Source organism: Hermetia illucens, chromosome 6, assembly GCF_905115235.1.
Source record: "Hermetia illucens chromosome 6, iHerIll2.2.curated.20191125, whole genome shotgun sequence".
NCBI classification, from domain to species: domain Eukaryota; kingdom Metazoa; phylum Arthropoda; class Insecta; order Diptera; family Stratiomyidae; genus Hermetia; species Hermetia illucens.
Window position 1 is genome coordinate 58,594,400 of NC_051854.1, and position 144,179 is coordinate 58,738,578.

Sequence of the window (144,179 nt, forward strand, 5' to 3'; positions counted from 1 at the left end):
GTCATCTGCATAAGCTTGAACTTGCATTGGGAGATTTTGCAGTTCCCATAGTAGTGAGTCGATCAGCATACTCCACAGAATTGGCGATAGCACACCACCTTGAGGGCAGGCTTTCGTCGCTTCAGTACATAGCAATCTCTGTGTCAGCATAGCAGAGATCTACTTAATTAAAATTTCATTAACACAATGCTCTCTGGCGCTTTTGGAAGGGCGCACAGTCAAACACCCCTTCAAAGTCCACGAATACCCCCATCGCTTACTCGCCTTTCAAAGTTGCGTCCTATTGCAACCTTAATTTCGCAGATGATAAAGCTGATTTAATTCATTGTAATTTGAGCAATGTCGCGAATGCAGCTCTCAAAAATGTTTGCTGAATGGAATTTTCCTTTTCAATGGTCGTGGTTTCTTGTTAGTCAAGTAGTATTCTACCCTCCTCATTAAATCGATTGAAGAACTCACTGAGTCAAAGTGTTATCCTCACTAGTTCTTCGCTTTCCAGAGTTCAGCCGTCATGTTCTCAGGTTCTGTTAATCTCCTGGATTTAATTCGTTCGATTGCTTTCTTTTTTTTATTGTCAAGGAACTTATTATAGACCCTTTTCTTCTCACGAGTCTTCGTTTAGACATCACAATTCCCAAGTCAAGTATATCAGTTGATGAACCGCTTATCAGGTTTGGTGGTCCCTAGGTGCCCTGTCTAGGCCTGCCTTGAAAAGATGCCAAACATCCTGGTTTAGCGCTGGGGTCCACCACTTCAATATCTGTCTGGTGTCCTGGTCCGGCTAATGCTCCATCTCAGGCAGGGTCTGCCTGAGACTGGATCATAATGACCCATACGGATTATGTGTTGTTGCTGCTTTTATCTGGCCACGCACCTTGGGCATAGTTCCATATCTGAAGCGTCCATCATTTTTGCTTTTTTAGGGAATTGTTCTTTGACAAACTTTTAAACTGAAGTAATTTATGAATATTATAACTTTTTTTAGCAACATTTAAACTAACTTTGGGAGTTTGTTTGATGCCATTATATAGAACAAAAACGGCGACACGCCGCCTAGCAGGAACATACCTAAAAAAGTTGATCAACTGCTGTCATGATTCCGATCATTCTGATTATCTGAAATCAAAAACCCAAACCCCCAAACCCCCAACCACTTTAAATTTCGAAAAACCAATTCACTATGCCTTCTAATGATGTTTTATAGAAAAACTAAAAAAATATTTTTTTTATCGACAATCCCGACACTTAAGACTTATCCAGTTTCATTATAGACCCAAACGACTTCTTTGGAACATCACTTGGCGCAGCGATTGTCAAATCAGTAAGAGATCAGATTTTCTTTCTGCGGCAAGCGATGGAAAACCGGTTGGAAAATGGCCTTCAATTCTACCATCTTTTCGTGGACTTCAAGATCGCCTATGATAGCAGAGCTAGGGTTACCCTGTACACGGCCATAAGAGAATTCGGTATCCCGACGAAATGGATAAGACCGATTAGGCTGACCCTGACGAATGTGCAAGGCCAGATAAAAGTACTCTCAAGATATACATCAACAAAAGTCTAAGACAAGGGAATGCCATATCATGGGGCCTTTTTATCCTGGCCCTGGATTGATGATGATTCGCGATGCAGATGTTAATTCGAGAGGCATCATCCTCTTCAAGTCCACCCCCCCCTTGCTGACGATGTTGACATTATGGGAAGAACAGCCCGAGATGTAGTCTACTCTTACCCGGCGCGAGAGCTGCAGATTAATGAAGGCAAGACGAAGTACATGCTAGGAATGTCATCACCAAAAATGAAAAAATCAACAACCAACAGAACGCGCCTTGCGGTAGCCGTCAAAAGCAACCCGAGACCGGATTGGTTTCTGCGGCCACTTGACTTTTGAGAGTACAAAAGTACATTGCTGCAAGAGGGAGAAGAGTACTCTTCAGAGTCCTACCATTTTATTTCGCTTAGGCCCAAAATGTCCAGTTCATATCACTCGAATTCCCGCTCAAGTTGGAGAAAGCGAACATTCCGAGGACCCTCGCTACCGTTGTTGAGGAGAGCGCGCACATTCCAGAAAACAATTATAGCCCGTTTCCGATAGCCAAAGGTCATTATTATCGTGAGGTTAGTCCCTATCCGAGGCGTTGTTGACGTTTCGGTAGCAGTAGAGTTTCAAAATTTGCAAGTTGCTGGTCCACACATTTCTATTCCTTTTAGTCGCCAATTCCGACAAGCAGGGATGGCTTTGAGTGTATGGTGCAACAGATGTCCATATTCCAACAGTTTTTCCATCGCTTGCCGCACAGAGAAAATCTGATCTGTTGCTGATTCGCCTGGAGTGAAGCCTTTTTGGTATGGGCCAATGATGTTTTGGGGTTGTGGGGCTATCCGGCCTAGCAAGATAGCGAAGAATATCTTATAGATGGTACTCAGCAACGTGATATCTCTATAATTGCTGCACTGCGTGATATCCCCCTTTTTATGTATGAGACAGATAATGTCTTGTTGCCATATTTAACCAATTCGGCTGTAATTTCATCGGCTCCTGGCGACTTACGGTTTTTAAGCCGGTGGATTGCACCAACTGTTTCTTCTATGCTTGGTGGTGGCAGCATTTGCCCGTCGTCTTGAGTTCGCGGGACCTCCAACTTGCCGATATTTTGGTTGTTGAGAAGTTCATCAAAATACTCAACTCCTCGTTCCAATATGCCTATTCTGTCGGAAATCAGATTTCCCTTCTCGGCAGGATGAACATCGAGGTGTGTAAGGCTTCATCCTTCTGACTTGTTGGTAAAACTTGCATGCCTGGTGCGGTTGCTCCCTGTACTTTTCGAGTTCACAGACCTGTTGGTTCTCCCAGGCTTCCTTTTTCGTCTGTGAAGTCGCTTCTCCGCTCGCCGGAGTTCGCGATAAGTCTCTGCGCGTGCCCGCATTCTTTGAGAATGCAACATTACTCGGTATGCGGCATTCATCCGTTCCGTTGCTAGCTTACATTCATCATCAAACCAGCTGTTCCGACTTTTTTGCGGCTGGGACCGAGTATGTTTGTGGCTGTATCAATGATAACGTTCTTCAGGTGGTTACGAAGATCATTTGTTGATGTTTTATCTCCAGGATCTCTGTTGACTGCGGTTATCGTGGCATCCATTTTGCCCTTATAGGTGTTGCGGAGAGCTGGGTTGTGAATGGCTTCAGTATTCACCCTCACCTGATTGTCACAGGGGATTGTAGCTTGTGTCGTAATTCGAGCTCGGAGTACTATGCCAACGAGATAGTGGTCCGAGTCTATATTGGCCCCTCCTATATGTTCTGACATTCATTAAGGCTGAGAGGTGGTGGCGTTCAATCAGCACGTGGTCAATTTGGTTGAAAGTGGTTCCGCCTAAAGAGGCCCATGTATGTTTGCGGACCGCATTCTGCGCAAACCAGGTATTTCCAACAACGATTTCGTGCGATACTGCTAACTGAATAATCCACAGTTCGTTATCATTGGTATCCCTATGTAAGCTATGGGAGCCGACGTATCGCCTGAATACGGGCTCCGTCCCTAATTGGCTGTTGAAATCTCCAAGTATGATTTTGATATTATATCTGGGACAGGTTTCAGAGGGTTCGCTCAACTGCATCGTATAAGGTATCCTTCTCCGACTCTGCAGTCTCCTCTGTAGGGGCATGAACGTTTATGAGGCTTACATTTCTAAACTTGCCTCGCAAACGCAGAGTGCATAGCCTTTCGCTTATATTTTCAAAGCCGATTACAGCAGGTTTCATTTTTTGGCTGATGAAGAAACCTACTCCGAGCACATGGTTTACTGAATGGCCACTATAATATATCACCACGTGGAGGTGGAGATAGGGTTTGGTAGTACCGTGGGTACCAATCCATGTTTCGCCCTGAGACCTATACTACCCTTTGACTGCCACTGATCATGATGCGTTATTAATGTGTTTCTTCGATACCGTAAGAACCCGATACCACACATTTTGAGTCATTTCGACTGCACATTTATACACAATGTAGAGTGTGACTGTATATAATGCAAACTCGAAGATATATTTAAGTCATTGAAAAGACTATAATTACCTGCTTTATGGATAGTACTTGCTTGAAGAACGAATGTATGTTCATGGCCAGTATCAAAAATAAATTTTACAATAAATAAGTACAGTGAAGGAGGAGTCATGAAAGGGAATCACCTTCAATAGGAGAAGAAATTCCTCTTCATAATTTAAAATCATCTTGTATAAAAACGGATTTATGTTTTATTTGAAAAGAGTGGCTTGGATTTTGCAGCTCATCTTTATTGAGGGCAACTATGAAGAAACAGTTAGCATTAACGGGTTAAGACAGTGATTAGGTCATGAACTACTACCCAAGCCTCAAACCGTGTGTGTTTAATACAATTCTTGCATCAATTCCAGCTTCCACAAAATGGTCGCGAGTGTTCTATGACTAGGACAACTGGTGCGGATAAATCGCTGAATTTGTCAATACGCGTGAATCCCTAGTTACCCAATTTATGTCTTCGTGAAAATCCAAGTGTAGAGCGCTTAATTACAACAAAAAGTTTACCTCAAGAGTGTACGTTTGTTCCTGTTCAAGCGTTTTTCCTTCCGCCTGCATTACTCCCACTTTTCGCTCGACGTGTGTATCGATTACTTGTGGCGAAAATTTGCTAACGTCTCGCTGGTCAGTTCCGTTCGATGCTGATTCGATTCATGGCTGGAAGATTATATTGGTGAGTCCGCAAATCGATTTAATTGCTAGTCAAGAAGAAACTATTGGCGAGTGAAGGGATTTCGATGAGGCGTTCAGTCATTAATTGGCCATTGTCCGTAAATCATGTCTGACTGGGACTGGAAGGCAATGACAGTGGAGTGTGGAGCGATTGGAAGCGACAATAACAATGCGTTTGACGTCTGGGCAGCTGTTCGAGGCGAGTGTCGCCGAAGTAGCCGGGAAGGTTGAAAACAATGAGTACGCAGGGATGCCGGTGAATCGGATGATTCACAGACGACTATTGAATAAATTCTGTTATGAGGTCACGTTAAATAAACCAAAGGTTGCAGGTGTCGAAGAAAACGTTTCCATCAGATTTTGATTATTGCATTGTAGGCTCGTGGAGTGAGAATCTGCTCGTGGTATTTTCTTTTTTTGTCACATAATATTGCGCTTAGATTAGATCTAATTTGATTTTTCAATAGTGGCTTTTGTATAAACAGTAGATATTCTTACATTAACTAACTAACATACTAAGTGAGTGGGAACCCTCATGGCAAGACATGTCAACTTAGGTCCCTGGCTGCATTGAAAGCGTCGTGATATTGATAAATGTCCCCAGCTTCTAAACGGGCATGGAGGCTTTCAGTCCTACCCTGCAAAGGTTGAGAAGGCATGATCAGTCGACTGGACGACGTCGATCATATTTTTTTTATGAGAGGTGGGACAACATCGTCAGAGAGAGGCTGCGGAGCGCTGAAGGATGGAGCCGGGTTGCGCAATACGTTCGGGCTCTTCTTTTGCGTAGGACATAGAGCTCTGCCGGTGGCAGTGGGTTTCTTGAACTAACAATTCCTCTCCTTTCCTTTCTTGTTGGTGAAGTGAATGGCGGGGAGAAGATTAGTTGGTAGTCCGACGCCGTGCTGTAGCGGAAGGCAAACACCCTGCGCGTAAACGACATCGGTTTGGACCTTACTGAAAGGTTTTCTGAAAGAATGGAAAACCAGCCAAACTTCAGTATTGGATGACTATACCAGAAGGGTAAAACATCCTCATTGGTCACATTCTGTAGGCCTTGCCAAAGAGTGAATATGAGCCTAAATCCTCTATCCTCTCTCTATTCGCTATTGCTTATCTTCTAGGGGTACATAGAGGCTAAAGCGCAGTTAATGTACGCGCTTATTATACGTTTAGACTAGGATAAATTAGATTAAAGCACTTATGTATCAGGATAAGAACAAATTAAGTTCGTAATTTTGATCTTATTCGAGGTAGTACTGCGGAGCAGTTTGATAACTTGTTTGACAATAATGTTATGATTGATGTTTAAGCGTTAGTAGTTGTGTGCGGTGGATGAGAAGCTATAATTTCGGAGCCGTGGTGGCCCATGGTACTCGACACCCTCATCTAACGGAATATCCTGGATTCGTTAACATATAGCAAGGTTTCCGTTAGTGGATGTGATGCTACCGGTCGTAACTGGAGAACATCGGCACCGAAGATCTGACGCCTGATGTGTATATAGACGGGGCATTCACATAGGGAATGCTCCGTGGATTCCGCTTTCTCATTACTGGAGGGACTTGTATTATCTTGAAAAATCCCTATTCTGAACATATGTCCAGTTGATCAATCATGGCTTGTCCTCCTGATTTTCGATAGGATAAACTTTGTCGTACGCTTGTTCGGTTCTGACAGGAACAATTTAGTATGTCTTGCAGCATTTAAGCTTGTGGGAAGATTGTTCCCAGTTTTCGAAGACAATCTTAGCCAATGATACTAGTACTCAAATTGCTGGTTCTGTTCTCGGCATGGGGGAGATTGAACCCTGTTTTGCTAAAGCATCTGAGATTTCATTTCCCTTTATGCCACAGTGACCAAGTACTCAGAATAGTTCCACCGTATTGAATCTATAGATATAGTTCAAAGGGTTTCCTCATTCCTGGACGATTTTCGAGGTGATCAAAGGAATAATCAACGCTCTCAATGCAGCCTGGCTATCACTGCAGATTGTGATGCGCCTGCCCTTCAACCACTCGTCAATTACCCAGTTTGCCGCCCTTAGTATCGCACAAACTTCGGCTTGAAAACCGTAGCATATTGTCCCAAAAGAAAAGCCCACTTCTCGTTTTCATTTGAGAGATAGACTCCGGCTCCAGTACCCTGTTCTGTTTCTGAACGATCGGTGTAGAATACTTCTGTATATCCTGCCACGCATTCCTCTGAAACTGACCCCCCAAGTCCATTGTTTCCCCACAAATCTAATCGAATTAGTCTATAAGCTTTTCTCATTGCAGTGCTTTGAATAAATATATCCAGAGGCTGCAAATTGAGTAATGCCTTTAGAGCTGCGCCGGATGTCGTGTTCATGTCACCAGACACACAGTTCTTTGCAGTACGGCTAGTTTACGGTGAAAACCATTTTTCCTGACCTTAATCCACCATCGTTGCATAAGCGAACATCGGCCTAATGATAGCAACGTATATCCACATTACCACATGAGGCCTAAGTCCCCATATCGAAGCAAAGGTTCGACTGCACACCCATAAGGTGTGAGATCTCGTTTCCAACTTTACCTCTACATGTTTGTTCCAAAGAAGCTTTTTATCTAGAGTAACTCCCAGATGATCAACTTCTTCGGAGAATTGAAACGTTGTTTTCCTCATCTCTGGGAGGCAAAGTCCATCCAGTTTTCTCCTTTTTGTGAATAATACTATTGCGGTTTTATTTGAACTAATTGAAAGAGTATGCTTGGGGTACCAACTGTCTATCAGATCAACGACACGTTGTATTCTACACACCGTTGCAATATCCCGATCAACAGCAAGCACAGCTACGTCATCAGCATAAGTTTGAGCATTTTGCAGTTCGTAGTGAGTTGATCAGCGTACTCCGCAGAAGTGCCGACAGCACACCTCATTGGGGGTAGTCTTTCGTTGCTTCTGCTGTTAGTGATTGACACCCACTTCAACACACAACAATCTCTGCGTTTGCATAGCATGGAACCACTCAATTCAAGCATCATCAACACCATGCGCTCTGGCGGAATCACAAAGTTTTTGAAAAGGCGCACAGTCAAACGTCCCTTCAATGTCCACGAATTCCCCGATCGCGTACTCAACCTTTTGAGTTAGATCCTCTATCTTTTTAACCAAAGAATGAAGAGCAGACTCATAGGACTTTCCAGGCTGGTAAGCATATTGGTTTTCATTAAGTGGGCGCAATCTAAGTGCGTCCCCACGACGCTGTGATGCTCAACCAGTCTCTCCAAACTGTTCAGCAAGAATGAAGTCAAGCTGATCTGCCTGAATGTATGAAGACTACCTTAACCTTCTGCCAAGAGGTAGGCACATAGCCCAAAAGAAGACCTTTTTTTGTTAGCAATCGCACTAAGTGCTCCATACCCTCATTTAGCAATGCTGGATAGATGTCATCCATGCCAGGTGCTTTGAAATGTTCAAAGGACAGTATGGCAGCTCTCACCTTTTCATAGGTAACAACCGCTTTCGCAATGTTCCAGTTCCCCTTGTAGGACTTGCGTGTTGAAGGGAACTCTCCTCCTACCACTCGTCTTACCCATTCTCCCGGATGATGTATTTTCAGGAGGGTCTGTTCTGATTCCAGTCTAGAGGTCGTGAAAGTACCATGCGGTTTTCTAAGAGAGTTTGACTTAGCCGACTCATCCCTTTTAAGGATTCTGTAATGATTCTTACGGGATGCCTGCTGGAGGACTATAGGAGTAGATGATGTCGACCTGCAATTGTCGGTAGAATGCAGAATGAGCTTACAGAGGTGCGGGAGGAATTTATAGGTGTGAGACATTTTGTGAATCAGGTCTTCGTGCCAAAAGGAGTCGAACGGTTTCTGCATGTCGAGTAGAGAGATCTGGACCTTGGTCGTCCAGGGGTTTAGCTAGGCGGGGGCCTTTGTGTCGGAGTTGGCTGCAGGACTGGTGACTGAATTAAATTTCCGAGTGTTTTCCGGTTGGATTTGGGATCGTATGATGCGTTGCGTCAAGAAATGTGTGCAGAATTTAATGTAGTTGTATTGAGAGGCTCTGCTTGATTAGATTGGGGATCTGGGAAGGAAGGGTTGGCTTACTGCTTGAATAGCTTCCGTCAATTTCAGAATAGCTTTGTTTAGCATTTACACAGCTTTGTCAATCTGTTCAAAGCATGGGAGGGGTTGAAGGTGGATAGCCGACAGTTTATGTAACAGTCTATGGTTGAAAAGGTTCCAGTTTGTTGATGTGTAGTTCGGGAGGAGTTTGAGTTGGGTTTTGGGGAGGGGTGTGAGTTTTAGGAATATCAGTTTGCTAGTTTTTTGCCGTTCATGGTCATATTATAGTGAGTGATGTTTGGTGTTTAGATCTCCATCCGGCGATGTTCCGATTCGCCGAAAGGGATTGGAGGTGTTGTGCTAGTTTTATTAAGTCGTCCCTATCTGGGGATTGCTTAAGGCACTAGAGTCTACCGAGGAATATAATGAAGTATTGACAACATTGCTATTTCGAGGTTGGGGTAATGGAGGCAGGAATAAAAATCTGGCGGGCGTCCAGAGGCTTTGCTATATATGAAGATGTTGGTTCCTTCGCCTCGTACGACTAAGTGCGGAATTTGGTATAGTTTCAGAAGGAGAATTTATGCATGGCATTCGGTTTCATAAAGAAGGAGTATGTTGGGTTGGAATGTATTGAGGAAATTGAGTAGTTTCTAATTCAGGAAACAAGGGCTGTGTAGACCAATATATGAGGGTCAGTCAAATATACTTGGTTAAATAATGTTGCTTTTATAATGCAACATAAAAAATCTTCCTTAAAAAAAACCTTTAAAAAATTAAAATTTAATTTTGCTGATACGTTTAATGTGTTCTATAAAATATTTTTTTTTGGTATATTTTTTCTTACATGTCCTGGAAGTAAGGAAATTAATCAATACAGATTGTTTACTTTGTCTGTGGTAGCTGCTATTGTTAGACGTGTTTAAATGGGCTCCGCCATTTTCGTTAGTTGAAAAAATGGATCAAAGAATTTGAATAAAATTTTGCGTAAAAAATGAAATTAAATATAGCATGTGAGCATGTGAAATGTTAACAAAGGCCTATGGTGAGTCTGCTATGAGTAAAATAAGAGTTTACGAGTGGTATTAGCGTTTCCAAGAAGGTCGTGAAGACGTTGAAGACGACAAACGCCCGGACGACCCAGTGCATCAGCAACCAGTGCTGCAATTTCACTAATTTTTCCACCATTTCTCTTAATCCCGTGATCAGTCGACGTTCCTCTTCCAAAAGGTGCGTAGCACGTGGTATTGCGCACAAGAGTTCAAGTTCAATCGCGTTTTCGCCTTTATTGGTGCAGCCTCATGTCTTAGTCGCAGCTCTTTGTTCGCTTGTTTTGATTCAGGCGCGTAGTGGTAAACCCATGTTTCATCACAGGTAATTATACAACTGGGAATTCTTCAGTATAAAGGACCGATAATCAGTGGCAAATTTCCAAACGGGCGTTTTTTCGATCAGGGGAAGGAAGCCGAGGGACTTGCGGTGAGATATTCAGAATCCAAGTTCTTCTGTCATGATGTAATGTAAATTTCGGTGACTTACACCTACTGAAGAAACAGTTTCGATTCCTTCTTTTAACGCCTTTCAAAATTTGGTTGAAGTTCGCCTTTCGAGCCAATATAACGAACAGCGACTATTCGCTGCTGTTAAACATATAGTAAGTTAATGGAGTTAAATGTCATTACATTCAATTCTGCGTTCCTGATCTCACACGCCCAAAGTGCTACTGCCCAAGTATTGGTTCTCTCAAATCGGACTTTCCTGTATTTCAGAGACTCATTTAAAGAGCTGCCATATTGTCAATTTCATCGTCGCTGCCCTTTTAGTTCATTATCATCATTAACGGCGCAGCGACCGGTATTCGGTCCTGGCCTGCCTTAAAACGGAACTCCAAACATCCCTAAAAGCTGTGTGTTGGTTGGTTGGTTTCTGGTGCTGATGTTGCCACCATATATTTCGTATTGCCTTCATTGATGTGCAGCCCAGTATCTCGCGCCGCCTGCTCGATCTGGATGAGGCAGTTTGTGCGTCTCGGATTGTTTTTCCCATGATGTCGATATTGCCCCTTGCAGTCACTTCAGCATCACGAATCACTTTTTCCAGGGTGAGGTTAAAGATGACGCATGATAGGGCATCCCCATGTTTTAGACCGTTGCTGATGTCGAATGGTCTCGAGAGTGATCCTGCTGCTTTTTTCTGGACTCGCACAATAGTCAGGGTCAGCCTAGTCAGTCTTATCAATTTCGTCGGAATACCGAATTCTGTCATGGCCGTGTACAGTTTTACCTTGGCTATGCTATCATAGGCGGCCTTAAGGTCGATGAAAAGGTGGTGCAATTGATGTCCATATTCCAATAGTTTTTCCATCGCTTGCCGCAGAGAGAAAATCTGATCTGTTGCTGATTTGCCTGGAGTGAAGCCTCTTTGGTATGGGCCAATGATGTTCTGAACGTATGGGGTTATCCGGCCTAGCAAGTAGCGGAGAATATCTTATAAATGATACTCAGCAACGTGGTACCGCTATAATTGCACTGCGTGATATCCCCCTTTTTTGTACCATATGGGACAGATAATGCCTCTTTGTCAGTCGTCAGGCATTGATTTGCTGTTTCACACCTTGAGCATCAGCTGACGAATTGGTCACCTCCATATTTAACCAATTAAGCCGATGAATTGCACGGACTATTTTTTCTATACCTGGTGGTGGCAGTATTTATCTGTCGTCTTCAGTTGGCAGGACCTCCAACTCGCCGATATTCTGGTTATTGAGCAGTTTATCAAAATACTTAACCCATCGCTCCAATATTCAATTCTGTCGAAAATCAGATTTCTCTCTTTGCTTCGGCAAGATGAGAATCGAAGTGTTTAAGGCTTAATCCTGCTGACTTGTTGGTACAACTTGCGTGCCTGGTGCGGTTGCTCCCTGTACTTTTCGTATTCACAGACCTGTCAGTTCGCTCAGGCTTTCTTTTTCCGTCTGTGAAGTCGCTTCCGCGCGTGCCTGCGTCCTTTGAGAATGCAACATTACTCGTTATGGAACATTCTTTCGTTCCGTTGCTAGCTGCGGCTGGGGCCCTGTATCTTTGTGGTCGTATCAATGATAACGTTCTTCAGGTGATTGTGAAGATCTTTTGTTGATGCTTCATCTCCAGGATCTCTGTTGACTGTGGTTATTGCGGCATCCATTTCCCTCTTATGGGTGTTGCGGAGTGCTGTGCTATGGATGGCTTCAGTGTTAACTTTCACCTGATTGTCAGAGAGGATTTTAGGTGGTGTTGTTTGCCTCGCAAGCGCAGAGTGCATAGCCGTTCGCTTATGTTTTCAAAGCCGATAACGCCAAGTTTCATTTTTTGGCTGACTAAGAAACCTAACCTACACCGAGGACGTAATTTACCGGATGGCCACTATAATATATTCTTGTGGAGAGTAAAATATTATTTTATATTTATAATTTTAAAGAACTTTTGAAATATGATACCAACGAGGAAACTCTAGCGGTAAAGTGAAAACCCTTAACAAGATTATTTGCTAGAATCCATAATCGAAAGAGCAATTCGAATGAATAAAGAACTCTGTTATCATTTAGCACAATATGTATGCCTTATCATAAATTTACTTTTCTTCTCCAGACACTCTGAGCTCCCACAATATTTGAACTAGATTTGTGTGAAGACTTTGTGTTTATATATAACCACCTACATACTTCGTGGATCGCTGGTTATTGAAAACAGAATTCCCATTATGCCACGGAAGTTTATCAAGTTTTCCTTTGAATGTATCTGAACGCATTGAAATTTAAAGCTGTTTGAGTACGATCTTAAATGCTTATATGCTTGGCGAGGTGGTTTTTTCCTTCATATAAGTATTCTTGGCATCGTTTCAAATGTCAACGAGTTATTGGACGCATTGTCGGCATAAGAAAAGAATTGACCTGATTTTCTTTTATGAAAAAACGCAAGGTATGTAACGAGGGAATATTATAGCATAACCACAAATGTGCGGCACCCGCCTTTTCCATAGAGACTCAAGTTTACTTTTCGGTGATGGATGGGACTCAGTGGTTCGTATGTTATTGTTAGAAACATTCGGGGTGGGATCTTTAAATTATCGTCCAATTCGGAAAATTTATATTGTGCACTGTCCGATTTGTTGTTGGCCAGTCGATTTTGTTGTGGACAAAATGGATTTCATGTTTTGCGAGGATTTCACTGTATCTTTATATTGCATTTAATAGGGAAAAATAGCCGTTTTTGAATCTAATATCTTGATTCACTTAGAAAAAATTCCAATATTCATATAATAAGAGAAATAGGAGTAGAAAAAGATATATTTTTTAGGTGTGCAATACAATGTTGAAACCCAACTGAGTCCTAACATGCCTGATAGCTAGCGGAGAAGGATTTTAAAATTCCTGCGCATACTGACTATTAAGCACTATTGTGGGAACATTCCTTTAAGCTCACAACTTCATCTCTTCATAAATACTACTGTGCAAGCAATGGATATAGAGAATCCGGATGAGCACGAGTGACCTAAACATATATAAACATTTCGTACCAAATCATGTTTTAAACTCCGTGAGACGGTCGTTGCCGTTGCAGAAAGTAATATTTTTTAGCAAAGATAACTGCCCCTGGATAATAGTAAGACTCAAGTCCTCCGAAATTTTAACTCAGTGCAGCACGTGACATTTTGGCCATTACATGTCGTGCTGATAATGGCTGTTAGTTTCTCGGGAATGACCCTCCTACGTAGAGCACTTCGAACTAAACACTATCGAACGCTGTTTGCGTCGGCTCATCAGAGTACCTGTTACTCTTTCAGGCGAAGAACTCGGCCGGCGCACAGGTCTGGCACTCATGCACTGTGATCGGAAAACGGAAGTAACAGTGGGTAGGTCACACATTAGGCAGGGCAACAATTGCACTACTGGCTACACCATGCAGTGGAATCCACTCTCCCAAGGCGCCTAGGTGTGGTTGACGCACTATACTCCATTAAGGGGTGAATGGCAACCGTATATACACATACAGCGGGTGATCAAACTATCTTTCATGTCTTCTCAGGCTCAGAGGTATAGTATAACTTCGATTGTCTCATCTCTCTACATTTTATAGTAGGAACAACAAAACGCAAATTGACTCTATCCTCATAAGACGTCGACATTTTATCATCGTTACTGCCTGTAAATCCCTTCTCTATGAGACCATCGCACTTCAACATCGGTCGTGAGCAAAACACTGGCCCGTCGGGTTATAAATGGTGTGATTTCGTGAGGAAAAAGGAGAAATGATTTTACTAACGCGATTACCATTACAAATGTAGAAGAAACGTTAAAATAAGTTGAAAACACGATCTACAAATTGGCCTATGCAACCCTCGGGGTTACCAACGATGGCGAGGGCGATGTCCAAATGAAGGTCTGTGAAAAGAAACGTCTCTACCATAAGTTTCTCGACTATAAAACGCTGACCAATTGGCAAATTAACAAGAATCCCAATCAGGAAGCATATGCACCAATGTTTGTTGTCGATTTGTCGACAATAACCAGAAAATATCGAACACTTCCACTGCATTGATGGCAAGAAAGGTACTTTGCTTACCGAACGACGAGACGATATATGGATAGATGGCGGGAATATTTACATCAGATTTCAACGGAAGAATTTGATCATCTCCCACTTCACAAGCACTGCCGACATTTTGAGCAATTCTATCTGTCAGCGCGACTGAAGTCGAGGAAGCAATAAAACGAATAAAATCGGGGAAAGCAACGATGTGGTTGTTGTCCCATAACATGAAAATGTTTGAACGCGTTCTTGGTAACCGTATTCGCGTTCAAATAAATTAAGTAATTAACATTACTTATATTTTTATTAAAATATTTAAGCGAACATTTAATATTAATGGTTTTACATATTATTAGTCCTAATTCTAATCAGCGAACTCAACATCAATTCTAGTCAGCGAACTCAACTCCAATTCTATTTTTCAAATCAAAAAGACTTCAGTGTTCTTTTTTCAATTCCAAACTTAATAATAAAAATCAGTGACAGGTCTGAAAAACATAATTACTGCGATCTTCCACTCCCTTGGCGTGCTACGCAAAGTGGATAGATCCGCGCCATCTATATTGCTCGCACTCGCAACATTCGAAATAAATTTCGAATGCTGCGAATCCTGCCGCGCCACATCACTCCGCCCCCAGATGAAACCTAGGGGTTTCAGCGACTGATCCCCGAACTTCCTTCGCCGTTAATCCGCAAAGCGGACACGACGTTGCTTCGGGGCGCACGCGGGTTTCAGCCTGGACAAAGAGACCGCCTTTTTGTGACCACCGATCTCGAGCTGGAAGAAATGTTCTCCCCGCTCGAGAACGCGGTACGGGCCCTCATATGGAGGCTGCAGCGGCTTCCGGACGGCATCCGTTCTGATCAGCACATGCGTGCATGTGTCCAGTTCCTTGGGCGAACAAGCAGGTATGGACGAGTGTCGAGTGGGTGGTGGCGCCTTGATGCGCCGGAGATTGTCCCTCAGCAGACGCACCAACCCCGACTCCGTGAGACCCGATCTCTTGTCGAAGACCGGATCGCTTGGGAGTCTTGGGTTCTCCCCGTAAACCAGCTCCGCGGGGCTGGCAGCAAATTCCTCTCGGCGGGTTGTACGAAGGCCGAGTAGGACGAGAGGCAAGACTTGCGTCCAGGACGGGTCGTCGCGTGCCATAATGGCGGCTTTCAGCGTCCGGTGCCAACGTTCCAACATCCCATTGGATTGTGGGTGGTATGCCGTAGTCCGCTGGCGTTTAAAACCAAGGAGTTTGCCTAACTCGGAGAAAAGGGTGGACTCAAATTGCATTCCCTGGTCAGTGATGACCACTGCAGGGACGCCAAAGCGAGGTATCCACTCTCGACAGAGGGCTTCAGCACATGATTGCGCCGTAATGTCTTTCAGAGGTATTGCCTCAGGCCACCGCGTGAACCTGTCGATGATTGTGAGGCAATACTTATAACTGTGCGAGTCTCGCAAAGGCCCTATTATGTCGAGGTGTATGGTGTGCAAACGCTTGGTAGTGCGGGGGAATGAGCCCACTTCTTTCCTAACATGCCTGGAGACTTTACACTTTTGGCATGCGATGCACTCTCTGGTCCAGGAATTAATATCCTTGTTCATGGAGGGCCAGAAGTATTTTCCGGTGACTAACCGGTTTGTTGTCCTGATGCCGGGGTGCGCCAAGTCGTGAACTGCGTGGAACACTTCCTTGCGAAATGTGGCCGGAATGTATGGCCGAGGTCCCTTTTCCGAGTCTTCGCAGCAGAGCGAGAGGTTTGAGCCGAAGATGGGCAACTCCCGAAATTTGTATTTGGGGTTGGACCTGAGGCTCTGAAGTGCTGCGTCATCCACTTGCGCCTTGGCAATAGCCGAGAAATCGAGTGAGGCGGGGATGTTAACTTCGGAGACACGAGACAAAGCGTCAGCAACAATGTTGTCCTTCCCGGACACGTGCTGGATGTCCGACGTAAACTGGCTTATGAAGCTCAGGTGTCGAAGCTGACGAGGGGACGCTTTGTCGGGCTTCTGTTTCAAAGCGAACGTGAGAGGCTTATGGTCCGTGAACACTGTGAACGGCCGGCCCTCTAGGGAGAAACGGAAGTATTTGATGGACAGGTATGCGGCGAGCAGTTCGCGATCGTAGGTGCTGTAGTTCCGTTGAGCGGGATTCAACTGCTTCGAGAAGAAGCTCAACGGCTGCCAAACTTGGTCCACCTTTTGGTGAAGGGCAGCACCTACTGCGATGTCAGAGGCATCAACAAAAACGGCTAGGGGTGCATCTTGCAGAGGGAATGCCAAGAGCGTAGCGTCAGCCAGTTGTTGACGAGATTTGTCAAACGCGCAGATAGCCTCTTCAGACCACACGATCTCTCGTGTGTCCTTAGTTTTGGGGCCAGACAAGTACGCGTTCAAAATGGACTGGAGATGGGCGGCCTTGGGCAGGAAACGACGGTAGAAGTTTAGCATGCCCAAGAACCTCCTCAACTCCCTCACTGTCTTTGGACGCGGGAAGCTTGTTATCGCTTGCACCTTGTCTGGGTCGGGCTGTATTCCTTCAGGGGAAATGAAATGGCCGAGGAATCTCACCTGTTGTTGAAGGAATTTGCATTTCTCAACGTTTAGGACTAAACCGGCCTCAAGGAGACGTTGAAAAATGCACTCGAGATGGGCTAAGTGCTCAGACTCAGTGGAAGAAGCGACCAAAACATCATCCAAATATACGAAACAGAATTCGAGGTTTCGCAGGACTGAGTGAATGAACCTTTGAAAGGTTTGCGCCGCATTGCACAATCCGAAAGTCATTCGGGTGAACTCGAAGAGTCCAAAGGGTGTGCATATTGCCGTCTTTGGAATGTCTTCAGGAGCTACTGGAATTTGGTGATAAGCCTTGGTTAAGTCCAAGGTCGAAAAGATGCGGCAATTCGCGAGGTGATGCGCAAAGTCGTGGATGAGTGGAATTGGATATCGGTCAGGAACAGTCTGTGCATTTAGCCTTCTGTAATCCCCACATGGGCGCCATTCGCCGTTTGGCTTAGGGACCATATGCAGTGGGGAAGACCAACAGCTGTTTGAGGGCCTGCAGATACCCTGTTGAACGAGTTGTTCAAACTCTTTCCGTGCAATTGCCAGTTTCTGAGATGGTAGAGGACGCACCTTCGAGAAGATCGGGGAACCAGTAGTGATAATGTGGTGCTGCACATTGTGCTTCACTGGTTTGGAGAGACCACAGTTGGTAGTAATCTGGCTGAACTTTTGGAGAAGTGCCCGAACACGAGAGTCGGTAATGTCTTCTAAAAGAACGGAAAGATTATTGCCTGGGTGAGATACCATATGTCCCGACGAATTAAGGTTGGTCGTGGAATCTATAAGAGACTTGTTTTGCAAGTCCACCAGCAATCCATAGTGACACAGGAAGTCTGCGCCTAGTATGGGGAAGCTGACATCCGCCAGGATGAAACGCCACGAAAACGTCCTACGCAAGCCAAGACTCACGTCCACTTGCCTATACCCGTACGTGTTTATGCGGGAGGAATTTGCTGCCGCAAGTTTGAGCGGTTGAGGGAAAAGTTGATGATGCTGGGGTACGGGAAGGACCGAAACCTCCGCACCCGTGTCGACGAGGTAGTCGCGCCTGCTGAGGGGGTCGAAAATAGTTAGGCGACGTGGTGCTGCGTTCTGGATGGCCGCCGCCAAGACCCCCCGCGGACCTAGTTTTTTGCGGTAGAAGAGAATCTACACGGTAGCGTACATCTTGTCGCTTTATCCCCGAATCTGCGGTGGTACCAGCAAATCCCTGGGTCCGTGGACTGTCTTGACGACCTGCTACCTGATCGCCCTTTTCGGATGGCAGACCGCGAGCGTGCTCGCGATCTGGCGCCCGAACGCTGAGCGTCCAACGTCGCCCGCATCTCGGCCATACTGGCTGTTAAAGCAGCAATTTCGCGCCTCAATTCACCCACCTCATCCGACGGTGGTTGAACGGCCGCCAAGGTTGGGCGTACGTACACCTCCTGAACCTGGTCGGCCGTCGCTGCCAGTTCCTCCAAGGAACCGGAGACGCAAGCGAGGATCGCCTGGGTGCCCTCCGGGAGCCGACGCAGCCAGAGCGACTTGATCAGGTCGTCGCCGATCTTGCTCCCACCCAATTGCCTCATTTCACGAAGCAATTGGCTGGGAGTTCGATCACCCAACGTTAAACCTGCCAGCAAGTGGTCTAATTTTGCCGACTCGCTTGCCGACAGGCGCCTGATCAACTCGCTCTTGAGCTGCACGTACGATGTCGACTTCACCACGTCGGACACCAGAAGTATGGACTCTTCGTCCAGGCCGACCACCGCGTAGTTGAAGCGGGTCGCGTCCGATGTGATGCCGGACATTTGGAACTGTGCTTCCAAATGCACGAACCACAGCTCGGGGTTCCGCCGCCAAAACGGAGGAACGCGTACGGCGAGGGCGGTCACTTGCGGGTCCGATGGGCCTGCCGCGTCTTTATTGTCAAACGACATTTTTCCTACCGAGAAGTACGAGGTTGAGATGCGAACGCGGTGAGTTTATACTGAAACGGCAGGCCGCACCCACAAATGCACGCACGAAACGAGAAAAAACGAAGCGGACGCTATCCAGCGCAGACCAAAAACACCACCAATGAGAATGGAGGACTCGCGATGCTAAACACCTGCACGCCGTCTCTTGCAGCGATTTCAATTTTTTTATTACTATTTTTTTTAACTGAATAAATAAATAAATATTATATATAAATGAATAATAATTTCACTTAAGTATAACTCCTTGACGGCGGCGCTGGTCGAGTTTGTCGGCTGTAGCTGCGGCGTTGGCGGTGCTGAGGACGTCCGTTTGTTGCTGTTGTTGATCGTTGTGGCAATGATGACTAGTCCGGTGCGTGAAAGGTGTTGTGCAGGAGGGCGTGCGTACGGGAAGTCGCGTAAAAATCTACTTCTGGAGAGGGTCCGACGTGTGTCGCGCAGTACACTGTGTAGAGAAGGTTTTCTCGCGTTTTTTCTTGCCTCTGCTCCGACTCGGGATGTGAAGATGCGACACGTTTTCGTGATGTTTACCACATCACTCCACACTCAACTGTAGATGCGAACGCGTGAAAATCGCTTGCCGTACGGTCTACTGATGTTTTGGAAGGATTTCTCAGTCTTTGGAAGTTCTATTTCTGCCGTGTTGCTCGGACGAATTTTTGTCGTTAATAGAACTTCACCAATGTCGGCGATGGTGGACAATTATTCACTTTTAATATTGACTTAGAGTGAAATACAATTAACTTATAACAACTAAAACGGCGGCACCTGCTGAGGAGGCGGCGATGGTGGCGGAGCCTTCGGCTCCTGCTGCGATAGCGATGGTTGCAGCGGTGATATTGGTGTCGGCTGCGACGGTAGCGGCTACGGCGGTGACGGCGGCGGCTTCGACCTCTGCGGCGATGGTGGAGTTGAGTGCGGCGGCGAAAGTGGCTGCGGCAGCGATGGCGGCTGCGGCTGCGGAACTCTTACTTATCTCCAATCGGTTGTTGCGGCTGCCTGCTGAGCGATTGTGCTTGCGCAGACTGCGATTTGTTGATGTGGATGATGATGTGCTTGAGTTTTTCAATTTTGCAGGATCTGGGAATTCGGGATCTTAGTTGTTGATGCTGTTGGTGCGAGTTCCGGGGTCACCAATTAAGTAATTAACATTACTTATATTTTTATTAAAATATTTAAGCGAACATTTAATATTAATGGTTTTACATATTATTAGTCCTAATTCTAATCAGCGAACTCAACATCAATTCTAGTCAGCGAACTCAACTCCAATTCTATTTTTCAAATCAAAAAGACTTCAGTGTTCTTTTTTCAATTCCAAACTTAATAATAAAAATCAGTGACAGGTCTGAAAAACATAATTACTGCGATCTTCCACTCCCTTGGCGTGCTACGCAAAGTGGATAGATCCGCGCCATCTATATTGCTCGCACTCGCAACATTCGAAATAAATTTCGAATGCTGCGAATCCTGCCGCGCCACATAACGATGAATCAAGTCGAGTTTGTCAAGAACTGCGGAACAACTGACGCAAGATACGCTGCTCAGTTATTTACACCGTGAAAAGCATCACCCTATCTACATTGCATTTCTGGATCTAGAAAAAGCGTGCCACCCGAACTAGTGTGGTATGTTGTACGACATCACCTAGTGCCAAAATAACTCTACCAGGATTCGAAAAGTAAAGCTGAAAATGTGGTGGGTATATCAAAACCGCTTCGTATTTTTGTCGGTGCTCATCTTTGTTCTTTTTATGGACACTGGTACATGGGACATACAACGTCCAGGGTCTCGTAATAAAGCTAATTTCCAGCAATCTATTCAAACATAAAATGATCGCCTCACGCAATACGGTCTTAGATTGAATTTGAATAGAGCAGAATCTTTGTCGATCGAGTCGAATGAAATAGGCACTGTCACTGTTAGTGGCGCTGACCTGCCCAGAACTGAGCGATTTGAACATCTTGGATCAATACTACGCTGCTTCTGAAATTTCTTCACGCATTAGCGTAACCTAGATGAAATGGTGTTCAACAACTAGCGTTTTTTATAATCGATATATCAACGAACGTCTCAAATCCAAAATTTGTTTGAATCGCCCTGTCTTCCTCTATGATTCTAAATGTTGGCCGATTATAAAAGGCAATGAATGGTGCCTTGCAGAAATGAAGACGAAGATGTGACGTTGGAGTAGTGGCGCAACATGCCTTGATCACATTCGAAATGGGGATATCCACGATCTATATGGCGTTGTATGGCGTGGAAGAATTGCGAGAGAGGTGTAATTGCCAAAATTGGTCCGAACATCAAAATTGAACAAAAGGCCGGCCGAAATAATGGCGGCTTTATAGGCTGCTGTTAGCCTCGCGACTGCATCCAGTTCAGGCCTTTGGCAGAGTAACTAATCAAAATGAACCGACCCCGTTGGTGAATGGGACAAAGACTGAAAAAGAAAAAGATAAATGAAACGAGACAAGATAAGAAACATAAAACAAAAATTAGATAAAATATACTGAGTGCAGCGCAAAAATCCGGACAAAATTCAATTTAAAATTCCGGCTATATTATACGATTCCTATTTAAATAGTTCGGAGCGTGTATTCAGTCATCCTAACCTCGAAATAGGGGTGATACTGAAACCAAGTGCGGAGTAAAACCGAAGAACCGCGATAATGGAAAGTGTTCGCACTGCGCGCTCGTCGACGGAAATCATTAGGTTCTTTGGGTACTCAAGAGCTGCTGTCCTTGCAAAGTTAAATGAGTCGGAGAAGTTCAACGAAGGTTTTGTGTGGTGATCGGAATTTGACGCTTTATTTGATATACTTATAATTATCCGATTTAGGTCAAGTATGCGCCGTTTTGTTTGTAAACTTGTTGCCATTTAGAAGGAAACTTCATAATCCCCCCTTATAAAACCTCCCCCTCCTTATTTGCAAAAAACTCAGACAGCCAGTTTTCGCAACCTTCTTTTGAGGCTAACTTAGTAGCACCAAGAGCATTTTGTATTGACCGGAAGAGATGGTAATCACTTGGTGCCAGGTCCGAACTATACGGTGGGTGCAATAGGACATCCAATCCGAGCTCCCGTAGCTCCTGGCGGGTCATCAAAGACGTGTGAGGCCGAGCGTTGTCCTGGTGGAGCACAACACCATTCCTATTGACCAATTCTAGCCGCTTCTGGTCAATCGCCTGCTTCAAACGGTCGAGTTGCTCACAGTAGAAAACCGAATTGAGGGTCTATCCATAGTAGAGCAGCTCATAGTGGATAATTTCTTTCCAATTCCACCAAACACACAGCAAAACCTTCTTGGCCGTCAATCCTGGGCCTTGGCGATGGTCTGGGCCGACTCGCTGCGCTTCGGCCACGATCTTTTTCGCTTGAGGTTATCCTGCGGGATCTACTTTTCATCACCAGTCACTATCCGCTTCAAAAATGGGTTGAATTCGTTCAGTTTGAGCAGTGCATCGCAGGCGTTGATTCGGTCCAAGAGATTTTTTTGCGTCAACTCCTGCATGTTCATCTTCTGCAAATGGTTCCAAACTATTTTATAGCCTATACTCAGTTCTTGACCAATCGAGCGAATGCTCACATGCCGGTCTACTTGGATGATTTCGACGATTTTATCGGTTTTTACGACGATTGGCCTACCTATTTCGCCTCTCTCAGATCATCTCTCATTTTATGCAGTACGACTAAGTCCAAGTCTTTTAGAAGCAGTGAATAAAAAATAGTTTTGTTTCAGGAGCACAGTGGAAAACAAATTTCCTGCATTGAGATTGGAAATATTTTTAAGCTTGGGGATTAGTTATCATATTGGCAAATAATTCGAATATATAGCATTAAGGGGTCATCCCATGTGTCAGATCCGCGGAATCGATTTTTTTTGCATCAATTGCATCCAGATACAGTGTAGAATATATGGGGAAAGTGATTTTTTGATATTCAGAGTCTTTCGGAAATTATAGTGTTAAGCACGTAATAAGTCGCATGCCAGATTTACGTCGATCACCGTAATGTCGGTCCGAATGACGTTCGAATGACTTCGCTAAAAGGACGAGAATTGAAGCGAAGGCCGTACATGTGTTTCTTCAAGAAACCTAAGGTTTATGAACTAGAGATAGCAGATTAATGGTCAGATAAGATTTTATGGCTAAAAATCGCACTGTAATTTTTAAATGCGTTTTACTCGAAACTGCATGTTGAAAATCTGCTGCCACTATAGCCCAAAATCTATCTAACATAATTCTTTGAAATTTTTAGGACTTATTCAGAACATAGTTCTACGGTCCTCAAACTAGGATAATTGCGATTCATTCAGTAGTTTTTTTTATTCATTAAAGAAGCCTGGAAATAACACCACCAACCAAAAATTTAGTTTCTTATATTTTTTAATAATCCTAGTTTGCGGACTGTGGTTAAATCCGCACGTTCAAATGCCGTTTACTTTTCTTCTCTAAGATGATCACAGGGCCCTCTAGCGTGGCAGCAGAAAAACACTTTTTTTGGAGATGGGTGTATAAATTGCTCTGTATTTCAATAATTAACTATCGGGCTGGAAAAATTGTTACCCATGCTCAAGATATTAGTAAATATATGGTGAAGAATTCGTATTTGTATCTTTATTTAGTTCTTGACAAAAAAACGCGAAAAAAACTGCTTTCACAGGGGATGACCCCCTTAAATTTTTCCTTATGTTCATTTGATATGTGAACCAATATAGTATATTTTGGAATCAGTACAAGGGAGAAGGGTTAAACGATTTTTTTTAAAGAAAGGATTATAGACTATTTGCTCCGCAAGTTATGAGGTGATAGTTGGATGGATTTCTTAGAATGTTTCCCATTCTTTAGATGCATCTCAGAGTGGCAAGACATTTGTCACTTAGCTCTAAAATGTTTTAGAGTGCAAATGTATCTTCCTGTCAGGGATAAATGTCATGCAAATGCTGGAATTTCGTTTGCCCTTTCATTTTCCGGGTAAAGAAAGAATAAGTTATTCTTGTTTCCCCCTGCTCGCTTTTCATTGCAATACGATAAAATTTTGTAGAACAATTTTGCTTCCCATTTAGGCCAACAATACCATGTTTAACAACTCTATATTTCCCATTCAAAGATACCAGTTCCATTGTTTATTCTATGAACTCTCAATCAAGTGAATGTACTATAAAGAACCCATAGATATCTATGGTAAAAAGCTAACAAATTTCTGCTTAGCATCACAAAACATGAACAGTGCAATTAACAGAGTCGTCGAACTATAATTGCAAACAGAATAACAACAAAGGAAGGTCTCCGACTCATGCCTGCATGCACAATACCTTGAACTGTCTTATTATTGTTCATTCACTCCTGCAATTCCGGTGAACGAAAGCTCATACGTGCACCGGTAAGCACACTTCAACCGTTGCGTCGAAACGAGAATCCACAAAAATAAATCTGAGAACAGAAATGCATCTGCAACAAGGTTTTCTTCCCATCGACTAAACGTGCAATTATAGGCTTTCAGCAGTTGCTGCAACAAAACACCACCACCTTTCTCCACTTTCCGACAACTGCATGCGAGCACTAGGTCCAAACTGGCGAAAATTCTCTGCAATTAATCGTGGATTGCAAAAATGCATTATATGGAAGCGCAATGCCTCAGTTAGTCATGCAATGGTAAGTGGAGATATCATTGAGTCATGGATTTTTGCTCGTTTGAGAGAATTGTTTATGAAGTCGATGGAAGCAGAATTTAGCGTGATTGTTACAATTGCAGGAGAAAAAGTGGGATCTTAAGTGCAGTGTTTGTAATCGTTTGCAGCACATATGACAGCTGGAACGATTTATAGTTTGTTGCAGGAAAGTGAGTTGAATTTTTGTTGAAAGCTTCATCCAGAAGGTAACATATGGATTTCTGTCAAACGTGCAGGAGGGATGGTCATCGTCGTTCGAAATTGACGAACCCCATCCCACCTTCCATTGCAAAACACACAATCCGGAGTACGCGCCTTTCCAATCTTGTGCAGGTAAGACTGAAAACCTCCATGCCCACTTAAAAATTGGGTAAGGAAATAGTCAATCTCACCATGCTTCCGATTCATCCACGCACCTAAGTTGCCTATGAGCCGCGCAGTCCATTTGCCTCTAGTTTCATTTTGCCAAGAGAGCTGCCACTCGTCTAGAGTGTGCTGCCGTTCTTTGCGAGCAACCACCTCCCTTGGCTCATCTTCCTTGCACTTGTATACGGCCTGACGCTCCCTAGCAAGAAGGGCAACGGGGATAACTCCCGCGATCACCATCACGGCCGGTTCAGAGACAGTGCGGTACGCAGACGCCACCCGTAAAGCTCACCGTCTCTGTACTTGCGCGAGGCGTTTACGATATATCTCCTTTTTAAGAGCGCCAGCCCCTACCTCTGCGCCGTAGAGCAGGACAGACTGCGTTGAGCTCATCAGGAGACGTCGCCTACTAGACGTAGGACTCCCAATGTTTGCCATTAGCCTACTTAACGCCGAAACTCCAGCCGCAGCTTTGTTCGCTGCTGCTTGGATTTGCTCAGAAAAGCTCATCTTTGAGTCAAGAGTCAACCCGAGGTACTTTACCGCTGATTTTGACTCGATGATCGACTGGGACGTAGGGTCGGAATTCTCTTTTTAGTCAGGATGACTACTTCGGTTTTTTCCAGTGCAAGGTTGAAACCATGAGTAGTCATCCATCCGCTCAACCGTCGCATCAATATGCCGAGTCTGCTTTGCGCCTGTTCGACAGTGCGTCCAGCAACAAGCGCTGCGACATCATCTGCGTAGCCGGCCAGGCGCGACTCTTCTGGCATGTCGAGTTTAAGCAGACTGTCATAGGTAGCGTTCCAGAGGTCCGGCCCTAAGATGGATCCCTGTGCCACCCCCGACGTGACCTCCATCCACCTTTGACCCTCTAGTGTTTCATAGAGCAGGGAGCGGTTCATCAGATAGTCCCTCAAAATGCTTAAGAGATAGTTCGGCACGTTGAAGGTATTGTCTAGTGTGCCTAGAATTTCTTTCCATCTTACGGAATTGAAGGCGTTTCTGACGTCTAGTGTTACGAGGAGCACCACCCGTCGAGTTCGGCGGCTATGTGCCTCTGCTCGTCGAACGGCGTCCACGACTTGCATGACAGCATCAATTGTCGATCTCCCTGCCCTAAAACCAAACTGTCGGGGAGATAAATCTCCAGCAGCGCGTATCGCTTCAACGAGTCTACTTCTGATGAGCTTTTCGAGCACTTTCCCAGCAGTGTGAAGCATACATAGTGGGCAGTGGAAAATGCCCTCTTTCAGGCAAGCGTTGAATGCGCCGAGCAGTAGGTCTGGCCGGTGTTGGAATACCAGTTTGTATACCTCTGCTGGAATACCATCGACGCCTTCTTGTTTTTCATAGAGAGGACTGCCTGTTCCAACTCATTTATAGAGAAAAGTGGACAGTAATCTGCGCTCTCCGCGCCGACGTCAAAATCCCATACGGGGTGCGTAGGGAAGAGTGCCCTTACAATGCGGTCCATCTGCTCGGCTTTAAGTGAACAGGGTTTCCGTAGAGCCTCGATTTTTCGGGTTACCAGTTTGTAAAAGAGTCCCCACGGATCCCCATTCACCTCGTCGACCAGATCTTGCCAGCGGCGAGCTTTGCTCTTGTTTATTGGAAAGCTCTTACTGTACAAGACAATGATCTTGCCAGTCCTCATGTATTCCTCGGAGACTTGGGTTCTTAACAAGAAGAATTGCGAACTCTTGGCCCTGTTCGAGAGAAGAATCCTCCGAAGAATTTTTGACCCCCTACATGAGGATGGACAATTCCGTAGCCTACATAACGACGAGATCTATGAGCGATACCATGACCGTCCGGTTGTAGATAAAATCCGGCTCAATAGGTTACGGTGGGCGGCTCACTTAATCCGTATGGATGAGGATGATCCCACCCGGAAAGTCGATAAGGGCAATATCGATGGTAGGAAAAGAAGACGAGGCAGACCCTGCCTGAGATGGAACGATGCCGTAGGTCAGGACGTCAGAAAGGTTTTAGGGATAGCAAATTGGTGGACCTCTTTGGAAAACCGGGATGTCTGGAGTTCCTTATTAAGGCAGGCCTAGACCGGATACTGGTTATTGCGCCGTTGATGATGATGATTCTCTGGTAAAGTCGTTACTGGTGTCAAGAGGCCTTAAAGGAGGCGTAAGTTTACCACTCCTGGCGGTGATACTTTTCTCTTTAAACTTAATCTTGAATCTGTAATCCATCAATAATCTTGTAAGGCTCATCATACGGATGCTTCCTTCTCACGTGCCCGAAGAGATCAGTGCGTGCAGTGTGCACGGAAACGTTAAAGAATGGTGTATCTGGCGGCATGTCTTCTGTAATTGAAGTTTGTAGGATATAAATCTAGCTAATAAGGCATGCCTTTGTCGGAAAAATTAATTCAGAATTTGAATGGCTGCTCCGTACTAAAGATCAGCTGTTGACAGTCCGATATCTTTTTTCAGGTAGTTTCTAGGCTAAATTAAATCTTGCACAAAATGAAGGTATTGTGACTGCGGTTCTGATACTACCAGTGCACCATGCGTAGCACATGATGCCAGCTTCTATATTTTTGATTTGAATTACATGCATTTCTCCTGTTCATTCCTTTGGAGAGTATAAGGCATCCACACAATCTCAGGTTTCACTAAGACTGTGCTTGAGTTTCATTATCATCACACTGAATGCTGTGCAAGTGATAAGCCTATGAAATCGGTATAGTACAAGTGCGAATACAAATATTTAAGACGAGCGGGATTCGAAGTCGAGGTAACGAGGTCTAAAAGCTGCTGTGGAACCGCCTCGACGACTGCATCAGTCATTTGATTGTTGACTGATTTGAATCGATTCCCCTTACATTGAGTTTAATTGATTGCCGTCAGGACGTACCGATACATTCTTAAGGTTGAGGAACGGTGTTCAGGAGAACGAGGTCAAAACATTTATTCGTAACCGCTATGTGATCATGATAGATGTTCGTGAGGGTCTATTTTATTTCTCTGACACTTTAACCAGATACGAACCCAGTCCCTGATATATTTCGTTACCTTTGTTGAGACGAATTGTCGTTGAATCATCTTGTTCATAGCTTATCCAATTGGGTGCGAAATTCCGTATATTGTACCGAAAATCTAGTTTTACAGAGTCCTTACATCGCTATATTTGGTGAAAAAAATGGTGCATCCATGTTTTACGCATATAGGGCTCCCCTTAAGTTCATGATGCAGCAATTTAAATCCCCGCACGTGGTTCATATTTCTAACCTTTCTATCGAATTTCGTGTCAATAGGTGTAACTGCTTCTGAGGAAAGTGCGTGCGGTAGACAATAGAGACGGACAGACAGTGAACCAATTTTAATAAGGTTTTGTTTTCAACAAAACGTGGCTGCTGCGTTGTCATATGTAAAATGTAATGTTGAAGTTCCTTTTTTGGCTTTCTTGCAAGTGAATTCTTGAAAACTTGTCATAAGCACGTTCCTGTGTACCATTTCGTTGTTACTGTTTGACTAGTTTCCAGAGGAATAGTAGCTACAATGTTGGCACCGGTAGAATAAATTGACCCCATTGTTTTTGTTACTGACTTTTATTGGCTTGCCTTAAATGGCTGCTTAGTATCTTCTGGGCTCTATAGAACCTATAACGATTTTGTCAAAGACGTTGCTTTGGTCGGGAAGATTTTTTTGTATGTCCCACATGACGATCAAACATTCGGGACACAGCCATGGCATTCAATCCAAATTCATTACCAGTCATTTCTTGTTGTGTTGGTGACGGAGGTTATGCAATGTGCATTTTGTGGTCTGCGCCATCCTGAAATTTCAGATAAAATATCGCTATGACAAACAATATACAATTTATGAAATTGTCCAATATGATTGTGATTTACCAATAGAAATCAATTATGTTCAATAACCTCATGAATTCATTGACGTTGCTCGGCCTAGGATAAATCTGTATCATTTTCACTTGTTGTCAGTCCAGCTGCCCACGTACATTTCAAAATTTCTCTCTGAAATACCTTTGTCCCATTCCTCAGACTGTTGAACAGGCAACAAAGAGCAAGTCGACTGGAATGATGGTAGGGGTATTCGAGATGTGACTGGTATCTGCTGGGGTATATATGTTGTTGCCATAAACTCCTCTGAGGCAATGCGTGTCAACCACAGCAAAGCGCCATCTCTATCGGTTCCTGGCAATCTATTACAGTTCAACCCATTACAAGCTTGCATTTTTCATGCATTACTCTGCGCAGCGGTGCTGTAGGGAAACTCGCAGGCCAACCTAGGATAGTTGGTTCTATTGCATGGCATAATCCGCATTAGAGTTGTTTTCTTTCCTTAAAGTTTAATGAACTTGTCCATTAGTATCTGGTCCATAAGTCTACGAAGTTTTTTTTTCATTGACTTAGTCTAGAATATGCCTATGACACGAGGTAGACATCAGGAAATGAAAAGCTCTTTCCATGTACTACTTTCACATAGCCATACAAAAGAGAACTTTGACGCGAAACAATCTAAACTTAATACTGGTGTTGAGAATGCGGAATTTCCAGATTTTGGATAGATTAGTGAAAGTGTATCTATCGCTGTTAACACCTCGAGTCACATCAATTTCGGCACCACCGTTGGTAGAAACAACGCTTTCCAGGTATACGAACTGTTCCACGTCCTTAATATTTCGCCTACTGTCGCAACTAGGAAGAGTGCGGTAACCAGTCAGATTGATAACCTATATCTATTGGGCCCCTCCACGTCTTCTAGCCAAGGGGCATGACGAATTGAGGAGGATTGTTTGCTTTATTATTTATGCAACAGCAACAAGCACCCAAATACCCCTTCAATTATTGCGCTCAAGATAGAAGAAGAATAGAAGTAGCAACTCTCCGGCAGGAGATTGTTAAGTTTTGTCACTCTGTTCCGATGGGTCGAGTAATCCGTATTCGCATGTTATGGTGACTCACCATTTCATTCACCAGAGGTGGTACTTCACCGGATACTACATGATTGACGTGGTGCTTTTTCCACGTCCGTAGCTGCTCATTTTTGTGGAACTGTAACCGCCGGGACCATCGAAAGGCCCTTGTGATCATGAGCTCGAAAGTTTTCTTGACGAAATCGGAATTTCTTTAGCAACAGTCGTCCTGCTCATTGTGAAATTAGCGGACCTGTGGAAATTTGGGAGCCTTTATGATGTTGAATTCCTTTGGGACTTGTTGATATTCGATGTTATTTCAGATCGACGAGACAATGTTGTGTTCATTTACCATTATAAGAGGACATTATTCGGGAGTATTGTTTGTGGGAACAGTTTCGAAGGATAACTTTCCAATCTAAGAATGTTATTAGAGATATTCCTAAAGTTTTTCCACGCAGCCTTTGGCAGTGTTATTGAAGAAACTACTCCTTGTTTTGCAGTTGATTCAAAGTTAAGTGGACTATCCCTGACGGGATTCGCCAGGTCAACGGTGCCAATTTTCCCGCGCTTTGTTTTTTTTTTCTTAACTTAAACTGCAATTTCATGAAAATTCATTAATATTTTTCAATTGGGCATTTTGAGCCCTTTGGGCTATTATAGATGTCATGCCTTTAAAGATTAGTCCTTAGTTGTTTTTGAAGTAACTTATATTTGAAAGGCAACTAATTCACTATCAGAAAAAATGTGAAAATTAAAATGCAATTTTCAATTATGTCATCGTTTCGCAGTCTATAGATTCAGGTCCTGTATGATGAACTTATTCCAACCTATACTGCAATTCGGAGACGCCAATCGACTCGTCAGGAATATATTCCTTGTAATGTCAGTTTGAAGATGGCGATCATGTTTCCCATTTTCGACTGGCTCACGATCTTTCTTGAGTTATGTCAGTTAAATCAGCCTTATCTGTGTTGATGATTGGTGGGGGGGGGGGGGGGGGGGGGGGGGTATCAGAGGAAAGGTCTCGGTTAGTCCTTTTCGGAACTGATATTAGTTTTGGTGTAAATTGCAAAGTGCGCGAGTAAGGGGTCAAAATGTACGCACTCAAAGTAAGACAGGACTTATTCTCGGAAATTACTCAATCCAAAAATCCGAAAAAAAAACAGGAAAGTGCACTTAGATGAAATCTAGGTCTCAAAATATGTCCCATTCGGGTATCTGCTCAAATAAACTTAGTAGTAGTATATTACCAACTTTTAGAAATTGACTGAAAAACCGCCCTAAGTTCATCCTAGGAGTACTAAATTGCACCGGCATAGGAGACAGTTCCGTGCATACACATGCCAAGATTTATGAAAATCCTACTATTAGTGTTATAACAGTTCAAACTTATTAATTTCGTGCGAATTCATCGCATCCTAAGCCATACAAATAAGATGCTGACGTCATAATTAACGACAATAATTGACATTCGAATGAAATATCAAAATTCTCTAGCCCTTTTTAAGGTTTTGTGTAAAACAAAACCTTATTAAAATCGGTGTCTGTATGTCGGTCTATCTATCCGTCACACGCATTTTTCTCGGAGACTGCACCATCAATTAACACCAAATCTGGTGGGAAGGTGGGAACTGTGACCGCTCACGCACACGGTAAGTTACATCATGTTACGTCGAATTTAAGGGGGGGCCCATACATGCAAAAGGAGGGTGTAATTTTTTTTTTACCAAATGTAGTCATGTGGGATATCAAGTGAAAGGTCTCAGTTAGTACTTTCCGAAGCTGGTCTTAGTTTTGACATTTATTGGATAGGCAGGGAGTTCGGGGGGTTGAAAATGATCATGTATTTAACGGGGCCATTTTCAGAACTGCTTAATCGAAAAATCTGATAAAAATCAAGACGCTGTCACTATACGGTGGCTAGCCTCCGAAATACCTTCCATATCGATATCCTTTCAAATAAAGTTAATAATAGTATATTACTATAATTTTTAGTAATTAACTGCAGAACCCCCATTAAGTTCATTTTATCACCAAGAAATTTTGCATCGGTGTAGGTAATAATATATACCTTGATCCTACCAAGTTTGTTGGAAATCGCACCATTACTAACAAAGTTGTAATAGGTCAAAGTTGTCACTTCTTTGGAAATTCAAGATTTCGAATCTCAATATCACCCGAAAGTGGATATTCTCACATATACAGGGTGCGGCAGCATAACTTCCTTTTTTAAAATGCGCGCCACTCAGTTAGTTGATGTCATAGCGGAGCGCTAGTGATCTCGTTCAAGAGGGGATACTGTAAAGTTTTGTCCCGACACGGTTCAGTCGCCATCATGCGTTGGAATAGTGAGGAGCGTGCCTTTGCCGTTGAGGTTTATTTTTCAAGCGGATGTTCGGTTATTGCAACACAGCGTGCATTTCGGAATCGCTTTAATTTAGCCCCGTTGGCTCCCGTCCCAAACCGCAAATCAATTGTTACATGGGTCACTACATTCAGACAAACTGCAAGTGCGACAAAAGGAAGAACTGGAGTCCCTCGGCCCGTTAGATCACCTGAGAACATTGAAGCAGTGAGAGCGTCAATGTTGCGATCGCCACGGCGTTCTGCGCGCAAACACGCATCTGCCCTTGGACTATCCGATCGTATTTTCATCCCTATAAGATGGCGATAGTGCAGGAACTTTCAGAACGTGACTTCAATTCTCGGATGAACGCGTGTGAGCTTCTTCTTGATGTCGTTCCCGAGGGTGCTATTGTTTTTTTAGCAATGAAGCCCATTTTCATTTGTGTGGGTCGGTTAACAAACAAACCATGCGCTACTGGGCTGACACCAACCCTCGAGAATTGCATCAAAAGCCTTTGCATTCACCCAAAGTCAGTTAGAAAATTTGGATTTGGGGGATACTTGGTTCCAACAAGACGGTGCAACAGCACACACTTCAAGAGCATCGATGGCTGTTTTGAGGGAACACTTTTTAGAGCACCTTATCTCAATTAGAGGCGATTTGGAATGGCCGGCACGCTCTCCCGATTGTCCCGTTGTGATTTTTTTCTATGGGGTTTTTTGAAATCCCGTGTTTATGTGAACCGTCCAAGAACCCTACAAGATTTGAAGACCAACATCCAAGAAGAAATTGCGTTTTGAAAAAAGGAAGTTATGCTGCCGCACCCTGTATATGCGTATATTACGTGCTATGTACTAATGGGATAAATTCACACTCAAATGTCTTTATAAAGGAAATACACAAAATATTTCATACCTGAAGCATCCAGCTTCCGGTTTCCCGACTTGTTTGTATCTGTTGTGGATTAAATTCTTGGCATTTGCTAATAATATTAGACTCAGAGTGTGAAGCGTATGAAGTTGACTGTTATCAATACAGGGCTTTCCATCATATGATCGCTCCTCATATCTTATTTTTTTTAGTCTTTGTCCCGTTTCCAAGCGGGATCGGCTCGTCGTGATCGGTTTCGCTATTTTATTTTATCAAATGCCTAATCTGGACGTAATCACGAGGCTTTTAAATCCCCATTTAGCGTATCTAGCCACCGTTGTTTCGGCTGGCCTTTTGGGCGTTTACCATTGCCTTCGATGTTCAGATCAATATTGGCAAATGAATTCTCGTTAGCGCGAATCACGTGATCATACCATCGAAGACCCCTCTTTCGCAGTTTTTCCACGATCGGTGCAACCCCATATCGATCGCGGATATCCTTATTTCGGATGTGATCAAAACGTGTCACGCCACTAGCCGAACGCAACATTTTCGTCTTCATTATTGCAAGACGCCGTTCATTGCCTTTTATAGTCTTTTAATACTCAGAAATATAGAGTGTGACAGGACGAACCTCATTGCGGTAAATTTTAAATTTGAGACGTTTGCTGTAGAATACCACTTCATCCAGGTTGCGTTAATGCGTGTAAAAAGTTCATTACACAGTTCTCCATTGGCTGATAGCATTGACCCGAGATATTTAATTCGCTTAGTTCTGGACATGTTACTGAAGCTGACAGCACTGAGCGATTCAAGTATCTCGAATCAATGTTGTCAGCCAATGGAGGAGTGCGTTATGCTTCTCACATAGGGAAACAAACACAAAACCTCTTACATCTGAAGCGTCTAGCTTCCGGTTTCCCGACTTGTTTGTTTCTAAATTCTTTATTTAGATAGGGTTAGTGAGCTTTGCTTTTGGCTGGAATACTCACTAACTGCTGAATAAAGAAAAAGCCATCTATGTCATTGCGGTGCTTTGTAATATGGGTCTCCGGCGTTGCAGGTAAATATCCATTTTCGACGTTTCTTCTTCCAAGTCATCAATTAAGTGTTTTCTCCTGAAATTCATCACACCCACTTTGTAAGTCTTATCTAAAAAGCTCTCATAGATACAAATGCAATTTTTTATTGTGCGGATTGTACTTCAAGTATATTAACGATGGGAGCCCCTAGAATAACTCACCCGCAGAACGATCCCATGCTAGTGTACATGTTTTCTTTCGCCCATTTTTTCTTAAATACGTCCTCCACGGGATTTCGGGTAGAATGTTAATTTTTCTAGCCACCCCTTCCATATTTTCGCCGGGTCGGAAAGTTTTCTCTGTTCGAGTGATTCGAACATGCCCCCACGTCTCCAGCTTGCTGTTCGGCATGTGCTGTTTTCGCCGATGGTGCTCTAGTTCTGCTGCAGTCATAGTCGAGACTTTGTGGCACTTGTATGTATTTCGGGCTGAAGAAAACGACCCCGGGGGCGATAGTGGTGGCTTTTAGTTTCTATTGAGACCCGGCCTTGCGGAAGGGATTAGACGGTGCTCTTCGACCATTGCTATTTCGCATTGAATTGATTGGAAGGGTTTGCCCTGAGTGCAATGATTCTATTATCGACGATTGTTTCAAATGGTATCACCTCGGTGGATCAATTGGAGTGGATTAAAAGTGCGTTCGGTGTGGGTGATTGATTGTTCAGTGGAGATGAGTGTGTTTATTTTTGATGTGTCGTTCTTGCGTGGAAAATAGATTAATAAGATTTTTCTAAGGAAAGAGTGACATCATTTGGTGAATAACATAATGGATAGCTTGATAAAAACGCCGGTCTTAATCAGAAAAATGATTACGGACGCGAGAAGGTAAATGAAAATCTTTTCACCTTATACATCGTTTGAAAGGGTTTCTCTTTGAGATTCGCTTCATTATTTTTATAATAATTATCACAGAGTTTGGCCCTTTTTCGTTATGGAGTTAATTGGATTTTGAATTTATTATGTCTCCATTGAAAGATTTCTCTCGTCTTTTAATGGATATTGCCGGGAAAATGAATTCAGGTTGCTCTCGTTTACTCGAATCAGCTCAATTTTATTATGTGCTGGTGTTTCGATGGAAATGGGAAAATACTTATTTATATTTGTTTCTATTCTAATTGAAAAAGGTTCACTAGCTTGGATGTAATGATAATGGCTTTCAAAATAACTGAGCTAGACCTTTTTATTCAAAAACTAGACTTGAGTGCAGATGCAGAGAAGTATTTAGATGATAGCCGAACTGAACAATGTAATGATTGAAGATATGGAACAATCGAAAAGAAGGGTGAAAAGGAGAATGAAGCCAGCTATTGAAAAACGGAAGGCAGCGTGACCTCAGGATAGGCCAAAATTTGAAATGGTTATAATTTACAAAGCAATATTATAGAGATGTAGCCACAACCGACCTACAGTTAAATGAATGGCCGTAGTAGTATAAGTATGGCAAAGCAGGCAAACCAAGGAGTGTAGTAAGTTGGGAACATTGAAACAACTGGAACAACATAGCAATAGAAAACGATTTTAGAGCCACTGTTTTTGGACGCGACGTAAAACAGAGTAATTTATATGGTTACAATAAACTTCTATGTGGGACATAATGCGTTAGCCACCCTTACTCGTCATCGCTGTCGAATCCTGACGATGTGCTTCAGCTGCCAATGTGACTGCAAGAAGCTTGCATACTTCCCCCACAGTTTTACACCGCCTAGTTCAGAGACGGTCCATTCATCGACAATCCTGGAATATTGGATTCCATTGTATAGTATATCCGGCAATTTAGTTCTTGCCCTTCCTCAATGTTGTTACGCCTTCTGGCAGAAACAATGCTTCTAAAATATTCGAACTACCCCAGACTGAGAACTTCATTCTTGCTGGTATTTATCTTCAGTCTGACTCTGCCTGCTTTTCTCTCCAAATCCAGAGCCGTTAGGTCAACGTTCTGATTCGGTGAGAGATCAAGTAGATGTCAGGAGATCAGAGTAGCCCAGATGTTCGAGGAAAAATGACATAGTCCGTTGAGCCCCTACACGTCCTCCAGCCAAGGCAGCATCGTATCGGTGACAAGTTGCATGTTCCTTCATACGTCGCTCTGATAGTTGCTGTTATGATAATTATTCCAAAATGCCCCTTCTGTGTAGAACATTTCGCATGCACTTACACATTTCAACTCCATTGAGACTGTTTTAGTTCCACTATAATCATACCTAATACGTAATACAGTGCAAGCGATTACAGCAGCAAGACAAGCATATAACGAAAACAACTAGCCACGACGAGATCGAGAGGTTGACGCTCAACCAACTCAACTATTGCGCCGTCATCTGTGCCATATACTACCGAAATCGTTGTTATTTCCGGCTTCTACCTCCTTGATCAACTCAATGATGGAATTCCTTTTGTCCCAACGGATATTACGCTGTACTTCTCGAACATTTTCGTGCTAGTGGAGCTCCAGCGCATCGTGTTCACTCCTGGTCATAGTCATTAACAAAGCTCTGCACTCCTTAAGTTCATCAATACACCTCTGAATTTGTGTCATTTGCCCAGAAGGAAATGTTTCCCATTACTGTGCAACAACTGGATTGCGGAAACGGCCTGTATTGAATTTGGAGAGCTGACGGCCTGCTTCCTTGTGAGCAGACGCAATAGCGACATACAAGCGAAGGTAGGCAAGGATCAGGTGATGGCTCCGTTTAAGGCCGAAGTCTCAGCATCTCTTTTTTTATGCCCATACAGAAGATAACTCCTAAATCTACTATTGATCGTGATATCGTGCATACGAGTAGATGTCGTTGCCGGTCAGCCGAAAACAACTAATCTTGTGGGAGGCCTTGTGCTCAAATAGTGTGCTGCCGATGACAAACCTTTAATCGTTGTTGGTACGGGCAAACCTTTAATCGCTGTTGGGAAGCTTCTTCTGAACTGCGTGCGGAATAATGTGAAAAAAATATGGTACCTAAGCCTAAGCCTAAGTCAATAATAGTATATTATTACACTTTGGAAATTTGTGCCAACCACCTAAGTTCATCCAGTTCCATATGAGGCAACATACTTGAAAGTTTGGTGGAAATCTCACCATTATTAACAAAGTTCTAGCAAATCAAAATCACCTCTTTCGCATCAAATTACTACTCCCTAAAAGATAAATATGGAATTGATTGATTGATTAATCATAACTTTAGTTTCTACTGGGTTAGTGGTGATGATCTATCAAGAGGTATTGTTTTTGCGTTTTTAGGATTATAGGAGTGATAAATGGCTGCTGAAATTGAGTGATATATGGAGTATTTTCTGGTTCACCAGATATATTGGTAGAAATGAATATCTTTGAGCCCCACAAGGGAGTTTACAAACATCTCAGAAGGATATCAAACTACCAGTAGACTATCCCTAAAATGACAAGAAATAAAATTCTTCCACATGCTTACAAATGTACACAGATGCATGACGTGCATGCTTTATTATTTCTATCAATCCATTACCGGTGCCTTTAATTTTCTCCTCCAACTACGTCGGATAATCTTAGTGTGCCGTCATAACGGGGACATTTTGTTTCTATTTGCACTTTCTATTTCTTCACATGAATAAAGTATCCTCGAGAGAGAAGTTTCAGTAGCGTGTACTAAATGCTAATTGCCCTGGAAAAAAGGTAAAGCATACATTATATCATGGGGACATGCAACACACCTTTTACCCGAGGTACATATTATATTTTCAAACAAAAAATCTCTTCAAATTACGTCCCTACCTGCTTTATTGTCAGATTTACTTAAGCGTTGGAGAGGATGATTACGTTCTGCTTGAAAATGAAATGTAGTGACAAACGAAATGATTGTTTCAGTGAGGATTTTTGCAGGAGGAAGCAAGTATACAGCATGCGAGGTGTATCAAATGATAACAAGGAGAAGAACTCATGCAGAAATCTTTATAATCGATATATGCATGTACCTTGAAATAATCCCTTATTTATTCTGGAGAACGGCAACTAAAATACTGTCATTAACCATTTTAAACGCAGGTTGCTGCGAAAAATCAGTTAAAATATCGAAGAGGAAATATTGCGTCTTAAAAATATTAGATGTAACCTTATATGTATATAAATTAACTAAATTAGTTTATTTTAACGTTTTGAGTCTTCTATAAACTCCACTCCTCCCATTCGTGACTAATCTCAACAGTTGCCCGGGAGTTTATCTAAACCTAGTATTATTGGGCGGTTTAGGTGTTGCAAGTGTATCGATTCTCTGTAAAATCGTACAGTAGGTTGGACCTTCAACGATTGCATGATGACTTTGAGACCTTTCGAAGTATTCGTTGCTATTTATCTTATATAGGAATGCAAATTTGACAGAAGCTACTAATGAGACAATTTCATCTTTGGATTACCTTCAGGAGAACGGGGTTCCTGTCTCCTTGAACGCATCTTATCTGAGTGACACTTGATATTATTACAGATATACAGTGGCGGTAAAAAAATACCAGTGCCAACTTCATGAACTGTGAAAGTGCGGAAATTTAACCTCAAAGCTCGATGAAAACTAAAATAAAGTGATAAAATGAAGCTAATAGGTGCAGTATAAACAAAATATGAAAACGATATAAAATCTGGGTATAAAATGTTAACAAAGGAAGATTCAATATTTGATTGGATATTTTGACTTTAATAATCGCTTCGTAACGATGTTTCAGCGAATCCACAAGCTTTGGACGCCCTTCAGCAGGGATTGTCTCCCAGGAACATTTTACTACAGTTTAAAGGTCGCTGGTATTTTTTGGTTGGCGTCCGTCTAAAGCTTTTCCATTGAAGTGAGGTTAGGCGACTTACCAGGCCATTCCACGACGGAAATTTCTTTTTCCAAAAACCACTCTTTAGGTTTACTGCTCTTATGTTTTAGGTCATTGTTCTGCTGGAGAGGCATTTCGTACTTAGCTTACGGGAGATTACTTCCTGTAAAATACCTCCATAGACATACTGATTAATGGTGTGCTTGACCAATATATTGGAACACACCTTCTTCTTGTTTAGCCTTTGTTTTGATCACAAGTGGGGTCGCTTCGTTGTAATCGTTTGCGCCATTTTGTTCTATCAAAGGCCTGATATAGATGCAGCCGCCAGCCACCGTTGTTTCGACGGGCTTTTTGGTCGCTTACCATCGACTTCGATGTTCAGACGTTATCATATCATCGAAGATCTCTTCCGTAATTTTTTCACGATCGATGTAACCTCATATCGATCGCCGATATTCTCATTTCGGATGCAATCAAGCCGTGTTATGCTACTAGCCTAATGCAAAATCGTCTCTATTATCGCGAGACGGCGTTCATTGCCTTTTATAGGCGGCGGCCAGACCAGAACCATGGAGGGCGAGGGCGAGGACGACATTGTGGTAAATTTTGGATTTGAGATGTTGTTTGATACCTACAACAACACCAGTTGTAGAATGCCACTTCATCCAGGTTGGGCTAATGCGTGAAGCAATTTCATAACGGAATCCTCCATTGGCTCAGTTCTGGGCAAGCCACTGCCACTAACGGTGATTGTGCCTGTTTCATAGGGATCGTTCGACAAAAATTCTTTGTTATTCGGATTCAATTTGAGGTCGTGTGTTTTGGCCAATTTATTCGAAATCATCTTTGCTAGGAAAACAGTATGGGACACTGGGCATTGGATGTTCCGTATGACAGTGTCCATAACAAGAACAAAGAGAGGTGGTGAGGGCTGCTTCCTTGATGGACACCGACGGAGACACGAAGCGGTTTTGATACGCTCGCCACACTTCGAACTTTACTTTTCGGATCGTGGTAGAGCAAATTTAACACAGAGTTCTTCTGGCAATAGGCGTCGAAGAGCATACCAAGTGAGTTCGTTTAGCCCACGATAAAACGGATCCTCCAGATTCAGAAATGCAATGTAAACAGGCGCCCTGTTTCCATGCATGCATTCCGCGGTTTTTGACAAAACCAGTTTAATTCACGCTTATTTGAACGATGTTATCAATACGGTTTTCAAGAATGTGTTCAAATTTTGCATGGTATGGGACAGCGATCATATTGGAACTTTCCGTAGCGGCTCGTCGGTCGGTAAGTAATATACCATTCTTGTTATTAATGCAACAGAAGTGTTCGATACCCTGAGTGCGTTGGGACACCATAACATAGTAGGAAGAGTAAGCCCATATCATGATGATTTACTGTTGCTCCTCGTATTCAAAATTCGGCGGACCTCGAACATACTGTCTTGTCTCCAAAAAGAAAGACTTCTCTTTTCTCTCTCTATAAAATATTTATCCATTTCTGGATAGATCACTCCACATGTTTTGCAAATCGAATCCTTTTTGCAACATGTGTTCGTCTTCAAAAGTGGCTCGTTTATTGGACTTCGTTCAAATTATAATCTCTCAATCTGTTCCGAACTGTTTCAACCCATGCCTTCAAATTGAGCATACTACTCTTTTATATAAATTGCAGGTAATCTCGAACTTTCCTTCGAAAGTTTGACGATACATTTTACGTTTGGAGGCGGTAAAACCTTATTTTGGACCACGACTTTTATTTGGTTCTTTATATTTGATTGCATTAGCTATCATTTTAGCTGAAGAGAAAAGAAAATTTTGAATACTTTTTTATGTTTTATCGTCCTTCATCAACTTCCTTATCAATTTCGACATCTTGGGAGTACAATGAGATCCACATCTCACTTTTTTAAACAAAAAATTAAATTTAATAGAAAAATATCATAAATAACCAAATTTACTGTTTTGATAACAAAGTCGGTCTATAAGGAAAAACGTTAAAAAATGTGAAGAAATTCCCCTATTATTTTTACGGCGATGAGTGACAACTTCTTAACAGAAATCATTTTTGACAAAAGTTCTGTTATAGTTACGAATAATAACTTCCTAATCGCTTCAACAATTGCAATTAAAATGCTTAGGGACTTCCCTTCAGCGGCTATATGAGGGTTATTTATGTAGACTATGTAATTGCTAGTTTCCTAGTACCTAGATATAGGTTTAATGACTACTAAGCTCTATAGGTCAGGGAACTGAATCCCCGCTGTACCAAGGTGGTACATCTTAAATCTAAGGACAACGCTCAACCCTCACATTGACTACATTCAAGAGTCGGACCACTCCGGTCTTTTCAAAGTAATAGTTTGAAAAGTAGTCCCCCATCAGAGTCTCTATTAGAATCTTCATGTTCCCCTGCTTGTGAGACAGCAAAATGCTCTGGATTTAGCTTGGGGATATATTTATCCCTTATGAACCAAATTTGGTTAGTTTGAAACTTATTTCGTCCATGTAACTTGGTTTCCGAAGTTCGGGGATAAATATCACGGTGCAAGGTTGTTGGTAGTTTGCGCGAGGTATATACTCCTAATATGCAGTCCTAGAATATTCATTGCCTCTATTAAGGGTAGGAGTTTCGGTAAGAGGAGTGAAGTTTGGAAAAAACACAACGCAAAAATATGATTATGTGGTGTCAAGAGTTGTAATATAGAACAGGAACGCAACAAAATTATAAAAAACGTGCACTCGTTATGGTATCGGTATTACAACCTCTGCGAGTTTCTGAAACGCCGATTAAGAAGTTGAGAAATTGGATGACTTACTGTAGAAGATTACTATCAGTTCAATTGATCGCGTGATCCATTCATTGATATCATTACGGGTGACCCCAATGGTCATGCCAGCGAAAAGACTTATGATATTCACGACTTACTACTTGTCAATACATGGTTTATTAGACATAGATCTTCTGTATTTTCATAAGACGAATTCATTGTATGAGACAGGATCTCCTTAAAAAAATGGTGCCTTACTAGAATTTCGCACCTCAATATCGGGCGGTGGTTGGTGTTTTGCTGATTACACTGCCGTTAAAACAATGCACCGACCCGTCAGGAATTAAAAGGATCAATCAATTGAGCAAGAGCGCAAATTACAAAACAGCCTATGTAACTTTCGGAATTTCCAAACCAACGTGATACTTGGCTCCAGACCGAAGATCCCAAAATATAGGTGCAAAAAACTCAAAATTTGCCTTTCAATTAAAACCTGGCTAGTCTGGAAGCTATAAATGTCAAACGTAAAGCAACTTCACCTATTTGTGCCATTGAAATTGAAAAGGCAATCAAGGGAATGAAATCGGCGAAAGCAATAGTCCTGACGCTCGGAGCTCTAGCACTCTGTGATGCCACCTGATCGACCAATTGATTGAAAACTGCCAATTCAGCGAGATATGACGATTATCTCAGATCCGGGCATTTGTTTGATATACCACTGATGAAGTTCTTTATTCGGCTAGTGTATTCCGACGACACAACTCTGCTTCTATTACAAATCCAATGCCATTTGGTCAAATTCGATGACTTAGTCAGGCATCAGGGTAGTTGAGGTATTTGAGGGGAGATGTCATGGTTCATTAAAACCCTCCCCTGAATGACGCAGCTAAAGCAGTATGAAGAAAGTAACCGATAATGAAAACCAAAAGTTTGTCACCGATATGCAACCCTAAAGAACTCGCTTACCTTGATGCAGCACGTAACATTTCGCGGCAGCAGGAATCATGCAAAGCGGCTCTAATTATTGCACTAAAGACGATTGTCCTTCTTCGGAATCTTAGTGAACAATCCATTCTTTCCACTCACCTCAGACCCTCGGAATTGGCGAATCAATTGAAGTAAGTTCCGCAGGGAAATTGTAAGGGTGGCTTTACTCCGTTTGAGCCCGTTGATCCCAAAGGTAATTTCTTTTCCGTTTGTAGAAATCATCCTCCCAGTAACGCAATCATTCCTCCAGCAACCAGATAATGGCTCCTTTAGAGTCCGATATCAGTATTTTTTTGTTACGCACAGTCAGAAGACAACTTTTAAATCTACTGCTGATCACAATGACATCAATCTGAATAGCTATTCATTCCGATTCAGCTGAAACTATATGGCAGGTCTAGCGTTTAGCCAGTGAAAATTGCAGAAGTCTACGAACTTTTAACGCAGTTGCTGCGGTCACCAAGCAAATATTGTGCCATCACATCGAGCAAGTTGTTGCCAGAGCCCACTCTGGTATTTAGATAATCCATCACGAGCACGATGTCACTGTTGGAAAGTTTCCTCTGAATTGCGAATAATACCTCATATAAAGCATCCTCTCCATCCATCCAACATCAAATTTGTGTCTGCTACCATTAGGCTTTCCAGAATTTCAAAGCACAATGCTGCCTGAAGAGAGATGTCCAGGTTCCTACCATCTCATTTCGACCAGGTCCAGAATGTCTAGCATATATCACCGGAATTCTCGATCAAGTTTGAAAAAGCGAGTGTTCTGGGGGCCGTGGACACCTCCGTCGAAAAGTTGGCACATATTTCAGAAACTAATTAGCCGTGAAGTCAATGGCTATCCGAATCGTTGTTGACATTTCAGTAACAATTGAATTTCGTGATTTGCAGGCAGCTATCCCACAAATGTCTATTCATCTTTACATGCAGGGAATTCTTTGAGGGTATTCTTAAACCCCAACTCACAGGACAAAAGAAAGCTTCCTATGAAATATACTTCTCGCTTTTATTTAGAGTTAGATATTCGTTTAATATTTAAGGTTTTGTGAAGATTTTGTTGGAAAGGTGGGAAGGTGGGCGGGTCTCGATTAGTATTTTTGCACAAGTATGGAGGGCGGGGGTTAGGAAGTGATCATTTCTTTCCCGGACCCATTCTCCGAACCTACTCAACCGAAAAATCTGAAAAAACTCACGCATCTTCTACTATATATATATATGTATATACCCTCGATACTGATATCTGGTCAAATAAAGTTAACAATAGTATATCACTGCAATTTCTAGTAAATGGCTGTAGGACCTCCCTTAAGTTCACCGTAGGATCATGAAATGTAGTAATATAAACTAAATCTCACCAAGTTTGGTGGAAGTCGCACAATTATTAACAGTTATAGTAGGTCAAGGATGTCGCTTCAGTGCAAATAATAAAACTTTGAATGTCAGTATCACGCTAAAGTGAATAGTGTGACATAATATATGCGTAAATATTGCCTACTAGCTACAAATGGAACAAATGTCCCCTGAAATATTTTTATAGAAGAAATTCATAAAATCTTTCATACCTGAAGCGACCAGGGTTTCCCGACTTGTTTGACTCTATCTTGGCCATTCGAGTCAAAGAATTTCTTTGGAACCAGGAGTTTCCATAACATTCGAATTTGGCATACCAGTATCAAAGAACGTGAAAATATCGATATGCGGTTTTGTATCATGGCCACTGGTCCGTGTTCCTCATACATATCAACTACTTCGTGATGAGCGATTTCTGTTGCCTCGTTCCGATAAAATGCAGACTGCTTGGCTCTGTTGTTTTAAAACGATTAGAAAAACCTCGATTATATTGTAAGAAGCAAACGTGAGATGAAAGGGAATTCCGTTCATCTTTCAACAAATTTCCAAAATTCAAAATTATGACCTCATTTGAATTTGATGGTCCTTAATTCCATTTGACATTTTACCATAAACTCGACATGATACAGGATGTATTTTGCAGTCGACATCGTAGAGAAGAGTTTGATGAATGTTTAACAAGGAGTTTAACATAATGACACGAATCCATGTCTTGGGAGGCTACCAAAGCAAATTGAAAATGGTGTAGGCGGCGAGGGACAAATCGATAGAAATGTGAGCCAAAATGGCACTCTCATTGCCAAGTGTTTGGCAGGATTTTCTTATATAGGTACACAGATTTCAGAATATTTTATGTGAATGTCGTCAAGTGTACATTCGATATATTTAATATTGTTGGAAGATTGTGGAGACAGTTCAAATTCTACAGAGACGTCCTTGCTCATAATGTTCTTTTCGTTGGAATGTGATATAGTATCGCATGTACGCTGAGATTAAATACCGAAGGAATGGGGGCCTATGTGGGGTTATGGGAGCTTTCAAAATGAAATATGTTTTTGCTATAATGGAGAAGACATAATGGCGCTATTTGATGGAATATTTTGGCTGTGGTATGCTTTAATTGGTGCAGTGGAAGGGTTTATATAAATTGTCGGACTAGAGTTCAAAATTTTGGAGAGGTAGATAATGCTTACTTCGAATCAGCCATAAAGACTGATTCTTTCAATAAAGTTAAAGCTAAATAGCTGAGGTTCATCGAATTACTTTGGGTATCATCAAACAGTCAATTTTAATGTCTAGGTAATAATATATTTGTAAGGTCAAAAAAATCCATTTGACCTTATTCGTGTGCTCTTTGCTTCCCGCAGTATTTCGTTATCCGCACGCTATCATGTTGTGATAAAATTGTAAATTGTACCATCGCGAATAACCTCAGTCCTATTAGGCTACCTCAATGTTTCCCATTGAGGATATGGGTAAGATGTAGCTTTACTAAATTCCTCCATGCGACTGGCGAACAAAACTACACGCTACACATTAAATGAGCAGCAACCTTCAGCGGAACACATGGAAGGAAGCGTAAATATACAAATTTTCGTGCGAAAACTTACGAAATTATGTAAATGTAGGTAAAGTACTATTTTGGGGTTAAATTTACGAGATACTATTATATATTACCGTGTGATGTGGGAGTCGTTTTAACCTTCACACTTTGAGGTTTTTTATTCCTGAGGTTTTATTGAATGAATAAATTGGAGTAGATGTTTGCTAGTTGGATGAACATTTTGAGAAAGATTTTCATCTTAAAAAATCTTCCAATTTAAGATGATTGCAATAGGATACTATCATCATTCATGAAAAACTGATGATCTCTTCCCTGGCGTTTCCGGTTGAAAAAGAGAGTTGGTCTAAGTCGGCATGAAGCACGTCGGCGGCTTAGTATTTAGTAGGGTGTGTAGTTAATATCTGGCATTGTTAAATTCAATGTATTAAATAGCGCTTTTAGATGATAATCCCGTCTGTGAATTTGTATTGAGTATTTATTCACAGTCTTGTCTGAATATCGTAGGGGGCAAGGCTAAAATCTGCGTCTCGAACAAAAACAGGCTTTTATGAAATGTGCGGACGCTTAAGGAGAATTCCAGACAAATATAAATTCCGAATTTAATTAAGCTCCTTCACGTGACACTATATTGTATTCCTCAGTAGAAAGCGAAACGCAATATTAAAATTATGCGGAGACTGGCGGTAATACGGCCTATGCTTTATAAGCTGGTTTCAGGTAGAATTATGGTTGAAAGATTTCAATTTGGATGATTGAGAATTGCAATACTAGAGCGGTGCATGGACACTTTTATAAAGGAGACATAGAATTTCCATAAGCAAAAAGAAGTTTCCTTAAGATTTGTAACCTGATTTGTAACTCCCCCTCTAAATTCTAAGGTTTTTGATGGAAGATGACATTGAACTCCTCCACATTCTGGGGCCAAATTGGCATTAAAGATGTCACCAATAATAATAAGAAATATCGATGATATAATGTACCCCTGGAGATTTTAACTGGTTGAAACACGTGACATTAAGTGTCGTCATATGCCACTCTGATAATTGCTATTAGTTTACCATTGCCGAAAACATATATATTAAAGAAGGATGCACTTCGTGCACTATCTAGGAATGATCTCAGATTTTTAGGAATTTTTGGAATGGAAGCAGAAACTGGTGAAGGAGACCTCATTCCACTTGGACACATTGGTAGTATGGATGATTTCGCATCTATTTGGAGAAGCCATCCCACAGATTCACTGACACTTATAATATTTTCCACAAGAGGGGAATTGCGAGTCATATTCAAATACCTCTCCCACTTCTGAAGTTGCTCATTATCGTTAATGAGAAGGCTACGGTTAACATCCTTCATTAAACGTATGATGACCTACAAGCTTTTCTATGATGCGGTACAGGGCAATGGAATATTCCCTTTTGCCATGATGTCGGAGTGCTAGCGTTCGGTCCTTTTCGCAACGATCGCTAGAACAATCTTCAGCCAGGGTATGTGGCGTCCTTTTTGAACGTAGCTGTTAAGTTGATCTAGATTAGATATTTGTTTTTGTTAAAATTTGGGGGATCGAAGACCTCCGTTCTTGTGAGCAGACGTGAAGGCGATAAACAAGAGAAAGGAAGTATATAATATTTCTCGTGGTTGAGGTTAGCATCTCTTTTGTTGTTCTATCTTTCTCTATATTTCTTTTCTACTTTCCCTCTCATTTCATCTTCTGTTTATTTCACTCACTCTTATACTTTCTGTTCCACTCCCTCTTTCTCTCTCTTCCGCACTCCTTCCTCTCTCTCTTTCTTCTTTTTTTTCTCTCTCCTGCACTCCCTCCTCTTCCCCCCCCCCCCCCCCCTCCTCTTCCCCCCCCCCTCTCTTTCTATCTCCCACATTCCCTCCTCCCTCTCATTTCCGCACTCCCTCTTCAATTATTCAATTAGCAGTGTCACACAAAATGCTTTTTGGAAGTACCTGGTTTGCGCGGAAACGGTCCACAAATAAACATGGGCATCTCCAAACGGGATCACTTTCAATCAAATTGCAACATACCGAATAATGTGGCATTCTCGAAGAACGTGGGCACCGGTGAAGACTTATCACGAGCTCCGGCGAGCGGAGAAACGACTCCACAGACGGAAAAAAGCCTAGGAGAACCAGCAGGTCTGTGAACTCGAAAAGTACAGGGAGCAACCACACCAGACGCAGAAGTTTTACCAACAAGTCAGCGGGATGAAGCCCTATACACTTCGATGCTCATCCTATCGAGACAAAGAGAGAAATCTGATTTCCGACAGAATGGACATGGATTGAGTATTCAATAGTATATACTATTGAACAACCAGAACATCGGCGAGTTGGAGGTCCCGTCAACTGAAGACGACGGACAAATGCTGCCACCGCCAAGTATAGAAGAAACAGTCCGTGCAATTCATCGGCTTAAAAATCATAAGACGCATGGAGCCGATGGAATTACAACCGAATTGGTTAAATATGGAGGCGACCAGTTACACCAAGCGGTTCATCAACTGATGCTCAAAGTGTGGTACAGCGAATCAATGCCTGACGACGCAGTGCAGCAATTATATGAGTATCACGTTACTGAGTACCATCTATAAGATATTCTCCGCTATCTTGCTAGGTCGGACAGTCCCATACGCCCAGAACAATATTGGCCCATTCCAAACAGGCTTCATTCCAGGCAAATCAGCAACAGATCAGATTTTCTCTCTGCGGCAAGCGATATGGACATCAGTTGCACCATCTTTTCATCGACTTTAAAGTCGGCTATGATAGCATAGCCAGGGTAAAACTGTACACTGCCATGAGAGAATTCGGTATTTCGATGAAATTGATAAGACTGACTAGGCTGACCCTGAACAATGTGCGAGGTCAGATAAAAGCAGACCGTTGAAAATTTATCCTATATAAGGTCGAAAATCGCTACTGATAACAGCTGTGACGAGAGCCTATTTCAGTTTACTCCGTAGGCTCAAAGCTCTCTGTACAAGCCAATGATCTTGTCAGTCCTTATGTCCTCAGAGACTTGGGTTCTTAGCAAGAAAAATTACGAACTCTTGGCCGCGTTCGAGAGAAGAATCCTCCGAAGAATTTTTGGCCCCCTACATGAGGATGGACGATTTCGTAGCGTACATAGCGACGAAATTTATTAGCGATACCATTGGTGATGATCTATGATATTATCTCGGTATTTTTTGGTGAGTACTTCTCCACCATATTGCTGGTGCTGCTGTTTTCAATCTCTTGACTTCGTATTTCTCCGCCACTCCCCGGTTTCTGCTGTTATCAGCTGTTCCTCGTTTCCCCTTAGTTGATTCGTCTGCGTTAATTCATAATTTGTCTCTGTTCTATGTCTGTTCTATGTGTGCTCTGCAATGTAGGGAATTGTTTGATTGCGATGTGTTGATTCATTTCATTGGTCTATATTCCTTTGTCTTACTTTGTATCCGTTTCCGTGCGCCTATGGTCATGGCTGGCTTGACAGTTTCAAATTGGTCCTAATTGTTTATATTATTCAAGTTTGTATATCTACTTTTTGCATTTGCCCAGTGTTGGATTGCAGTCTAACAAGGCTCAAATAAGATGGTATGTGGGCTACCAACAATAGTGTTTTTAATAAATTCTGTGATTGTTCTTGTGGTGCCTGAAATGTGGTAAATTAGGGTGTTATAACCAGGGCACTGCGATAACCGTCAGCTATATGATATGCCTTCCGTTTGAATCTCTGTCATGATCATGAATGTTTGCTTCTGTGCAATGGAGATAGTACAGTGGGTACAGGCATGGCTCTTGGAACTACAGTTTGCCAAAACACCCAATCAAACTACGGAAATTGTTCAAATGTGGAAAAATAGGCTGTCTAATCTACAAAAACCCGTAGTCCTATTCATTAACATGTGCTTTTGGGAGTTCAGGGTCGGCTTTTCCCCAAATGTTGCTTCTGATTCTAACGAGCTTGATTTCTTCGGAAATTAGTAGAGAGAGAGGTTTTCTGAAAGAATTAAATGTGGACAAAATTCATGAAATCCAAAAATTTCGTAATAGCCGAGCGCCTTCCTACGCATGAATACTTGGAATGTCTATATTTGGTATTATCACGGTAGTGGCTTGCTTAAGTTCGGGCACATAGTTGTATATGATGTCCTATGATAGCAAGTGTAGTGCAGAGTCTTGCGAATGAAGATTATTTAGGCTTATTTATAGGCTTGTTCTTTTGCTCTCTTAATTAGTTTTACCTACTTCCTTTTGGGTAATTGTTTGATTCGATGACGATCAGAGTGAAGGTTAGGCAATTTCCTATTTCATCAATTATTAGGCCCTTTGCTGGAGAATGTGTATCACTTGAACATCGAACCGCACTTTGTTCTGTAGAGACTTCTCTGTGCAGGTGTCTGATTTAACCACACCTCTATAGACATTTCTGGTCCATCACTTTGGCTGATCAGCTCTTTTTGCGGTTTGGGGATTTCCTATATACTCTCCCCTTGAGACACGTTAAGCTTCTGGATAGCGGTAATAAAAGTCAACCCTACAATTGAAGCTTTTTACTGTTTATTTGCATAATTTTCGCGGGCGCTAGCCTAATAATGAATTGCGTTCCCCTGGATTGTCGCAGTCGAAACATGTTTTTGCACCCTGTCAAAACAAGGCTTGGAAGGGTGCGTATACATATACATATATGTATGTGTCCACACCGTCTACCTGAGTTGACACGAAGTTACATCATGCCAAATAGTGGCAAGATCCCTTTATCTACACAACTTCTTTATCGAACGGCTCAATCAATAGCGTTTATATACCTTCTTTAAGGAATCATACATGAGCATCAATCATTCCGGGCCAAGGAGAATAGGGGTTCCTCTATATTACCAGAATATCTATCTAATTTTGTAAAGTCTATATAGTCTATATATCCTCTCATATTTGCCACTACCTAACAATTTCTGGAAGACTGATGTTCTCAATGTCTCTTCTCCACAATATGATTATCATTGCTAGCAAAAAATCAATTCTTCCCGGGAATTTGCCAGTTCAATGCTAAAATCTCTCAATTCCAAGCCTAAATTTCAAGACAATAGTCATACGTCTATTACTTAATGCCTCGAGCATATGAAATTGAATTCACGAAGCCGTTTATTGTTTTCAATTTAATACACATTAATAACACGTATCTGAAGCTGTGTATATTCGTCCACAGTGTTCTAGCACGCATTTCCATTTGCATACGACATGAAATCTACCATTCAAAAACAGAAGATTTTGTCACAGCATCCGTGAGTTTTATCACATTATCTTAATTCGTCTTCATATGTTTGCTTATGTATAATGCGCATAAGAGTACATTATTCAGAGGAAAAATAATCAAACAAAAGCCGGAACATGAAAGATATGATGAAACATTTCGCCCACTTCAATTTCCAGACAATTGTATGCTATTAAATTTTTCAGAAGATACTTCGAATTAGATTTTTATTTATTATGTATTATTGAGGGGCAACTACGCACCGGACATTCTAACGAAATGATAATGGGATCATATAAAAACGATGCAATGATTCAACGTGCGATGACTCAGAATCCACGCAGGTTGAAGAGGTTCAATCTTACCATTTTTATAAATTTCTATGAATGGAGATTGTATAATAAATTTGCAAAAATAGATACTTATGTCGGTTTGAAGTGTCCATATTGGGTTGCAGGTCGAGCTTTAAATGCTACCATCTAGATGCAGTATTTGTGTGCAAAAACAATACATATATATATTATAATATTCGTTCGCGTTAAGACTACATACACTACATTTGACTAAACGATCGTTATATGCATATATAGTGCACGAAATAATTATACTGGACAGTGATCCATTTTAAGGGGGTCATCCCGTGTGAAGGGCGTTTTTTTGGCATCTTTTAGAAATTTTTTGTCAAGAACTGGATAAAGATAGAAATACGAATTTTCCACCATTTTACTACTATTAATAATATCTTGAGCGTGCATAGTAATTTTTTCAGCCCGATCGCATAGTTGTTTATTGAAATATAGAGCAATTTATACACCCATCTGCAAAAAAAGGTGATTTTCTGCTGCCACGCTAGAGAGCGCTGCGATCATCTTAAAGAAAAAAAGTAAACGGCATTTTAACGTGCAGACTTAACTACAGTCCGTAAACTAGGATTATTAAAAAATATTAAAAGCTAAATTTTTGGTGCCGTGTTAAATTTTTTTTGTGAGTTTTTTTAAGGCTTCTTTAATGAATAAAAAAAAACTACTGAATGGATCGCAATTATCCTAGTTTGCGGACCGTAGAAATATGTTCTGAATAAGTCGTGAAAATTTCAAAGAGTTTTCGTTTGATAGATTTTGGCCTATGGTGGCAGCCCATTTTCAATATGCAGTTTCGAGAAAAACCCATTTAAAAAGTAGAAGGCGATTTTTAGCCATAAAATCTTAATCTGCTACACCTAGTTCATAAACCTTAGATTTCTTCAAAAAACATATATACAGCCTTGGCTTCAATTCTCGTCCTTTTAGCGAAGTCATTCGAACATCATTCGGACTGATAAATACGCGCTTTATTACGGCGATTGACATAAATCTGACATGTGACTTATCACGTATTTAACACTATAATTTCCGAACGACCCCGAATATCAAAAGATCACTTTACCCATATATTCTACACTATATCTAGTGATTGATTGATGTAAAAAAAAAAAATCGATTCCGCGGATCCGACACACAGGATGACCCCCTTAAGGTTTTGTGAAAAGTAAAAATTTGTCTGCCTGTCTCACCCGATTTATTCGAAAACGGCTAAGCTATTATCACGAAATTTGGTGATGATATGCACTCTGTGAATTCTTTTACATACAGCAGCAGAACCTATTCAACTGAAAAATCTGAAAAGAATCACAATGGTGCACCTATACAAAATCTAGGCCTCAAAATACATTCGATTCCGATACCTGCCTAAATAAAGTGAATAATATCATATTACCATATTTTAGAAATTTACTCGAAAACCACCCTTAAGTTCATCCTAGACGTACAACGGCGTTCGTGTTACGGAATCGGACTGCGAGGTGCTGAGTTGCTTACCAACTAATCTCTGACTAGAGCCTTTTTGTACCACTTTAAAGATAGAGGGCTTTAGCTTCTCGGGCAATTGTTTCCTAACAACATAATAAATCAACAATAAACTAATAGAATTACTTTGAGCACGTTTTCGCTAATACATGAATCATATATTGAAAAAATTATTTTGAACAATTTTCTGCCCAAAAAATGACTGATAATATGGCAGTAATGAAAGTTGTTGCTCTATGACAACTTTTTTCAAAAATTGAAATTACATATCTAATTCTATAAGCTACAAAATCATATATAACGTATAACATAAATGTATTTTTAATTCGTTTTTTAACTGAAAACATATTGAAAAACTTTGACAACGTTTTCATACACCACTATTAATTCACTACGACCTATATATAAGTAGAACCATCATGTAGCCAAATATTCTTAAATAAAAAATCAACAAAACCTTGCATATCTGGAGCTCCGGGCTCCCGATTTTTAACTTATTTAGTATTAATAGTTGGTCGGAAGAAACAACTAAAAGGATTTGTCTATTTCCTAACAAAAAACAAAAATCCAAATCCACGAGGTACATTGTTAAGTGTGGATGAACGTATAAATTCCTTTTTATTCAATATTAAAGGGATATCCTCTCCGTCAAATTGCGATACAAATTAACCGAAATAAGTGCACTGGAACCGATTTCCTGAAAAATCGGAATGATTATGGGAAAAAGGAATGACCCAACCGTCCATCGTAATTTGAAACAAGTCGGAATACCGGAAGCTCGACGCCTCGAGTATAAAGGTCTTGTGTTCATCTTATATGAGGAATTCTCTATCCACGTTTCCTCCATAGCTAAGAATGCAAAATATTCCTTCATATATTGCCAAACTGTAGGATATAAATATATACATATTAAAGATATAAATATTGTGCTTATCCAAAACAAACAAACATTGCATGTTATCTTATACTGATGCAAACATCTAATCGATTTAACCCATCTCCACATATTTCTGCTTTACCTCCTTGTCAGAAGCATACCTATATGTACGTAAATTAAATACCGCTGGTACTTACGTACACACATATCAATTGATACTGATATACAAATAATTAAAAAAAGCTAAGAAAAGAAAACTGAAATGTCCCCATAGAACCCGGCGTTTATACAAGTTCACTTTGTATCGTGATGAAGTCATATATAGTATATTTTAGAGAGCAATAAATTTACGTGAAACGCAAAAGTTTGACCTTCTATAACTTTGTTAATAATAGTTAGATTGCGTTCAAAGTTTCCAAGATTACATCCTATAAGCGAGGTCGGCGCGTCGTGATCGGTTTCGCATTTAATTTTATCAAATGCCGGATCTGGATGCAATCGCGGGGCTTTTAAATCCCCTTCTAACGTTTCAAGCCACTGTTGTTTCGGCCGGCCTTTTGGTCGCTTATTATCGACTTTGATGTTCAGACCAATCTTGGCAAATGAATTCTCGTTAGCGCGAATTACATGACCATACTATCGAAGACGCCTCTCTCGCCGTTTTTTCACGATCGGTGCAACACCATATCGATCGCGGATATCCTCATTTCGGGTGTGGTCAAAACATGTCACGCCACCAGTCCAACGCAACATCTCCGTTTTAACTACCGCAAGACGCCGTTGATTGTCTTTTATAGTCGGCTAACACTCAGAACCATAGAGAGCGACAGGACGGATGATATTGCGGTAAATTTTAAATTTGAGACGTTCGTTGATACGTCGATCGCAAGGAACACCAGTTTTGGAACGCCACTTCATCCAGGTTGCGTTAATGCGTAAAGCAATTTCATAACGCAGTTCTGTATTGGCTGATAGCATTGACCCGCGATATTTAAATCGCTTAGTTCTGGACAGGTCATTGCCGCTGACAGTGATTGTGCCTGTTTCAATGGGATCGGTTGTCAAAAATTCGGTTTTATTTAGATTCAAGCTGAGATCGTATTGCATGAGGCGATCATTCCATTTTTGGACAAGTTGCTCGAGATAATTTTTGTTATTAGACGCTAGCAAAACACCATCTGCCTAAAGTAGTGTATAAGACGCTAGATGCTGGATGTCCCATGTGAGGGTCTTCATAACAAGAACAAAGAGAAGTGGTGAAAGGGCGCTTCCTTGATGAACACCAACAGAGACACGAAGCGGTTTTGATTCATCCGCTACACTTCGAACTTTACTTTTCGGAGTTGAACCAAGCGCATGAGTTCTTCTGGCACTAAATGTTGTCGTAGAGTATACCAAATAATTTCGTGTGGCACACGGTCAAACGCTTTCTCCGGATCCAGAAATGCAATGTAAAGAGGGCGATGCTTCCCAAGGTGTTTCTGCATGAGCAACCGCGCAGCGTGTATTGCGTCAGCAGTTCCGCAGTTCTTGACAAGTCTGGCTTGATTCTCAGTTATTTCGACGATTTCACGAACACGGTTGTCAAGAATACGTTCAAAAATCTTCATTGTATAGGAAAGTAACCGGATCAGATCAGACGGTCATTTCTTCTGGACTACCTTTCTTTTTCCATATTGGAACTGTGGTACTTTCTTGTCAGTCAGATGGTGTTCCACCTTCCTGAATAACCCGATTGAAGAATTCACTGAGCCACAGTGTTAGGTGGCAGCTCTTCGCTTTCTAGAGCTCAGATGCGATGTCGTCAGGTCCTGTTGCTTTGCGCAGGACGGCAATCAACGGCCGACGTTGAGGTGCGATGGTCTCATAGAGAACGGCTTGGCAATCAGTGACAATGGTAAAATGTCGGCGCCTTATGAGAATATAGTCGATTTCCAATCGCAATAATTTGATGAACCATTTATTCATAAGTACAAGGTCATGGGTTTCCGCAAAGTTGATTATACGCTCGCCACCTTCAACCCAATTTCCTTTCCCCCATTGCACCTGTTACCAACTGCCTTTTCACCAACATAACCATTAAGGTCGCCGGCAATGATAATATAGTCGGCAGCAGACACGTTACAAGTCTTTTCATCGAGAATCTGCAAGAAGGCGTCTTTCTTGGCGTCAGGTCGATCTGTCTGGTGCGTATGCGGTGAAGAAGTGAATCGTGCCGACAGCTGATATAATGGTGAGCTTCATCAGCCGATCATCAAATCGTTCGACTTCTTTAAGAGGGTATCATGGAAACCCTTTGATATGGCAATTCCAACACCGTATTGTTTGTGTGGGCTACCAAAATATAGAAATTTATAGCCATTTTTACCGCGTTCGCATTTTATGTCCGAGCTTTTGGCACCAGACCATCGAACTTCTTGCATTGCGCAGATTTCAATGTGCCTTTCCCGAAGGGCTCTTGCGAGTTCCTCGGTCTTTCCAGTTAGGGTGCCAACATTTAACGTGCAGACACGTATTTCTTTTGCTTTTGCTCGGACTAACTTACCTACGTCCTGACACCGTCCATGCGTTAAGAACTCTTGGCCATTTTCAATAGGACCGGGGCCCGTTCTGCCGCGTTGACTGAGGTGGACGTCGTAGCATTTCTCCGAAGCTCGTTACTCGATCCGATCATGTTGTTTCTAACGACATTGAATGCATTTTCTTGGTCCGGCTGTCGCAGGACCTGTCACCAAGAGGGATCAGGTTGGATTTAGCATAGTGGAATAACTCCAACTATATTTGATTTATCTCTTTCCCCGATCTCAGCATTTTACTTTTGTTTTACAAAGTACGTTGCCTCAAACCCTCCTCCTTTACCTGGGCTTCGGACCAGCATACTTTGTTAATAGCATGGCGCAGTCACATACATTGCTGAACTTAAGGGGGTTTCTGCAAAATTTCTAAAATACAGTAATACACTACTATTAATTTTTTTTGCGCAGATATCCTCCTGAGATGTATGTATTTTGAGGCTTAGATTTCGTGTAGATGCGTCACTGTGATTTTTTCTAGATCGATTGGATAGGTTCTGAAAACGAGATCTACTTCTGTTTTCGGGGCACACATTTTGAGACCTGACTCCCCTGCGTTTCAGCCAATATCAAAAATAATATCAATTTCGAGTCCTTTCATTTGACACCCCTCATGAACATATTCTGGCAAAAAAATATACATTAACTTTTCGCATATATGGAGAGTCCCTCTTTAAACTCAACACAAAATTATGCCATTTTTGAAAATTTTTATACTTGTTCGGTATATTTATTTCGCACGACTTGTTTTTTGTTGTTGTATATTATTATTTTAAAGAAATGAGTGTTCATTATTTAATGGTTTTACGATTCCATTGGATAAACAATAAACAAAAGAAAAATGAATTAAATGATTTTGTAATAAAGAAAATTGTTCACTGTTCGGTATAATTATTTCGTACACTCTATTGTGTGGCTTAAATTTAAAAATCAGATCACTGACCGATCAACATCTTGAGAAGAATTCCAACATAAAATCAATTTCTCGTTTGCAAATACATTATTTTGAAATGTTACCTGCTGGGGGTAAAAAGAACGGTTGGGTAGGGGAGATAATGCCTTATCTACCGTCATCCATAAGTTGCTTATGTTATCTATAATTCTTAGCAGCTACCTATATGTAAAATGCATATGAGAAAACCGAAGCCTTGAGCAAATACAAAATACGATTCGAAAAAAAAATTTCTCAATACTTTTGCTAATAATGATCTAGCCCAAACTTGCTTCCATGTTACTTTTCAACAGGAAAGATATTTTATGGCAGTCAGATTTGTCAGTGTAGAAAAGTTGCCAGCTGCCATTTGCATTTTGCCGGCTGTTCGCAAATGCATATAATAGAGCAATCATAGGGTTTTATAGATTGCATTCAGCAATGTAAATGTGTGCATTCTGAAATGATTTGTCAGAATGTCAAACCATACACACAAATTCGAACTCAAAAATTATTGGTAAATCGTAAAATTTTGATCCAAGCACTGGCTCAAAAACAACTTTAATTCGTCGAGGACATTTTTCATCTGCTCTCTTCATTTCATAGTATTCATTTTCCCGTGAAATAATTCCCATTCGCCATAGACAGGATGGAGGAATATTTGCAGCCTAAGAAAGTTGTCTGAAACAAACTTCTATTGTTGTCAAGCTCTTAAAAATGAATTTGATGGTCTATAAAATCGGAAAAATGTTAACATTTGATTGTACATATGTTCAACTTTAAAGGTTTACTTTATTTCTGGAAATAAATTACAAATAGAATACTGGAATGCAAGAATAAAAGAGAAAATTGAGGCCAGTAATCGTAAACATTGCATAAAATGCAAATTTCCAAAATGTTTTTTACAAAATATAACTTGGCATATTTTACGTGGAGATTGAGGTTTCATCCTTGAAGAATTTATGCAATTAAAATACCATACCATAAAATTTGTTATTTTTGATAAAATAAAGAGGTGGACCTGAATCTGGCGAAATATTTAACACATCGCAAACAAAATTATGTATGTATCCAAGTGGTTATTGGATTTAGAATTATTTTGTCGGAGCGCCACTACACTAGGGCATATAAAGGAAAAGCCGGCCCTGAGGTGGAAATAATGCGTCTCTCTCTCTCCTAACGAAAATGACAAATTTAATTTAAAGTTTCTCCATTTTGAGCCTGAGGGAATTCTTCCTCTAACGGCATATCTCTTCCTTTCTAGATGGTGCTTTCATTCAAGCGACTACGCCATGGGTCGATTTGTTATCGATTTCTGACAATATGTTTCAGCTCTGGAATAGTCGATTCCATAACATTGGTATGTCATGTCATGGAATCGACTATTCCAAGGGTACCTAGCTTGTACATCGATGTAGTTCCCCTGGTGGCATGGTTCCAAACCAGAGTACCCCGATGATATGGCAGATATGAGTTGATAAAAGCTTTAGCTAAAAGTTAAGGTCACTTTTCATGTCCTACTCCCTTATAACAATTTAGAGAGAATATTACCATGGGACAGTCTTAACTTGATGTTATTGTTGAGCTGTAATTCCAAATTTTGGAATAGCAATAGCGGACTTAGCACTGTTAATACATAAAAAGACATCAGTAAGTATTACCCAGCTAGCACTAATACATACCCCGCCAAATTGAGGACCTTGGCTTTTTAGGTGTTTATTTTCAGTACCTTCTTCCTCCCTTCTTTAAATCAAGAATCATGTGGCTAAAGTCCATGGGGATAATAATGGGAGTGTAACCATATGGCAAAAAGATCAAAAACGCATTGAATCTTCTTACATCTTCCAAGTAAGGCAGCATGATTGATGCCATCGAAAACGTAAAAAATATCTGTGACATGATGTAACTCTGGGGGGATAACGCTTTATACTTCAATTTTTACTTCAACGTAGCACGTGACATTTAATGCTAGTTTGTTGTGAAAATAGTAGGACTCAATTAAAGAAAAAAATATTCATGATGATAGTATAAACGATTAGACTTTTTCAAAGTAGCACCCTTCGAGTTCTCCAGTTTTCGTTCGCTTTCAGGGACGACTGGATCGGAATGCTGTTTAACTCCCCCGTCTCCGCTTATAGAACCGCCCGTTTCGAGTCGTGATGCTTTCCCTGGAGCGTCGATTTTGTTCTTGGGAATAGAGAAAAGTCTGGTGGGGCCTAGTCCAAAAAGTCGGGGTCCTCATTCACATGACGAAGAAGATCCTGGGAGATCGCTTTTCAGTTGGTCCTCTGTTCCTCTGGTAACACTCGCGGCATCAACTTTGCGCTCACTTTCTTCATGGCTAAGTTATCTGTCAGTGTCTCAAAAATTTGGGTTTGAGGGATGCTCGGTTCATTAGCAATAATTTTGATACTCATCCTACGCTCACTGTTCAGTTAATTTTCTCTTGCGACAGATTTTCATCGGCTTTGTTGGTCGAAGGGAAGGGCGTCCGGAGCGGTCATCGTCTTCCACTCTTTCTTTACTCTCTCATAATAGCTTATACTACTCAAAAACATCCGATTCATCTATGGCAGTAGCACTGTAAGCCTCCTTAATCATACCATGAGTTTCTTTGCCCATTTTATAATACCAAGCTTCACATCGCTGTTTCAGTAAACGCTCTATGATTCACCGTAACAAAGCGTTTCGACAGGGGATCATAGTACAAGCGATCTGCTCTATTTAACGGTCGAGAGCCGACTGCCAATTTTCCTCAGCGTTCCCAATATCCCTCTCCACCGATCCGGCGCGCGCAGGCGGAAAGGTGGGAACTGTGAACACTCACGCAGTGAATTACATCCTTTTACGACCAATTTAAGGGGAGGTCCCCATGCATGCAAAAGGAGGGTGTACATTTTTTTTTTCACCAAATATAGTCATGTGGAGTATCAAATGAAAGGTCTCGGTTAGTACTTTCCGAAGCCGGTGTTAATTTTGACATTTGCTTGAAAGGAGGGGAGTGCGGGGGTCGAAAGTGATAATTTCTTCAATGAACCCATTCTCAGAAACTACCCAACCCAAAACTCTGAAAGAAATCAAGAGGCTCCCACTGCATAGTACCTAGGCTTCCATACCGATATCCTTTCAAATAAAGTTAATAATAGTGTATTACTATAATTTTTAGTAAATAGCTTCAAAACCCTCCTTTAGTTCATCCTAGCGCCACGAAGCAGTAATGTGGACTATAATATAAAGCATAATCCTACCAAGTTTGGTGGAAATCGCACTATTACTAACAAAATTATAGTAGGTCAAAGTTGTCGCTTCCTTGCAAATACAAGCCTAGGAATGTCAATAACATTCGAAAGTCGATAATCGCACATACTGTACGGATATATTACTTGCTACGTACTGATGGGGCAAATGCACACTCAAATGTCTTTATACAGGGTGCGGCAGCATAACTTCCTTTTTTCAAAACTCAATAAAAACTTGTATGCATCGGAAAATATTTATTTATTTTTTATAATGTAGGTAGATGTCTAAAGTTTTTATTTACATTGTTTTGAAGATCAAATCTGTTAGGTGACGTCCCCCATTCTCCATACATTGCGTAAACGATTTCTGGCGTTTGTCACGACTCTTGTTAGCATAGCAGGTGTTATGTTGGCAATTTCTTCTTGGATGTTGGTCTTCAAATCTTGGACGGTTCACATAAACACGGGATTTCAAAAAATCCCATAGAAAAAAATCACAAGGGGACAGATCGGGAGAGCGTGCCGGCCATTCGAAATCGCCTCTAATTGAGATAAGGCGCTCTGGAAAGTGTTCCCTCAAAACAGCCATCGATGCTCTTGAAGTGTGTGCTGTTGCACCGTCTTGTTGGAACCAAGTGTCCCCCAAATCCAAATTTTTTAGCCGTGGGAAAAAAAGTTCTGTAGCATGTTTACATACCGGTCCGAATTCACTGTCACTGTAACCTCATTTTCCTCAAAAAACCAGGGACCAATAATTCCAGCTGAGGAAATTGCACACCACACTGTGACTTTGGGTGAATGCAAAGGCTTTTGATGCAATTCTCGAGGGTTGGTGTCAGCCCAGTAGCGCATGTTTTGTTTGTTAACCGACCCACACAAATGAAAATGGGCTTCATCGCTAAAAAAAAACAATAGCACCCTCGGGAACGACATCAAGAAGAAGCTCACACGCGTTCATCCGAGAATTGAAGTCACGTTCTGAAAGTTCCTGCACTATCGCCATCTTATAGGGATGAAAATGAAGATCATCACGAAGAATTCACGAAGAGGGCAGATGCGTGTTTGCGCGCAGAACGCCGTGGCGATCGCAACATTGACGCTCTCACTGCTCCAATGTTCTCAGGTGATCTAACGGGCCGAAGGACTCCAGTTCTTCCTTTTGTCGCACTTGCAGTTTGTCTGAATGTAGTGACCCATGTAACAATTGATTTGCGGTCTGGGACGGGAGCCAACGGGGCTAAATTAAAGCGAATCCGAAATGCACGCTGTGTTGCAATAACCGAACATCCGCTTGAAAAGTAAACCTCAACGGCAAAGGCACGCTCCTCACTATTCCAACGCATGATGGCTACTGAACCGTGTCGGGACAAAACTTTACAGTATCCCGTCTTGAACGAGACCACTAACGCTCCGCTATGACATCAACTAACTGAGTGGCGCGCATTTTAAAAAAGGAAGTTATGCTGCCGCACCCTGTATAAGCAATACACATGGTGGTATGATGTACGTTGAATTTCTCTGATAGTTCAGCAATGGTTAATTTATCCCTCTCCATTAATCTCTCTAATAATTCGTCGCTTTAAAATCCATTTAACCTTCCAGAACACGGTTGACCTTTCTCCATGACGAAAACGTCCGAGCTGCTGCTGACACATTCGGTTACAATGCTGTTGCCGTATATTAAACACAAAGCATCCTCTTTTCTGTGCCTTCATCTGCTTCTATCTTTTTAATATATCGCAGTTCATTTAAGACTGAGTCTAGGTATCAACTACCCCTACCTTAACGGCCTCTTTCAATAGGGCTTTTTCCACCCTTGGCTTGACGGGGCTAGCGGGTAATGATTGCCTTTAAAAGGGGGAAAGTGGCGATTTGGTAAAACCGAAAAAAAATTACGCACACCCGTTATTATCTTTGCAATGGCACGGAACGCACAAACGCCCTTGGTAATATATCTGTGGGGTTTTATAGTATCTCAATGTAACAGGTGTTATTTAATTCTTCAGAATGGCCTCCATGTCTCCAGATCGGTGAAGACTAAACGAGGAATTCGATATATTGTTCCACAATAACCTTAGGGGGGTTAATGTGGTCGCTACAGAAGGATTCAGAGCGGAAATCAGCCTATCTCTCGGTCAAACTTCCGTTGTATTTTTAATGCGTTCAAGGATGATTTTAGCTACTATTTTTTTGACAACAGGGAAAACGCACACAAATCTTCAATTATCGTATTCCCCTTCTTTCAAGACAGGAAAGATAGAAAATTTCTAAGATTTAAACTGTACATCATGGTGGATATAAAGCCTATCGACTTCTACATCTTATCACTGCCTGTAAGATCATTTGTAATGCGATATACGATAGCGAAGTTATTTTTATTTACTACAGGTTCTGCTTCCTTGAACCTTACAATAGTGAAGTGCTACGGTGCGCATCCCAAACCAACGATCAACAGAGCTTTCGACTTCATCGATCCGTCTTCAGGTCTCCGTGGTTATTCCCTGATATCGTTACGTCACCAAAATCAGACCTATCCATCCTCTGACTCAACAAAGTGATGTTTAATTCCACCTATTCATAAAGACCATTCATTGCAATCGCCAGGTCTCTACAAAAGCTTTCTTCAATCATGTGCAATTTCTACTGCACAATTATGGTGCTTCCTAATGTGGATCGGAATCTTGCAGTCAACACCCGATATGAAATCGGTCCGAAGATTACGAGATTGCACCTTGTGGTATTCCACCACTAGGCGAGCATTCTGAGAGCCGTTGATACCTTTTACCTTTCAATCTCAACTCCGCTTTCGATAGATAATGGTCGTAGTCATAAAACTTGCTCCTATCCGAAGCCCGTTTGACGCTTCTACAGCAACAGAGTTTGCACGTTACTAACCCACAAATTTCCACTCTTTTTGGTCACCTTTTATAACAAGCAGAGAATATTTTGAAGGAATGTTAATCCCCAGCTCAAAGGGATTACTTTTGGCCCTATCAGTGGTACTATTCTTAATTCTTATACTTTTAAAGGCTCGAAAAAATATTTGGTCCAAACGATGTTGCTTATAAATTAAACGCCATAAATGAGTTCTAATTGATTTACATTGAAAATTTTACATATCTGTTAGCCTACTGCTGTGACGATGCATAAAGCATTCAATTCTGGATTATCTATATGCAATTGATAGCAACCCCAAACAATATATCTCTTCGCATGGTAGCGACGTTATGACTACGTATTCTAGTGAAATATTTACTGTTGGAATGCATTATGACTCAAATTCACCAAAAAATCAGTCACATCTCACTAGAATATGGAGCTCTAATAAATTTAAATGACAAAGTATTATCTGATACACTCAATCGCGGTCAAGGCTCTGATTCTGCTCGAATAAATCAGACAAGCTGCTTTTGAAAACTTGCCAATATATGCATTGTATATTTATAGGATGAGTGTATGTATGGGTCAGATAATAGCTCCATAATTTAATGTTGGAAACACTCTAAAATAAATAATTGAGCAATAAATATTCTGAAGAGATTATATATTAGAAGTACTCTTGTTGAGTTGTGATGTGCAGACCAGTTGATTTGTTTGTGCATAAATATTTGGTTAAGCAATTGGACTTGATAGGTTTGAATGGAATATTTTAAATTCAGTCAATTCCCTTTTCCTCTTTCAGATCCTTCACCTCTCGCCAGCAGACGCAATACAACGAGATGGAACTTTCGCATAGTCTGACACTAAATGAAGAGGCTCTGAATCAGATCCCTGAACAGAAGCGACCAGTTTTCGTATTTGAATGGCTTCGTTTTCTTGATAAAGTTCTTGTTGCTGCACAAAAATCGGACATAAAAGGATGTCAGAAGAAACTGGTGGAGCAACTAACTCAGCATATCCAGGGCTCTCCCGGACCGCCAACGCGTAAACTGATTGCCAATTGTTTGGCAACCCTGTTTTCGGTTGGCGATACATTTCTCTTATTCGACACGGTTAATACGTGCAACGATATCCTGAAGAATAAGGACGATTCTCCAAGCTTTCTTCCAACGAAATTGTAAGGATATGGATTGATTTGTTTTTAATATCGAAGATTGATGGCTAACTATTTATTTATGTTCAAAGAGCTGCAATATGCGTGCTAGGATGCATGTATGAAAAACTGGGGCGCATGATGGGTCGATCGTATGAGGAGACCGTTCAAATTCTCCTTAGGTCGTTACGAAGCGCTGAGTCCCAGACGAGAATCGAAATTATGATTACTTTAGAGAAGGTGACATTTTTTTTGACTCCACCTAAACTTCGAGATGAGGTATTAATATATTTTTCACCATAGGTATGCGCTGGAATGGGGACTGCCATATCGAATGTCCATAAGGACATTTTCAAGGCGACTAAACATTGCCTGACAGATCGAGTAATGGCAGTACGTGTTGCAGCAGCCAAATGTCTCCTTGAAATGATAAATCATGCACCATTCCTGTATACAACTGAACTCGAAAGTTTGGCGACCTTGTGTTTCAGAGCGTTTGACGGAAGTAACTATGAAGTTCGGTGTGCAGTGGCGAAACTTCTAGGGACATTGCTTGGTAAGAAAACTTTAATTCTTATGTTTTGCATGGTTAACTGGGTGCAAAGTCGTTTCCCTACACTATCCCCCAAATTTTTCAAATTGATTTCGGAACTTCCTGCTTTGTTCCAGCATTCACACAACAAACAATTGACAAGAAATCTCAAATGGCACAGCAATTGAAATCACAACAACAAAGACTTATATCACTAGACGAAGCGTTAGGCATTCTCATGTCAGGATTTTTGCGTGGAGGCGTGTCATTTCTGAAAGGCACAGGTGAAATCATTAAAGGAAGTTCCGGAGTAAATCGTGAAGTTCGTGTTGGTGTAACACATGCTTATGTCGTCTTCGTACAATACATGGGAAGCGTTTGGCTCGAAAGAAATTTGCAGACATTCCTTGTACACGTTTTAGATCTAGTTGCCAATCCCAAAGCAGCTTCATCACATGTCGATGCAGTATATTCGAGGAAATGTATCAATTTCATTTTACGATCAATTATTGGCAAAATGTTGGGTGAAAAAGCTCAGTCATCTGCTTGTAAAGAGCTGGTTCATATTGTGGCAAAGCAAATGAATTCCATAGACTTTAATCCTGAAAATGCAAAAGATTCAAACCAAGAGACACTTTTCAGTCAACACTTGCTTGTATGCGCTCTTCAAGAGCTGGGTAGTTTGGTACTTGGATTGGGAACAACAGCTCAAAATCTACTAAGCGATCAATCACTTAATTTCATTGATGCAACATGTGCTGTCCTGATACATCCTTGCGCAGCAGCCCGTTTAGCTGCAGCTTGGTGTCTCCGATGTATTTGTGTTGCAGTACCCAGTCAAATTACGCCTCTTGTCGATCGATTTATTGATGCCATGGATCAGATGCGGTCCTCTCCTGAAGCCATTGCTGGATATAGCTGCGCTTTGGCAGCAGTTTTAGGAAGCGTACGTTTTTCGCCGTTGGGGATCCCGCATACAAAAGGAAAAGTGGTTTTCAATACTGCCGAAGAACTATTGCGATCGGCGAGTCAAAATAGTCGATTGTCATTGAATCGAACACAAGCTGGATGGCTGCTTATTGGAGCTATCATGACTTTGGGACCGTCAGTTGTGAAGGGATTGCTACCTCGTATGCTCTTGCTGTGGAGGAATTCATTTCCACGTTCAGCGAAGGAATTGGAATCAGAGAAGGCACGTGGTGATTCGTTTACTTGGCAAGTAACGTTGGAAGGACGCGCTGGAGCGTTATCGGTAATGCACAGTTTTTTGCTTCATTGTCCTGATTTGGTTACGGATGATATCAACCGCCGACTGTTGACACCCATTGAGAGTGCATTGGCGATGCTGGTCAAGTAAGTTCGATTTTATATTCAATTGGTTTATATTCAGTCGGGTACGTTTTTGATATTTTATTCTTCCAATTTTTACCCAGTTCAAAGGGGTTCACAATAAATTTATCGTATCGTCTACAGCATTTCATCTGTCCTCAAAAACTATGGACAACACCTAAAAGCACCGGCAGCAATGGTTCGTCTTCGTTTATACGAAACTCTTACCCTCCTACCACCCAGTTCCCTTGAATCATCCTACACTCACTTGCTTCGTATGCTTGTGTCGGAATTCACACTATCTGAGAATCCAGCAAATACGACTAATTCACTATTACGATCGCTGTGTCATGCTGAGGACTCAATAATTCTAGGGAATTGGTTGCAGGAAACAGATCATCGTACTATCGAAGATCAGGTAAGCTTCTTTATAATAATTTAGGGGCTATATCTCTCGTTTTTCGTATAATGCAAATGTAAATAACAACTTTGGATGGTTTGAATTTTCGGACTATTGAATTTGGGTTTCCTTTTTCTTCCTTTCTATGCCTCCTTAACAGATGGAACCAAATAGAAAATGCGATGGGGAGCATGTAAGTTGGGGATGTGATTTTGAAATAAAGAGAAACCTTTTGTTTGCTTATGGGTTTTGTGGATGTATTTTATTTTTTCTGTGATTGTCGAGAGTATAGAGTGATTCGCTAATTGTTTTCAGTTTTCTAGAGTGATTATTGTTGCTTATTTTATTTCACTTCACAGAGATTTGTTTATCAATTAGGAGCGAATCGTTTCTGTGATTGCTTCTATATTTTCTTTTATCCTTTTCTATATAAATTTGCAGTTTTGTGTCATTTTTAAACGAAAGAAAGAAATTATCTATGTTTACCAGCTATCCCGAAAGAAATATTCTTTACCTATTGACAATCCAAAAGGAATCGTTGATAGCATATTTTACATCCCTTAAAAAAGGATGTGCATTTTTGTGGTCCTGGACAGTATAATAATGCATGAATCGTGAAAGAATGAAGTAAAAGAAGGCAAGGTCAAACCTTAAAATGACATGTTGGGTGAATGACATTTTACGTTTCAATTAGGTACTCAATTTCTAAACCTGACGTGTGGACGGCATGCGTTAATAATGATAATCGTTGCTGCAACGATTCATATTGGATCAGGGCTTTGAAGTGTGGTAGAGCACTTCATTCAAGACCGTAACGATACACTACAGAATTACAGTACCCTATAGGAGGCAATGTGGCCAGCAGCGCTCGCCCGAGATTATTACTCTGATTTGGCTCAGGTACTCACTCACAACTGAGTCGACTGGTATCCGACGTCAAATCACATACAAATCCCACTGCCATTTGACCCACGACTTTCCGTACGACAGCCTTGAGCTCTAATCACTCAGCTATCCGGACACTACATACTTTGCCGCAATGCCGTCTTGTGTAGCTCTAATAATAGATAAACTGCCAAGAGAGGGAATTTAAATTCTACACATGGCTCCTCAATGATCCGGAAGTGCAGTTGGATCTACATTGGAAACCAGCCTCCTCCCTTCCGATTAGGCTTTCAAGCACGCAAATGCCTCTCCAATTGCCGTAATCAACGTAAATGTTTTTTATCGGCGGAATCTTAATGATCATCGCTTTCTGCCACCCTCTGGAAAAGATTTCGAATTCCCAAGATTTTCGGATAACTAGAAATAATCGCTCTTCAGAAGCTGCAGGGTTTACCGGAAATAGTTCCTCGAGGAGATTGTTAAGACTTCGCCCCGCTTGAGAGATGATTCTGCTTCCATTTTGAGAAATAGTTCGTACCCACATGGTACATGATTTGCCGTGTTATCCACAAGAAGTTAAACTTAACCGTTTGCCCGATAGAGAACCACGATTAATCTTTTCTCTTTTCATCTCATCGTGGACAGGAATCATTAAACCATCGAAAAGCTCATGACTACTTACGAACTCTTTCATGATGCAATATACGATGCTGCCTTGACTAACGTAATCCTATTGTCACGGCATATTTTACTTTGCACTTCTCATATTTTCGACCCGTCTCCACGTTTCCATAGTTAGCCAGGTGTTGTGCCGTCCTTTTGAATCGATTCATGTTACGTGCAAGTTGACTTGCGTCAAAGATAAAGGCATTTTTGATAAGTGGCCAAATGCTCATCAACATTCTTGTAAAATTATTTACAGTTTATGCTATTCCACAACAGAAAAAAATTCTTATTGTTGGACGATTGCTGATTGCGGAAGCTGCTGGTATCGTGTTTTGAGCACCAATACTCTGTGACGATTCAAGCTGCATAGCTAGCCATTCAAGCAAAGATACCATAAGTACCTTTTTTTCAAATCCGATATCATCTTTTTGTTAGGCTTATTTAACAAACAACTACTTAATCTACTGATAAAATGTTCATTGTCGGTCAGTCAAATCCCAGCCTCTTCTGGGTTGCGGACAGTTATCCATAGAAAGTATTTTTCTCCTCTATATTGAATTTGGATTGCCAAGATACGAGTTGACGGGTCGATGGGCGAGTTGAACACCGTTTTCTTGATTTCGAATTCCATTTCGTCATCGATGCTTATGCTCGTCTTTGTGTTGTTTCGTTGCAATAGGCACATCACTTGCACAGTGTTAAGTGGTGACAATGAAACCGAAGCATAGTCTTGTTAAGAATCAAACAGGAGAATATAATAATAATAATCTTTGGCGCAACAATCCATATTGAACCAGGACCTTGAAGTGTGTTAGAACACTTCATTCAAGACTGTAACGGTACATTACAGTACACTGTAGGAGGCAATGTGGTCAGCATTGCGCTCGCCCCAGATTATTACCCTGATTTGACTCAGGTACTCATTCACAGCTGAGTCGACTGGTATCCGAGTTCAAATCACGATACTAATCTCACTGCCACCAGTGAAATTCCAACCGCGACCTTCCGTACGACAGCCTTGTGCTCTAACCACGTAGCTATCCGGACACAGGGGAATATAACAATACTAAAGCAATTCGGAACACTGGAAGTTGTACACTTCGGGTATAAAGGTTTTGTGTTCATCTTGTGTGATAAATTTCCAATCCTCGTTTTCTTATTCGTGCATAGCTAAAAATTCAAAATATTCCTTGTTTCCTTATTTCCAAACTCCACCGTCCATCGTCCACTTCAAGGCCCTCATCCAGTTGGATTTTTGTGTCAATGAATTTGAATGAATTAATAAATTTACGTGAAATACACATTTCCACCTTCCATAATTTTATCAATAATGGATTTCTTTGAAACTTTTCAAAATGGTGTAAAATCCTAGAAGTGAAAAATTTGACGCTTTTATAAGTAATAATTATAAAAGTGTCAAATTTTGTACTTCTAGGATAAACTTAAGGGGGGGGGGGGTTTCGGCGAAATTTCTAAAAAAGCTGGTAACACGCTATGATTGATTTTATCTGAGCAGATATGGGAATGGGATGTATTTTGAGGCCTAGATTTATATATAGATGCACCATTGTGAATTTTTTTCAGATTTTTCGGTTACATAGGTCCTGAGAACGAGACCTGTTGCCCTTTTCGGGGCATAAATTTTGAGTCCTCACTCCCCTATGTTTCACTCGCTATCAAAAATAGAACTAGCGTCCAGAAGTACTAATGAAGCCCTTTCATTTCATTTTAAACAAAGCGCAAAATGATACCATTCGTTGAATGTGAAGGGTCTTACAGATCACATGTTCTCACCAAATTTCATGACAATAGGTTAAGCTGTTTCCAAGTAAATCGGGTATAACAGACAGACAGATATTGAATCGATTCTAATAATGTTTTGTTTCACACAAAATCTTAAAAAGACTGTGCAAATACTTAACATTCCACACAGGAATGAAAAGGGTATCTATAACTTACAAGTAGCTCAGCCCTAGCTTGTATCTTTTTCTAAGGATAAAATTCCCTTTGGCATCCATTCCTCGAAAAACTCAGGAAATGCGTAAGTTTTAGACATGATAATCAGCTTTATTTCCTTATCCGGTATGCAATCTAAATCTGATGCTCTATTTTTCCATTTTATTGCGAACTGCCACGGGTTCCTTCCTGTGGAAAAAAGTCCTAAATAATTTTCTACAGCAATCCATGACTTTTGCATTTATTTTTAGTCTATCTAATTTTCCAGTCTATGTGTCGAAGATGCTGGGAATTGCTTTTAAGTTTCGTCATAATATGTTTGATTTTATTATGTTCTGAGAGACGACCGAGGGTAACAGCTAAGTTCCGGTTGCTTAGTGTGGATATCTTCAAAAAAGTAAGAGACGAAGATGGTTTATATCCAGGGCAGAGGCAGATCATCAGACGCTGTCGTTTGAGTGCTAAGTCCAAAAAGAGGGGTCCGTGGACGACAAAAGCGATCTGCAACTCGAGACCGCCTTTAGATTGCTCTTTATCTTTCTAACATTTCTACGACTTGTTTTCCTTGAAATTCTATTATATTAGGACAAATACATTTTTTGGCTTCACGAATCACAGAGCACCTATTCTAGGATAGTATTATTGTGTATCCTGAGTGGGTTATCCCAGCTTTCCTTTCTTATCCATATGTTTGTGCATTTCGATTTGTTGGTTTGATCAGATTTAAATGAACTTTGCAATGCATTTGAAAACTAGGATGCCACTTTTATTCATACATTTAGCCAGTTCTGAGTTTTCTTTTATTTAGAGTGTCCTATTTATATTTTTTAGTTGCTCGTATTAGGTGTACAATAAAGCTTTCAGTTTAATATATTCACATTTAGTCCCTCATTGAATCGAATCATTGGAAAGTCAATAGAGATTCTCAAACACATTTGCTTACCGTGTATATTTTCCCATCTTTTAATCTATACTCCATTCATTGCAGCTCCAGCCAAACAGTGCAGCAGGGTCCGGAGCGTTGGAGCATGATTCATGCTGCCTTTACCGGCCCCTATCAAAAATCGAGCACTGTCCTGGTCCATTGCCGCTCGGAGTGGCCGTTATCGATATGTCTATCCAACTGTTTGGCCTAATCTTCCCACGTGTTGCCAACAAACATCGCATTCAAATGCTTGAACATTTCTCTGAGTGCATTAAGCAAGCGAAGAGTTCACGACAGGAAGCTGTCCAAATGAACATCTTCACGGCAATATTGAGTGGTTTGAAGGCACTAACGGAAACTAAAAGTGGAATTGGGCAGGAGGAAGTGAAGCGCAGTGCGACAACTTTGATCGTTAATGCGCTGGTTAGCGCTAATTCCATGTTACGGTGCGCTGCAGGCGAGGCATTGGGACGAATTGCACAGGTTGTTGGGGATTCAAGGTAAAGATTATATTTTTTTTCAGCTAACATTAATTCTCATATTTTTTATACTTGATGTGAAGGTTTACAGCCGAACTGGCTCAAAATAGTTTCGACAAACTGAAATCTGCTCGGGATGTCGTCACTAGAACTGGACATTCCTTGGCTTTGGGATGTCTTCATCGGTACGTAGGAGGAATGGGATCTTCGCAGCATCTGAATACGAGCGTCTCCATCTTACTTGCTTTGGCGCAGGACACTAGCTCGCCGGTCGTCCAAGTGTGGTCCCTGTACGCCTTATCATTGATTGCTGATTCTGGAGGTCCTATGTTCCGAGGATACGTGGAGCCGACACTATCGTTAACTTTGAAACTTCTCCTATCAGTTCCACAATTCAATGTGGACGTACATCAATGCATTGGACGTGTTCTAAACGCGTTGATTACAACAATGGGTCCCGAGCTCCAGGGCAACATTCCTTCGGTGTGCACTATGCGTTCCTCATTTATGTGTGCCGCGGCAGTCATGCAAGCACATTCCGACCCGCTAGTACAAGCAGAGGCTACTGGATGTCTTCAACAATTGCATTTGTTTGCCCCACGTCATGTCAACCTCTCCTCATTAGTTCCTACACTGGTCAAAACCCTATCCAGTAACTATTTGATATTAAGAAAAGCTGCAGTATCCTGTCTCAGACAACTGACACAACGCGAAGCTAAGGAAGTCTGCGAACATGCACAATCGTTAACCGTGGACGATTGTTCGGGTCTGGTCATAACAGAGTCAGGGCTTCCGGGCGTATTATTTGGAATGTTGGATACGGAGACGGATAACGAAATGATAAGGAATATCCACGATACGTTGACTTCTATGCTTCAGATGTTGGCGTCAAATAATTTGACTCAATGGTTGAGCTTATGCAAGAATGTCCTAACAATTGCTGTGGAAACTGATGATACCCAAAAGCGTGATTTAATTGACAACGATGAAAACGAAAATGATGACGATATGGAATACCATGCAGAAGAGAATACAAGCACTCATCCAGCTGTTCAGCCGCGTTGGCCTACTCGAGTGTTTGCGGCGGAATGTGTCCGAAAGATCATAACTGCCTGTGAAATGGCCAATCCGATACATTTTGATTTGGTAAGTCAATTAACAAACTAAGAAAATGTTAACACTTTGAACGTTTTTTTTTTTAATAAAGAGTTTTCAAATTTTTCCATTTTTCCTTTAACAGGTGCAAGCCAAAGAAATGCAAATGACCAAATCGCGCGGTGACTATCTCATCCTTCACTTATCAGACCTGATTCGTATGTCATTTATGGCCGCTACCAGTGATTCAGATCAGCTTCGGCTGGAAGGGTTGCGGACCCTGCAAGAAATCATCGTTAAATTTGCTGGTGTGCCCGAGCCAGAATTTCCTGGACATTTACTTCTTGAACAATTTCAAGCCCAAGTTGGGGCTGCATTGCGACCCGCGTTTGCTCCTGAAACTCCATCTCACGTTACGGCCGCTGCCTGCGAAGTATGTTCGGCTTGGATTGGTTCTGGAGTGGCTCGTGATTTGAATGATTTAAGGAGAGTCCATCAGCTACTTGTATCGAGTCTGTCTAAGCTACATTCAAAAACCAACAGTACTCAGTTGTACAACGAAAGCATGGCAACTTTGGAGAAATTGAGTATATTAAAAGCTTGGGCAGAAGTTTACATTGTCGCAATGATTGGGAATGGTTCAGCCCCGGCTAGTTTGATACAGAAGAAGTTAACGAATAAAGGAAATAGTCTTGGCCTAACAGCAAGTGCTGCTTTGTATGGAAACAATAATAATGGAAATGAAGACGAAGAAAATGACTTTGGAGACTTTGAAAGTCGAGGAGAAAGTTTGCTGTCTTTGGTCAAACCAGAATTGGGAAACCTTTCAACACATTGGCTTGCAGCTCTCAAGGACCATGCATTGCTTCTATTACCCCCAGAATATCAGAGTCAATTACCACATGACGGTGGGGCTTTCTATACTACAGACACTATTAGCTCTTCAAAACCCCATTATTTGGCATCCTGGCCTCCAATACTCTATGCTGCCGCGTTGTGGCTGAATGATGGTGGTTTCGACATGAGTGATGACTCGTCTCAGGAGTTATCAAAGTCTGAATGTGATAATGAAACTGCAAGTAACGCTAATTATGATAACAATAATGCTATAACCCATGGAAGTGTGAGCGCTGATCGGTTCCATCTTATTTTCGGAGTTTGTATGGAAGCACTGTGCAGTACAAGGACTAGTGACAAGCTGGATGCAGTCATTAGTTGCTTACAATCATTATACACTATCTTCGATTCAACCTGGGCTCGAAAACTCCTGGTAAAGGACATCTCACTAACTATTGAACTCTGTAATGTTCTCCATCGGCAAATCCTCACGCGTGACAGTCTCCACGTTCAATTAATGTGCATGGAGATCCTCAAGCAAACCATAGCAGCTGTAAAGGAGTCATTGGACAACGAACGAGCTGCACGTTTATCTGAATCGTGCAATGATAATGAATCAAAAACTGACTTAATGAAAGATTTAGATAATTTGGGCGAGGGCGGAGATAGTGGTGAGATAATACCTGGCCAATCGCATGTGTATGCCGTTTTGGAGGTTTGCTTGTGTGTTTTTGTACGCCAAATTCCTACTATGAATCCTAGTAGCAGCGCAAAAATGACAACGGAGCAATTGCGAAAGGAAATTGCAATGAAAAATTCGACTGGAACGTTGACGTTAAGTGAAGATAGTGGGTTGCTTGTAGCGTCTGGTCTGCAGTCTGCTGAGGGCCTACTAAAATTGTGTTCACCAGCAGGTAAGTAATGATCATGTAAAGTTAGTTTACCAAGCCATTAAGATTATAGTTGCCATCCTATGTCATTGCTTATGCTGGAAAAGCGGATTCCATGGCACGGCATAACTGACAGTAAAATCGTTGTCCTTCCTCGATGTACGGTCTATCAACTGCCATTGCAGTACAAAGTGATGTTAGTGGTGAGGTTCGTTTGGGACAAAATAGTTGAGGCGAGGTTAACATTGTTTATGCGTCGAGTGACATCGAATTGAATACTGTCCTCGCTTAAACAACACTATCCAGATAAGAAAATATTCTCGTGATTAATGCAGATATATTAAAGGGGTGAGTTAACCAGTTTTGGAGAGACTGCAAAGGCTGAAGGAAAGAATTTCACGAAAAGACTGTCAAGCCTAGCCGCTTTTCTCCACATGACGGCGTTAATTCTAAAGATGATTAATTTCATTCCGTATGTTACGGTAGCTCCCCATTTCATCTACGAGAGTGAGAACTTCATCAGTTGGTTTAGGATTTATTATCGGGGTGGAGGTTTTCCTTCCGCTCCTTGAGGTGTATCAATATCGTGGGTAATAAGCCTTCCGTATTTGATTGGACTATCGAAGGATTTACCACCACCTGCAAAGATATTTGTGATGTGATATACAGTGGGGATAGTTGCGGCGGCTTCTGTTTCCCTGACCAAGGAAATGATGAATTTCCTTTTATTGCAGCCTTCTCGGGCTTCAACGCTGTGTCAGGGCTCTGGCGCCTTGTGCTTGCCTCCACTCGTAGCGGTCATCAGAGTTCTCAGTATTTTATGTTCGATCCGCCTCCACATTTTTCATGGCGGCTCAGTGCTGTAAGTAATGCCCGTAACAAGAACAATAAGTGAGAATAATCGTGTGAAGTAGGTCTTGTCAGTTCATTTTAACATGTACAAATTTTAGAAAAGTAATTGAATTGAGATTTGGCTTTTTAATGAGGAAGTGAAGATTTACTCCTAACTGTATATTTTCAATAGAATTACAAAAGTTTTCTTATAAATATGTAAAATAAAAAGTTCAAATGTAATAACCAAAAATAAAAAAAAATATGCCAAGCCACGAAATGTGCCACTACTGGCGATTCTAACGCGGTTCCAAAAACTGCGTTCGCTGGGGGCAGGGCGACGTCTACCCGAAGTGTAATAACACGGCGCCTTACAGTATACGACCCCCTTAGTGGATGCAATTATCTGGTAGACACAGGCGCGGAAGCCTCGTTCCTTTCCGTCTCCAAAACCAAGAAACTATTTCCCCAGCAGCTAAAATTAGTGGCAGCAAACTCCACGTGCATCGCAACTTACAGCTACAGGTAACTAGACATGAGTCTTAGCTTGCGTAGAACCTTTCCGTGGCCCTTCATTTTGGCTGAAATCAGTGACGCAGGCGGTAGGCAGGTAGGCGCAAACTTCCTGTGTCACTGTGGGCTGCTGGTAGATATGCAGCATAGGTCGTGGATAGACCCCACAACCTCTTTTCGGTCGTCAGGGAAAAATTCAACATGCTCTAATAACAACACTCTATCATATTTGTGGACGTTGCAAATCCACGCATTCGCGCATTCCTTCAAAGATATCGCAACATTACTACTGAGTGTAGTATCATGTGTTTTCTCGACATTAGATCTCGCCAAGCGCTACGATCAAATTCCTGTAGCTCCCGAAGTTATTCCAAAGACAGAAGTTTGCACGCGTTTCGGACTTTTCGAGTTCACACGGATGACATTTCGCCTGTGTAATGTGGCGCAAATCAGATTCATCCATTCTGTACTACCAAACTTGGACTTCTGTTTCATCCACTTGGATAACGTTCTGGACGCTTCTGTGGCGGAGCGATACCGGCCGTACTGGGAGAGAGCACAACCCGCCACAAGGTCGGTTAGAGTAATTATGTGGAGTAGACCTTGTCGGTTCATTTTTTCAAACTTTAGAAACATAAATGAATTGAGATTTTGCTTTTCAATCACGGCGTGAAGATGTACTCTTAACTTTATATTTTTAATAGAATTAGAAAGTTTTGTTATAAATAAAATAGAAGCACCCAAGCATTCAAAAAATGGACTAACGATTTCGTCCAGGGCAGAGGCAACAGAGGCTGCCTCACCTCTGTCTTGGGAGTAGCGTGGCCGAAAGTGGAAACAACTGGAAAAACGCTCCTTTATATAATCGCAAAAACAAGATAAGGTAGCGAATTATATTGAAGTTAGTTCGCCAGTAGTCTTTTGTTTTTTGAATGCTTGGGTGCTATGCTCTAAAACAGCAGTTTGCACACGTTTCGGACTTTTCAAGTTCAAATGTTTTCAGTTCAAGTGTAATGTGGCGCAAATCTTCCAGAGATTCATCCATTCTGTACTACCGAACTTGGACTTCTGTTTCATCCACTTGGATGACGTTCTGGACGCTTCTTCCGCAGAGCCTGAGCATTTGGCACATCTCGAGTGCATTTTTCAACGCCTGCTTGAAAATGGCCTAATTCTCAACGTTAACGAATGTAAATTTCTCCAACAGCAGGTGAAATTTCTAGGCCATTCCATCACCCCAGACGGCATTCAACCCGACCCTGTCAAGGTGGCAGCGATCGCGAGCTTTCTGCTGCTCATGACTGCCAAAGTCCTTAGAAGGTTCTTGTGCGTGGTATACTTCTACCGTCGTCTTCTGTCCAAAGCCGTTCACCACTAGTCATTACTTAACGCCTTCCTGTCTGGTTCTAAGACCAAGGATTCGCGAGTGATTGTGGAAACCGTCCAAGCGTTTGAAGCCATTAAGCAACAGTTGGTGGACGCTACTCTTTTAACAGCCTAGCCGTATTTGTCGATGCCTCAGGCACAGCAGTAGGTGCTGTTCTTCACCAAAAGGTGAATTAAAGCTGGCAACCATTGGATTTCTTCTCGAAATGGTTGAATCCCGCTCAACAGAATTACAGCGCCTATGATCATAAATTATTGGCCGCGTATCTGAGTGTTAAGCACTTCCGATATTCCCTTGAAGGCAGACCATTTATCGACCTTAAGCCTCTGACAAAGCGTCCCCTGGCCAACATCGGCACTTAGCTTACATCAACCAGTTCACATCCGACATTCAACATGTGTCCAATACGCTTTGTCTCGGATCTCCGAGATCAACATCCCAGCCGCAGTCGATTTTTCGACAATCGCTGTGGCCCAGAAGAATGACGCAGTTCTTTAGAGCATGCAATGCGACTCCAAATACAAATTCAAGAAGTTCCCTATCTTTGGTTCACATTCCTCTATCTACTGCATTCGGACAACGAACCGGTTAGTCTCCAGCAAGTATTTCTGGCCGTCCATGAACAAGGACGTGAACTTTTGAGCCAGAGTGTGCATCGCATGCCAAAGGTGTAAAGCCACTAGACATGCTTGGAAGGAAGTAGGTGTATTCTCTAGGTCGACAAGGCGCTTCCACACTATACACCTCGACATTATAGGCCCTTTTGAATATAAAAGGGAATTCCATACATGCAAAAAGGAGGTTCCAAATTATTTTCACAATAGGCATGTGGCGCGAAAGGCCTGAATTGGTACTTTTTTAAGCAGGTATTGTTCTAACATTGGTTGCAAAGGGGGACGGATTCATATTCTCAAAAACTACAGAACCGAAAAATTTAAAAAAAAATCATAATGAAAATCTTAGGTGATATCTAGGTATCAAAAAATCACAATGAGATTCTAATGTGATATCTAGGTATCCAGATATCCCTCATATTGATAACTCCTCAGATATTATTATTATATACTGGGAGTTTGCTCCTGTGTCGTTCCTCTGTATACTGGGCTCACCCCCAGACTTAGTAAGCGTAATTTTCAGTTACACTTGTAACACGCACTCTTTGGCAGTACTTTTCACACATCTTTTTATTTCGACTTTTTTAATTCGAAAGCACACTACGATCTAGAGTCGAATTTGTTCGGTTATCTTTGTCATCCAAGATGATATAAATCATAAATAAATATAGCCAAGTGAATCTTTGATCATGAAATATTTTAACTACTTATTTCGTGAATAGTCACTTGGATAAAGTAAACTCTAAATAGAAGTGAAGTTTTCTCTTTGAGAGATTTTGCTTTTAAAATCAGATTATAGAATTGGTCCTTAGCATTTATTAGGGATCAATAAAGGCAATCTGGTACATGTTTACTTAGTATTAGGTCTACCGGAAAGTGCTGTCCGTTTAGTTATAACAAGTTTCAACAGGTATGTAAAAATTCATTTGACGTATATTTGCCCCTTTTTTTATCGTTGAGTGCATGTGAGTGAATGATCGAGCCATCATATGTACATCTCGGCTTGCACGGTACAAAATCGAATCTTTCTTGGTCTGGATCACTTTGGATAAAAAGTGGATTACTATGGGGACATTGTATGAAGAAGTGCATATTGTCACCCTGGAAAACCTGCCCATTCCACCTCTAAGTCCAACTTGAGCTTGAACAATAATTTGAATAATTTGAGACCGGCTATGTTCAATAGGAATGGCATCATATTGCTTTATGCTAATGCTAGGCAACGTGCTTCTAAAGGAACGCGTTGGAAACTGGCAGAGCTAGATTGGGAAATTTTGCCAAATCCACCATACTCAACAGACGCAGCACCCTTCGACTATGACTTATTTCTGCTCTTACATTTTTTTATAGGACAAAAAATTCAAAAACCAAAAGGATGTCAGACAAACACTGGTTCAATTTTCCATTTTCTAGGGTAGAATTTTCTTTAAAAATGGAGTATACGAATTGCCCTCACGCTGGGAAGAAGAGAGAAACAGGTAGGTTAGAAGCAGAGAGATAGAGACCAACGATCGGTTTGGTCTGTGAATTCAAAAGAGTTCTGTTCTGGGCTCGCTTTTAAACCTTTTTTCCTTTCCATTTCTCGATGTTCGTTTTATGCTGATCCCAAAATGTGCATCTGTTTCGTTTCACTGCGGGTTGTTCACTCAACAGGGTTGACTTAAATGCCAACATTATACCGACAACTAATAATTTTGCGTTTAGATTTTCTGGATGTATACTGCGTTCCTGTTCTGATTTGTCCTCGAACCAACTCTTCGTAACACTATTTCTTTCAACATGAACGGGGCAACGACTGGTATTCGGTCTAGGTCTGCCAAATATTTCGGCTTTGCGCCGAGGTCTACTAATTGCTACTAAAAGCTGACTGGCGTTTTCGCCTACGTTATTGCTCCATCTGAAGCAGGGTTTGCCACGTCTTCTTTTTCTGCCATATGTAGATATTGCTCTTATAGACCTATTGAGTCGGATTTTGTCCAACTAACAATGGTGGTGTCCGGATAGCTGAGTGGTTAGAGCGCAAGGCTGTCGTAGCGGAAGGTCGCGGTTCAAATCTCACTGGTGGCAGTGGAATTTGTATCGTGATTTGACGTCGGATACCAGTCCACTCAGCTGTGAATGAGTACCTGAGTCAAATCAGGCTAATAATAATCTCAATGCTGACCACATTGCCTCTTAGTGTACCGTTACGGTCTTGAATGAAGTGCTCTAACACACTTCAAGGCCCTGATCCAACATGGATTGTTGCGCCATCGATTATTATTATATTAACAATGGTTAGATGTTTCGAGCGGAACAGTTTTTTGTTAACTTTAAACAGGCTCTGTTGGCTGCCAATAATCCTGCGCGGATTTCATCGTTGTAGCTGTTATCGGTTGTAATTTTCGACCCTAGATAGTAGAAATTACCAACGGTCTCAAAGCTTTATTCTTCGCTTCTTGGTTCTATGGTGCTGACGTTGCCACCATATATTTCATCTTGCCTTCATTAATGTGCAGCCCAAGATCTCGTGCCAATCGCCGATTGTTCGATCTTAATGAAGGTAGATTGCACATTTGGGGTTGTTCTTCCCATAATATCAATATCGTCGCAGGGGCCAGTAGTTGGATCTATTGGATGATACCTCTTGCACTTACACCAGCATCACGGATCACCTTTTTCAGGGCCAGATTAAAAAGGCTGCATGATAGGGCATCTCTTTATGTTAGATTGTAGTTAATGGTGCATATTGGCCAAGGTCAGCCTAGTTAGTCATAAGATAGCGGAAACTATCTTATAGATGCTACTCGGCAACGTAATAATTTTATAATTGCTGCATTGCATGATATCCCTCTTTTTATGTATGTCCTATTGCCAATCGTCAAGCATTGATTCCTTGTCCCACACATTGAGCATAAGTTGATGAACCGCTTTATATAGTTAGTTGCCTCCATATTTAATCAATTCGGCTGTAATTTCATCTACTCCTGTGACTTTTAATTTGTAGTTGATGCACGGATGGTTTCTTCCATGTTTGGTGGCAGCATTTGTCCGTCGCCTCCAATTAGCGGGACCCACAAACTCTCTTCTGAACGGGACAAAGGCTGAAGAAGAGGAAGAGGTTAGTTAGTGTTAGTTGCAGTTATTGCGGTATCTATTTCCCCTTATAGATGTTACAGAGGACTCTGTTCGCTTCAGTGTTCATTCTCACCTGATTATCAGAGCGAATTGCCCATCTAAATTGATCTAACAAAAGCATACATGTATGTAGTGAAAGTAATTACCACTGGTACTAAGGTGCACACGTGTCTATCCTATTGGACACTACCCGCAAGCTTAATTAGCGCAGACATAAGCATACACATGTCTGTCTTGAGTAAAGATACGCAAATAACTAAAAAAAAGCTAAAAAACTAAAATGTTCTCATGGACTCCGTTGTTTATATAAGTTCACTTAATGATGATGACGTTGTGACGGCTTATATACACTTGTGGTGCAGCAGGATTCGCAGCATTCGAAATTTATTTCGAATGAACTCGCCACAGGAGTGGAGAGCCAGCGGTGAAAAAGTGGCGTTGGTTGGAGGCAGAGGGACCGCATGGAGAACAACCTGTCTCTTCTGCCTCCGGCCTTTACTGTAGACAGATGCGGATAGCGATCAGTAATTTTAGTGTGAATTAAGTTAATTGGAGTTTACAAAATATTATGAATATACAGTTACGGATAAATACATCATCATCACAATACAGTAGTTTTAGTAGTTCAAAATGAAGGAAACTTCTACGGCAGCTCGTACCCACTTCGAAAGTGTTTCTAGTGTTACATCAAGCGGTACTTTCACCATCATAGGGATTGACCAACATAAAAGTGACGAATTCAGCCGCGAAGAGTTCCGCTGGAATTGTGCCGAATGTTCAAATGGTTAGTCAATTCATACAGAACGTCTAGCACAAATTGGTGACACCGAGAACTCGTACCAGCGGAGCGAGAAATTAAGCCCGCCGCAGCCACCGCAGACGCGATAACCGCCGCTGCAGCCGCCAACATCAGCGCAGCCACACAATACACCTCGACATAGTAGGACCTTTGCGAGATTCGCACGGTTACAAGTATTGCCTCACAATCATCGACAGGTTTACGCTGTGGCCTGAGGCAATACCTCTGAAAGACATTACGAAGCCCTCTGTCGAGATTGGATACCTCGCTTTGGCGTCCCTGCAGTGGTCATCACTGACCGGGCAATGCAATTTGAGTCCACCCTTTTCTCGGAGTTAGGCAAACTCCTGGGTTTCAGCGGACTACGGCATACCACCCGCAATCCAATGGGATGCAAGAATGTTGGCACCGGACGCTAAAAGCCGCCATTATGGCACGCGACGATCCGTCCTGGACTCAAGTCTTCCCTCTCGTCATACTCAGCCTACGTACAACCCGCTGATCGGAATTTGCTGGCAACCCCGCGGAGCTGGTATACGGGGAGAACCCAAGACTCCCAAGTGATCCGGTCTTCGACAAGAGAACGGGTTTCACAGAGTCGGGGTTGGTGCGTCTGCTGAGAGACAATCTCCGACGCATGAAAGCCACACCTCCCACTCGACACCCGTCTGCACCTATCTGTGCGCCCAAGGAACTGGGCACGTGGACGCACGTCCTGTTCAGGACGGATGCCTCCATATGAAGTCCTGTACTGCGTTCTCGAGCGGGGAGAACGTTTCTTCCAGCTCGAAATTGGTGGGCACAAAAAGGCGGACTTCCTGTCCATGCAAGCCAGTGTGCGCCCCAAAACAACGGCGCGTTCACTCCGCGGACTGATGGGGAACGCAGTTCCGGGTTCGGTCGCTTCGCGGTTTCATCTGGGGGCGGAGTGATGTGGCACAGGAATGTTCAAATGGTTAGTCAATTCATACAGAACGTCGAGCACAGACTATATATTACTTATATAGATACTATACACGTCGCCTCGACCGTACGTAGACCAACGCCATTCACATATCAATCAGCAGCCGACATTCACTACCAAGCAATAAAATCAGTTAAGTCAAGAATCCCCATAATCACATGCACTCGAAATCATTTTCTAAACCAAACCCAGCCAAAAGAATAGCCAATCATAAGTACAATAGATTCCCAAGCGATGTTCGGCCTTGGCATCAGCTCGGCACTCAACAACTGCCGCCGCCAGTAAGTAATATCATCATCACGTTGTTAATGTGGAGATGTTAGGTAATCTGGTGATGTTAAGTAATACAGTGATGTTAGGTGATGTTGTAATGTTTGGATCACGCTCGGTGATGGCAATGTGATACTACACTTTAAGGTGATATTACATGCATCATCTACCCATTTCTACTTTGAGAACAACACTTAAGCGTTTTATCTTCTTAATACTGAATTTAAATGAACATATCCGAATGAATTTTTGATCATGGAATATTTCAAGACTTTATTTCATGAATATTCACTCGGATAGAGTAAACTTCAATTAAGAGTGAAGTCTCCTTGTTGAGGAACTTTACTTTTAAAATCAGATTATAGAATTGGTCCTTAGCATTTATTAAGGGCCAATAAAGGCAATCTGGTACATACTTAGTATATATTTTGATGACTTTTGAATTGAAGATGAAATTATTAACTCTCGCTCAAATTTTAAATCCTTTAGGTGCCGTGACCATTCTTCCAACCATTCTCTACCTAACAACGAGCATCATCAAAGAAATTGCAACAAAATCTATAAACGATCAAACAGTTATTGCCAATTACGGATCAATCCAGTCAGCCCTACATTGCCTGAAATCAGTCTGTACCGACAAATACGTATCAGACGAAAGAACTGCAACGGAATGGAAGAAACTCCTACAAAGTTGTTTGGCCAGCATAATTGATCTAACAAAAACTGGTTGTGATGAGACAAAAGTCGATGAGGTGACCATGATGCTGGCAATTGCCGTTTTCATCCTTCACACCGGGGCAAGTGTCGTATCAACTCCGTCCTTACAATATCCGTGCATCAATCACTTCCGACAATGTTTGCAAAATGAAAATGAAATTGTAAAGTTGAAATGTACGCAAACTGTTCGATCAATATTCGCTGGGGCTGATTTAAAAGTGGCGACTCCATATATTCATGCATTGGCGCCGAGGATTATTGAAGGATTGTATTTAGAGAAGGCTAAAACGCCAAAGACAGATAATGAGCTGGCTGTCGTCCTGGAGAGCATTTCGACTGTGGAAACGTTAATTGAACTTGCTGAACCGAAAAATCGTAAGTTGTGTTTTTGTTTAGAATATTCTCGAAATTTGTTTGAATAAATTTTGTTGATATTGGATGTATTAGTAAATAATTAGATTGATAAATGAATAACTTTATGTCACATTTAATCACGCTTTCCTTCAAAAAGGAAATTTGATGCAAGGTAAAGTTTGTGTTGGTTGTAAAAACTTAGATTTTTCCAAGGCTTTCCATTGTAACAATTGATTTTCACTCCACAGGAATCCAAATGCTCACCCTATTGATTCCGGTTCTCATCAACTTCCTGATCGATGCCGCTAAACTTCGGCAGGTTTCAAAGCAAACCCGACAACTACACGAGCAATCATTGCAGTGGTTAATGCGCATTGGCCCAAAATATCCCCAGGAATTCAAAACGATGATGTCCCAATCACCGGATTTGCGTTTACGTCTCGAAACAGCTGTTCGGAACAACCAACAATCGACAAATAATTCCAATAAAGCAGCACACGACGCCCAGAATGCATCAAAGGCAATGGGTTCATCACAACAAAAGCCAACAATTAAACTTAAAACTGATTTTAGTAATTTCTCGTAGATTGTAAATCAATTATATCGTATTTATGTGAAGTTGGGAGGGGATATGGTTGGAGCTTTGGCGGTTCAGGAGGCGGGGTTGAGTTTACCCGATTGCGTCACTTTCTTTTGAGCTCATACGTACATTCTAAATTTCTCAAGTTTTTATTGTAACAATAATGGCATCTTCAGCTCCGCGGACTTGAATCATATTTCAGCTTAGCTTGACTTTCTTCTGTTGGTTGCAATCTTAAAGATTTATCGAACAGCAACACCCTAAGTGCGATATCTCTGAACCCTTATCACCTCCAACTACTTCAACTTCGACCCTATCTCCTCCTAACTGGATTCTAACGTCTTCTATAAACATTTCAATTTGATTTAGTGTTTTCAATTGGGAGGATAGAAACGTGGCAAAAAACTAGAAAGAAATTTCAGTAAAGCTGGATTTTCTTAGGGAATTGCTAACTTAACGAATTGGATAATAATTGACATAGAAAATTATATAAAACTGTTGAATTATTTAGAAAACACAAAATTATCACGTAGTGACAAAATCAAATAAGAGAATTTTATCAATAAATAAATAATTCTGTTAGAGTAGCAAGAGTGGATGTGATTTTTAAGATTGTGGAAATTATATTTAAAGAGTATTTAAACGATGGAAGCTGGGAGTGAAGAGAGAGGATATATTTATAGGTTTATTCATGTTTATTCATACAATTATACCAAGTTCTGCTTTTATTTCTGACGCTTTGGTTTTTAAATTTTATTCAACTAATTATTTAGTTTCGGTATATCTGACTGCAATTACGATTAGCAGCCTAATAGAAGGGATACCATAGCCCATTCTATCAAAATTTGTTCAATGCCAGCTTTTTCGTAGTTCTATTATGAGTTAGGAACTTATACAAGAATTTTCTTGAGTTGATGGCCTCATGATTTAAAATAAATTTCATTTTCTGATATATTAAAAGTTTGTTCTTCTTTACTAATTTACACTGTATACATTCGTGATTTATGCGAGTACCTATGAAGAGCGTAGCCCACCAATCATGACAACGTCCCAACGTGCTCGATCATTCACGATGTATTCCTTCTCCCCCTGAGATTTACTTAAAAACTTAATACTGTTTAGAGTCATTGGTCTTTATTTCCCTCTCTGGGGATACACTTATTCTAAAGATGTTTTATCATACAGTTTTAGGACGCTTCTTCAAAACGATATCCTTTGAGAGCAGATTTCAATTTGGGGAATGAGTAATTACCGAAGATAAAGTCAGCAGGGCTATAAACTTATAAGCCTCTGCATCCAGGTGGCATAAAGTCAGTCACTCTCCAGAGTAAAGGGTTGATCCGTGGTTTATGGAGATTTACTGAAGATTGACAGGAGTGTAAAGGGGAATGAGGCGGTTTACGGACTGCTACCCGGGGATCTGCTCTTGACAATCTATCACCACCTACACCAAGTTGACAAGGATTTGGCTCTAGAAGAAGATCCAAGCGCAAGAGCTTGGAAGGCGGGTTTCCGCCCGCGTACATGGTTACGGCGGTTTGCACGGAGCACTGTCCATGCGGGGGCGTAAGAGCCCCTGTACTTCGCAAATGTTACAGGCTGGCTCTAACATATGAACCGGCTGGATCCTGAGGGGTTCTAAATCCTTGCCGTATGCAAATTTGTAGCATCAAAATAGCGCATCACCGCGCTAAGTGCTCCGGGGAGGCGGCCACTTATACTTACTTGCTTACTTTGGGGAACGAGAAAAAGTCACAAGGGGTAGTTTCGATAAAACCCTTATGTGGAGTATAGCGCGTCAACAAAACCCCCGTGCTATCTTTGTCGGTTCTTGGCAATGTGCATCAGCTGCCTTCACGATTTTCTGAGAAGCCTGCACTCCTTCATTGTTTTACCTCACGTAGTTTTGGGGCGACCTATTCGTCGCCCATCCTGATATATCGAGTTCTATTGCATGGCATATAGGCGGTCAAAGGGTAATATAGGTCCCAGAACGAAATGCGGATCGGTACTCACGATGGAGCATAAAACCTGGGAAACGCCTGCTGAACCAACACCTCTACTACCAAACCCTATCTCCACTTCCACGTGGTAACCGTTTGGAGCACTTTCTTAACAAAAAGCTACAGACGGAGAGGGATGAGGGCGACTCTCCCGTGCCTTAAAACAGGACAAATTGTACTAACTGGTCCTCCATGTTGGGTGTTAGGTAAGCCTGACAATTTTATTCGGAAAACCGACGTTACGAGGCCCCTAAAGGAACCTCGGACAGGATGGACTTTCCAGCGACGAACCTCGACAATGACAACAGAATAGCGATTTGCGTATTTTTTTCATGGAACGTGCGCTCCCTAATGAGACCGAATGTTGCTCAGCAGGTAGCCGATACCCTGTCCCAACATAGAGCTGATGTAACAGCGTTGCAAGGGATGCGATGGACAGGGACCGGTTTCCTAGAGAATAGCCATTACATCATATATTATAGCGGCCACCCAAAAAACCATGTGCTCGGAGTAACTTTCTTAGTCAGCCAAAAAATTAAATCTGCTTTTATCCGCTTTGAAAATATAAGCGAAAAGCTATGTATTCTGCGTTTGTGAGGCAAATTTAGAATTATAAGCCTCATTAACGTTCACGTCACTGCAGAGTCGGAGAAAGATACCTTCTACGAGGCAGTTGATTGGACCTTCGAAGCCTGTCCCAAGTAAGATGTAAAAATCATACTTGGAGATTTTAACAGTGAAGTAGGGACGGAGCCCGTATTCACGCTATAGTTCGGGTCCCATAGCTTACAAAAGGATACCAATGATAACAGACTGCGGATTATTCAATTAGCAGAATCGAACGAAATGGTTGATGGAAGTACCTGGTTTGCGCGGAAAGCGGTCCACAAACATACGTGGGTCTCTCCAGACGGGACCACTTTCAACCAAATTGACCACGTGCTGATTGAACGCCGCCACCTCTCAGCCTTGATGAATGTCAGAACATAGGGGGTCCAATTTAGACTCGGATCACTATCTGGTTGGCATAGTGTTCTGGGCTCGAATTACAACACCACCTACAATTCCTTCTGAAAATCAGGTGAGAATGAATACGGAAGCCATTGAGAATTGCGAGTGTGGGACCAAAAGGGTTTCAAGTTACTGCGGGCAAGGGTGGCTTCGACGCTCAATAAGTACCTTTTATGCGCTTTTTTAATCATTGGCTTCACAGTAGAGCGCATGGAGGTGGCTTTATCACCGGGAGTGCCTCCGATGCGTCGTCATATCACTCCGCCCCCAGTCGAAACCGCGCGGGTTTAGCGGAGGAGGGGATGTGATCCCGCCAATGGCAGTCGGCGAACCTGACGCTTCGCGCTTTTTGGATAGTAGATCTCAAGACAATGGTGACGACACTAGCGGACGCAGTTTCCAAGCTTTAGGTGACTTTAGGTACTTTGCATTCGGGAGGTAAATCTCGATCTCAGTCACGGTCGAGGTCTGCTTCCTGAAAAGGGCGTTTGGATAGTCGCACACCGTGACCCTCATCAGCCATGACAATTTGTTAGTACCACCGTAAATTCATAGCTCAAGCGACTAAATGTACCACCGGATGCAATTTCAATACATCAAAAAAATTAGGCTCGTTGAGTACCTTGGCGGCGTCTACCCGAAGCCCAGTAACACGTCCCCTTACAATTTTGGCACCTCTGAGCAGACGTTGCTTTCTAGTCGACACGGGCGCGGAGATGTCGGTTCTCCCCGTACTCCGTCCAAATATGTTGATACCGTTAAACTTGCGACTAGCTGCCGCAAACTCCTTTGCTATTCGCACTGACGGCTATAGGCAGGTGGACGTGAGTTTCAGATTGCACGCGTTTTGACGAACAATTGCACCCCCATTTTAGGCGCAGAATTCTTTTGTCACTATGAGCTGTTGGTGGACCTGCAGAACCCCGCAACCTCTTTAAATTTATCAGGAAACCTGTGGGTATTGGTGAAGCGATGGTGGACTGGGTGTTGAACTGCTTGCTTTGTACCGGAGTCGACCCGATGGCAAGTGTCGAGGGAATGGGCGTAAGCTGATCAGGCAAAAATCTCTTTCAACGCATTAAGAACACTGTGCGTTGGATTTACGTCTAACTCCTTGGCAGCTTTCTTTTTGTGGCGTTTCTCTTCAAAGTCCGCTTTCGGTTGACAAAAGTAAATATTCACGCGAGCGTTGAGGCATCAGGGCGGATAGTGGAAGTCCTTGATTTGTCGTGGGTCCGATTGAATTCTTTTGCTGCGATTTGCGACAAGAGCATACAGTGCCCGACAAAAAAATGTTCGCGCTCGTCCAAAATTTCATTAAGCCATATCCTTTCTAAATTTTTTTTTAGATTTGCATTGTTTCTTATCAAGCTTTGTTGCAGTCGCCGCTTCATGAATGCCCATAAGTTCTCTATGGGTTTCAGATCTGGACCGTTTCCTGGCCATGGCAGCGACTGTATGCCAAACTCATCTTTCCAAGCTGTTATCTGTGAATAAGAACCATATTGAGGATAAAACAGATTAAAAATTTGACCCGGGAAAAATTTCGATTATTCACAGTACGAGTTCTATGACACGGAGCCGACTGGTCCTGGACCATTACTTCATCAAAAAGCTCATGCAGTGCTTCTATCGTCTGAACAACGCAAACTTTCTCTCTCCGTTTTTTCTTCGCACTGGGTGTCAAATGTCTCTCCTTTTTTCCCCTTTTTTTTGCTTCGCACTGGGACGGACAGTCAGATCCCAGCAAATTAAATCGACTCATTAGAGAACACAACTCGCCTCCAATCGTCCACATTCCAGTCATATCGTCCCAATGCCCAATTCAGCTTTTTTCGAACATAGCCTTCGTTAAAATCAACTTTTTTGCTGGTCTTCGAGCTCTGAGTCTTAATTCATTCAACTATCGCTGCGCCGTTCTCACACTAACTGACACATTTTCCCATTTCAGCAATTCAGCATGTAATTGAGGAGAAGTTGCAAATCTATCTCGCAAGGATGCTAAATCTAATGACCGCCTGGCCCGGGGATTAATCCTCTGCTTCCTCCGGCTCCCTTGTTTTCGTCGCAAACCGTCATCTCTGGCATACTTTAAAAAAAAAAATTCTAATGTTTGCCCCAAAACAATTGACTTTTCCCCCTATTTCCCTATTACTATCAACCTGTTCCCACAAAACCAAAATACGGGACCTCCTCAGCACTTAAGGGGGTCATCCCGTGTGAAGGCCGTTTTTTTTGCCTTTTTTGAAAAATTATTTTGGGGGCCTGGATAAAGATAGAGACGTGATTTTTTCACCATATGTTTATTGATGTCTCTAGTATATGTGATAAATTTTTAGCTTGATTTCGTGGCTAATTTTCGGAATACGTGTTAATTTATGCACCCATCTCCAAAAAAGGTGTTTTTCTGCTGCCACGCTGGAGGGCGCTGTGTTCATCTAAGGAAAAAAAAAACTAAACGGCATTTTAATGTGGACAATATTCCACGGTCCGCAAACTAGGATAATTAGAAAATATTAAAAGGTAAATTTTTGGTGGGCTTTTAAACTTGATTTTTTGGATTTTGGTGTTTTTTTGCGGCTTTTTTTATGAATAAAAAAAAAACTACCCATCCGATTACAATTATCCTAGTTTGCGGACCGTAGAAATATGTACTAAAGAAGCCGTGAAAATTTCAAAGAATTTGGTTGGATAGATTTTGAGCTATGTGGCAGCCGATTTTCAAGATGCAGTTTCGAAAAAAACGCATTTGAATATTTAAATGTGATTATCAACAGTAAAATTTTAACTCACCATTAATCTGCTATACCTGGTCCATAGAGAGCACCCTCCGTTTCTTCAAAAAAGTCTTGTAAGGCCGATTGTTGCTCTCTGGTTTCAATTCTGGCACTTTTAGCCAGGTCAGTCCAACGTCGTTCGAACCGCCAAATTCGCGCTTAATTACGGCGGTCGACATAAACCTGACATATGTGACCAACTTGACATCCCATTGTCACTAGCATTTTGAGAATGCCATTGAATCCTTCATTGAAAATAATTACAGCCAGAAAAGTGGCTATTTCTACGACCTTGGCCCCAGAATGAAGGTGTTTAGGAGCGAAAGTCCAGATCAATGCATTTAACGACTCATTGTTATCCTGGGTCTCTGCTTCTAAACATCTGTTCAAGAGATCATCTCGTGACAAATCTTCGTAGATAGGTTTGATGACTGTTTGAACTTCTTCAGTCAAAGGTGCCTTCCCGTGGTGAAAACTATCCAGTTCTCCTTTAGCTTCCGCATTGCGCTATTTGCACCAACTGTCCTCGCCTGCTGGACAATTTTAATGCTGAGGATTTTCGTCTGTAGAACATTTATGGAAGAAAGTTGCCCAAATTTCTTGCTTCATTTCTTCTATCGAATTTGCATGTCGACGAATAGCTAGCCCAAAAAATGTAGTGAGGTCGTTAATAACCTTATCAGTAAGTTTTCCAGCCCCTTTTCCACCAATGCCGTTGTGATTCTTCTTTGCATTTCTAAGCCACGTTCCCATTCTTTTCTCGACATGTCCTACGCATTCCTTCTTTACTACCACGTATATTTTATTATTTGCAGAAATTTGCAGAAATACCGGAGAATACTCCAGAAAAATCCAATATACAATATACAAAACTTGTCGCAATTGGAACATCCATGTTCATGTTTGCTAAAAGTTTCTTTGCTGATGTTGTTGATGCGAAGTCCTTTTTCTTCTCTGATAAGTATCGATTCCCATGAAATACTCGTTTCTTAGTGCGAGCATGACGTTGAACGTTAAAGCTCCCCCTCCCCCCTCTCCCTTCGTACGATCCATTTAAAAAAATCACTGAACTCACAAACAGCACAATACTTACAACAAAATATAACTGAGTATTGCTTGAAAGCCTTTCAGTGCTCACTCCAGACTGGATTATCCTTTTTATTCCAAACAGCAAATAAGTTTAGACATCCGATTGGTTTTCCATCTTTTCATATTTATATCTGTGTTCGAATTTATAAGGCTCAGGTAAAAAACTAACAGGTAAAAAAAGAATCGATGCTCTTTCTCATCGAGTACTCTAGCCGCGGCTGCAAACTCCTTACCTGTTTAACACTGTAATTTCTGAACGACTCGGAATATCGGAAAATCCCTTTGCCCACATATTCTCCACTATATATAGATACAATTCATGCAAAAAAAAAAATCGATTTCTCCAACCCGACACACGGGATGACCCCCTTAACTTTTTCCTTCCTGACATTTTTTTCACACAAAATTAGGGGTTTCACTGTCTCTCCTTCCAAATATTCAAGCTGATACTGAACTAAATCTATCTAACTATGACAATCCTTTTATAACACCAATATTTAACTTTAAATCCTCCTTTTGCATTGAGGGGAAGCCAACATAACGTTAGGCAGGGTGGGTTGTTTTAATGTATGACAGTTTAGATGCGCAAGTAGGTAGGGAATATTAATTATAAAGTTAGGAAATATTTTTTGAACATTAGGTATGAGAATAATTCTTTTATTGCCTTGAGTTTAAAGTTTATATAAAGCCTACTGATGGGTCTACTGGGAATGGACGAAATACGTATATAGGCGTTCCCAATAGGTTTTCCATACCCCAACTTAGGAGTGAAGTCTTCAGAGGTCCTCAAGCATCTTCCATGTTCCCAATGATGCACTGACCGACATTCACCAAACACACTTCCTCCAAAAATGATAGTATTAGGATAAATAGTATAGAATAGTTCAAGGGCGGGACATATGGATTATGTCTTACCCCACAATAAGAATTCATGTTAGGTATATTAGAATATTTTTAGGCTAACTAACAGAATGTACATCCCAAGCAATTTAGGGATGTCTTCAGGCTGCATAGGTATACTGGTTTGCAACCTGGATTGTTTGACCTGTGGTGAGCAACTCAGAGTTCCCCTATGACTGTCTCACTGAGAGATCGGTATTCGTCATCCAGCCAAAGGTTTGCCTTGTAGGTAGTTCCTGGCTGATCCGACGAATACAAGGATGCCCATTTGGAGCGACCAGCCCCTCACTGGCTTTAAAGTATAAAGCACATCAGGGAAAGTCTCGCTCAATCAGGAGCATTCTCATTTCATTTTTTCATACTACTCCTCTGCTTCTCACCTTTGTTTCTGATCTGATAGATCGGTATTTGTCATCCGACGAATAAAAGGATGCCAACTTGGAACGACCTGTCCCTCACTGACTTTGGAGTACAAAGTACATCAGGGAAGGTCTAGCTCCATCAGGAGCATTCTCATTTCACACTCTCACGCTACTCCTTATCTTCTTTCTTTCTTACCTCTGTTTGATCTTGAATTAAGAGGTCGGAGGACATCGAGATGCCTTAAGTGAAATGTAGCTGCACCTCCATATTGGACGCTCATCATCATCATCAACGGCGCAACAACCGGTATCCGGTCTAGGCCTGCCTTAATAAGGAACTCCAGACATCCCGGTTTTGCGCCGAGGTCCACCAATTCGATATCCCTAAAAGCTGTCTGGCGTCCTGGTCCACACCATCGCTCCATCTTAGGCAGGGTCTGCCTCGTCTTCTTTTTCTACCATAGATATTGCCCTTATAGACTTTCCGGATGGGATCATCCTCATCCATACGGATTAAGTGACCCGCCCACCGTAACCTATTGAGCCGGATTTTATCCACAACCGGACGGTCATGGTATCGCTCATAGATTTCGTCATTGTGTAGGCTACGGAATCGTCCATCCTCATGTAGGGGGCCAAAAATTCTTCGGAGGATTCTTCTCTCGAACGCGGCCAAGAGTTCGCAATTTTTCTTGCTAAGAACCCAAGTTTCCGAGGAATACGTGAGGACTGGCAAGATCATAGTCTTGTACAGTAAGAGCTTTGACCCTATGGTGAGACGTTTCGAGCGGAACAGTCTTTGTAAGCTGAAATAGGCTCTGTTAGCTGACAACAACCGTGCGCGGATTTCATCATCGTAGTTGTTATCGGTTGTGATTTTCGACCCTAGATAGGAGAAATTGTCAACGGTCTCAAAGTTGTATTCTCCTATCCTTATTCTTCTTCGTGTTTGTGTTTGACCAGTGCGGTTTGATGTTGTTGGTTGATTCGTCTTCGGTGCTGACGTTGCCACCATATATTTTGTCTTGCCTTCATTGATGTGCAGCCCAAGATCTCGCACCAGTCGCCGCCTGCTCGATCTGGATGAAGGCAGTTTGTACGTCTCGGGTGGTTCTTCCCATGATGTCGATATCGTCAGCATAGGCCAGTAGTTGGGTGACTTGAAGAGGATCGTACCTCTTGCATTCACCTCAGCATCAGGGATCACTTTCTCGAGGGCCAGGTTAAAGAGGACGCATGATAGCGCTTCCCCTTGTCCTAGACCGTTGTTGATGTCGAATGGTCTTGAGAGTGATCCTGCTGCTTTTATCTGGCCTCGCACATTGGTCAGGGTCAGCCTAGTCAGTCTTATTAATTTCGTCGGGATACCGAATTCTCTCATGGCCGTGTACAGTTTTACCCTGGCTATGCTATCATAGGCGGCTTTAAAGTCGATGAACAGATGGTGCAACTGTTGTCCATATTCCAACAGTTTTTCCATCGCCTGCCGCAGAGAGAAAATCTGATCTGTTGCTGATTTGCCTGGAATGAAGCCTCTTTGGTATGGGCCAATGATGTTCTGGGCGTATGGGGCTATTCGGCCTAGCAAGATAGTGGAGAATATCTTATAGATGGTACTCAGCAACGTGATACCTCTATAATTGCTGCACTGTGTGATATCTCCCTTTTTATGTATGAGACAGATAATGCCCCGTTGCCAATCGTCAGGCATTGATTCGCTGTCCCATACCTTGAGCACAAGTTGATGAACCACTTGGTGTAACTGGTCGCCTCCATATTTAACCAATTCGGCTGTAATTCCATCGGCCCCAAGCGACTTATGATTTTTTAGCCAATGAATTGCACGGACTGTCTCTCCTAAACTTGGTGGTGGCAGTATTTGTCCGTCGTCTTCAGTTGGCGGGACCTCCAACTCGCCGATGTTCTGGTTGTTCAGTAGCTCATCAAAGTACTAAACCCATCGCTCTAATATGCCCATTCTGTCGGAAATCAGATTTCCCTCTTTGTCTCGGCAGGATGAGCATCGAGGTGTATAAGGCTTCATCCTGCTGACTTGTTGGTAAAACTTCCGCGCCTGGTGCGGTTGCTCTCTGTACTTTTCTAGTTCACAGACTTGTTGGTTCTCCCAGGCTTCCTTTTTCCGTCTGTGAAGTCGCTTCTCCGCTCGACGGAGTTCGTGATAAGTCTCTGCGCGTGCCCGCGTTCTTTGAGAATGCAACATTACTCGGTATGCGGCATTCTTCCGTTCCGTTGCTAGCTTACATTCATCGTCAAACCAGCCGTTGGACGCTCATACTATATCCAAATGAGAGGGGCAGCTGCTCCCATACGAGAAGTCTCAGCCACCTATATGCACATCTGGTAGTAATAGGGTAAACCAGATACGCATTAAAGATTGCTACACCAGCCTTAAGGCAGATAGTGATAGCAACAAATGATAAGATGAGCTTGTAGCCGGAACACAACAGAAAAGTGCTTGCCGACGACAAGGACCTGGTACCGATAGGAGCGGGACCTTGTAATAGAGTAACAGCTGTTGGAGTTTCGTGGATCTATCAGAACGAGAATACTTAATAAGAGAATGGTCACAGGCGGATAGTCGCGGGTCAAGGCATCTTGCAATGTAGAATGCAAGTTGTCGCGCATCCAAGCCTAAAAGTTTCTCGTCATGGCTCAATTTGAGGCAAAGTCTGCCACGTATTCTTTTTCTACCATTGCTATTGCCTTTATAGACTTTCCAAGCTGGATCATCCTCATCAATTCGACCGCGAATGTATGAAAAATATTAACACGTCCAGTAAAAAATGTTTTATTTGAATTAATTAGATGGATTCTGCCCGGACCTTGTGTTAGGCCGCGAGATGTTCCCTCTGTGAAGTCGCTTTTTTGCTCGAAGGAGTTCTAGATAGGCCTCCGCGCGTGCACGCGTTTTGTGGAGCATTGCTAATATGTCTGTGGCAGTATCAATGATAATTTTCTTCAGGTGGTTGTGAAGATCATGTGTTGATGCTTCATCTCCAGGACCTCTGTTAGCTGGGGTTATTGCGTCATCCATTACTCCCTTATAGGTGTTACGGAGGGCTTTGTTGTGGATGGCTAAGAATTCACTTTCAAATGATTGTCAAAGGTATTGATTTTGAGCTCAGAGCGCCATGCAACGAGATACTAAATAAGAGCCATACTATCTGTATACGTATCGCCTATTGGGTTTCGACTCTATAGCATCCTTTTGCAGTCAGAGCGGGGAAGAGGATCTTCCATTATCTCTCTACTCTACTTCTCTTTTGAATTTACCTCTTCTTGAGTTTTGAGAAGGCGGAGCCTGGATGTTTCCTGGTTGGCACTTTTTTTTATTTTTGACACTATTACGGTAAACTTACTGGTTCTCACTACGTTGTTACTGCTCCTATGATAACTTCCAGTTTGGTCTTCCAGTTGTGAGCTGACCAATATCCAGCTTTTAAGGCACTTTTCCGCGCCTTGCAATAAGTGTTTTCAAAAGTGGTGTACTTTTTGAGTTACTTCTTTCACAAAACTACTCTTAGCATTAGTAGCAACGGTGGTTAAATAACCTATCACGGAGATATTACAGTCGAAATATATCAATGACGGAACCCTCTTCCTCACTACCAAATACCACCAATATAGGCCCCAGACCTCCTACACCATCAGTTTCGTTCCTCTTTCTTTCTACTCATCGCTTTATTGTCATGGAGGTTCTTTTGATAGCCAGTTGATTCAGCTATTTCCAAGCAAATTGGGTATGACTTACACCCACATAGCCTGTGAGGAGTTCACAGATCTCCCAGCCTGTGGAAGTACTTGAATCGCCAGAATTCAACTAGGAGCGGCGATATGGCCTTTCGTTTATCAAGTCTTACAATATGCCATTAGTCATTCGCTAGTGGCTTTTTGTGGGCAAAAATAATAATAATAATAATCGTTGGCGAACTCCGCCGAAGCCGGTCCCAAGCCCGGTTGTGAAAGGAGGAGGAATGGATAGCTTCAGTCTGAATGGCTGTACGCCACCGCAGCATCTCAGGGGGTAGGTGAGGAAAGTGCAGGAACTTTGCAGTCTTGCAGATTACTCACTAAGGAAGCTATCTCAACACCTGGCAGCTAGGGATAAAATGCACCACCAAAAATGAGAAGAAGGAGAAATTTAGGGTCCGGTACGGATAACCGGCGGGAGTCGTCTGACTTGGTGACTGGGTCGGGCTCTCGTAATGGACAGCACGGCGTCGAAACCGCTAGTCGTGGGGCGGTTCGACGTCTAGGCGCCACGACGACCAGGAGCACAGCTCCGCCTGCTGCAGCTGTTTCGCCACAATCTGTGGCGACCATTTCAGCAGGTTCGCGTAGGAAGCGGATGAAATGGACTGAAGAAATGAACCTCTTCATCATCCGCTCCTACTACGAAATAACGGCGGGGGCGGGTACAACATCTTACCGCCCCTTGTTGCACCAGAGATCCGTCGAGCGTTTCCCGCAATTCGCGCACGTGACTGTGCAGCGAGTCGCAGACCAGTACTGCTTTATTACTCGCAGCAACACAATCCCGGCCACCATCAGGGAGCGTGTTCGACTCGAGGTCATCGGGGAAACTGGTGACGGGAAGTCGATGGGGGCAGAGGCGGCGGCATCAACAACACCACGCCGCACTGCAGGTGACAGTTTTAGTACTCGCCGAAGCACTCTTCTCCACCGTCCAGCTGAGATTTCCGCTGAGGTTCGGGACGAATTCCAAAGAGCGTTTATGGAATTCTCGGATATGGATCCTTTGCATAGACCAGGTATTCCCAGGCTCTATGCATCTCCAGCAACTCCGGGAATTCTATCTCAAATCAATGATGAGATTGCATCTCGACTGTGTGCTGATATGTCGCTGCTGCGACTACAATCACTTGTGTATTGTGGTGCAGTTGCGGCTATCAGATTGCACGGTCAGAAGATTCGCTTTCGTGTTATTGGTTTGAGTGGCAAAAGAGATCCACCATGGAAAATTCGTCTGGAATGTCGGCGGGACTCACTAAGGCAGGACATTGCTAGACTGATTCAGATCAGCACTGGCAATGCCAGCCGACGGGTGAGAAATAAAGTGCAGAGGGTTTACCGGAACTATGCCATCCCCTGTGAGACACCCGTTGTTGAAATTCTGGACACACTAAAACAGAAACTTTCTGTCATATGCAGTCGGTTACGACGGTATGACGAAAGTTATTCCAGACGTGTCCAGAATGCAACATACGCGAGGAACCAGCGGAGCTTTTTCAGATCTCTCAACGAATCCCAACAGAGCGACCAGACAATACAGTTCTCGGTGACGGAAGCGAAAGAGTATTGGGGTGGACTTTGGGGGTTACCTGCCCAGCATGCTGCGCATGCAGAGTGGATTACTGCCGAAGGCACCCGCCATGCCAATACACCTGGCATGAATTTTGCGGATGTTACCGAAGAGGAAGTTCGACGAGCCATAAACAGCACGAAGAACTGGAGGGACCCAGGTCTGGATCGGGTGCAGAATTTCTGGTATAAGAAATTTACCAGCGTACACAGTCGGTTGGCACGCAGTATAAATGAGGTCATGAGTCGGCCGGAGGAATTTCCACCTTTCCTCACTGCGGAGATTACCTACCTTATCCCTAAGAAGGACACGGTGCAGGACCCCGCAGACACAAGACCGATCACTTGCTTACCAACCCTCTACAAATTCATTACGTCCATTATTAGTGGAAGGATCAATGCGCACCTCGAGACCAACAACATTCTATCCGAGAAGCAGAAGGGCTGCCGAGTTGGGTCAAGGGGTTGCAAAGAGCAACTCATTATCGACTCGGTAATTGTAGGACAAGCAACTAGAGGCCAAAGAAACCTCTTCAGTTGCTATATCGATTATGCAAAGGCTTTTGATAGCGTTCCGCATATCTGGCTAATCGACATCCTACATCTGTATCACATGATCCGAAACTAATAAAGTTTTTGGCGAGAGTCATGGGAGGGTGGCATACTACCTTATCGATGCGTACATCTGAAGGTGCTAATACCTCAGAGCCCATCCGTATACGGAGGGGCATCTTCCAGGGGGATTCATTGAGTCCTCTTTGGTTTTGTATGGCACTGAACCCCCTTTCATGGCTACTGAATGATGCTAGAGGGCATGGTTTTGCAATAAAATATGGCCTACGTGCTAAGTGCGAACTGACACACTTGATGTACCTAGATGACATCAAGCTGTATGCTGGTACTGACAACCATCTGAGAAGTCTGTTGCGAATAATAGACATGTTCAGCCGTGATATTCGGATGGAGTTTGGATTAGACAAATGTCGAATCCAAGCCATCCGCAAAGGTCATCACGAGGCGCATGCCGGACATAGCATTGGTGACCTCCACATCGAAGCTATGACCGAGACAGACTTCTACAAGTACCTAGGAATTCTGCAAGGAACCCATGCTCGAGTTGGTGATCTGAAGGAAGCTCTGCTGTCCGAATTCCTGCGACGTGTAAAGCTGGTGCTGAAATTGCATCTCTCGGGGAAGAATAAAATAAGCGCGTTGAATGTATTCGCTATCCCTTCATTGGCTTATGCATTCGGAATATTGCCGTGGACGAAGACCAATCTGAAAAACGTCCAGCGGCGGATACGGACAACTATGTCCAAATTCCGAATGCATCACCCAAAGTCTGCCGTGGAGCGGATGAACTTGCCTCGTGACATCGGAGGTAGGGGCGTGGTTGACATGGCGGCACAACATCATCGCCAAGTCGACTCGCTACGCGCTTATTTTTACAGTAAAGAGCAGGCGAGTCCCTTGCATGCGGCTGTCTATAAGGCAGACTGTGGATTGACTCCACTTAACTTGAAGGATCGATCTTTCAATCCTCTGAGTGGGGTGAAGTCGGACCAGGAGCGGATCGATGAATGGATGGACGGTAAACACGTGAATTGTCTTTGGCAGCCATTTGTCGATTTGCATCTGTCGAACAGATGACTGTGTGCTGGGGAGCTCTTTGCTGAGACGGAGGGGTTCATGTGTGCCATTCAGGATGGCGTGGTCGCCACCCGAGCTTATAAATAGCTCATCATGAAAGAACGGGTGGAGAACGACCAGTGCAGAATGTGTGGTTCGGCGTTGGACCATCTCATTTCTGGCTGTACTGTTATGGCATCGGTGCAATACATCACCAGGCATAATGCTGCATGTAAGGTTATCCATCAAAACCTTGCATATAAGCAAGGGCTGATCACGGGGACATGTCCGGTTTACCGATATGAGTGCTTGCGGCTCTTGATAGTTCTGCTTGGCAGTACTTGATAGTTCTGCTTGCAGCATGTATTGGGACCGGCAAGTTCTGACTGATCGCCATACCGCACACAACGAGCTCGACGTACTGTTAGTTGACAAGACGGGTCGCTCCGCGTATATTATTGATGTTGCTATCCCCCATAATAGCAACATTGAATGGAAATACGTGGAGAAGAAGGTAAACTATGAGCCATTGGCTCGGTAAATCAAAGAAATTTGACGTCTCGAGCGGGTAGTTGTAGTTCCCATAATATTGTCAGCTACAGGTATTGCACCTAAATCCCTCACGGCTTCCCTTGATGTCCTGGGACTTTCGCACAGTCTGGTTCAAACCATGCAGAAGTACACCATTCTGCATACGTGCTCGATGTTGCGAGGAGTACTCGACGGATTCTCTCACTGACCTACCACCGGCCACCACTACCAGCGCCCCTTTAGTTTTTAAATAGGTAGGATCGTCCGAGCCTAAATGCTTGGCACTTAGTGCTAGTATTAGGTAAAATCCGGCATCTGCCGAGATTGTGATAATCGTTGGCGCAACAATCCATGTTGGATCAACGCCTTGAAGTGTGTTAGAGCACTTCATTCAAGACCGTAACGGTACACTAGGAGGCAATGTGGTCAGCATTGGCAAAAATAAGCAGCATTTAAGTCTGCAGCAGCTACGCTTCAGCAAGTCTCACATTATCTTAATTTGAAAATTTACCAGAACACCTTTCAACGCAAGGTGAAAAAGTGGTGATGCAAACACGCATTGGGTCTGGTTCAATAGTAGATCTGACGTTTGCCCTGCGATGGGTTGTAATTTTTCCCGGCAAGTTCGGGGGAACTTTCGAACTACCGAACAGTTTTGAAAGAGTGTCAGGTTGGTCTGCAAAAGCAATGGATGTGCAATCATTCATTTAAGGGTGCTTAGGCCAGCCCAATAAGTGAAACACCCCTACAGAGAAAGTTCTTCATATTCACACAGCATCGTTACTGAATGATTCATGGTATTTGTAACGGTAAAAATAAAGGCCACCATGAATATCGGTTTTGGAAAGTACCCATCGGAGCCTTTCATTTCACACCCCACAAGATTATGCAAGGTGAAAAAAATGTACAACCCTCCCCTTTGCATATGTGGGGACCCCCCTTAAACTCAATGTGGAAGTATGTCGCGCACTGAACACAATAGGATTTAGAGGTCCCACCTTTCTACCAAATTTCGTATCAATAGGAGTAACCGTTTCTGGGATATAAGATGTGACAGACAGATAGACGGACAGACAAAACCTTAAAAATGGTGAACAATGTCTCAAGTTACCGATTTTAGTCAATCCTTCAAATTTGTCGTTGGTTGTTTAGTGATAATTTGCCTTTACCCAATATTCAAACCAAAGCCAGGCTGTACAACATTGTACCAAACTAGGCATTGTACACCCACCTCATTGTTAGTAAACAAGAAACTGACATTCCTGTTGGTTGTACTTTTAGGTCGAGGCATTGAAGGATTCTTAAAATGTCCCAATTTTTAATAAAATTTGTCTTGTTCGCGCTCTTTGTCGCAGTCCTAGGAAATGGCGAGCCACGGGTTAAAATTGGAATCAAGAAACGAGTGGAGGATTGCACAGCTAAGACCCGAAAAGGTGACTTTGTTCACGTGCACTACAAGGTGGGTATCATGAAGTAAAGTTTTTACTTAAAGAAAAGCATTGAATGTTGCTTCAGGGTACCCTTGCGGACGGCAGTGAGTTCGACAGCAGCTACCCAAGAGGGCAGCCCCTAACTTTCGCCGTGGGGAGCGGCCAAGTAATCAAAGGCTGGGATCAAGGTTTGCTGGGAATGTGCGAGGGCGAGAAGCGGCGTCTGGTTATCCCGCCTGAGCTGGCGTACGGAAAGTCCGGGGCGGGCGGAAGGATCCCGCCAGATGCGACCCTCACCTTTGATATTGAACTTGTTAAAATTGAGCGGAAATCGGAGTTGTAGGATGTGTGCCACTTTCAATAATGTTGTCTATCTGAGGCGCGGCTTTGAAATATATATTTTTAGTTTTCTCTTAACCGTTTCTAGTTTCATTTCGTGTTATTTAAACAAAAGTTTCGGTGCCACTTTTATTCATTATCTCATGTTTTGCTTCATCATCACTGAGCATCTCGTGGCCGATTCTGCGGCGTCATTCAATCTGATAACGTCAGTTTCTGGCTTTCTCGGTCGTTCAAATTACACTTCAACCACGCCACCCACTCTACGATTCAATTGACTTTGGTTTGCCATAGGCACCGTGTTCCCCCGACCGCCCCAGCTCCTTGCTAGGTGTCAGCTGACGCGTTGTCAAACACTAGATTTAAGTCAAATAACCAAGACGTGGACGGCGGCGGTGGTTTCGCGCGATTTATCAAAATTATGTCAGAAAAAAGTGTTTCGGCCGGACAAGTTCAAAATTCAGAATTGCTTCGTGAAATTGCTGCGAAATTATTGAAGGCGACAACGACTCCGAATGGCACAGTCACACGTGTTGACACTTTAGTAAACGCGTTCATCGACGAGAAGTTCAGGGAACTGCGCCTCCCAGCTCTGCCGGTGAAAATTGAGTCCCAAGTAGAACTCTACCTCACCGCGGAGGATTCGGAGCATTTGGAATCGTCTGGAGATGACCTCTGGATTTTCGGGTACGGGTCCTTAGTGTGGAAGGCGGACTTCCCTTACGTCTCACGCCGAATAGGCTTCATTAAAGGATTCGAGAGGAGATTCTACCAGAACAGTATCGATCACCGCGGGACTGCTGAGAAGCCAGGACGTGTGGTCACCCTACTTCCGTCCTCGGACCCAAATAGTCTCGTGTGGGGTGTCGCGTATCGTATAGCGGCCCAGGATCGGGAGGACGTCATAAAGCACTTGGACTTCCGAGAGAAGAATGGTTATGAAAGGCATGCGACCCACTTCTACCCTTACTCACCAGATCATGGGACGTCCTTCAGTCCGCAGGACATCGTTGTCTACGTAGCTACAGAGCAGAATGATTCGTACGTAGGTCACATCAACGACCTGGACCTGATAGCGGACCAAGTGTATCTGGCCGAGGGTCCGAGTGGCACCAACCGGGAGTACGTGTACAAGCTGGCGAATGCAGTGCGCCAGTTATTCCCAGGCGAGGTAGATGCCCATTTATTCGCTTTAGAGGAGAAGGTGAGGGAGCGTGAGGCGCGAGACATTGTGCTCATTAGGAAACTGAAGGATGACATTACTGAAATCATCGAAGGGGCTGTGAAATGCAAGTTGGAGAATTTAGATACAATACACGATTTAGTTAACAGAAAATTCCAGGAATTCAGCGAAAAGTATAGGAAAACGAGAAGCAATGGGAAAGTGGCTTAGAGTTTTTATTTTATAATTAGGAGTATTAATGAATTGATAGTTAAGCAAAGCTTTCCATGTGAAGCTAATATAATAAATTAATTACCAATTATGACTGCTTTTAAATTTAATTATTTTTGACTGAATAAACCTCAACAGGTCTAGCCTCTCGAAATAGCCGACAAAATAATACAGGGAGAGTAAGAATACTGGTACTGGTACTGGACCTTTAACGGGTCGCTTACGATACGGGGTGTAACGTCTCCGAGGTGTCCGAGTAAGTAGTTCTGACCCCCTAGCTGGCAGTATACCTGCGTCCTAGGTAGTAGCCTTGAGAAAGCCTCTCGGCGAAGTGCGAACCGCGTCCCTGAACCCGTACATGTCGGGACACACTGGGAGTCTCCGGAGCCGTCGATAGGGTGATGTGAGCGTAGCTCTTCGGAGGTGGTATTTGTGACGTGTATTAGTAGCCAGCCCTTTCGCGACCCTGGTCGGGTAGTGTGTATTGAACCGGTGTTAGTAGACTGCGTTGCCCCGAGCGAGCGCTTATTTGTCTCGTGAATTCCGGGATCAGCTAAGCATAGATAGGCTTCAGAGAACAGGTAGGGGCTGTGTCTCCAAATGTACACCCGTTCCTGATTATTGCGGCCTGCTCCCTTCCACACGATGCGCTGCTGAATTTTCCATGGAGAATGCACGTAAACCGACAAAAAAAAATAACGGGGAAGGAGGAAGAGCTGAGGGCGTTTGGGCACAGCACAAAAATATGTCGTTCACCGCAGCGATCAACGAAATGGGCAGCGAGGCCTGACATACCCGATGTGACACCGGGGCGCCCAAATAAAGAGAAAGCCTTATCAAGTGGCGCAACTGACAGTGCAGGGATCGCAACTCCAATACCCTGGAAAAAAAGTCTAGTCAGAATCACTAGTCTTGAGCAGATGGATTCGGACACAAATTGAGTGCAAGTGCAGCTCATCAGGAAATGCGCAGCAGTGATGAAGCGTATGCGGTCGACAACGTTCTTCCAGAAGAACGTCAGCAAAGCGTCAAAAACGGGAACTGGAGAAACTATTGTACCGCATCTCCTTCTATATGCGAACGTGGAGAGCCGCGGCAGACGATTGGAGAGCAGAAACAGCCGCACTCTCCGCTGAGAATGCTGCTTGCGCTAAACGGACCGTAGATAGCCCAATGCAGCGCGAACTTGGGAAAAGCGGAAGGAGGACGACGTGCCTGAAGGAGACTTTATCAAAGTAGTTTCCAGGCGAAGAAGGAGAAAAGGAAACAACTGACTACGCCGCCAAAGGCCTTTCTGTTCAAAGACAAGGAGGCTGCAAACCAAAAGCCAGGTGCAGAAAGGACAAGGAAACGAAGAAGGACTAGACCGTCGGCTTTACTCATTAAGCCGACGGAAGGCAAGACATTTGCGGAAGTCCTTAGCGAAATCCGCTGCAGGATAAAATCCGAAGACAACGGAGCAGACGTGTCTTCGATACGGAAAAGGAGGAGTGGCGGAGTCCTCGTCGAACTGGGCCTGCAGACGACTAGCAAGAGTACGTTCTGCGAAGCGGTTAAGGGGTTATTGGGGGAGAAGGCTCTTGTTTCTAGTCCAGAGTCCATGTGTTCCCTGGAAATCCACGATCTTGACCGGAAAGGGCTAGGGTGCCAATGGCATGACCGCATTTTACAAATTAATATGCACTGGAGTTCAGCCGCTCACTAGTTGCTAGCACAGTTCGCTGCGGAAGTAAATGCTGATCTAGTGCTAATTAGCGAGCAATAGCGAAACAGGGACCTGGCTTTATGGCATCTCGACTTATCAGGCACCGCCGCCATCTGGGTTCGGGACGACGTTCGAATTCGTGTTCTTGCCCAAGGCCGAGGTAATAGGTTTGCCTGGATTCGTTGTTTAGGGATACCGTTTTTTAGCCTTTGCCTAACTCCGAATGAGACGATGTGGACTTTCAGCGCTTTCGATTCCGTAAGATGGACAGATACGCTAGGCACATTATAAAAGTCATTCCACGTCCCAAACTATCTCTTGCGGATATTGAGGGATTATCTGAAAGATCCCTGGTCTATGAGACGAAGGCCAGAGGAGGATGGAAATCACGTCGGGAGTAGCACAAGGATCCATCTTGTCTTGGTCTTGTCTCTATCCAACTGAAAATCTGGAAAAAATCAGAATGATGCACCTGTATGAAAGCTAGGGTTTAAAATACATTCCATTTTTATATCTACTCAAATAAAGCTAATGATAGCATATTACCACATTTTAGATATTTACCCCAGAAACCGTCGGAAACGATGAACCCAATCGTTTGACGTCAGTGTAAGTGACAAGATCATCATCATCAACGACGCAGCAACCGGTACCCGGTCTAGGCCTGCCTTAATAAGGAACTCCAGACATCCCGGTTTTGCGCCGAGGTCCACCAATTCGATATCCCTAAAAGCTGTCTTGCGTCCTAGCCTACGCCATCGCTCCATCTTAGGCAGCGTCTGCCTCGTCTTCTTTTTCTACCATAGATATTGCCCTTATAACTTTCCGGGCTGGATCATCCTCATCCATACGGATTAAGTGACCCGCCCACCGTAACCTATTAAGCTGGATTTTATCCACAAACGGACGGTCATGGTATCGATCATAGATTTCGTCGTTATGTAGGCTACGGAATCGTTCATCCTCATGTAGGGAGCCAAAAATTCTTCGGACGATTCTTCTCTTGAACGCGACCAATTCTTCTTGCTAAGAACCCAAGTTTCCGAGGAATACATGAGGACTGGCAAGATCATAGTCTTGTACAGTAAGAGCTTTGACCCTATGGTGAGACGTTTCGAGTGGAACAGTTTTTGTAAGCTGAAATAGGCTCTGTTGGCTGACAATGACCGTGCGGAAAGTGTAAAATGCAAACATATGGAGAGGGTGTAGTTCGCTAGCGCTTGCCGCTGATCTGATGAAGAGTCGACTTTTTGATAAAAATCCAAGGAAATGTGTGAGATGAAGGAGTGGTGTGAAATGCAATGTTTGAGTGAACCTTGCCGACTTGGAACGAATTTCGCCGATGTAGAATGTTAATTGAACATTGCAGTTGTTAGCGAGTAGCAGCTCACATCGCACGTTTCTGGGAGTGTGGGGTTTGGACAATCATTTTTGGCTGCAGCGGTGCAATACATGAACACGCGTAATGCTGCATACAAGGTAGTTTATCAAAACTTTGCATACAAGCATGGGCTGATCACTTTGAACATGTCCGGTTTACCGATATGAGTCGCAAACAGTGCTTCATATTTCTGCTCTATTGGGATTGGCAAGTTCTAACTGATCACCATATAGCGTTCAATAAGCCTGGTAAGACGGGTTGCTTTACGTATATTTTTGATGTTCATCATCATCAACGGCGCAACAACCGGTATCCGGTTCAGGCCTATTATATTTTTGGTGTTGCTACCCCCAATAATAGCCATATTGAACGGAAATATTCTCCATGTATTTCTGTAGGAGAAAAATGAGCCAGTGGCTCGGAAAATTGAAGAAATTTTGCATTTTGAGAAAGTGGTTGTAGTTTCCATAATCTTGTCATGTCGAGATTGTGACTACTCGAAAACATATAGGGAATATTAAAAGAGGGATGAAGACGGCTACGGTTTCTTACCAGGGCAGAGGCAGACACTGCCCCACCTTTGCCCTGGGAGCAGTGTGACCGAAGCGGCTTGCAGATGTTATACGCTCCCTTTTATAATTCGCAAAACACAAAAAGGGTACGAATTATAATCAACGTAAGTCCGCCTACAGTGCAGACCCAAGCTTTGCCGGAGCTAGCCAACTTTTTTAGCGATTGGGGAGTCCTAAGTCCGGTCCGACATCAAGTGGATGCGTCAGCCCATACCTCTACCCCGTAGAGCAGGACAGACTGTGTTGAACTCATCAGAATATGCCTGCTAGATGTAGGACCCCCCATATTTGCCGTTAGCCTACATAATGCCGAAACTCCAGCTGCAGCCTTGTTCGCTGCTGCTTTGATTTGCTCAAAAAGCCCGAGGTACTTTACCGTTAGTTTTGACTCGATTATCGGTTCACCGAATGATATGGAACGCAGGGTCGGAATTCTGTTTTTAGTCAGCATGACTACTTCGGTTTTTTCCAGTGCAAGGTTGAAACCATGAGTAGTCATCCATCCGCTTACCCGTCCCATCAATATGCCGAGGCTGCTTTGCGCCTGTTCGACAGTGCGTCCAGCAACAAGTGCCCCGACATCATCTGCATAACCGATCAGGCGCGATTCTTCTGACATGTCGAGTTTAATTAGACTATCATCGGTAACGTTCCAGAGGACCGGCCCTAGGGTGGATCCCTATGCTACCCCCAACGTGACCTCCATTCTCCTCTGACCATCTAGTGTTTCATAGAGCAGGGAGCAGTTCCTCAGATAATCCCTCAATATCCATAAGAGATAGTTCGGCACGTGGAAAGTATTGTCTAGTGTGCCTAGAATGTCTTTCCATCTTATGGAATTAAAGGCGTTTCTGACATCTAGCGTTATGAGGAGCACCACTCGTCGAGTTCGGCGGCCATGTGTGTAGATCTCCCTGTTGTAAAGCCAAACTGCCGGGTGGATAAATCTCCGACAGCGCGTATCGCTTCAGCGAGTCTATTTCTGATGATATGAAGATTATTTCTACCGATATGAAGACGGCAACTCGAAGTCGCCTTTCCCTTTGTGGATCAACGCAAGTCTCGCCACCTTCCAACGAGCAGGGAAAGTGCCTTCTGTTTGTATACCCCTGCTGGAATATCATCGGGTTCTGGCGCCTCACTTTTCATAGAGAGGACTGCCTGCTCCAACTCTTTTATAGAGAAAAGTTGACAGTCCTCCTCGCATGCGGGGTGCCCCTCCCATGCTCGGCCTTAAGTGAACAGGGTTTCCGCAGAGACCTGATTTTTCGGGTAACCAGTGTGTAACCGAGTCTCCACGGGTCCCCATTCACCTCGTTGACCAGATCCTGCCAGCAGCGAGCTTTGCTTTTCTTTATTGCGCTGTGGAGTCTCCTTTTGGCTGATTTGTACTCCGTCATTATGGTAGATGCCTCCTCCCGGTCGCTTAGATGTAGCGGAGCCTGTGACACTCCTTCCGGAGCTCTGCGATTTCCACTGTTCACCAATACATAGAATGTTTGCCACGTCTCGATGCCCTCCTGAGCATGGAGGCTCCGCAGGCCGTCGTTATCAGGTCCTTAACTGAATTTACGACAGTGGCGACTGCAGCGCCACCGCTCCCAGGAGTACTCTCCAGCCCGGCCCCACCTGTCCCAAAAGTTTCGACAAATCTCCCCGTGTTTACTTTCGCGACGTTCCATGCACAGAAGGAGAACCGGGGTGGCGCACACCAAGAGTTTGTGTCCACCACTTCGTAGGCAATGTATTGATGGTCGCTTGCCGAGAAGTCTTCCAGAACTCGCCACCCGTCCACCAGCAACACCAGTGATTCCGATGCGAAGGTTACGTCTGGCATGCTTCCCTCGCAGTTCGGGGGCCGGAATGTTGGGGAGGAACCGGTGTTTAGAACTACCAGTCCTATTCTTGCCGCCATTTGCAGAATTCGTTTCCCTCTGGAGTCTTGGTGAGGCATGCCCCATTCAAGTGCCTTAGCATTGAAGTCACCTCCGATCAGGATTCGCCCATCTGTGTCTAAGATAGCGTTCCCTAAAGCATCAAGCCTGCGTCGAAAGTCCGGCATCGTCTCATTCGGCGTAAGATAGACACTAAAAAATGGTATTACTGAACACCGAATCCAGACAAAGCCGTCCCCTCGGCCTTGGCTAAAGGCCCTAAGGAGGGTGCCGTCCCGAACCCAGATGGCAGACCAGTTTTAGTCTCCGCAGCGAACTGCGCTAGCTATTCGTGAGGGGTTGCACTCCGATGCATATTTATTAGCAATATCATTGTCTTGTACAGTAAGAGCTTTGACCCTACGGTGGGACGTTTCGGGCGAAACAGTTTTTACAAGCTTAAATAGGGTATGTTGGCAACCAACAACCGTGCGCGGATTTCATCGTCATAGCTGTTATCGGTTGTGATTCTCGACTCTAGATTGGAGAAATTTTGAACGGTTTCAAAGTTGTAGTCTCCTATCTTTATTGTTTTTGTTTGACTAGTGCGATTCGATGTTGTTCATTCTTTGGTTTCTGGCGCTCACGTTGCCACCATATATTTTGTTTTGCTTTCATTAATGTGCAGCTCGAGGTCTCACGCCGCCTGCTCGATCTGGATGAAGGAAGACTGTACATCTCGGGTTGTTCTTCCCATAGTATCAATATCGTCATTGTAGGCCAAGAGTTGGGTCGACTTGAAGAGGATGGTGTCTCTCGCATTTACATCTGCATCGCGAATCACTTTCTCTACAGCCGGGTTGAAGAGGACGCATGATAAGGCATCCTTTTGTCTTAAACCGTTTTTGATGTTGAATGGTCTCCAGAGTGACCCTGCTGCTTTTATCTGGTTTCGCACATTGGTCAGGTTCAGCCTAGGCAGTCTTATTAACTTTGTCGAGATACCGAAGTCTGTCATGGTCATGTGCAGTTTTACCCTAGCTATGCTATCATAGGCGGCTGATACAACTTATATCCATATTCCCACAGCTTCTCCATCGCTTGTCGCACAGAGAAAATCTGATCTGTTACTGATTTGCCTCTTTGGTATGGGCCAATAATGTTCTGGGCGTAAGATAGCGGAGAATCTCTTATAGATAGTACTCAGCAACGTCATACCTCTATAATCGCTGCACTGCATGACATCTCCCTATTTATGTATGGGACAAATAATGCTTCGCTGCCAGGATTCACCGTCCCACATTTTGAGCATCAGTTGATGAACCACTTGGTATAGTTGGTCGCTTCCATATTTAACCAATTCGGCTGTAATTCCATCGGCTCCTGACGACTTACAGTTTTTAAACCGATGGATTGCACCAACTGTTTCTTCTATGCTTGGTGGTGGCAGCATTTGCCAGTAGTCTTTAGCTGGCGGGACCTCCCCCTCGTCGATATTTTGGTTGTTGAGAAGTTCATCAAAATACTCAACCCATCGCTCCAATATGCCCATTCTGTCGGAAATCAGATTTCTCTCTTTGTCTCGGTAGGATGAGCATTGAGGTGTATAAGGCTTCATCCTGCTGAATTGTTGGTAAACCTTCCCTGTCTGGTGCGGTTGCTCTCTGTACTTTTCGAGTTCACAAACCAGTTGATTTTCCCAGGCTCCCTTCTTCCATCTGTGAAGTCGCTTCTCCGCTGGAAGTTGACTCACGGTTTCGTCCAGGTCAGACGCTGCCTCACCTGCCCACAAAAAAAATTACTTCGGCCTGGTTTAGGTTTGAACTTACGACGGATTTCACTTCAATATAATTTGCACTCATGTTGTGTTTGCGATTATATATAAATGGAGCGTTTACCACCTATCGTTATTTTCGGTCATGCTGCTGCCAGGGCAGAGGTGAGGCAGCGTCTGATGAGTTGCCTCTGCTCTGGACGAAACTTTTTGTGATATACTTGAGTGTTTAACCCAAAATAGAGGAGTCCGTGGACCACACAAGAGGAAGTAAGCTGCTGCGTAAGTGGCCCGGTCCGCCATCAAGTGGATCAGGACTCCTACCATCCTTAACAAAAAATATTCTCAGAAGTTACTCAATCGAAAAAATTAAAAGAAAATCCAAAGCTGCCACTATGCGCTGTCTAGGCTTCGAAATACCCTCCATACTGATAAATACACAAAACCTTTCATACCTGAAGTACCGAGCTAGTTATGTATGTGTCAGCACACATAAATCATAAAAACAAATTACACGTGCCTGTATCTATTCTGGGTAAAACAACAATTTTTATTTACAAAAAGAGCATCATAATAAACTTATAGCTAACTTAGGGACTACCTTAACAGTTAAACTTAATCTAAGGTATAATATAAAGCTTAACCTAACTTATTACTAACAGGTTATGTAGAAAAAAGAAAATATATACATTGCATTTTGGAGGAAAAGTTGGAAAAAACCTCCACTCGTTGAGCATATATAAAAACGGGGTGGGAGTGAGAGGGAAAAAGGACTGGGATAGGATGGGTGGGGTGCGGGTGAGGGATGGGAAATAAAAGCTGGGAGGGGCGCTAATGATGGGAAGGTTTACAAAATTGGGAGCCGGAGAAGTTGCCCGTGTAGAAGACTACTCTACATAGGGGATCGAACAAACGGTTCTGTGACTGGAGGGATAGGAGGATCTGGGGAAAGAGATGAGTTCGAAGAAGGTTATCTTCAACGATCTCGATCTGCATGGCTTTGGCGACAAGGGGATTGGGATGGGATTGGCACTTGACCAGGAAGTTGAGGGCAAGACGGGCAAGGAAGACGTCGATGCGTGGGGTTTAGCAGGACTCATAGAGGATCTGGTTGGAAATGTACTTGGAGCGGTCTTCGTTCTTAAATATGTTGGCGCAGTGGCGAAGGGTCCTGCGCTCTCTAAGGCGGAGTCGCTCCATTTGGGATGGGGAGCAATCGGGCCAGAAAATAAAGCTGAAGATGAGGAGTGGGCGGATAAGCTGCTTATAACAAAACAGCTTAAACTTTTTTGGAGTCGGGATATTGTATTTAAGGGTAGGATACAGGGACCAGAAGGCACCAGTTGCACGGCCTAGTGCCTTCGTTATATGAGGTACGTGGGAGAGGCGGGAGTTCATTGTCACCCCGAGGTAGGTGATTCTTTAACAGTGGGAATGGGCTCGTCGTGGATTGTGAGTGACAATGATCTGGTGTCACTCCACATCTTCGGCGTCATTCTCATGTCTCCATGGAAGACGATGGTCTCACACTTGTTGGGATTTAGGGAAAGTTTCCAACGGGTGAAATAGTGGTAAAGTTCGTCCAAATAAACATTCAGACGCGCTTCACCACGGGAGATGATTTTGGTGGCCGTATAGATGATTAGGTCATCCGCGTATTGGAAGATCTGGATGGGACACGGATGTGGAGGTGGTTTGAGGATATCTGCGGTGAACAGAGAGAAAAGGTTTGCAGACAGGACTGAACCCTGGGGAATGCCGACGGGGCAAGTATAGGACGAGGAAAGGTGCTGCTGGATGTTGACTAAGGATTTCCGCCCATCTAGAAAGCTCAGAATTAGCTTACAGAGGTGCGGATGGAAATTGAGGATTTCAGAATGCTTGTACGTAAGTCCGTATTGCCATACGGAGTCGAAGGCTTTCCTTAGGTCAAGGAGACAGGCTATGGTGGGTGCCTGTATCTATTCCGCCAGATACAGAAACCTTAGACGCGAAGAAACAAGACATCGTCTGGAAAGAATTTGCCGCATTTCTGGAAAAATGCAAGCAGTCAGACGTTTAATCAGCATTTATAAATGCATAAATATAAGAAATCAAATAACATCTCGCCCAGTTGCCGCGAATCACCCGTCACCTAAACTTGTCAATTACTATTGTGCGAAATAAATATTCCAAAAATAAAACCAAAACTCTGTTTCATTATTTTTTATTGTCCCCGCTCGGAGCCCGGGACTTAATTAGCTCCCGGTTTTTAATTTATTTTCAAAAAGTTTCTACGAAGGACGTTGAACAATGTGACAAGTTGGCCTTGAATGTTCGAGTTCTTGCTTTCAATTTGCTGTGATTGATTTTGAGCCTGCTGGAGTTGAATGCATTTTTTCAGTTTCCATGGCTGGATAAAATCCCGTCTTCGCACCACCGTTGGAAATCTTTAATTCTTTAGGGTAGATTACTATTGTAACAATTGACATGGTCTTTTACTCATAGATTCAGTCCCATGGTGAAATCAACCAAATTAAAATGCAAGGAACTATGTAAGCGTGTCGAGTCTCAGGTGACTATGCAGAACAGTGGCCTAAACAGAAGCTATAAATCACAAAGAAAAGTCTCCCAGTTAAGATACGTGACATATGATGCTTCTATGGCTTGAAAACATGACTACTGTCGTCCAAGGTGTTCCTGTTCTTTTTGGATGGGGACGGGAGAATAAAGTCAGCAGCAAAAATCAGAATTACTATAGACCAGCCAGGCTAGGAGTCGTAAATATTGCAAACAAAGTGCCAGGGCTTCGCCTGCTGCAACTTTTCAATTTTTCAACAGTTTTAAGGTTTTGTGAATATCTCTGGTTACAAAGTAATAGGAGGGATTTTCGGGCAAGAGGAGGGATTCAATTTATCTTCTCTATTTTTTAGAATCTTGAATATGTAATGTACCACCAGGTTCGATAGTTAGTTTGCAGATCATAGCAAGCATGGTGCATACAGTGTTTGTCCCAATCTCTTGCATTTGTGAGAATTATGCTAGCGTGAGAGTGTATTTTGAAATAATAAGATATTTACATAATCTGAACTAAAATCTGTATAATTCTAAATCTAAGGCAAATCTTCAAAACCTTCCTCATATTTTCCTTCACATCTTGTAGATAAGCTACTCTGACTGAGGTGCTGGACACGGTGCCTGGCGCTTTGGTTGCGTCTTGCACGAATATCATTTCAATGGAAGTAGTACGAACACATAAAGAACAGGAACACAGGGTTTGCTCTATTGTTTAGGAAAACATTTTAGATTTCTCTGTATACCCGTTGAGATGAGGAGCAGAAAGATAGACGACATCAAATGAAAAACTGGAATAATTTCCAGAGTCCCAAAGCCTTTTTATTTGTTTTCAAAATTACTTGCTTGATACGCCCACGAGCGTTTGGCACGCACACTCGTTGGGTGTCTACTCCATTGTGCAGAATAACTCGAAGACATTCATCTAAAACTCACAAGACGTTTCCATGCCTATGACAATGACAAGAATTAATTATAAATGAAGATCTGGAAAATGCGATCCCATTTGGAGGTGAGCTTTTCGTCAACTATTTTGTTGGGTTTATTTGTTGGTTGTACTATGAAGTGAACATATTTTTTTTGTGCGTACACGGAGGTGGAAAATCTTAGAAGAACACGTCCGCCGCAGCTCCGCCGTCCGAACGGCGGAACTACAGCGGGCGCGCGTGGGATTCACACCCACTAAAAACCACTCCCGGTCTCTCCAGTCCCAGCACCGCGGTACCACCATTAAGGTATTACTTCGCGGGGTAGGTTTGCCCTTAGGCACTCATCCTTCTCCTATTTGCAGCTTTCCTCCTTCTTTGTTCCTTCAGCAACTCCTCCTGCATTTGGATGATTGCGGAGCCAACCGCAAGCCACTTCTTCTCGGACTCCAGCATCTCAGTAACCAAGCTCTCCGGGGTCCCGCTCCTGCCCAGCACCTGGTTTAAGCTCCTTCTCTCCATCGCAAATCGTGGGCAGTGAAACATCACATGCTCTGGATCCTCCGGTATGCCATCGCATCTGGGACAGTTCGGAGAATCATCCAACCCAAAGCGGTGCAGATACTGCCTGTAGCAACCACCGTGTCCCGTGAGAAACTGGGTAATGTGGTAGTTGGTCTCCCCATGTTTTCGCTCAAGCCACACCCTAATGTTGGGAATGAGCCTGTGCGTCCACCGACCTTTCGTAGACTCGTCCCGTCTGCATTGCCAGAGATCAAGCGACTCTGACCTTGCTGCATTTCTACGCTGTGCATGCCCCTCCATACATCTTGCATTGTACAGGACACTCATTTCTCTGGCCAGGATGTCAACCGGGATCATGCCTGCCACCACCAATACTGCCTCATCTGATGTGGTTCTAAAAGCACTGCAAACCCTCAAAGCCATCCGCCGGTAAATCGAGTTCACCTGCTTCCGTCTCTGATAGTTTGCAAGTGCCTCTGCCCACACAGGCGACGAGTAGAGCAGGATGGAGTGCACCACTCCGGCTAGCACCAACATCCGACAATGTTTCGGTCCACCAATATTTGGCAACATTTTTGCAAGTGCCGTGGTGGCACCGGCTGCCTTTTGGCATGCATACTCTAGGTGTTCCCTAAAACTAAATTTGGTGTTAATTATTACCCCCAGGTATTTAATAGCCGGCTTTGATACGACCATATGTCCACCGACCTCCGCTCTCACAGTGTTATTTTTTCTGCGGTTCGTTATTAAGCCCGCTTCCGTTTTCGCGTCCGTCAAGGTCAGCCCGGCCTTTTCTAGCCAGGACTTTACCGCTCTCATTGTTTCCGTTGCGTAAACCTCCACATCTTCTGGGTGTTTTGCTGCGACAATCACAGCTAGGTCATCAGCAAAGCCGACAATCGTAGTCCCCTCTGGGACGGAAGCACCCCATTATACATGATATTCCACAACAGGGGACCAAGTACCGATCGCTGTGGTACCCCGACTGTGACAATGTACTCTTTGGGACCCTCATCCGTCCCGTACCAGAGAGTCCTCTCTGAGAGGTAGTTTTCCATCGAATTCGCTAAGTACCCGGGGACACCTATGTTAGCCAACGTCCCTTTAATTCTATTCCAGTTGGCCAAGTTGAATGCGTTTTTTACATCCAACGTCATTACGGCACAGCAGCCGCCACAAATCAGTGCACCTTTTGCCAGGTTTACCACCATGCCAATTGCGTCCACCGTAGAGTGGGCGCGTCGGAAACCAAACTGGTGTTCCGGCAAACCATTGCTGGCTTCGACGATAGGCAGGAGTCTGTTGTAGATGACTCTCTCCATCATCTTCCCCATTGTATCCAACAGGCAGATAGGACGATACGATGCTGGGTTTCCAGGTGGTTTGCCAGGCTTCGGAAGCAACACCAACTTTTGCTTTTTCCACTGGGCAGGGAATATTCCTTCTTTTTGTCACGCCTCGAAGCTGTTGGCGAAAAGTTCGGGCCTAGTCTTCACTGCCAATTTCAAAGCTCGGTTGGGGATGCCATCCAAACCTGGGGCCATGTTGTCACCGAACCTACCACATATTTCCCGCAGCTCCTCCACAGTTACAGGCGGTATTATGCCGTCATTTAGCTGGACAAAAATTTGCCTTCCCCTATTTTCGTGGTGAGGGAACAGAGCGGTAACAATTTGTTTCAGGAGGCGCGGACAGGTCACCTGGGGTGATTTCCGTAGCCTTTTTATTACCCCTTTGTAAGCCTCGCCCCAAGGGTTTATGTCGGCATGGTCGCACAGCTTTTTGAAGCAGTTCTTTTTGCTCCTCCGAATGGCTTCCTTTAGGCGGCCACGCAATTGCTTGTGTGCCTCCTCACGACCGTCGCCACCGGGTTTTCCCTTGAGCCTCTGGCAAAGCCTCCTTGCCCGAAAACTTGCGGCTCGCAAACTTGCGATTTCGTTGCTTCACCAGTAGTTGGGTTGCCTACTGGGGAGCAATCGCCTTCTGGGCATAGTACCATCGCATGCTTCCATCACCCATCGAGTGATCTGGGTGGCTTTCTCTCCAGCCGTACCATTCAGGGATATGTCGGATTTGAGCACCGCGGAAAACGTGTCCCCCTCGAAAGCTTTCACTGTCCAGCCAAGCATACCACCCGGCATTCTGCGAAAACTCTTTTTCGAGCTCGATCCGCCCTTGATCTCTATGCAGATTGCCTGGTGGTCGCTGTGAGTATAGTCCTCACTGACATGCCAAGCGATTCTACTGGCTAAAGTGGCACTCACGTATGTCAGGTCTACTATAGACCCCAGGCCCCTTCCCCGGAAAGTGTAAGAAGACTTGTCGGTGCTGGTGCACTGGTATTTTTTCAATAGGCCTTCCTGCTGATCCTGTATGATTATTTCTGGTTGGCACTCAAGCAGGTGTGCCATGGCTGCCTTTTCTCCTCGTAGCTCGTTAAGCTCCTTCCTCAAGTCGTGATGGTCCATTTCTGAGGGGCCTGTGATCCCCTCCTCCTCTCACGATAACTCCCCATGGAGTATAACCTTTGATCTCTTGGCGAACATCACTGTCCCCAAGCCCGTCCTCTGTGGATGCCGGAACTTCTCTGGGTATTCACTGACAAGATAAAAAACAATCACTAGTAAATTGCACTTTAATATACAGTGTCTCAATAATATTGAGATACACGGTATACTTCACTGTACTCTACTTCCTTTAGTACTGTTAATGTGCTCCAAAAGAGCACTCTGCTTTTTAGTCACCTTCCGTCACTTTTTGTTCTCTTTGATAAAACACCTTCACTGAGATTCACTTCTTCATTTGGCAACACGTCTGTTCGCTCAAGATCTCGCTAACTGACTCCGTGCCTCCGTTAGCCGTGATCGTCTAGTGGTTAGGACCCTACGTTGTGACTGCGTGGGCGGACTTCCAGCGCTTTTATATCCCGCGGAACATTCCAAGAAGACATGCAACACTTTACTAGAAAACTACTTTGGGCCTTTGACTAGATCTCCTTACTGGCACAAGAGTCATCTGTTAATAATTATCCTAACTAAATATTTGCCCTACTGTTATAAAATTATTGTTGTAATTAAGAACACTATATTTATTTGCAATATAATTGTAATTAAGAACGAATACAGCTTTTTAATTAATTATTCCTTAGGATTCCCAGTCCCAACTAGACATTTTGCCAATCTTTACTTTTTTCTACTTCAAATATGACATCTGTCGTCACCTACATGGCACTCTGCTCTTCACTCCTGTAGCGAGGTCTAAACTGAGTGGAGAGCGCCGGTGATGTCCGCATCAGTCTATCCTGCAGTCCCCTGTTTGACTCCTATCCGCTCAAAATCGATAATGGGCCACAAACCTCAGGCGATTATGTATGGGAAAATCATCATCATCAACGGCGCAACAACCCGTATCCGGTGTAGGACTGCCTTAATAAGGAACTCCAGACATCCCGGTTTTGCGCCGAGGTCCACCAATTCCATATCCCTAAAAGCTGTCTGGCACAATTTCTTTTGTTAAGAACCCAAGTCTCCGAGGAATGCATGAGAACTGGCAACATCATTGCCTTGTACAATAAGAGTTGCTTTGACCCTATGGTGGGACGTTTCGAGCGGAACAGCTTTTGTAAGTTGAAATAGGCTCTGTTGGCTGTCAAGATGCTTGGGCGGATTTCATCACCGTTAGGTTCTATAGGTTGCTATCTTCGACCCTGGAAAGGAGAAATTATCAACGGTCTTAAAGTTGTAGTCTCCTATCTTTATTTTTCCCGGTTGACCAGTGCGATTTGATGTTGTCGGTTGGTGGGTTTCTGGTGCTAACGTTGCCTCCATATATTGTCTTGCCTTCATTGATGTGCAGCCCGATATCTCGCACCGCCTGCTCGATCTGGATGCAAACAGTTTATACGCCTCGGGTGGTTCTTCCCAAGATGTCGATATCGTCAGCATAGGTCGGTAGTTGGGTAGTCTTAAAGAGTATCGTACCCTTCGCATTTGCCTCAGCATCACGGATCATTTTTTCCGCGGCCAAATTAAAGAGGACGCATGGTAGGGCATCCCATTCTCGTAGACCGTTGTTGATGTCGAATGGTCTTGAGAGTGATCTTGCTGCTTTTATCTGTCCTCGCACATTGGTCAGGGTCAGCATAGTCAGTCTTATTAATTTCGTCGGGATACCGAATTCTCTCATGGTCGGGTACAGTTTTACCCTGGTTATGCAATCATAGGCAATCATGTTGTCCATATTCCAACAGTTTTTCCATCGCTTGCCGCAGAGAGAAAATCTGATCTGTTGTTGATTTGCTTGGAGTGAAGCCTCTTTGGTATGGGCCAATGATGTTCTGGGCGTATGGGGCTATCCGGCCTAGCAAGATAGCGGAGAATATCTTCTAGATAGTACTCAGCAAAGTGATACCTCGATAATTGCTGCACTGTGTGATATCTTCCTTTTTATGTATGAGACAGATAATGCCTCTTTGCCAGTAATCAGGCATTGATTCGCTTTCCTACACCTTGAGCACAAGTTGATGAACCACTTGGTGTAATTGGTCGCCTCCATATTTAACTAATTCGGCTGTAATTTCATCTATTCCATCTATACTTGGTGGTGGCAGTATTTTCCCATCGTTTTCAGTTGGTGGGACCTCCAACTTGCCGATGTTCTGGTTGTTCAGAAGTTCATCAAAGTACTCAACCCATCGCTCCAATATGCCCATTCTGTCGGAAATCAGATTTCCCTCTTTGTCTCGGCAGGATGAACATCGAGGTGTGTAAGGTTTCCTCCTGCTGACTTGTTGGTAAAACTTTTTTTTCGAGTTCACAGACCTGTTGGTTCTTCCAGGCTTCCTTTTTCCGTCTGTGAAGTCGCTGGTTTGACGATGACTGTAAGCCAGCAACGGAAGGGAAGAATGTTGCATACCGAGCAATGTTCCATTCTCAAAGAACGCGGGCACACGCAGAGATTTATCATGAACTCCGTCGAGCGGAGAAGTGACTTCATAGACGGAAAAGGAAGCCTGGGAGAACCAACAGGTCTGTGAACTAGAAAAGTTCAGGGAGCAACCGCACCAGGCGCGCAAGTTTTACCAACAAGTCAGCAGGATGGAGCCTTATACACCTCGATGCTCATCCTGCCGAGACAAAGAGGAAAATCTGATTTCCGACAGAATGAGCATATTGGAGCGATGGGTTGAGTATTTTGATGAGCTACTGAACAACCGGAACATCGGCGAGTTGGAGGTCCCGCCAACTGAAGACGATGGACAAATACTGCGAGGCATTATATGTTGAAACATAAAAAGGGAGATATCACACAGTGCAGCAATTATAGAGGTATCACGTTGTTGAGTACCATCTATAAGATAATTTCTTCTATCATGCTAAGCCGGATAGCTCCATATGCCCAGAACATCATTGGCCCATACCAAACAGGCTTCACTCCAGGCAAATCAGCTACAGATCAGATTTTCTCTCTGCGACAAGCGATGGAAAAACTGTTGGAATATGGACAATAGTTGCACCATCTATTCATCGACTTTAAAGCCGCCTATGATAGCATAGCCATGAGAGAATTCGGTATCCCGATGAAATTGATAAGACTGACTAGGCTGACCCTGACCAATGTGCGAGGACAGATAAAAGCAGCAGGATCACTCTCAAGACTATTCGACATCAACAATGGTCTACGACAAGGAGATGCCCTATCATGCGTTCTCGAGAAAGTGATCCATGATGCTGAGGTACGACCCTCTTTAAGTCCACCCAACTACTAGCCTATGCTGACTATATCGACATCATGGGAAGAACCACCTGAGACGTACAAACTGCCTTCATCCAGATCGAGCAGGCAGCGCGAGATCTTGGGCTGCACATCAATGAAGGCAAGACAAAGTATATAGTGGCAACGTCAGCACCGAAAACCGACCAACCAACAAGATCACACATCACCGCACTGGTCAGGAAGAATCAAGAAGAGTAAGGATAGGAGAATACAACTTTAAGACCGCTGATAATTTCTCCTATCTAGGGTCAAAAATCACAACCGATTATAGCTACGAAGACGAAATCTGCGCACGGTTGTTGTCAGCCAACAGAGCCTATTTCAACTTACGAAAACTATTCCGCTCGAAGCGTCTCACCATGGGGTCAAAGCTCTTACTGTACAAGATAATGATCTTGCCAGTCCTCATGTATTCCTCGGAGACTTGGGTTCTTAACAAGAAGAATTGCGAACTCTTGGCCGCGTTCGAGAGAAGAATCCTCTGAACAATTTGCTAGCCCCATACATGTGGATGGACGATTCTGTAGACTACATAACGATGAAATCTATGAACGATACAATGACCGCCCGGTTGTGGATAAAATCCGGCTCAATAGGTTTCGGGTCACTTAATCCGTATGGATGAAAAAGTCTATAAGGCAATATCTATGGTAGAAAAAGAAGACGAGGCAGACCCTGACTAAGATGGAGTGATGGCGTAGGTCAGGACGCCAGACAGCTTTTAGGGATATCGAATTGGTGGACCTCTGCGCAAAACCGGGATGTCTGGAGTTCCTTATTAAGGCAGGCCTAGACCGGATACTGGATGTTGCGCCGTTGATGATGATCATGATGAAGTCGCTTCTTCGCTCATGATAAGACTCCGCGTGTGCCCGCGTCCTTTGAGAATGCAACATTACTCGGTATGCAGCATTCTTCCGTTCCGTTGCTAGGCTTCATTCATCGTCAAACCAGCCGTTCCGACTCTTTTTGCGGCTGGGGCCAAGTATGTTTGTGGCGGTATTTATGATAATGTTCTTCAGGTGATTGTGAAGATAATTTGTTGATGCTTCATCTCTAGGATCTCTGTTGAATGCGGTCATTACAGCATCCATTTCCCCGTAATAGGTGTTATGGAGGGCTGGGCTGTGGATGGGTTCAGTGTTAATTCTCATCTGATTGTGAGAGGGGATTCTAGATGGTGTTGTTATTCTAGCCCGAGGTACCATGCCAACGAGATAGTGATCCGAGTCTATATTGACCCCCCTATATGTTTTGACATTCATTAAGGCTGAGAGGTGGCGTCGTTTGATCAACACGTGGTCAATTTGGTTGAAAGTGGTCCCGTCTGGAGAGGCCCACGTATGTTTGTGGATCGCTTTCCGCGCAAACCAGGTACTTCCAACAACCATTTCGTGTGACACTGCTAATTGAATAACCCGCAGTTCGTGGTCATTTGTATTTTGATGTAAGCCAACATATCGCCTGAATACGAGCCCCGTCCCTACTTGGCTGTTAAAATCCTCAAGTATGATTTTGATATAATATCTGGGGCAGGTTCGAGGGTTCGTTTTATAGCCTCGTAAAGGTATTCTTCTCTGACTCTGCAGTCTCGTTTGTAGGATTTTCCGTGTAGGGTTGTCAGCCCTACCCAACCCCCAACCTGGAGGACCAGTTGGTAGAGTTTGTTCCGTTTTTAGGTGCGGGAGACTAGCCTTGACTTCAACCTTATCTGTCTGCAGCTTTTCGTTAAGAAAGAGCTCCCAGCGGTTACCACCACGTTCAGTGGAGCTAGGGTTTGGTAGTAGAGCTGTTGGTGTGTGTTCAGCAGGCGTTTCCCAGGTTTTATGCTCCATCGTGGGTACCAATCCACGTTTCGCCCTGGGACCTATACTACCCTTTGACCACCACGGGAAAATAGCAGGACTTAATCCATTATAAGCAAAGATGCTGCCTAACATCAGGCTTGCTTGTTGTTGGGAAGCGCGTTGAATTTGGAAACAAAAGTGCCATTTACTCGAGAAGATACTAAAATCAGACAAGAATTCAATTACGGTAAACGCAACAATAATGCTGACGCAAACTAGATTGCATCCGGAACACAAGGCAGTCGACTAATATGGATGAGCTGCGCTAGATCTAAACCCTCTCCGCGGAGTAATAACTCTTGCTCCTTCACGGACAAAAGGGCAGGAACAGAGTGGAGTAATTTGGTAGCGTCTCACTAACATTTTTAGATCCATTCATCACGAAAAAGAAAAAAGTCATATTTGAATGCACAAGCGGCTGCACCGAACGGGGTATTTATCAAGTATAGAAAAAGTTGGGGTGTTTTTCTAAAAGGTGTCCTTAAATTATTCCCAATTTCTATTACACCATTCTACGTCAATTTTGGGTGCCTTTATTGCTTTATTGTTTATATTTTCCAGTCGAATAATTATCTGCATCTTTGCCGCTAGTTCCTCCTTTTGCCAATTACATCCTGGACAGTCTTTCAAATAAAGTTTTGTGTTTATGGGCCCAAACCTATCTTCCCTTACGTACTTACAGTGGTTCATTTAATTTAAAATAATGAACATAAGTGCGGTCAATATCAAAAAGTCCGACAAAACGAGATGATTTTTAATCGATTAGTTTCAGGGCTGTTGGACGATGTCGGCCGATCACACTGGCGGCAGCGGGACACTGAAGAACATAATATCGATGAAATCGATTACAAGACGGATTCAAAGTCCTTAGAGGCATTCGGCGATATCCTATTGAGGTGAGCGCCGCCGACGATAGCGTTGCACTTTATGGGGAGTGGATTGAATGCACTTTGCGGGCGTACGAGCAACCTCCGCACTAGCACTTTCCCAACACAGTTCGTTCCCAGTATTGAGTCTCTTTATAGGATTGCAATTCGTCGGAGCAATTAATTAAATAGGAACCTTTCATATTCTTTGATAGATGTTTTGATTGCTATTGAATTAGCTGTGATAATTCTTGAGAGCGAAAGCAATCTGCTGGCAGACGGACCAACAGGTACTTAGTGCATGTCCGACGGAGTGACTTGCACGCGGGGATCCTTTTGAAAAGACGACGACCTCCAACTGTGATGGACGATATTGCACACGGTGGGCCCTGCAAGAGAGATATTACTCATGGAAGACGCTGTGAGGAGTTCACTCGTTGACGCATTCATGAGTTCGGAATTATTTACTGAATATGCAGATGTCGACGACGTGTTGGTTTACAAAATAATTACTCCCGCCAGCTATCTTAAGCGGTGCAGTGCAAATTTTTCCATACAAAGTAACCATGATGTAGTAATAATAACGTTACTGGATCTTATCAGTGCATGGCGAGAGGGAGAAGTTGGAAGGTCGGCATGGAGAAGCAGAAAAGTGTTCGAAGTCCGATCAAATCTGAACGTATCTCTTCTAGAATCCACCAAGAGTAAAAACGCATCAGAGCTCATCCTCAGTCATCACTAAGCGCAAATGACCTCCATTGGGCATTGTTTCATTCAAGGAACTATCAACCAGGAACAATTGTAATTTGTAACCAACTCCTCCAATGAGTGCTTTGCATATACATCATATTAATATCATCACAATGAATCACTACTTGTAATTGGAGGACATTGGAAAATAGAAAGAACCAAAGTTGAAATCTGTCCGTCAGGACATCGTTTAAGAGAAATTCAGTAAGGAGTTCAAGTTAATTTCACCTTAAGCAAGGGGGAACCTTTTGAAAAACTTCTAACGCTTATATCTCCGTTAATATTGAGAATATTGCAAAAAGGAGCTTAGTTCGTCATCACTGCTGTTGGGGAGGGTCTGAGCTTCAAAATAGTACAGGGTGCGGCAGCATAACTTCCTTTTTTCAAGACTCAATAAAAACTATTGTATGCATCGGAAAATATTTATTTATTTTTTATAATGTAGGTACATATCGAGCCGACCCCGCTTGTGAACGGGACAAAGGCTGAAGAAAAAGAAGAATGTAGGTACATGTCTAAAGTTTTTATTTACATTGTTTTGAAGATCAAATCTGTTAGGTGACGTCCCCCATTCTCCATACATTGCGTAAACCAATTTCTGTCGTTTGTCATGACTCTTGTTAGCATAGCAGGTGTTATGATGGCAATTTCATCTTGGATGTTTGTCTTCAAATCTTGTAGGGTTCTTGGACGGTTCACATAAACACGGGATTTCAAAAACCCCATAGAAAAAAATCACAAGGGGACAGATCGGGATAGCGTGCCGGCCATTCCAAATCGCCTCTAATTGAGATAAGACGCTCTGTAAAGTGTTCCCTCAAAACAGCCATCGATGCTCTTGAAGTGTGTGCTATTGCACCGTCTTGTTGGAACCAAGTGTCCCCCAAATCCAAATTTTCTAGCCGTGGGAAAAAAAAATTCTGTAGCATGTTTACATACCGGTCCGAATTCACTGTCACTGTAACCTGATTTTCTTCAAAAAACCAGGGACCAATAATTCCAGCTGAGGAAATTGCACACCACACTGTGACTTTGGGTGAATGCAAAGGCTTTTGATGCAATTCTTGAGGGTTGGTGTCAGCCCAGTAGCGCATGTTTTGTTTGTTAACCGACCCACACATATGAAAATGGGCTTTATCGCTAAAAAAAACAATAGCACCCTCGGGAACGACATCAAGAGAATTGAAGTCACGATTTGAAAGTTCCTGCACTATCGAATTCTTCTCACAGAACGATCGGATAGTCCAAGGGCAGATGCGTGTTTGCGCGCAGAACGCCGTGGCGATAGCAACATTGACACTCTCACTGCTTCAATGTTTTCAGGTGATCTAACGGGTCGAGGGACTCCAGTTCTTCCTTTTGTCGCACTTGCAGTTTGTCTGAATGTAGTGACCCATGTAACAATTGATTTGCGGTCTGGGACGGGAGCCAACGGGGATAAATTAAAGCGATTCCGAAATGCACGCTGTGTTGCAATAACCGAACATCCGCTTGAAAAGTAAACCTCAACGGCAAAGGCACGCTCCTCACTATTCCAACGCATGATGGCGACTGAACCATGTCGGGACAAAACTTTACAGTATCCCCTCTTGAACGAGACCACTAGCGCTCCGCTATGACATCAACTAACTGAGTGGCGCGCATTTTAAAAAAGGAAGTTATGCTGCCGCACCCTGTATATAGGTTGGGGGTCTGGGTGCCAGGAAAATTGCTGATTTTTGGAGGAATCTTGGGAAAAACTTTAAACGCTTATATCTCCGTTAATATAGAGAATTTCGGAGAAAGGAGCTTAATTCGTGATCACTACTATTGGCGGAGGGTGAGGGAGGATCTGAGCTTGAAAATGGTGTATAGTTTGGGGGGTCTGGGTGCCAGGAAAATTGCTGATTTTTGGAGGAATCTTCTGGGAATTTTCTCTCATCATCATCATCATCATCAACGGCGCAACAACCGGTATCCGGTCTAGGCCTGCCTTAATAAGGAACTCCAGACATCCCGGTTTTGCGCCGAGGTCCACCAATTCGATATCCCTAAAAGCTGTCTGGTGTCCTGAATTTTCTCTAAAGATGATAAAATGTCAGAGGAACAGTTTACCATTCCGCGGGAGTGTTTCTGGTCTGTGCTAGAACCTGAACCAAACCCACAGTTAGAAAATCAAAGTTTTCACAATGGGCTCTTCCATTTAGAGTGAAGGGAGTTTTATGAAAATAAAACATAGTGGATATGAAAGGAATTGGAGTGATGGCAGTTTGTGAGAATGGATCTGTACAAATGTGGGTGCTCTACGATAGCGAGGAGGTTCACCTAACACCGAATGAGACGATGCTGGGCTTTCGGCGCCGGATTGAGCTCTGGAGGACGCCGTTTCGGGTACGGAAACTCTAATCCTGGTGTGCGGTGATTTTAATGTCAGTGTCCTTGAATGGGGTAGCCAGACTCCAGAGAGAAACGGACCCTGGAAATGGCGGCGACAACTTGGCTCATAGTTTTAAACAATGGATCCACGCCAACGTTTCAGCGCCTAGGCAGGAAGCATTCCTGATATCACTTTTGCGTCGGGATCTCTGGCATCATCGGTGGGCGGTTAGTGCTAGAAGACTTCTCGTTCCCCTGCGTGTGGAATGTCGCGAAGGTGAACACCGGGAAGTTCATCGAAGTTCTTGGAGCAGGTATCGGCGCAGCTGATACTATCGTAAACTCAGTGATGACCCTGATAACGACAGTGTGTGAGGCTGCCATGCCTCGGGGGGGCTTCTGTCGTGACAAGCCTTCTATGTACTGGTGGACGGCAGAAATTGCCGACCTACAGAAGGAGTGTCATAAGCTCCGCCGTTTGGCACAATATTTATATAAAGGCAGAGTATAGGTCAGCAAAAAGGAGACTCCGCAGCGCGATAAATAAAAGCAAAGCTCGCGGCTGGCAGAACCTAGTCAACGAATGAGAACCTGGTTTGCCTATAAACTTGTCACCCGGAAAATTGAATCTGCATGGAAACCCTGCATACTAGCTGCCGACCAGGTGGACCATACTGTACGGGCATTATTCCCAAGACATTACGTACGAATTGATGTCAATAGCGCGGAATGCGTCAAGGATTGCCCTCTTTTCACAAAGCTCGAAGAAGCAGTTCCCACCATGAAAAACCAGAATGCGCTAGGTCCTGATGGCGATCCGCAAACGACCTGACTTGCTATTGCTCGTAGCTGTGTATGCTTGACACGGTCGGGAAAGTGCCCGAAAAGCTCATCATGAGTAGATTTGCTGAAGCGATCCACGCTGGCGGGTACTTATCCCCAAGGCAGTTCGGGTTCAGAGCAGGGAGATCTACTTTGAATGCCGTTATGGAGATCGTGGATGCGGTTTATCGAGCCGAGGCACACATACCGCTTGATATCAGAAATGCCTTCAATTCTGTAAGATGGACAGATATGCTAGACATATTAGAAAACTCATTCCACGCGCCACGGTATCTCTTGCGGATATTCAGAAATTATCTGAAAGACCGCTTCCTGCTTTATGAGACGCTAGACGGCTAAAGGAGGATGAAGATCACGTCGGGAGTAGCACAAGGATCCATCCTAGGACCAGAAAGAGAATCCCTACTTTGCGCCTCACATCGATCCGCGAGTTAACTATAGAGTCAAAACCAACTGTCAAATACCTTGCTTTAATGCTCGAGTCGAAGATGAGCATTTTCGACTAAATCAAAGCAGTAGCAGACAAGGCTGCAGCTGGAGTCTCGATCTTGAGTCGGCTAATGGCGAATGTTGGTGTCCCTATATCTACGGGAGCAACGCAGTCGATTCTGCTCTGTGGTGCGGAGGTATGGGATGATGCCCCTGACAAGGAGGTGCATCGTAAGCGCCTTGCTCAAGCGTAGAGACGGGGAGCTTTGCGAGTAGCGTCTGCTTATGTCACTGTTGAACCGGCCGTGATGGTGATCGCGGGAGTGATTCTCGTTGCCCTCCTTGCTAAGGAGCGTAAGGTTATCCGGAGCCGCAAGGGCGAAAACTTAGGAGAGAAGGTTTTCCATGAAAAACGTCAACGGACCCTTACCGGGTGCCAACTTTCTTGACAAAATGAGCCAACAGCCAGATGGATTACACGGCTTATCGAACCGAACGCATGGTGAGATTGTTTACTTCTTTACCCAACTTTTGAGTGGGCAGGGAGGTTTTCAGTCTTAGCTGTATTCCTTTTATAAAAATATCGTAATGTATATGCGTATATTATGTCAGAAGATCCACTTTAGGGTGCTACTGATAGGACGTGTGCTGTTAGCATTCCTGTGGGCTCTCTGATATGTGAACTTAAACTACTGTCAATACACATCCGAATTTATCTGGAAAACTTTTTTGTGTCTGGGCATGAACCGAAATAAAACCACGAAAAACAGGAGACCGAAAGATCTTTGTCTTCGAAAAATACGCAGAATAGACCGTAAGCTCTTGGAAAATGTGGTGAGATGTAAAATAAAATGAACATTTGTAAGCTATGGGCTGAGCAGGGGTGATTTTTGCTACGACATGGTGATCTTGACCTCTTGTAGTAACGTGGAAATATGCTAGTGTGGCGAGGGCACCGAACATTTGGAAACACATGAGAAGAGCTGGATCTAGCTCTTATAGGATCGAAGGTAATTATCATCTATAAACGAGCTGAAGGAGCAAACATTCTCAGAAGGGTCACAATGGCCGAGAATTCGCCAATTTTGGAAAATGCTAACCCCACAAGACGTTCCCAGAGAAGAGACTTTATGTTGCAGTTCAAATATTCCAAGAATATAATGGCGGACTCATTTTTAGACTAAATCCGCGCACGGCTGTTGGCAGTCAACAGAGACTATTTCAGCTTAAAAAACTGTTCCGCTCGAGACGTCTCACCATAGGGTCAAAGTTGTTACTGTACAAAATAATGATCTTGCCAATCCTCATAAATTCCTCGAAGACTGGGTTCCTCCTCCAGGTTGTGGATAAAATCCGGCTCAATAGGTTGCGATTCAGTCCGGAAAGTTGATAGGAGCAATATCTATAGTAGAGAAAGAAGACGAGGCAAGCCCTGCCTGAGATAGATCGATGGCGTAACCCAAGAACCCAGGCAGCTTTTAGGGATATCTAATTGGTGGACCTCGAGACAAAGAAAAACTTTAAACGCTTATATCTTCGTTAATATTGAGAATTTCGCAAAAAAGAGCTTAATTCATGATCACTATTATTGGGGGAGGATGGGGGAGGCTCTGAGCTTCAAAATGGTATATAGGTTGGGGGGTCTGAGTGCCAGGAAAAGTGCTGATTTTTGGAGGAATCTTGGGAAAAACTTTAAACGCTTATATCTCCGTTAATATTGAGAATTTCGCGAAAAGGAGCTTAATTCGTGATCACTACTATTGGGGGAGGATCTGAGCTTGAAAATGGTATATAGATCGGGGGTTCTAAGTGCCAGGAAAATTGCTGATTTTTTGAGGAATCTAGGGAAAAGCTTTAAACGCTTATATCTCCGTTAGTATTGGGAATTTCGCAAAGAGGAGCTTAATTCGCGATCACTGCTATTGGCGGAGGATGGAGGAGGATCTGAACTTGAAAATGGTATATAGGTTGGGGGCCTGGATGCCAGGAAAATTGCTGGTTTTTGGAGGAATCTTGGGGAAGACTTATATCTCCCTTAATATTGAGAATTTCCCAAATTTCGGGAAAGGGGTCTGCGTTCGTTCTCACTAGTACCGAGCTGGGTTTGACCTTTGAAATTATGTATGGGTTGGGGTTGTAAACGGTGTGGAAATGGCTGGATGGTGGAGGAATCTTTGACGGACTTTAAACGCCCTTATCAGCGTTAATGTTCAGAATTCTGAATAAAGGCGCTTGATTTGTAATCGCCCGTTTTTGATTAGAGGAAGAGCCGTATAATCTTGTTCGCTTTCGAATTAGCTAGGTACCTGAAAGTTGGCCGAAAGCTGGGAATTTTCGCACCCTGAGATGAGTGCTAATCTGAGGGTGCGAATTTTGTGTTCAGTTTGTCGGGGAAAATGAAGGGCTGCTAAGTTGTATGTGGGTGGCGACGACGGAGGTAGGTCGTAGTGCCTCCAAAATTTTCTCCACGTCGAAGAATTTGTAGTTGCATTATTCTGCGCTCTATTGCGTCCAAAAGGCTCTTTGGTCGATCGAGGGTGAATTTAGTGGGTATTTCTTAGGATCCGTAATCGGAAGATTCCTTGAACGACGAGAGGAGTCAGATGATAGGCAAGCTGTATTATAGCGAACTAGATAGTCAAAGCAATGATTAGATAATATTCTAAGTAAGCCAAAATCGGAAGTCCTAAGAGAAAAATTTGATTTCTATAACTTATTTTGTAATATCTGACTAGTAGGCAGTGGGTTGAATACTTTGTCTGAAGTGGGATGGTCTTCGGCAGCCTCTTTTGCTTATGGTTGATTAATGGGGCTGCTATCTCTCTACCGGTATGTTTCAGCCCATCAAAACTCTGTAGTGACAGAAATTATTTTGTGTATGTTCTTTAATTCCACAGTTCACCTCTTGCTGAGTTTGAAAGGTTGGACTAAAGGAAGAAAAATAGATATTCCCGAAGGAAATTCATTATTAACGGTCAAGTCTAGTGCAAGTTTCATGCAAAAAACTCATTTTATATGAGAAAGTGTTCATGCTAATGAGAAGCCGAGCTTACATGAACCTAACGACTTGCATGCACTTAGGTTCGTCACTTCTTCATTACAATCCCATTAAAAAAGCCACAGTTCTATTTGTGCAAGTCTATCGAGTGTGTTATCCAATTAAAAATCAATCAATCTTCGCATTAAGATAAGTGTGCAGTCGAGAAAAAGATTTCCTGATGACATAATCAATAAAACCGAACGAAGACAACTATAAATCTCATCGGCTGGCAGTGATCATATTCTACGTGGAGACGACACTATCGACGCTTGCGATCAGCATTCTTGATATATCGTCATTGTCGTCACCCATTCTTTAGTCAAGGAAGACAGTTGTCTGTCTGTCATCCATTCCATCTGGCGATGCTGTGGTGCAATTGTGAACCTGGGAGTGGATTTTTCCCTTTATGATTGCACTGTACAATTGTGACCATGGTTATGAACAGAGTACGCCGTAAAAGAGCTTCAACCATTTACGAAGTAAGCAGGCGATGAGTGAATTAAAGTAGTGAGCAGGTCATTTCCTCCAAAAAGGGACTTTGTACATCGCAACCATGAAGAGTTGATATCTTTCAATGTAAACCCCAACTATGAGCTATCCTCATTTTAAGGATCATTCTTACTTACTTTCGATCTAAATCCATTGGTTCTCCTTTTTTGCGAAAGATTCTAGGATGCTCATAACTCCTGGCACAAACTGCATCCCGCTGTCCCAGACTGAAGCTCTATAATGCTCATTTTTCCACCAACTTTTGAACGACTGATTCAAAGAGTTATGGTATCAACAAGCTATTTAACTTTAGCCTCAACTCCATATTTTTCGTAATGGTAGATGCAGTTGATTGACTTGCACTCAACGGACGGTGACTTAAAGTGCCATTTCTAATAGAATCTAGATAGTAATTTAATTTCAGGGATGTTTTTATAGATGACACAAACAATAAAGTTCATTATCTCTGATATTCCGTTGAAGGACAATATCTTTGCATTTCTGCAAGAAAAGAGGATAATTAATGATTGTTTGTCTCAGATATATATATATATACCAGGTTTATCCTCACCTGAGTTGCAAACGCAGAGCTGTATGCGACCAGGCGCGTGTCATGGGTTGCGGATAATGATATGACCCACTGGGTCAGCTACGAATATCGCAAGTTAATCTTGTAAATAAGTAATCGCGGACAAGCAGAACGTTTCCCTTTGTGTTCGTCCTCCCTTACCGATTCTTCCCTTTCAGGGGGAGTAAACCTCCTTAACAAATCCGTAATCCGGGGTGAAGGGATCGACGCGCCTATCGGATGAATTGCAGTGACGTTACACTGTATTTCAGCGGCTCTGGGGCTCTGTTGCAGGGTTGACTGCCTCCCCAACACTCGTGGGAACAGAATTGGGGAAAATATTTCAAATTCTATTAATGGGACCCCAGGGACACGAAGACAGTACCCAACACGGTTAAGGGTCGTTCAACAACACCAGACGGCTCTTCGCCCTTGGATGTTTTGGCGGTTATGCCGTTAACCACCAGGGACGGGAGACCTAGGCGTCGTATGGTTTGGACGAACCAACTTAACGAATTTATCGTCCGCGCCTATTACCGTGTCACGGATTTGGAACGGAATCCATCAGGGTACAGACATCGACTCCATCACGCGTTCATAACCCGCTTCCCGGAACTAAGTCATGTTTCGGAGCAGAACGTTGTCAATCAAAACCGGGTGATAGCCAATAACACCCGAGTTGCCTTACCAACTAGGCAACAAATCTTCCAAGAGGTTTCACTTGAGCTCGGGCTGGAGTCATCAAATTACCGGACTAGTCAAAGGAGTAACACAAGTACTCCACCTGTAAGGCACTCCATGAATCCAGTAGTCAGGAGAAGCTTAGTAACTGGGGATGTCGACCCAATTTATAATGAGGCTTTGACCGCATTCCAGGTCGCATTCACAGAGTATGCTGAGATTCTCCCAGACGCTAGGCCAAAGATCCCAAAACTGAAGTTTACTTCGGCAACTACTAACATCATTGCTGCCGTTGACAGAATTTTGGCTGATCGTTTGGCTAGCGAGATTACTGCTACAGAGGTTCACAGCCTGATCTACGTTGCAGCTGCCACGGTTATTCGTCTCCATAATCAACATCTTAGAGCGAATAACAGAGGTATGCGCAGAAGGACTTTACCGTTCTGGGTGTTTCGACTCAACAAAAGAGTCGAAAAGTTGAGAAAGGAGATTGGTCGTGTCACGCAAGCACTCCTTGGAAATCCATCACAAAGAGTGCACAGATGCGTTGCGAAACTACCATCTGTGCAATGATATGCCAATCGAAGAAATCCTCGAGGTGCTGAAGCAGAAACTTGCGGTATGCTCCAATCGCATCCGTAGGTATCAGAAAAGCTTTCAGCGAAGGACAGACAACACCTTGTTCGTGCAGAACCAACGGGGATTTTACAAAAATCTCACCAACTCAGATAGGGAAAATAACCTCGATCTGGATCAAGTAGAAGGCTTCTGGAGAAGTGTTTGGAGTGAATCCAGCCATTGCAATTTAGAAGCAGCGTGGCTTCCACACATTATGCGTTCAAGCGAGGCCCTCCCTGAAATGACCATGCCTGTCATAACTGAAGTCGACGTTGAAGCAGGCCTTGAAAAGGCAAGTAACTGGAAGGCGCCAGGAGTTGACAAGATTCACAACTTCTGGCTGAAGCGGTTCAAGAGCACTCACAGGATATTGGCAAATCAATTTAATCAGAGGATTGCCGATCCTGATTTAGTTCCACCATTTTTCACCAAGGGGATAACTTTCCTCATCCCCAAGGAACAGGGTGCCTCTTGCCCTTCAAAATGTCGACCAATTACTTGTCTTCCTACCATCTACAAGGTCTTCATTTCAGTTCTGTGCGCGAACATCTCAAAACATCTTGATGTTCATAAATTGATAGCTGAGGAGCAAAAAGGATGCGCAAAAGGCTCCCGAGGCTGCAAAGAACAGCTTATAATCGATATGGTAGCTGTAAAGCAGGCTGTCCATCAGAAACGAAATATCTCGACAGCCTACATCGATTATAAATCAGCCTTTGACTCCATATCATATTCGTGGTTACTACAAGTGCTACGCTTGTACAAAATCAACCCGAATGTCGTTCTTCTTCTGAGAACAGTAATGAAGAATTGGAGCACGAAGCTATCGGTATCCTCACAAACATCAGGAGAGATACCAATCAGGCGTGGCATTTTCCAAGGCGACTCTCTACGCCCACTGTGGTTTTGTTTGGCTTTGAATTCGCTATCCCATCTTTTGCATGAAAGCAAATACGGGTTCCAAGTCAAGCATGGCATATTGTCGAAATGTACATTAAGCCATTTAATGTACATTGACGACATCAAATTGTATGCCAAAGACGAGAACCAACTTCGCTCCTTGCTGGACATCACCATCCAGTTCAGCAGGGATATCGTCATGCAGTTGGGTTTGGAAAAATGTCGCATAAAAACAATTTTTTGGGGAAAACACACCGACAACGAAGGATACAGCCAAAATAACATCCGAATTGAGGGTATGGATTCGGACGACGTCTACAAATACCTCGGCATATTGCAAGCAACAACACCTGCTGTGGCAATAATCGAATCTAAGTTGCTGGGGGAATTTGAACGGCGTCTGGATCTTGTCCTTAAAACTGAGCTGTACGGGAAAAATAAAATCATGGCAATCAACACCTTCGCCATTCCCGTCCTTCTATACATTTTCGGTGTGATACAGTGGAGTAATACTGATTTAGAATCTGTCAATAGACGGGTAAGGGTAGTTCTTGCAAACAACAACATGCACAATAGAGCTGCCGAAAAATTAAGGATCACTATCCCACGTCATCAGGGAGGAAGGGGGGTACTTGATTTAAAAACGTTGCACTACAATCAGGTGCATTCTCTTCGTGAGTTTTTCTATGAGAAACAATCCTCTAGCCAAATACATCAGGCTACCGTCATGGCAGATAATAAATTAGCTCCTTTGAACTTGAGAAGCAGAGAATGGGATCCCATGTCGAATATTACTTCAGTCCAACAGAAGATCGTCATGTGGAAAGAGAAACCCATTCACGGAGGTCATATAAAAAATTTGTTGTTGTTAGGCATTGACATCGAAGCCTCCAACAAATGGTTGACTAATGGTGTACTTTTCTATAAGACCGAAGCATTCCTAACTTCAATTCAGGATGCTTCGCTCCCAACAAAAAATTATAAACGGTACATTCTTCACGATTCCTCAATCACCAACTCCAGTTGTAGGTTATGCAACTGTGAAGAGGAGGCCAACCAGCACATAACATCTGCGTGCAGAATGTTGAGCAGTACCGAGTACACCAGTCGTCATAACTCCGTCTGCAAGATTCTCCATCAAAACCTTGCGTTGAAGTATAACTTAGTGGCAACCTACCATCCTTACTATAAGTATACTCCGCAGAGAATCTTGAAAAATGATCGGGTCATACTGCTGTGGGATCACACTATTGCCACCGACCACAGTTTAATCATAATATAACCGATCGAGTTCTGCTTCTGAAGGAAGAACGAGCGTGCTTTGTAATCGATGTAGCCGTACCGTTGGACCGGAACACTGTTGAAAAACAGTACAAAAAAATCCGGAACTACGGCCCATTGGCAGACGGTATGAAGCAGACTTAGAGACTATAGAAGATCGAAGTAGTTCCAGTGGTAATTTCAGCGACGGGATTAGTCCGCAGAACTTACATAAAGCGCTGAAAACGCTCGCTCTTAGGGCTGGACTATACATGGAGATGCAAAAAGCGGTTATCCTTGCAACCTGTGCTATAGCCCGAAGAGTCCTGTCCCGTAACAATCTGACCTAATGGGTTTCAGTCTTGCTCCGCACTGTCTTCATTGGCTGAAGTGTTTGGGACAATCGGGATACATTTTCGCATGGTCGCACACACTTTGCGTTAAAACGCATCATCGCTGTGAAATACATAGTCTCAAAAAATCTTGCCGAATGCTAATCCTATGCGCTTGAGTATCCTTCGTCTCCATACATGGCATCTCCCCTGCCACTTGTGAACTTTTGCAGCTGGGTCGTAACATTAACACAGGTCTGAAGATAGCTTCAGATGTGGAATTTGCTCTTCTAGTTGTATTCCGTTCTGGTTCCAGGATTAGAAAGACCGAGGAAAGGAATTATTTGCTAGACTTATTCACCTCCGAATTTCGTCGCCTTGCTTGTCGTTCTTTCTCAGGTGTGTTCCAAAATGCATATATGAGACTGGAGGTAATCTACATGTTATATTCCCTTCATTTCAGGTTTATATTCCCTTCATTTCATTTATATTCCCTTCATTTCAGGTTTCAGGTTTTCTCTTTTTAGCCAAATTTGTTATTAATCCAAAAGTCCCTTTGGTGTTGGACACTGGGCGTGCGATTTTAACATCATCCCCGTCAACTGGGGGGCATGCGCCATAAAGGCACAGTATAGATCAGCAAAAAGGAACCTCCGCAGCGCGATAAATAAAAGTAAAGCTCGCGGCTGGCAGAACCTGGTCAACGAAGTGAATGAGGACCTGTGGGTACTTGACTATAAGCGTGTTACTCGGAAAATCGGGGCTCTGGGTAAGCCCTGCATACTAAATACCGACTAGATGGACCGCATTATGCGGGCATTATTCCCCAGACATCATGTACGGATTAATGCCAATAGCGCGGAAAGTGTCGGTGATTGCCTCCTTTTCACAATGAGAGAGCTCAAAGAACCGGTTTTCACTATGAAAAACAAGAAGGCGCCAGGTCCTGATGGCATCCCGGCGGAAGCTTACAAACTGATGTTCTGCCAACGCCCAGACTTGCTGCTTGGGGCGTTCTACGCTTGCTTCAAGGAGGGAATTTTTCCTTACCGTTGGAAGGTGGCCAAACTCGCGCTGATCAGCAAGGGAAAAGGAGACCCGGAGCTCCCGTCTACATACCGACCGCTGTACATGCTTGACACTGCCGGAAAAATGCTCGAGAAACACATCATGAGCAGACTCACTAAAGCGATCCACGCTGCCGGGGACTTATCCCCAAGACAGCTCGGATTTAGAACAGGAAGATCCACAGTGAATGCTATTATGAAGGTCGTAGATACGGTTCATCGTGCGAATAGTGCTTCTCATGCCCATTGATGTCAGAAATGCTTTCAATTCCGTAAGATGGAAAGATATGCTAGGCACATTAGAAAACTCATCCCACGTGCCAAGCTATTTCTTCCAGATATTGAGGGATTATCTGAATGACTGTTCTCTGCTCTTTAAGACGTTAGAGAGAGGAGGAGGGTAGAAATCCCGTTGGAGGTAGCATAGCGATCCATTCTAGGGCCGGTCATCTGGAACGCTTCCTACGATAGTTTACGGAGACTCGATATGCCCGAAGAGCCCGGCCTGGTCGGTTATGCAGACGCACTGTGGAACGGGCGCAAAGCAGACTTGGCATATTGATGCGACGGGTAAGCGGATGGATGACTGGTCATAGTTTCAGCCTTATGCTGAAAGTAGTCATCTTGACCAGAAAGAGAATACCGACACTGCATCCCATATCGATTGGTGAGTTGACTATAGAGCCAAAATCAACTGTTAAATACCTTGGTTTAATGCTTAACTCGAAAATAAGCTTCTTCGAGAAAATTAAAGCGGTAGCGATAGGGCTGCAGCTGGAATCTCGACCTTGAGTCGGCTAATGGCGAATGTTGGGGGCCCCATATCTATCAGGAGACGTCTTCTTATGAAAGCAACGCAGTCTGTTCTGCTCTATGGCGCAGAGGTATGGGCTGATGCCCTTGGCAAGGAGGTGCATCGTAATTGCCTTGATCAAGTGCAGAAAAGGTGCTTATCGCACCGTCTTCAAACCGGCTTTGATGATGATCGCGTGAGTGATCCCCGTTGCCCTCCTTGCCCAAGCTATCTACCGTCAAGAAGAATGTCAATGTCAAGAATGTGTGTGACCGTGAAGAATGTCAATGCCCCGTTGGAAAAATAAGCCAAGAGGCAGATGTACCGCGCGGCTTATCGACAATTTAAACCCTTAACTAAACCAAAGGCGCGGTTAAATTGATGACTTTCTTACCCAACTTCTAAGCACAGGATTGGGAAGGTGCGATCTAATAATTGTGTGTTCTGCAATGGAGTGGCGGACGACGCTGAACACGCCTTCTCCTCTTACTAAAGTGGGATGGCTTTCGTCGGCAGCTTCATGCGGACACAGGAGAGCTCTCTCCAACATTGTTAGAGAGATCCAGAATAGCGCTGGCAGCTGGAGTCGCAATTCGCATTATGTTTGGATTTTTCTTATTGCGACCAGCGGAGGGACCGGATAGCAAGGGGTTCTCTGAACTAATAACTTCCCTCCTCTCCTCCCCTCCCATTGGTGAGAGGGATTCCCTGAGTTGAAGGCTCCCAAAGCCGAAAGAGCGGGAGAGCTAGCTCGAAGTAATGTGTCAAACGGTTCCAGGCTAGTTCTCTGATGACAGGAAGGTGTTTAGTTGATAGTCCGTCAGCGTACTGTTGCAGGAGTCCAAAACTCTGTGCGTAAACGCATTCGCGTACCCTACCACATGCATCTCGACAACGGTACCGAGAGTCCTCGGAATGCTTGCTTTCCCCAACTTAAGCTGGACATTCTAGGCCCAAGGTCTTGTTGTCCGGAAAGCAAAGTAATAGTGGACGCGGTTTCAAGTTGTTTCTGATGGCAAGGCGCGCATTCCTGACCTGCGAGCCAGTTTCTGGTAGACTTCTGGCTGAAAGGTACCGATGCAGGTTGAAGAGCATCACAATTGCACAGTGCCATGCATCAATGGAGACTTCCGATATAGTGGAGAAGGATGCTTTCTGCGAACAATTAAGCGCAGTTTAAGGGAAGCTTCCTAAAGATGACACTGTGGTTGCGTGGCGCGAGCTGAGTGCCAAGATGAGAGCTGGCAACACCTTGTCCGGACATGTGATGGGTAAACACGACCGTAATAATAATGGTGGGAGGTTCTTGGATTTCTGAACTTCTACCGGGATGGGTCAGGTTAGTTGGGTTTCAACTGACCGACACTACAAGAACAATCAGATCGACCGACCCGATAAGCCCACATTGGATTCGGAAGGTATCACCATCTGATGGGGTCTTACATTCGCTTGCAAGTTACGTCCGGCAATTCTGGCAGGGTTGGGAGTTGCGATTCTGTCGTTCAGCATTGAGAGAGTTATGTTGCTGATCGGACAGAAAATATACTGAATATGGCGCCAAAGAATATCAATCCGCATTAGGTTGCCACCAGAAATACTCTTTTCCCGGGTGGTAAACAAGTCGTCGGCCACACTTATCGAAAGAGCGGTGTAAGATCTGGCTGATTGCGGAACCGTGCAAGCAGACGAATGGTAGGGGTTGAAAGCTCTATTAACCGCTGCTCCAACTCCAATATCGAACAAAATTGCGGAAAGTTCAGCGTAGTGTGCGTCGTGACAAGAAAAAAATTGCTATAGCACTGGTCAGGGATGTGGAAGATGCTGCTGAACACAATGATTTCAGAAGTGTACCCCGTACGAAGAAGCTTGTATGTGGTCGCAAATCTGCTGATGGTCCTGTGAAGAACGTTAATGGTCGACTTAACCATATCACATCCGGTGAGGTTCCTCCTTGTGTAGATAAAATGGCTAGAACTTAATAAAATAAAACAAAGTATCTAAAAGGAATAAAGTTTTAACAAAGAGTGTTATTCGTTTTATCGACGATGGGCAAAAAATAATTTTGGCCATCAATGCACTCAAACGGAGTAAAGCTACTCGGCCTGCCGCCTCCACTTCTACGGAAATCTTAGGAATCCCAGATTCATCCCAGAGAGCAGAAGAAGGGGATAAACGATAAGATTTCAAAGAACCCCATTTTGAGTGTAATAATAAGAGAGGTATCTGCGTGTTTCCTGCCGTTCCAAAAATAATATAAAAAATAATACTGGAACCCATTAAAGAGAATATTGAAGGCTTGATCGACATAGAGTAGGCGAGTTTCCGTTCTGGGTCTTTCTACATTGATCACATCAGCACCCTACGATCATTTTGGAAAAGTGCATGGAGTTTAGATCTTCACTGCTCCTATTCCTACTGATCGCCCAGCCGCGACGGATAGATGGCGAGAATATTTCGAGCAGATTTCAACCGAACAATTTGTTCATCTTCGACTTCATTGCCGACATTTGGAGCAGTTTCGCCTATCAGCGCAACTGAAATTGAGGAATCAATAAAACGAATGAAAACGGGGAGAGCCACAATATTTGACAACATCGGATCTGAGCTCTGGAAAGCGAAACTAATATCTGAGATCCAATACTGTCACTCAGTGAATCGGGTTGTCCAGGAAAATAGAAAACCAACTGACTGTCAAGAAAGTACCACAGTTCGAATGTGGAAAAAAAGCTAGTCCAGCAGAATGTTCAAATTACCGGCCGATCCGGCGATTTTCACATACTATGAAGATTTTTGAACGCATTCTTGAGAACTGAGATCTATCTTGAGAACCAGATCTATCAAGAACTGCGGAACTACTGACGCAATACACGTTGGACGGCAACACCTATTACCGGAGGAACTCATGCTCTGGGTTAAATTGCTCTACCTTGATCTGAAAAGTAAAGTTTAAAGTGTGGCGAGTGCATCAAAACCGCTTGGAGTCTCTGTTGGCTTTCGTCAAAGAAGCGCACTCTCACCACTCCTCTTTGTTCTTGTTATGGACATATGGGCATGTGGACATCCAACGGCGATTGCCCTATACACCGCTTTGTGCAGATAATGTTTTCCTAGCGGCTCATAGCAAAAATGATTTTGAGAAACTTGTTCAAAAATGGAATGATCGCGTCATGCAACACAGTCTCTGATTGAATCTGAATAAAACTAAGTTCTCGACGACCGATTCCCATGAAACAGACACAACCACTGTCAGCGACAATGACCTGCTCAGAACTTAGCGATTTAAATATCTCAAGTCAATGCTATCAACCAATGGGGAACTACGTTATGAAATTACTTCATGCGCTGCCGCAGCCTGGAACTGGTATTCTTTGTGATCGACATATCAACGAACGTCTCAAAACTAAAATTTACCGTAATATTGTCCATTCTGTCGCTCTCTATGGTTCTGAGTGTTGGTCCACTATAAAAGACAATGAACAGCGACTTGCGGTGATGGAGACGAAGATGTTGCGTTGGACAAGTGGCGTGACACGTTTTGATCATATCCGAAATGAGGATATCCGCGATCGATATGGAATTGCAGCGATCATGGAAAAATTTGCGGGAGAGGCGTCTTTGATGGTATGGTCACGTAATTTGCGCTAACAAGAATTCATTCGCCAGATTCATCTGAACATCAAAGTCTATAGTAAGTGACCAAAAGGCAGGCCGAAACAATGGTGACTCAATACGCTTTAAGAACCTCGCGATTGCATTCAGATCAGGCATTTGATAGAACCAAATGGCGAAATTGATCAGGACGAGCTCAATCCCCTTGTGAACAGGACAAAGGCTGAAGAAAAAGAAAAAGAGCCTTGTCCGGAGGACCCGGAGGAATTCAATGGACTATGACATCTTTCCTCAAAGGAAGGAAGGTGGTTTCTGCCAACATTGGCACCGAACTGGATGTTGCCCAACCCAACAGCACTAGATCCGCTTTCGCTGCCTTGTTTAAAATCAAGAAATGCTTTTATCTCAACACCAAGATCCATTTGATACTGTTTTGGGTTAGTGTTCTTTCTGTACTGTCATATGGGATTAGCACATGGAAAGTGAATACCACTGTTATTCAAAAGCTCCAGGCTTTCGTCAATGTCTGTCTTTCGATGACATGATACTATCTCAAATGAAGAACTTGATTGACGCACAGGCCTACGCACTGTGATCGGGCAAAATTGTTAGTGGATAAACCACGCATTAGGGAGATAGCGCATAGGTATGGTTGACACACATATATTAAGGAATATTAAGGATCCCATCATTCTCCATCTCTTGCTCAAAAAACTCGACAGAGCAACACATACTTTGTACGAGCAATCACTCCGGCATCCACGCGAGGTACAGACTATCGATGCGTTTCTCATATTCATGGAAACAAGGTTTCAGTCATTGGAGACATTAGGCAAGGAGAAGCACCCAAAGGCTAAGTCGGCATCTTTAGTGTCATCTACTTCTGGCGAGTGCTGCAGAGTATGCAAGGGGAACCACAAGGTCTTCAACTGCGAGCAACTTCTCCAACTAACACCACACGAACGCTTCACCACAATCAAAGGGCTCAAACTATGCATCAATATGTTATACCAACAATTGCTTCTATCCAACCACCATCATCCATTGAGGTATCATCGTGGCCAATTCCGTAAAATATTCATCTTGCTGACTCGAGGTTTAATACTCCAAAGCGACTGGACCTACTATTGGGAGCAGACTTTTATTGTGAGCTTCTGTCCATTGGCCAAATAAAGTTAGGCCCAAATCTTCCAACTTTACAGAATACTGTTTTCGGATGGGTAGTGCTTGGCCGCAGCAAAGACATCGAATAGCATTTCACTCAACGACATCATGCTCAAGGGTCCTACAATACAAGATGCCTATTTTCAATCCTTCTACGATTCAGAAAACATAAGTTTGCCTTCTCAGCAGATATTGAAAAAATGTACCGCCAGGTAAATGTCGGCACAGAGGACAGTTATCTACAACTCATTGTTTGGAGGGACAACCCTAATGAAGACCTGAGGTACTATCGCTTGAAGAAATCACATCCACTTGCATCGAGTGCAATCAAGGATTTCTACGTGGGCGACGTCATGACCGGAAGCAACAGCCTCAAGGAAGCTGTCAAAATTAAGGATGATTTAAAGACATTGTTGCAGTCAGCTGGGTTCAACCTCCGTAAGTGGTGCGCAAACCATGAACGGCTGCTTTCATCAATACCGAGCAAATACAGAGAAGTGAAGCTTTCTGTCGACGACTCAAAGGATGAAGGTGTGAAAACGTTAGGATTAACCTGGAACCCCAAGTTAGATCATTTTCGCATAACCACCATTTGGAACGAGCCAACCGAGGTAACAAAACGGACGGTTTTGAGTGATACATCACGATTATTCGACCCATTAGGATTTGTCAATCCAGCAATTACACTGGCCAAAATATTTCTACAGGAATTGTGGTCACTAAAACTTGATTGGGATGAAGCCATACCAATGGGACTTCACACTCGGTGGCTTCAATTCCGCCAGGAACTGGCAGATCTTAACAGAATTCGAATACCCAGATATTTGGAAACGAAAAATGCCACAGTTAGTCTACACGCTTTCTCCGATGCTAGTGAAAGGGCGTACGGTGTGGTAATATATCTACGCAGTGTAAATAACCATGGAGATATAAAGGTGACACTTCTCTGTTCCAAGTCCAGAATGGCTCCATTGAAAACTATCACTCTACCAAGACTGGAATTATGTGCAGCAACCTTTTGGGCTCGTCTAACAGATCGTGTAACAAAAATCCTCAACATGGACATCGGCAGCATACACTATTGGACAGATTCACAGATCGTCTTAGCTTGGACGCAATCCAGGCCCTCATTGTTTCACACCTTTGTGGCAAACAGAATTTCATCAATACAGTTAAGAGTTAATAAATACATCTAACTGGCGATATGTGAATACGAAACACAATCCTGCTGACTTGGTATCCAGAGGAGCCCGACCTAGTGAACTCATCAATTCAAAAATATGGTTTCAGGGCCCCGAATTTCTCTCACAACCAGAGATTAGATGGCCATGTGAAGTTATCAAAGAACCGAAGGATCTTCCAGAGCAAAAAACAATTCGTACGGTCCTCACAACTAGCGCTGTTACCGATCACTTTATCGACAGGATCGACCACCGAAATTCCTTCACCCATCTGAAACGAATCATTGCAACAGTCCTACGAGCAATCCAATGCTTCAAAGAAACAGGGTGGGTCATAGGTTTCTTTTAGTCGCAGAATTAGAAGAAGCACTAACACTCATTATAAGGCACATGCAAGTAAAGGAATTCAAGGCTGACATCAAACAATTACGACGGGAACGGCCAATCGATTCAAAGAGTAAACTCACTAAACTCATACCGTTCTTGGACAATAACTCCATCATTAGAGTTGGAGGAAGACTACAAAACGCCAGTATACTATACACTGTAAAACATCCTGCAATCTTACCTACTTCGCATCCATTTACCAAACTTTTACTCGTCGCTTTGCGAGCAACAGCACGGCAACAATTTTGGATTCTTCGAGACGAAGGTTTAGCATCCGCAGTTGTTCACGAGTGCGTTCAATGCTCCAGGCTGAACCCTCAAACATTCAAACAGCTCATGGGAACTCTTCCTGATGCTTGGGTTTAACCAGCCAGACCATTGGGCCTAGGCCAAAAAGGTTTTTTCTACCTTTGTACAATTGACAGCCCATGGAATCTATATATTTCAGAACTCCTTATTTACATCTTGAAATCCGTCGCGCTTACCCAAAAATATATTCCCTCAACTTTTCATATTTAGAGCACAACTGGCACTAGGCATCTGTTCAAGTAACAACAACCTACAATAAACATTCTTCTCCAGCCGCCTTAATTCAAAATTATACACTTGACCTCATCTAAATTTTTCTCAAATCTGAATATCGGATCA

The 144,179-nt window shown here is 43.2% G+C and overlaps 4 protein-coding genes across 8 annotated transcripts; all 4 read left to right on the forward strand.

The window, feature by feature from the left end:
* Positions 1 to 4,407: 4,407 nt before the first annotated feature.
* Positions 4,408 to 85,188, forward strand: LOC119660548 (HEAT repeat-containing protein 5B). Of its 5 annotated transcripts, none has more exons than XM_038069187.1 (13): positions 4,408 to 4,733; positions 63,970 to 64,344; positions 64,413 to 64,560; positions 64,624 to 64,876; positions 64,990 to 66,205; positions 66,326 to 66,599; positions 66,742 to 66,774; positions 71,077 to 71,513; positions 71,576 to 72,638; positions 72,733 to 74,338; positions 83,299 to 83,901; positions 84,038 to 84,052; positions 84,129 to 84,466. In XM_038069187.1, the coding sequence occupies exons 2-13, from the start codon at positions 64,007 to 64,009 to the stop codon at positions 84,464 to 84,466; spliced, it is 6,324 nt and encodes a 2,107-aa protein (XP_037925115.1). In that variant the 5' UTR covers positions 4,408 to 4,733; positions 63,970 to 64,006. The 5 variants fall into 5 exon arrangements, with proteins under 5 accessions (XP_037925115.1, XP_037925111.1, XP_037925114.1 ...); XM_038069183.1 differs by lacking the exon at positions 4,408 to 4,733 and adding an exon at positions 34,472 to 34,932 and having other exon boundaries at positions 84,129 to 85,188; XM_038069186.1 differs by lacking the exons at positions 4,408 to 4,733; positions 66,742 to 66,774 and adding an exon at positions 34,473 to 34,932 and having other exon boundaries at positions 84,129 to 85,188.
* Positions 85,189 to 101,345: 16,157 nt separating this feature from the next.
* On the forward strand, positions 101,346 to 101,953 carry LOC119659711 (peptidyl-prolyl cis-trans isomerase FKBP2). The gene is made up of 2 exons (XM_038067965.1): positions 101,346 to 101,564; positions 101,621 to 101,953. The coding sequence occupies exons 1-2, from the start codon at positions 101,412 to 101,414 to the stop codon at positions 101,876 to 101,878; spliced, it is 411 nt and encodes a 136-aa protein (XP_037923893.1). The 5' UTR covers positions 101,346 to 101,411; the 3' UTR covers positions 101,879 to 101,953.
* A 140-nt stretch (positions 101,954 to 102,093) lies between these two features.
* Positions 102,094 to 103,358, forward strand: LOC119659710 (putative glutathione-specific gamma-glutamylcyclotransferase 2). Its single transcript, XM_038067964.1, has one exon. It carries the CDS (start codon positions 102,296 to 102,298, stop codon positions 103,265 to 103,267), a length of 972 nt encoding a protein of 323 aa, XP_037923892.1. The 5' UTR covers positions 102,094 to 102,295; the 3' UTR covers positions 103,268 to 103,358.
* A 38,805-nt stretch (positions 103,359 to 142,163) lies between these two features.
* On the forward strand, positions 142,164 to 143,159 carry LOC119660022. Its single transcript, XM_038068400.1, has one exon. The coding sequence runs from the start codon at positions 142,164 to 142,166 to the stop codon at positions 143,157 to 143,159; it is 996 nt and encodes a 331-aa protein (XP_037924328.1).
* The last annotated feature ends 1,020 nt before the right edge of the window (positions 143,160 to 144,179 follow it).

Bases quoted from the DNA above. Each gene is read 5' to 3' on its own strand.
- LOC119659710 (XM_038067964.1), top strand. From the start codon at position 102,296: ATGTCAGAAAAAAGTGTTTCGGCCGGACAAGTTCAAAATTCAGAATTG.
- LOC119659711 (XM_038067965.1), top strand. From the start codon at position 101,412: ATGTCCCAATTTTTAATAAAATTTGTCTTGTTCGCGCTCTTTGTCGCA. The intron at 101,565-101,620 runs GTGGGTATCATG...ATGTTGCTTCAG, and splicing joins TTGTTCACGTGCACTACAAG to GGTACCCTTGCGGACGGCAG.
- LOC119660022 (XM_038068400.1), top strand. From the start codon at position 142,164: ATGTACCGCCAGGTAAATGTCGGCACAGAGGACAGTTATCTACAACTC.
- LOC119660548 (XM_038069183.1), top strand. From the start codon at position 34,874: ATGGATAGCTTGATAAAAACGCCGGTCTTAATCAGAAAAATGATTACG. The intron at 64,561-64,623 runs GTGACATTTTTT...TTTTCACCATAG, and splicing joins TTATGATTACTTTAGAGAAG to GTATGCGCTGGAATGGGGAC. The intron at 64,877-64,989 runs GTAAGAAAACTT...GCTTTGTTCCAG, and splicing joins ACTTCTAGGGACATTGCTTG to CATTCACACAACAAACAATT.